The sequence below is a fragment of the Lagopus leucura genome, unplaced genomic scaffold, assembly GCF_019238085.1.
Source record: "Lagopus leucura isolate 7727_CA_CO unplaced genomic scaffold, USGS_WTPT01 Super-Scaffold_810, whole genome shotgun sequence".
NCBI lineage: Eukaryota > Metazoa > Chordata > Aves > Galliformes > Phasianidae > Lagopus > Lagopus leucura.
This window is the reverse complement of record NW_024962261.1, coordinates 4,622,764-4,766,942: the sequence shown is the minus strand read 5'-3', so window position 1 is coordinate 4,766,942 and position 144,179 is coordinate 4,622,764. Positions and strand designations below refer to the sequence as shown.

The 144,179-nt window shown below is 39.2% G+C and overlaps 1 protein-coding gene and 1 long non-coding RNA gene across 5 annotated transcripts; both read left to right on the top strand.

The window, feature by feature from the left end:
* The first annotated feature begins 49,865 nt into the window (after window positions 1-49,865).
* TMEM161B (transmembrane protein 161B) lies at window positions 49,866-92,041 on the top strand. Of its 4 annotated transcripts, XM_042866198.1 has the most exons (13): window positions 53,015-53,028; window positions 56,158-56,261; window positions 59,962-60,042; window positions 64,231-64,328; window positions 65,723-65,879; window positions 70,280-70,431; window positions 71,014-71,074; window positions 72,804-72,944; window positions 76,738-76,851; window positions 78,407-78,581; window positions 80,629-80,725; window positions 81,545-81,749; window positions 88,173-92,041. In XM_042866198.1, the coding sequence occupies exons 1-13, from the start codon at window positions 53,023-53,025 to the stop codon at window positions 88,195-88,197; spliced, it is 1,416 nt and encodes a 471-aa protein (XP_042722132.1). In that variant the 5' UTR covers window positions 53,015-53,022; the 3' UTR covers window positions 88,198-92,041. The 4 variants fall into 4 exon arrangements, with proteins under 4 accessions (XP_042722131.1, XP_042722132.1, XP_042722129.1 ...); XM_042866197.1 differs by lacking the exons at window positions 53,015-53,028; window positions 88,173-92,041 and adding an exon at window positions 49,866-49,942 and having other exon boundaries at window positions 81,545-85,773; XM_042866195.1 differs by lacking the exon at window positions 88,173-92,041 and having other exon boundaries at window positions 81,545-85,773.
* A 24,304-nt stretch (window positions 92,042-116,345) lies between these two features.
* LOC122177061 lies at window positions 116,346-118,108 on the top strand. The gene is made up of 3 exons (XR_006177923.1): window positions 116,346-116,414; window positions 117,246-117,391; window positions 117,916-118,108. It is a non-coding gene; the product is annotated as an uncharacterized LOC122177061 (long non-coding RNA).
* The last annotated feature ends 26,071 nt before the right edge of the window (window positions 118,109-144,179 follow it).

The window sequence follows — 144,179 nt, the reverse complement described above, 5'->3', positions numbered from 1 at the left end:
TTCTGTAAAATACACAGGAACTACAATTTTCTTTTCTTTTCCTTTCAAAATAACTTTTCCATTGAAATTCCTAGGAATAAGCAAATCTTAATAGTTCTCATAGTCTTATAAATTCTATAACTTTTTTTTCTGCTTGTCACATCTCACATAAATTGAAAATTATTTAGTTTTGAAGGTCTTACAAATGATCATGCATACCACAAAACAACTTATTTTGTAGGTGTTTTTTTCAGATAACATTATGAAAATAGCCAAATCAGAATGTTGTGCAAAGGTTGCTTTGTGTTCCCTGATCTCACACAGACCAGGTCCCCCCTGACTTGACTGTACTGTCAATCACTTAGTGCTATCAAAATGTCAAAAGGACTGCTATGGTGTTCCCTCCATGCACTCCCATTTTCTCTTTGTTTCCTGTGGAGTGTAGGGGCTTGTGTTAGTTGTCACCCATGGGATAACTGCACTTGCAGCAATGTTTTTGGAGGTTGTAGATAGCCATGCTGAAGAAAATAAGGAGGCCCATTAATCTTCAGATGCAGTCCATAAGTTAGGGGAAATGCACATCATCTCCATGCCCAGCACACCTGCATCTTCTATTCCACTTGAAGAAGCAGATTTTCCATTGCCATTGAACTCATATAGCAAAATGATATCATTACATAGGGGAAAAAAAGAACTCTGAGATACAAGCCAATGAAAAGAGGCATATTTTGGCCAGAGAATATGCAGAAAGGTGTGAAACAGAGATAGATTGAAATAATAATGGATTTTCTCAGAATGAAATAATTGTCTCATTTTCCCCGTAAATATATAAAATATATTTTTAAGTCTTTTGTCTGAGAACTGAGACCACCCCGAGGGAGTAACAAAATACCATTGGTCATCTGTGCTTTCCTGCAGAACCATGGTATTTCAGGGACAGGTCTTTTGTTAAGCTTATGATGACAGTCTTATTTGGCCTAGATGCACAAAGAGATGGCAGATGGCAGAATAATTTGCTGTCTTAATTTGATATCATACATATACCAGCTTTGTAAGAAAAGTTCAAAGAGAATTAAGGTGTAACAGCAGAGAAAAAAGATACTGGTATGATATGGATGCATTGTCAGGGCAGAATCAGCAAGTCTGTTTCTAGATTGCCTATAGCAGAAAGTTCCTTTTTTCTTTTTTAAATCCAGAAAGACAAAATCCAGCATGCAACTTGTGCACAAGCTGCTGCCTATAGAAATAAAGAATCACTTTTTTTTTTCCAGATAATTCCAGATAATCACAACTTCTGAATAGAAAGATTTCCACTGGGGAAAAAGAGTTCAAAAGATTATTTTAAGAAAATATATAATGCTAATATATGAAAAACTAAAATTACATGCATTTGCAACGATACTTTAAGTGCTGAAGAAGTAACATTGAAAAGAATATTCTCCCTAACTTCTCAATTTCCTTTTTTTTCCTTTTGTATGTACTTTTTTCCTTGTTTCTGCTCATTCATTACATCAGGATGGCATGTAGGAAAAAGGCTGAATGTGCTGGAAGGCTCCTCTCCATCTTCCACATGCATCCAGTGTGATTTCATGAGTTGTATGTGACAGTTCTGCACCCCTGATGGTTGAAAACTATGGACAGTGGGGCTTGCTGTGACATTTTTGCTGGGTAGGATTTTCTCCATATACCTTTCCAGCTCCTGTACTGTCCTTGCATGGTTCAGTCTTGTCTCCAGACCTGTTTTGTATGGATCCCTGCACACTTGACTAAGTTCAGCTATGTCAATTTGAGATCTGCTGTTCTCAAACTCCACCTTGTTCCTAAAATACTTAGCAGGGATTTTGACACTGTGGGCAGTGAGCTGAAATTTCTAATGCAAATTGATCAAGATAATGAAGTTTTAGATTTCTGGAATACTTCTGTAGTCATCGTATTCATTTAATTCTTCCAACTCAAATTGCTATGAAGTGTCATTTTATAGGAACTAAGAAATGTAATTAAATGTAAATAAGAAATGATTTTTTCAGTACAGAGCTTGCAACTGAATAGCGCATTCTATAATGAGAAAAGCATACTGCTGTACATGTGGGAAGAAATAAAAGTACATCAAGATAAATAGAGCAAAATTACATTATTTTCCCTTCTTTCCTTCCTTCCCCTTCCTCTACAGTAGTCTGTATCTGGAAGTTGTTTATATCAGAAAATTAAAAGAAGGTAAGATATGACCTCCACTTCATAAACATTTTAATGTCTGTAGATACTGTGTCACACTCACTGTTCACATCATACTAACCATTTTTACTACACTGTTTTACATCTTGTTACAGATAGGTTCTGCAGGTGAGCATTCAGACTTTATGCCACTAAGAGACGATGCAGACTTGTTTAGATTGAATTAGGCTAGATTTAAGTCACTCTCCTGTGTCTTTATTTGGACAACTGGGCTCTTGCAGCTTAATTCAAACTGCAGTTTGCTAAAGACTCCATGTGCAAACAATTGAGAGAGCAATATCACAAATATAGTGAAGTTAAGAAAGAGAAGAGTTGGAAAAAAAGCTCAGTTTTTTTTTTTTCCCCTCAAAAATGTTTTTATAGGTTGGCATATTGATGTCACGTTGAATCTATTTCCTATATTGAGATTGTCAGAATACTATCACAAAAGGTGTGAAGTTCTACAATAACTTTAATGGAATTCTAACTTTGTTGCTTAATTAAGGCCTTTTTCATGTTAACAGAACTAATTAATTCTGCAGATTAATTGCACATTGCAGTATCTGTCTCAGGATGAGATCTGCAGTTGGTAACATGTAATTTGGGACTCTCACCATTGTTTTTGGCTGGCGAGAATTCCTTGACAGTATGACAGTATAGATGTGTTTGCCAAGTGCTTCTCATATTATAAATAGCACGTATGTAGGCAGCTTGTGCAAAATTGTGATATATATTGAGTAAACATAAATAAAAAAGGACTTCACTGAGGAGTGATGTGGCAGATTCATCTAATGTTGTATGATGCACCTTGAATCTTTTATTTGAGGATATTCTTTAACAGTCTCGTCCTGGAGTTTGTAGTAGTAATAGCTGAGCAAAAGATAAACTTGGAAATCATAAAAGGTGAGTCCGTTTTGCATGTTGAGAAAGAAAAAAGAACCAAACTTGTGGAAACAGTTAACATCTTGTAAGAGTAACTGGTGAACCAAATTAAGTATGCTCAAAAATATGGTATTTCAAAACCAGGGGAAAAAAAAAAGAAAAAAGAAAGGATATCTTTCCATATGAATATACTATATATACATTTTTCTTATCTCCAATAATAAGGCCCTAATTATTGGTTGAAAGAAATCTATCATTATTTATAATAAGAGCAGTTCTCTAGCTGGTAGTCAGTCTCAGCCTTTCCCAAGTTATACTAACATTAATCTTGCAGTTACAATACAAATGCAAAGAGAGAATTAAGCTTATTACCTCTCCATGTCATCCTCTTCCTCCAGGACATGTCAAATTTACATGATGATTTTGTGTCCAGCCTACTTGTTTCCTCACAGGCAGTTCCGGCACTGTAGGCTGTGATAACTGCATACTAGAAGCACTTCCAGTAGAATCAAGTTTCAGAAGATGCCATTAGAGTCAAAAGCTGTGATAAAAACACAAGACGAAGTAGTGAATCTCATCATGGGCTGGGTGCTGAACTGAATTGAATTGCTGAATTGAGTTGAATTGCTGTGGTGGGCTAGATCTACTCTTCTGAGTCGGGTACCTGAGCTCTAATGAGACCTATGAATTGGAAGGTGCAACGAGGCCTGCATGCTGTGCTTATGTGGAAGCAGATTAGCACAGGAAGAACTGGGTTACTCCGTGCTCTGAGAATAGCTGAGCAAACAGTGAGCAGCATTGGTCGCCTTTTAATAACTATGGATTTAAATAAAAATAATAAAAATGAAAAGAGAAACCAGTCTATTACTGGGTTCTTTTTCTTCTAGTTTTTGAGCCCTGAGGTTTGAACTCCGTTACTGATTCTAGCTTTTGAGTAGAATCATTTTTTTTTCCCTCTGATCATGCAGAATTCCTCTCCCTGTCTCCCCATAGTGTAACAATTACAGTACAATCAGGAGTTGATGATAACAACTGATTCATATGCATTCAAACAAAGTAGTAGTAATGGGACTGTAAGAGGAACTCGTGTTGTGGGAAGAAAACAGAAGCAGAGATTCTGGGGCTGATTCTCAGAGGATTACTGAGAAAATGTTGAAGGAGATATCTGTCTCAGGTGTGAGTTTACACAAAAATGTCTGGGTTCTGTAGTCACTGAAAAGAGTTGAATGTTTATGGGATTGATTTAAAGCATCAGAATTAAGTGCGTAAAGCCAAACTGTGCGAATATCCCTGGGAAGAAATGGAGGGAAGTGATGTAGGATTGTCTATATTTTCACTAGGAGGCATCGAACTACTCATTTGAACAGTAATTTATAAATATTACATGATCAATTTTATATTTTGCTAGTGAAATAGTAACAAGGAGAGTTTAACAAAGGGAAGAGCAGTATTAAGAATCTGGTCTGATCCTTTCCTATCTAACCTTCCTGAACACATTACTTTTTTTTTTCCTTTGTAATTTGAAGGTGTGACAAAGATCTTAGCCAACAAAATTAAAGGCAAATGTAAGTAATCGAAGAGGGCTTAGCTGTCATCCAGGTGGCACCATGAGATGCAGGGCTGGGCAAGGGGCAACATGGTTCTTTCAAGGAACGTTATTCTTCCCAGGGAAATATGGAGGTTCAGTGATTTCTTATTCACTGCTTTGTTTCTTCTGTCACTAGCAGCATTTGCATTACATCTAAAGTCAGCTGAAAACTGTTTTTTCATGATTTATAAAATCTCTAAACTCATAAACATTACATATCTCTTCCTTGTCTTTTCCCTTCCGTGTTATTTTACAACTTGGAACTGTTACCATTCTGTTTACACCATGCTAGTGTCTGTTGTTTTGAAACTAACATCTTGCACCTGTATTTTTTTGAAGCACTTTGCTGCAGTCCATTAACAGTTTCTTAGTACACTTTGATCTCAACTTAATTGCTTTTGCAAGACCTTGTTTATAATGAAATCACTGCTGCTGAGCACAGAGCATTGCTACATTAGGAAAGATCAGTTTGCTTGGTTTTCATGTACATTAGCAAATTATGGAAGATTAAATACCACATGGAGCTGACATATGTGGACCTGGTCCTGAAGCAACCTTGAAGTCCCTGCTCCAAGTTCAGGACACTGTGTGAAGCCATTGCTCTCAAAAGAGTCCCAAGAGCAAACAAAGATGATACTCGAATGTTGAATGATAAACAAGATATGAGATAGCAGTTAGCTTCTGTATTTGCAAGTAAAAAGCAGGCTTGGGTGGCTGACTTATGCACTTTCAGATAAGGTGTTAATTGCATGAAGAACTTGTGAGCCTAGAATACGAAAAGCTCAGGGCTGTGGGCAGGGTGACATTGTGCAGATAATGCAAAATTGCAAGGAAATTAAAGGAAGAAAAACTGAAGTTATTAATTCCATCTTACACTATTAAATGTAGAAAAAAATGAATACAGTTTTTGCATGGTGTTATGCAATGGATATTAGAAGTTTTAACTAAAACCACATACTTCTAAAAATATGTTCTTATGTGTTCTATTTTATGTTATTTTTCTACCTACCAATTAATGCTGATTCTTGATCAGTTCCTGAAAGCCATTATCTATAACATCTCTATAAGTAGCCTTTTACTGCTAAGTATTGACTAAGCCATAGTAAAAATTTACATCAACTGTTTAGAAATTTGTATATAAATATATATACATATATAGAAAGAGAGAAAGAGAGAGAGAGAATATCGTAAAAGTGAAAAACAGAACAAAAGCAAAAACAGGCAGTAAGAAAAATGTAAGTGTATTATGACTCCTCATGGGTCGCATAATGTAGATGCATCAGCAGCAAACAGTTACGTATAAACAGTTCTGCTAAAAAATAGAGTTTATCATTCCCCGTCTTTAAAGATAAAGCATCTAATAGTAAATAACCCTACTTCATATCTTGATGTGACAGACAAAAGAAAGAATTCATCTTTGAAACTTGGTTGCCCAAAAAGTGATTTTGACTTGATTGCATTCTGTGTGAGGAAAAGGAAGAAGGTTCAAGTAGCAATATATGTCAAATTGAAAATCTTCTAGGAAGAGAAAATGAAAGGATCAGTTGAAAATAAGAACTTAGAATTAACTGTGTGAATGAAAAGTAATGGCTATATGAGATGAATTTATAAAACAACCAGAAATTATGAATACATAAAGAAGAGTAGGTAACACTGTGTTTTGACCACTAAACAGAGAAGTGAAGGCAGAGCACAGATATTAATTTAAAAGAAAAAAAGCAAGAAGTGTTACAGATGGGTAACAAAGAAAATGGATTGCAATAAATAAAAAAGAGAATTTTAGTGTGGATAACTGAAAAATCTAAGACAGTAAAAAGAGATCCCACGTGTCTTTAGAGAGATAAAGAGACAGATAAAAGGTTTTCAAATATTGGAGGAAGACCAATAGAACAACAAAAAAAAGATATTCTAGAAGGAAAAAAAAAACCAACCACATCCTGTACACATTGGGATTCTATTTGTAAATAGTTATGATAAACATATTAATAGGCAGGCAACTCAGAAAAATTCAAATTTATTTCTGCTTTCCACTTGGAAACAATATAGGCATTTTTATTATCTAAGATTTATTATCTAATAAGTCTAACTAAAGTCTAACTTTATTATCTAATATTTTATTATCTAATAACTCTAATATGTTTAGAAGAACTTTCCAGTCAGTTAATAGATGTTAAACAACATATGTCAGTAGGTTTGAATAACTTTTACTCAAGAGTTTTGGCTGGGGAAAACAATTGTTCACTGATGTTAATTTTTAATAAACCTGGAAAGAGCGAGGAAAAGTCAGAATACTGGGAGAGTGCTGCTGTGCCAATATTAAGAAATGGCAAACAGTTCTGTTCAAGTAACTTGAGCCTGTTAGGAAGAACTGCTTTGGGAATCTATTGGTCAGAAATTAAAGGACAACTCACAGGTGATTAAAGGAAAATAATTTTTCCAGGTTGACCTAGTTGATGAATAAAGCTCCTGCTATTACATCACATAAAACAAGATATATTCTCCATTCAACAAATTCCAGATGGTAAATGGTTTCTGAGCTAGAAAGCAGGTGGTTCTGAAAATAGGAATTCTATTTATAGGAATTCTGAAAATATGGATTTTCTGGAGAGAATGGGAGCACTACTTCTATTTATCAGCATTTTCACTGATGATGTGGTTGTGACTAAAATCACTGGTGGGAACAATGAAGAACAGTGTGGTCTGCTTCGCTTAATAAGTGAAGGCAGCTCTGACTTTTTATACTGCTGAATGAAAGGTGCACTTTGAAAGCAAGCAGCATCTGCAAAATAAGGGGCAGCACCCTAGTCAGCAGAGTCCTAGAAGAAGATACCAAGTGTCAGACAGAGTTTCAGATTTCTTTGGTTACAAGAGGGCTGTGCTATCCATAAGGGTATGTTATCATAGGAATTTGGTGTTCATCTTTGCATTACACAATGGTGAGGAAAGACTAAAATAAATAATTTAGGATGAGGTCCTTTAAAAAAAGATATTGGAAATCCAGAAGACTGTTCAACAGTGAGAGTCTTGAAGATCCTCAATAACAGAATTGTTTGGTTTATTAAAGGGGACATCACAAAAGGACTTGATTCAGCATAGAGGTACTTGCATGGGGAACAGAGACTGTGCTCTAAACGTCCTTCATCTACCAGAGGAAGGGAGGAAGGCAGATGAAGAGTTTGGGGTAGGCAATTGGAGCTAGGAGGATTCAAATGAGAAATTAGATATAACATTTTGCCAGTGAGGCTGTTCAATCATCACACAAATTGCAAAGGGAGACTGCAGAACATGCATCTCTGGCACATTTGGGTGAAGGCTAAGTGTCTTTCGTAAGATATGCTTTGGCTCAACACAAAGAACAGTTCAGTCAAACAGAATGCAAATGAATTGCCGCATCTTGTGATGCTCACGTGCCACACTGGTGTGGTCTGATGAGAACTCCCAGCTGAAAGCTTAAGGGAATTATCTTAGAACCATAGAATCACAGAATGGCTTGAGTTGGAAGGACCTTCAAGTCCCTCCAGTTCCAGCTGACCCGACATGGGCCTGTTGCCACTCAACAGTTCAGACTGCCCAGGGCCTCAACTAACCTGTCCTTGAACAGGGATGGGGTGCCCACAGTTTCTCTCAGCAGTTGTGCCAGGGTCTCACCCCCCCGAGGAAAGAAATGGTCAAAAATGGTCAACAAAAAAGAATGGGTCAGTAACTATAACAGCGATAGAAACAGCAGTCATACTCACAACTGCAATCACAGTTGTAATAGTAAGGAATATACTTTTGATTTTTTATGTATCTGAAATGTAAAAAAGCCAAATGCTGTTAAAGTGAGATTGCCCAAGAAAACAGATTATCCTATGGTGGAGGGAAAGTAAGGTGTGGGGCCTCTGAAATTCTATGTATTCAAGCACTATAGAAAGATGACTTCTGTTTCAGCAGGGCTTTCCTGCAGTGAGATGAGGAGACAGCTGGCTAGATACTTCTTTATCTCCTTGCCTCCCATGTCCCTCCACCTTACATTGTGGTGCTGCTGGGAAGGGGCAAGCAGCATCTGAAGACATCTCCGCCTCTCTTGTTCCCCAGATTCAGCATTTCTGCAGAGCAACAGCACCTGAGCCACTCTAGATGGAATGCTTCCTTGGATGGGAGATTGGTCAAAGAGATACAAGCCCATTACTGCCTGTCATTTGGGAAAAACATAATTGGCTATGGCATTCCATCTTAATAAAAAATGTCGTCCTTGTAGAACATCTGTGGTCAGGTTTCACAAAGATTTAAAGTATGCTAATTGTAACCTTATGTACATCTCCTTCTCCTTGACCTGCTTGCCACCTTTCATGTAATTAGCTTCCACAGGGGATTATTTTAAACTAAGAAAACTTTTGACATATCCTGAATAAAATTCTCAGGAGAGAAGCATTTTTAAATGAACATACTTAGGGACTGCAGGAGCCTGCTCCCCTGGCTTCTAGAGTGAGGCAGCACCCTCTGAGGTTTCTGCACTGTACAATGCCTGCTGCCATTTTTCTTGCTTCTCAGCAGTAAGACACAAACTCAAACCCTCTGCAGTATGCTTAGAACCAATGTGCCAGGAAGTTCTTCACTTGGTTTAGAAGAATTTGGTTGCATGTTTTCATGATCATTGTGTAATTATTCTAATTCACAGTACATTACAGCATCACAGGGTTGTAGGTTTTGGCTTTTCCAATGGAAAAGGTGTTGTATCAGATGTTTAAAAGGCTGGTTAGCTTTTCCTAAGCACATTAATTTTCCTTTGCAGGTGGTTTTTTTAAATCTCAGATGTGGAATAAATATTTTTTAAAAGAAAAAAAGTTATTTTTTCTCATGATTTACAAAAATATTGTCATACTTAGTATGAATTTCCTGGCTTTGATTTAACTTTTCTGTTCCACAGCTGAGGAAAAACTTTTGACCCTTTTGCATTCCACATAATTTTGTAAAAAAAAGCAATATTCATGTCGAACATTTTTCAAATGTTTTTTATTTTAAGGTTTGTGTGTGTGTGCATTTGTGTGTGTGCATTTTTCTTTTTATTTTTGCAGAAAAAAAAAAACAAAAAACACCCACACAAAACAACTGTAAATGTGCAAGAAACCTTCTCATATTAACTCGATAAAGTCACAGTGAAAATGACTTTCAAGCATCCTTCAAGGCATTGGGATTTTGATTCTGGATCCTATACCAGGCTAGAGACGTTGGCAAAGTCATCAGTCTCAGAACTGGTTGCTGATAGTTCCTCCCCATTGAACTACTTGTACACCTGGAGTCAGGCAGTGCAGGAGGCTTTGCAGCACAAGACTTTCAGAGGAGCAGCTCTATGCTCTATGGGTCACGAGCCGTCAGTCCTACGTGACTGCCATGTGCTCAAGCATCAGAGCTGCCTTTGGCATTTTCTCTTTGTTTTACTTTTTCCTCTTTCCCCCACATGATGGCATTTACTTTTCCCTGCAACTGCAGTTGTTTTAGATGCCTACAGAAATTCGCAAGGGAGATCATGGTTAATTTCTTTTTGTCCATTTGTTTGTCTTCCCCAGTTTGACATCCCAGTGTGCTGGCACAGTCACTTTGCAAAAGGAAACTGCAAGAAACAACTCTCCTGGGCATAATGGAGGAACACCAGCAGAACCAGCAGCATCCCAAACACGCACATCATTGGCAGTGGTACCTCCGAGAGCTGGGAGTGCATCTTGGTGCATCTCTGCATGCTGTGCAGTGAGGATGATGCTCATGGCATTACAGAATGGAAGAATGGCAGCCAGATCTTCCTTCTTCTAAAGTGAGCTTTGCAGCCCCAACTCCTGTAAAGGGCTGCACGCAGAAATGCAAGGAAAAGTCCAAGTGGAGTTGGTGTCTGTGTTGGAAAAACACGTTTGATCCTTGACTATTTTATACTGCGAGCTCTCTCTGAGCAGGAATGAATGGTAACTGTCATGTTGGTGAACACCCTGTCTTAGGTTAATAAGAAAGCTTATTTCAACCATGACAAGTGTCTGGTCATACTTATTACTGAAGATTTTATACTTACCTTTGCTTTTTATACTTGTGGAACATGGTCTGTGACAACAGTCCTACTGTACTTTAGGTACAAAACACAAATACTCATCCCTAATTTTCACTCTTGTTTTGAATAAATGTTGATCTTGGAACAGAACAAAAACATGTTGGCTCTCATTTTGCTCTGCTTCTGCTCTAGGAACCCCACAGGCACTCCCAAGCAGTGTGATGCTGGGCACACACATTGGGGCCTCTTCAGGAATACATGAGAAGAAATGTCCCATCTTCACATCTCACCCATTTCACACTGCGATAAATATAAACACTCTCAACAGGAGAGCAGTGTCTGCATCAAACTATTAAACTTTTATTGCCTGTGAAAACTGGGTAAAAAAAATTAACTTCATGCAACAATAAACCAATTAAGGAACTTAAATCGTTTGTATCACCTCTGGTGATATCTGCTAAGTATTTTCTGACCATTCATAGAAAGCAAAATAGAAGGCAAACTCACCATGAATAGAAATAATAACAGCTTGTAGCATAGGTTGTGTGTTGTTTGAATGGAAAGTAATTTATCACTTCTGAAATAAAAGCTGTTTATACTCATGTTTCACTCTCTGTAGCAATCTTTACAATTTATCTGTGAAAAAGTAAAGCACTGTACAGTCATTAGCATATGAATGCCTGACACACCAAATTGGCTGTAAAATAACAGAAGGACATTTGCTATTGGTGTATGCACACAGACAAAGCAGCCATTTTGGAAAAAAATTGGGGAAAAAAAAAAAAGAGAGAGGGATGGTGAGGTGCTTAACCCGTTTCCTGTCTCCCTGGTTTCACACTGCCACATTGATGGGGCAGACACTGGAAACACCCAAAAAGCACCAGCACTCGGGTTAAATGCCTGGACAAAGATCATTTGTGACAGATGTGTGTTGGGACAAGAAAACTGGTATGGGATGAGTGATTCTGTGTGTCCTCACCCAAGGCACGGGGGGATGCAGAGAACAGCACATCGCCCTGGCATGGTTTTATTTCACAGGCGTTGGGTCAGACGTATGAAACTATTTCTCAAAGAGGCTGCATACATAATTGAGGCCCAATAAAAGGCTCTCAGTTGAAGTTGCTAGGCTACATTCATTTCAAAAGCAGAGCCATTTGTTATCAAATTTAAATTAACTCTCTCAGCGCTGAGCTCAGGGTGTGCAGAGCAGTGTGTCAGTTACCACTGGTGCCTGGTAACCATTATCACATAACCAGAGCAACATCACAGAGAATGGGAATCTTGAGCGTAGTTAGGCCCATCAAGTGCTTAATCTTAAAAATAAAATAAAATAAAATAATTAATTTCTGAGAGGTATCTTTGCACCTTGTTGTGTATTAGGAATCACGGTTCTCTTTATTTTCTCTCTTTTATTCCTCTTCAAAAAAATCATCACGATTTCAGATTTAATTTGGAAATAGTTAACTAAGTCAATAGTTGCCACTGATTTCTTGCAAGCACACCATGTCTACCCTCAATATTTTTTTCCTATAACAATATTTCAGTAGTTGCAACACGCAGATATGGCAGCAAGGAAAATATTTGTACAGCCTACAGTGGCTGGGCCTTGTCCCACAGCCATGCCCCATCAGGCAGAGTACTACAGGTCCAAAAGCAGAAGAGTTGGTTTGGCAAATTCTGAGTCCTCCAGCCAAAGGCACTGATGGTTTGCAGTGCAGATTCTGAACATCGGCAAAGTAAATATAGAGTAGGTAGAAGAAAAAATAAACAAAACTATCTTGCCATCTGCTCACATATATGACTGTGGAAAAAAAAAAACAAACAAAACAACACACTGCGTTTATGAAGTAAATTATTCATTGTGAATTATTTGCTCTGTCTAGCCTTAAAAATGTTTTATGCAGGCTAATCAGCAAAGAAACACCAACAGTTAAGCTAGCAGAACATGCCAGCCACAGGCATGGTTTGTACACACCTGAAAACATCATCACATTGTGCAAGAAACAGAAGGTGTTGTTAGTTCTACCAGTCCTGCATAAAAGATGGTGACATTTTTTCCAGTAAATTTCGGTTTAGGGCTCTTAAAACAGTTTGTTGTTTTTTTTTTAACCGAACTCAATTTGACTGTTCTATTTTAATTTCTCTGATAAATTGGAGTTCCTGGATAAGAGTAAGACCTATTGCAGTGGAGCTTAATGCCAAATACTGCAACCTTCACTATCACATTTTTCTGTCCAGAAGCATCTGGGGAGGAATAATTGCATGCACCAGTACAGGTTGGGGGATGACCTGCTGGAGGGGAGCTCTGCGGAAAGGGACCTGGGTGTCCTGGTGGATGACAGGTTGGCCATGAGCCAGCAGTGTGCCCTTGTGGCCAAGAGGGCCAATGGCATCCTGGGGTGCATTAAAAAGAGCGTGGCCAGCAGGTCAAAGGAGGTGATCCTCCCCCTCTACTCTGCCCTGGTAAGGCCTCATCTGGAGTACTGCATCCAGTTCTGGGCTCCCCAGTACAAAAAAGACAGGGATCTCTTGGAAAGAGTCCAGCGGAGGGCCACAAAGATGGTGAAGGGCCTGGAGCATCTCTCCTATGAAGAAAGGCTGAGTGAACTGGGTCTGTTCAGCCTTGAAAAAAGGAGACTGAGAGGGGACCTGATCCAGGTCTATAAATATCTAAGGTGTGGGGGGCAGAATGGTGAGGCCGGACTCTTTTCAGTGGTGAGTGGAGACAGGACAAGGGGAAATGGCCGGAAACTGGAGCATAGGAAGTTCTGCACAAATGTGCGCAAGAACTTCTTTACAGTGAGGTGACGGAGCACTGGAACAGGCTGCCCAGGGAGGTGGTGGAGTCTCCTTCTCTGGAGATGTTCAAGACCTGCCTGGATGCCTACCTGTGCGACCTGCTGTAGGGAACCTGCTTTGGCAGGGGGGTTGGACTCGATGATCTCTGGAGGTCCCTTCCAACCCCTACAATTCTGTGATTCTGTGATTCTATCCAACTTTGTGTTCTCCAAAACTTTGGAGACAGAAAGACAGCAAGAATACCACTGAGCACTGTACTGCTACATTAAAATTACTTATTCACACACACACACACAAAAAAGGCAGTTTCTTAGTATTCATATATGTAAAAACATAAATCATTTGCTTAAGAAATTAACAGGTGGCTGCCTCATTATCTGCCACATTAAAGAATTATCTGCCATGTATTTAAGAAGGGAAAATCAGAGGCAAAGACAAACTGAATTAAATTCTACAGTCAGCACTCACCTTTCAATTTCTTTAAAGAAAAATGGATCATGCATGCATGCTCCCAGACAGCGCTGGGTATGGCTCTACAACGACGAACCATTTGCTTATTTAAAGCTCTGCTCAGCTAACAATGCTATGGGGCTAGTAAATCCCACTGAGCACTCCTTGAAATCCATGTTTATTTACTCGTGGAAGTGATGTACTGTACTTGTGTATCCATGACAACGCTGTAACATGCCAGAGCAGTATGAGATCCTTTCTTGCTACTGCAATGTGAAATTAAAAGTAAGAGGCTAAATCGTATTAAATAGCAGGAGCTTTTCAAAAGATAAAGCATCAAGTTTATGGGAGCATATGATAATTTTTCATCATAATAAATTTGTGCTATTTCAATGCTTTGGTTAGGTTTATCTGCTGATTGTAAATAGCACTGAATTCTGAGCACACCAGGAAAGCGTCAGTATTCACTTTACAAAAGTGAACAAGGATTAAAAAGATTTTGTGAAATGAAACAACAGAATTGTAGAATGAGCAAGGTTGGAAAAGACCTCTAAGACTGTCCACCTACCACCAATACTGCTCACTAATTATGTCCCCAAGTACCCCATTTACAAGTTTCTGGCATGCATTCAGGGATGCTGACACAACCACCTCCCTGGGCAGCCTGTTCCAGTGCCCAGGAGAAGTTTTTCCTAATATCCAAACTGAACCTTACTTGGCACAACTTGAGACCATTCCCTCTTGTCCTTATCACTGTTTCCTGGGAGAAAAGGCCTACCCCCACCTCATCACAACCTCCTTTCAGGCAGTTGTAGAGAGTGTTAAGATCTCCCCTGAGCCTCCTCTTCCTCATATGGACCAATCCCAACTCCCTCAGCCGCTCCCCATAAAGACTGTGCTCTAGACCCCATACCAGCTGGAAATGCAGTTCTGCTATTGTCAGGATTGACTGGAAACAAAAGTCAAGATAATACCACACACTGACTTGCCATCACTAGTGTTGTGCATTTGTTAGGCAGTCAGCAACACATAAATGGTAAGAAAGTGTAAAAATTCTATTTGATATGGATAAGCATTCAAAGATGTTGAGGTTGGGTGCTGGAATAGATTTATGCAAGGATATTAACAGTATATTGCAGCTTATGTACACAGGACAGGGTGTGGAAGCAGCAACAGATTCCAGGGCAAATAAAAACAACCAGAGACTGGTGGAAGCAGTTCTTTCAAAAGCTCTAATGTGCTTGGGCAAAGTATACTTCCATTGTAAAAGTACTGAAAAGTACTGAAAAGACTCCAGATGGGGCCTCACATAACACTTATACATGTTTACAAAAAAAGTGATGTACAAAGCAATCACTCACCAACCATCAAACAGTGCCCAGCCAGTCCCTGAGCAGTGGCTGACCCCCTGAACAGCTTCTCACAGTTTATAGTCTTCTTCTTTATAGCATCTTCTCATGATGCTGTGTGGAATGGAACACCTCTTAAGCCAGTTTAGGTCAGCTGTTCTGGTTCTGTCCCTTCCCAGCTCCTTTTGTCCCTGGCCCCATCACTAGCATTTCCACAACATTTTTATAATGTATTAATAAATTAGTATCAATGCTGTTTAATTATTGGGCTTACTTAGAATCATATAATCACAGAATAATAGAATCATTAAGATTGGAAAGGACCAGTAAAATAATCTAATCCAACCATCAACCCATTCCCACCCTATCCATTAAACCTTGTCCTTCAGTGCAACATCTACGTATTTCTTGAACACTTTCAGGGACAGAGACTCCACAGCTTCCCACAGCAGTCTATTCCAATGACTCACCACTCTTTTAGAGAATAATTTTTTTCCTAATATCCAAATTGAACCTTCCCTGGTACAACTTGATGCCACTACCTCTCATTCTATCACTGTTACCTGGAAGAAGAGGCTGATTCCACCTCACCACAACCTCCTTTCAGACAGTTGTAGACAGAGATAAGATCTCCACTGAACCTCTTCTCCAAACTAAACAGTCCCAGTTTCCTCAGCCGCTCCTCACAAGACTCGTGCTCCAGACTCCTCACAGCTTTGTTGCCCTTTTCTGGACACTCTCCAGGACTTCAATGTCTTCCTTGTAGTGAAAGTCTTAAGATTGAATGCAGATCTCGAGGTATGGCCTCACCAGTACAGAGGGGCAGAGTACAGAGGAGCAATCACCTCCCTGCTCCTGTTGGCTGCACTACTTCTGATACAAACCAGGATGCCATTGGCTTTCCCAGTCATCTTGGCACACTGGTGACTCACGTTCAACTGGCTGCCAATTAGCATCCCCAGATCCTTTTCCACAACGGTTTTCCAGCCTCTCTGTCCCAAGCTGTTAACACTGTGTGGAGTTGTTGTAACCAAACTGCTGTACTTGGTCTTGTTGAACCTCATACAGTTGCCCACAGCTCTTTGATCCAACCTGCCCTCAGGAAGATGAACACTTCCCCTCTACCTTGATGTCATCTGCAAATTTACTGAGGGTTCACTCAGTCCCCTCATCCAGGTCATCAGTGAAGATATTAAACAGGAACATGACCCAAAACTAACTCCTGGGGAACACCACTTGTGACCGATCACCAGCTGGATTTAATTCCATTCACTACCAATCTCTGGGCCTCACCATCCATCCAGTTCTGTATGAGGCACAGAGTGCCGGTCCAAGCCATGGGCTGTCTGCTTCTCAGGAGAATACTGTTGGAGACAGCATCAAAGGATTTGCTGAAGTCTGGGTAGGCTGAATTCTGGGTAGTGAACAGCCTTTCCCTCATCCACCAGGCAGGTCACCTGATACAGAAGATTAGGTTTGGTAAGCAGGATCTGCCTTTTATGAACCCATGCTGGCTGGGCCTGATCCCCAAGTTGTCCTGCATAAGAAAATATTTTGCTAACCTAGCCCTGCAATTAGACTGCATACATTCTTAATCAGTTTAATGAGTGTAGAAATTGTCACAAGTATGCAAAGTCTACAGTCATTAATTGATTTATCTGCACGTGTTCTGTTTGTATTCTGTACACTAGTTCAAATCTTATCATAGAATCATAGAATCACAAGGTTGGAAACGACCTGCAAGATCATCTAGTCCAACCGTCCTCCCATTACCATTGCCACCATAAGCACTAAACCATATCTCATAGCTCCTTGTCCAGACGCCTCTTGAACACTGCCAGGGACAGCAACTCCACCACCTCCCTGGGCAGCCATTCCAGTGCCTGACCACTTGCTAAGAGAGTTTTTCCTTATGTCTAATCTAAATCTCCTGTGGTACAACTTGCAGCCATTTCCTCAAGTCCAGTTTGTTGCCTGGGAGAAGGCAACCCTCTTCACCCCAACCTCCCTTCAGGAGGTTGTACAGTGCAATGAAGTCTCCCCTGAGCCTCCTCTTCTGCAGACTGAACAATCCCAGCTCCCTCAGCCTCTCCTCATAAGACTTGTGCTCCAGACCCCTCACCAGTTCTGTTGCACTTCTCTGGACACCTTCCAGGGTCTTAATGTCTTGTAGTGAGGGGTCCAAAACTGAACACAATACTTGAGGTGTGACCAGTGCTGAGTAGAGGGGGATGATCACCCCCCTGCTCCTGCTGGCCACACTATTTCTAATGCAGGCCAGGATGCCGTTGGCCCTCTTGGCCACCTGGGCACACTGTCAGCTCATGTTCAGCCGAGCATTAACCAACACCCCCAGGTCCCTTTCCTCTTCACACTCATCCAGCCACTCATCCCCAAGCCTGTAGCGCTGCATGGGGTTGTTGTGGCCAAAATGCAGGACCCGGCACTTGGCCTTGTCAAACCTCATCCCATTCACCTCAGCCCAGCGATCCAGCTTATCCAGATCCCTCTAAAGGGCTGCCCTACCATCAGGCGGAGAGACAATATCTCCCAGCATGGTGTCATCTGCAAACTTACTGAGGGTGCACTCAATCCCCTCATCTAGGTCATCAATAAAGATATTAAACAGGATGGGCCCCAGTACTGATCCCTGAGGGACACCACTTGAAACGGCTCACCAGCAGGACTTAACTCCATTAATCACTACCTGCTGGGCACAGCCCTCTAGCCAGTTCCTTACCCAAAGAAGGGTATACCTGCCAAGGCCCAGGCAGCCGGTTTCCCCAGGAGAATACAACCTGCCTTTCATGAACCCGAGGCTGCTCAAATATGTTGTGGAATGTCCTTCTATGCATATATTCAAGACCCACCTGGGCACCTAAATGTGTGACCTGCTGTAGGAAACCTGCTTTTGCAGGGGTGTTGAACTTGATCTCCAGAAGTACTTTCCAATCTCTACAATTCTGTGGTTCTGTAATGTCTAGGACAGCTCCTTCCAGCTGGAATAATACATCACAGCCTAGGCAGAAACATTAGTTTTGGTCCATATTGTGGCAGCAAAACCCGTGGCAGAAGATGTAGGGTGATGAAGATGCTGAAAACATGGAAAGCACATGCAAGGTTTGATGGCAGGCACCAAGCTGCAAACTATTCTTTCATCCATGCATTTTTATGCCCTTCTTATTTAATGCATTTCACATTAGTTGCCACTGAAGTAATGAAGCCAGTGCTGCTATGATATCAACAGTGTTAAGAAGATTCAACTATAATTTACTTTATCTTCAAATGGATAATAAAATTTAAAGAATTCTTTATATTGAGTTACAAAATGATGCCATAAATTTATGCAAACTTTCATTTAGATTTTCTGATGTTTAAAATCAGGTGGCAGATATCTGTGCTCACACATCTGCTGCTTGATCTTGTCATCATCATCATTACTGTAATCTCACATGAACATAATTACTCTTCATGTAAATCATAAATTTAAATGCAATCCATAATGGTATTTTAACAAGCGCTGGGAACTAAATGCTTATTTTCAATGGCTGACGTTAAATGTGAAAACATGGACAAACAAGAATAATGTGAAAGTTAACAAAAATAAGTGAAAGGTACCACACATCACAGAATATGTTCAAAGAGCTCAGAATGGGCTGCAATCTGGTGGCTGGGGAGCAGCCCTGGTGAAAGGAACCTGGAGGTCCTTTTGGACTTAGCCTGGTGGCTAGGTCTTTTCATCCTGGAGAAGGGAAACCTCAGATAAACCTTATTATAGGATTCTAGAGCTTAACTGGAGGCTACAAAGATGACAGGCTCGCTCTCTTCACAGGAAGCCATGTGAGAAGATAGGGGGCAATGGGTACAAAATGTACTAGGGTAGGTTTCATTTCAATAATAAGAAAGAAATTTTTTACAAATGAGCAAGAAATTGCTGGAATACTATCCCAGGGACATGATGGAATCCCATCACAAGAGGTTTTCAAGATGTGACTGGACGATTCCAAGATAATTCATGTAGGCTCTCTTTTCCATGTAGTTTTGGACCAGGTTACCTTCTGAGGTTCCTTTCTACCTGGAGTGTTCTGTGGGTCTGTGATTGTTTTGTCTGATGTCATCAGGATAAACTTAAAAGTTTAGGGGTCAGTTCTGCTTTCAAGTATTTTCACTGAAAATGCAAAAATTTAGAAATGATAAATGACCTGTCAGAAACTTGAAGAAATCAAGGACAGTCAGATGAGTGAGTCTTTCCAAAAATCAGTCTGCTGCAAACAGGGCAATATAGTGTAAAGAATAGAAGAAGCATTACAGATGGAGCTTCCACAGGAGTTGTTTCTAATCACAGATTAACAAAAATAACCACAAGTTTTAACATGGCTAAACGGTAGTTTTCTGTAGCATATCTCAGAATCATAAAATGGCTTGGATGGGAAGGGATCTCAAGGATCACAAACTTCCAAGCTCCCTGCCGCAGGCAAGGTTGCCAGGTGCTAGATCAGGTGCTAGATCAGATTGCCCAGGACCCCATCCGATATTCAGGTGCTTTCCTTTAAAAAAAAAAAAAAAATTTTGCAAAGTGTAAAACAATGCTGCTGCGTGAAGGTTGCAGCTCTGTTTGAAGCAGTGAAGACTTTCCATCCTCCTGTGCTAATGGGAAATATCATGACGTTCTGGCACTGCAGTGAAAGAGGCTATTGGTTCTACAAAAGTTAGTGTGTCACTTCATGGAGATGTTTCCCACTGCTTAGATATACTTGAATTAATTTTTGACTTAAAATTTAAATGGAGATGTTAATGGATAACACCAGGGTCAAACATTCTGAATTCTGTTCTTTGTGATTTGTAAAAAGTGCATATCACCATGAATGAAAATATAGTTTGGTTCCACCCTCTTTTGCGTTTTTAGGTAAACATGTACATAAACAGCTACTTATGAAAATGTTCCTGTAATTAACCACCACCAGAAAACATTTTCAACACCTTAGAAACAATTTTTATTTGATTCTTGTTTTATTTAGAGTATGAAGTAAAACTGAGAAAAAACAAATGGCTCAACTGTAGATCATTTTGTTTGGCATCTAAGGAAACAACCAATTTATTTCAGGGTATTTATCTTGCAATAAAGAGTTGTCTAGCTCTTTTTGTTTTGTTCTGTTTTGTTTTGCAGATGAAATATTTTAGCCATATTCCATAAGAGCATGTAATACGTATTTCTGAGAAATACATCCAGTCCTGAATGTTTTGGAAACAAAATATAGTAAGAAAAAAATGTCTCTATCTGCACTACAGCATATTTCAAGGGCTGTAATTTTTGAGGAATGTGAATCTCACACTGCTGTAGAGGCAGTGAAGTCTGCTGATAGTAAGCATGTAGCAAAAAAAATTGTATGAGAGGAAGCACTACTAGGGTGTAAAATAAGTTAAAATATAACTTTTCACTTATTTCTAGTGTTGTTCTACTTTTTGCTTAAGAAAGCATCGATCATCCCCAGGTTTTGAGCAGATGCAGAAGGGCACATTCAGAACATGAACTCTTCCTAGTGCATACAGAATGACAAGGGGTGTGCTTCTTCCTTCTTCCTGGGATAGAGATCCTGAGTCCTGCAGTCAGAGCCATGCAGGCAGAGGATCTGGGCAGTAGCCATAGAATAATAGAATCATAGAATCACAGAATCACTGAATGGCCTGGGTTGAAAGGGATCTCAAGGATCATCAAGCTTCAATCCCCCTGCCACATATAGGGCCACCAGCCCCAATATCTAATACCAGACCAGGCTGCCCAGGGCCCCATCCAGTCTGTCCTCGAACACCTCCAGGAACAGTGCATCCACAACCTCTCCGGGCAGTCTGTTCAAGCACTTCACCACTCTCACAGTAAAGAACTTCCCCCTGATCAGAAGACTCTAATTGTAATTCATCTTCAGTGCATTAACCATACGTTAGCCCATGTGGGTCTGAGTGCTCAGCTCAGCTTCTAACAGGACTAAATCTGCTGAGCTGATAACTAAACTGAATGGAAGATGGAAAAGCTTCATAAAAACCTTGAGTTGCATGTAATACCTCTTTATTTGCTTACTCATTTACTTTAGGGGATTTATGAGTAAATTTTACTAGGGTCATTCCATTACCTATTGCACTACCTATTGAAAATGCAGCTCTTCTATTGCATGACTTCAATTACTTGTTTGATTGCTTTTGATACTGTACACCCTAATGGGCAGATAAGTTATGTTGTTTTATTCTAAAGGTACATAAACTTTAGAAACAGGCAATTTCCATCCAGTCATAATGTCGTAATGGAAACCAGCAAGATAAAAGTATGATCAGTATTTTATAATATTTGTGAATTAAATTTTAATATTAAAATTCCATTGTATTTTATGAAATGCAGTTGTGTGTGTTTCATTCTTAGAAATTTGCCTACATTTTTTTTTGTGTGTGTGTGAAATTACTGGGTATTTTTCAAATTTCTTACTACATCTGTGTGTTTTTATATTTAAAAATAACTTTATAGATTTGTTTAAAAAGAAAATCTAAAATTCAGTCACAAATAATTTTCAACATAATTATAATTTTTATGGTCTTGTTAGATTAATTTTATAAAGGCAGTGTTTAGCTTTTTGAAAATGTGTAGCTCCTTTTCAGAGGAAATCTTTGCTGAAATTTCATGAGATAAGGATGTTTAGATGTTTAAACTGAGCTGTCCATGTTTGTGCATGATGCGATGCTCTGTTGGCTGTTCAGAACACTTCTATCTCCAACCTTGGTGATTCTATGGACTCTTTCCTATTCTAGGAATCTGCTTTAGCAGAAGGTTGGACTAAATGATCTCCTTCCAACCTTACAGTTCTGTGATTCTGAGTGTGATTCCACCTTGACTTGAGATATAATTACCCTGACCTCTAAACTTTGGTGCTGATAGAAGCAATGCGCTGAGTGAGGAAGGAAGGCTGCTGAGGCTTGCTTTCTCTTGAGAAGAGAGAAGACCAAGGACTGTGTGCTTCCAACATACACTGCTTCTTCACAGCACCTAGGGATAATTCTAGGATTAAGCAAATCTGATTCTGAGTTTGCTGTGGGCATAGAGTAATAGAAGAAGGCAAAGACTGCAAAATTTGGATCTTAAGTGTTTACATTCATTAAGAGTATTTGAGGGTAAAATTTGTCTTTTGCATTTAGCAGAAAGCCATAGGACAGGTGTGTATGGGTATACACCCACCATCATCCCAATCAGAGGGCAATATCACCTGCATCAAGGAATATGCAGTTATCCATGGCATTTATGAAACAGCCCCATGGAACTCAATTCACCAGTTCATTTTTCACTAGTTTTCATCTCTGTGACAGTGGATCAAAGAGTTAATAAAATGTCATTGTTCTGAAAGGTCATTATGCAACTAAACATGGCAGTTCAAAATGGAAAATACAACGAATGCCAAGGCAAGGTTTCATGAGCTACTAATGGTCCAAGATGTTATCCTTGGATAACATCTCTGGTATTGCCTAATTGCTTAAAATCATGCAATGGACCCATCACAGCACTGGTGTTGCCTTTCGTAGCTGAATGCTGCTCAGGCATCGTCGCTCCACTGGGAACTACGAACACATTTGATTCTGAACTGTCCAACATTATGGAAGTGTTCCTGTGTTTTTTTCATATTTAAATGCTTACAAAAGCATTATTTCATTTTGCCTAAATATGAAAAAAGTAAATCTTCTGCCTTGCAAGTCTAAATATTAAAATGTTAAGATTTTCTGATTCATATTAAACTGCAGGGCTTCACCAGTCTTAAGATTTATAACCAAGCTCTGTTCAAACTCAGGACTGCTATTTAACCACATCTCACATCAGTTAAATGTTTATATTTTTGTCTTCTGACAGCAACTATGGAACTGCATACCTGCAAGCTGTCACTATTGTGCTTACTGATTTTATTCGAAAGAGGAGTACTAGCTCTGCATTTCAACATGTGGTTTCCAATGACTACCAAAGTACAATGTTAATCTCAGCTTCTAAGTCTCAGCATGTTAAACACAGTGGATTCCATTCTTGGCCCATATTTTTGCAAGAGCAAAAAGTCACAGTTATCTAACCACAGCTGGGATTGATTATATCTCTAGGAGTATGGTTTCATGTCATTTTTTTTTTTTTTTTCTCTCAGTGGGTATCAATCAAACTAAACATCTTCAATAGCAATGGGGAAAAAAAAAAAAAGTGAACACGCTTCTTTCTTTTTATTGAATATCAACAATTAGTAAGCTGGCCAAGAGTTTGCGTCCCCTTAGTTCTCCAGGGTTATGGGTAAGTTGCTCCAACCAGCTGTTTGGTACTTCAAGGCTCACCAATTTGGCTTAAAAACAACTGAACCTAAATCCTCCCTCCCTAGCCTGCTGTTCTATGGCTCTACGGGAGCTATAATTTTACCCTTTTAACATAACAACTAGCCATTATGACTGATTTCATCCTAATACAGACTGCTGAAAAGAAACAAACAAATGGAATGTTTTTGCTTTAGAGTAGTTACCAAGTTTTTTTTTCTCCTGGGCAGTGAATCAGCCCCTTCCATTTTTTCCTACTTCACTACTGCCGCATTTACAGAAAGCATTCTAACTAGCTTTGATGCAACTTGCATTTTCTTTATGCCTTGAAAACATGAGAGCAACCTCCAGTGAGTCATATCCAAGGTCAGTCTGGCCTTTTATCTCATTTCTAGTCAAGGTCAGTAGCAGATATTTAGGAAACAATACAAGAACAGCGAAAGCGTTAATTAATTTTTATCAACTTCTTGTGGTTAAGAAAATTGTTAAACAATAGATTTCTTTTTTTATATATATTAACTTCAGCTGTTGTTTCTTTTTCCCCCAACAAATGTCCATAATTTAAGAGTTATAGCAAAAATTCACATTGTAGAATTTCACAACAAAACCTCACGAACATTAGAAATAATGTCCATCAGTCTGTGCTGAACCTAACACCTAGGAACCTACCACAGTGCAATCTTACAGGTTTTCTTGGTTTCCTCTTTCTCATTCTGGGGTTTCCTGATTTGGCAATTTTCAGTTCTGCAGGAAAAGCCAGTTCTTGTGCCTCCAGGCATCTATTTAACTGAGATAACTCAACTGAAGCTATGATTAGGATGTAAGTAATGTTGGACTTTGTGTTCCCCTTTGCAAAATGTATCGAGTTTGATGAGACAACATCCTAGAATACTTCTCCCTTTTCACCAAAAGCCCTGAAAGAAAAAGAAAATTTGGAAAAATTAACAGCAGTTTTTAAAGTTATGGTTACTTTCATGTAAGGTAGACATCAAGTGTTTCACAAACAAGATGAGAGCATTTTGCGGTCAGTTTCCACTTTGCAAATCACTTTGGAAGCTACAGGACAAGAAATCAATATCACCTAAATGAGGGTAGTGCCATTTAAAACAGGGATACCCTGACCCAGTTTAAAGTTGCCATTTCAAAGGTTGGGATCAAAGATCCCAAACAGCACAGATTAATTTATCCAACAGAAAAATAAATTAGTTGATATTTAACACCTTCATGTTGTGAAAGGACATCTATGAGCATCAATCACTGGTGTCCTACCAACTCACACAATAGAAAATGTGTGAAGGCTCATATGTACCCATATCCTTGAGCTGGGAGATTTCATACTTAACTTTTACAGATGATCATGGAAGTTCCTTAGTCTGAGGGCTTACTTAAATGCCAAGTAAGAAGAAAAAAAACATCACTGTTTTTATATGGCTGATTGTATATCCTTAGCAGAAATAAGCAGGCAAATTCTCAGCCAGTATGTCTTTTCTTCATTGATTCGAATAATGTATTCTGCACAGTTTCCTTTTCATTATTCAATCCAGCTGAATGGTTTCTTGCCTACATAAATTTCAAGTGGATAAAAGCTGCTTAGCTGCATGCAACATCCTTTGGAAGGCAAAATGGAAGGAATTTCAGAAACAGTTCACAGACTAAAGAAGAAGACCACGTAGGAGCTGTGTTTCTATGCAGTTTTGGATTGAACATGCAGATTTACTTGGGCCTGACTTTGACAGCCAGTTCGTGCCAATTCCCACTCTCTGCAATGCCAGTAAAATCCTTAAAATGTTGAGGTGATGGTCCTGAGGTGAGTATGCTGCTAGAAGTGAAAACCACAAGTTCACCTGCAAGATGTGCTCCTGTGGTTATCACTTTAGGGAGAATTGTTAACTTCTTGGTTTTGCATTTGCACCTCCAGAATTCAGAGCCCAGATTGTTGGGATTACTTATCAGGATGCTGCACACCTTGATAGATCGCATGAAGATCTATGAAGTTCCACTTTAAGATGGTTAATGTTAGAAGAAATCAATCTTATTGTTAGCTAGTTGGAAGCCATTTGGCAGTTCTGTAAGACCATACGTGTATGCAAAGAACAAATGGAAAAAAAAAAAAAAAAAGAGAGTAGGGCAATATCATTTGTATTCTGGCATGGGCATGTTAGAGAACTGAAGAACTCACCTTTCGGTTTTCAGCATCCTGCAATATGCATATGTTGCAAAGTTACACAAAATACACAACATCAAAATCTGCATGTAATACAGGTTTTCCTTTATAGGCATTGGTTACCACTCCCATACTTGGGCAAAAGCCTACCACTGCAGCTAAAGTTGCTCAGGTTAACTTTAATAAGCATCAACATAAAAACACTCATGTTCAGAATGTTAAGTGTGCATATTGCTGTCAAATGCCTTTGCGCTTCCCACTGCCAGTGCTTGTGGAAGAACAAGGAAAACTGGTAAAACGTTGAATATTTTCTTCCAGTACTTTCCTTATGAAATATTACAATATTTTCATTTTAAACAAGACATATTGCAAATACTTCTCAATATATTAAAACCACACTTTAAATTGGGAAATAATTGCATTGTGCAGCTCTACAATAAACAGACATTCCTGTTAACACTCTGTTCATTCTAGTGACATCCAAAAATATGTTCCCTTTTATCTTATCCTCTGACACTCTTTCAGATTACTGAAACAATAAAATGTCCCAAGTCTTTCTTTTCTCAAAATGGGAAATAAAATATTAAACATCTGTGAAAAACAAACAAAACAAACAAAAGAACTAGTCTAGCACATCAACATACAACCCCTTATTATATAGACTTCAATTCCAAAGCAGTTTGAAGATCTTTTCAAAGACTTGCATGGAGGTATGCCATGGGATAGAGTGTTAGAAGATAAGGATGTTGAGGTGAGATAAGAGAACATAAACATCACTTCTTCCAAGCTCAAGATCTGTGCATCCCTAAGAGTGAAAACTGGGGAAAGGTGGCAAGAGGCCTGTGTGAATCAGTAAATAACTCATGGGTAAACTAAAAGAAAAGAAGAAGGTCCATGTAATGTGGGAAAAGGGCCTGTCCATCTGGGAAGAATATAGGAATGTTGTCAGCGCATGTAAGGAAGCAATGAGGAAGGCTAAGGCCCTCTTGGAAGGAACTTTGTGAAGGAGGTAAAGGAAAAGAAGAGGTTTTTTCAAGCATGTCAACAGTAAAAAGAAAATATGATTTCCCTACAAATGAGATGAGTGCCTTAATAACAGGAGATGCTGAGAAGGTAGAGATTCTGAATGCCTTCCTAAGACCTGTAGCTACTAGTGTTCCCCAGCAGTCAGTGCTGAGTCCTGTCTTGTTCATCTTCATCAGTGACCAGGATAAAAGGATAGGGCCTACCCTCAGCAAGTTTACTGATGATACAAAGCTGGGAGGAGTAGCTTTGGGTAGACACACCAAAAGGCTCTGTTGCCATTCTGTGAGACTTTGGCTGAGAGTTGGGCAGGGAGGAACCTGGTGAAGTTCAAAAAACTGAATGTAAAGTCTGAAACCCGGGGAAGAAAAAACACATGCTCTAGTAAAGGTTATGGGATGATCTGCTGGAGAAAACTGCTTCAGAGAAGGATCTAGGTGTTCTGGTGGACAGCAGGTTAGCCATAAGCCAGCAAAATGCTGCTGTGCCCAAGGCGGCCAATGGTATCCTGTGTGCATTAAAAGAAGCACAGCCAGAAGGTCAAGGGAGGTGATGCTCCCCATATACTCTGCCCCGGTGAGGCCACATTTAGGATACTGAGTCCAGTTCTGGGCTCTCTGGTTCAAAAAAAGACAGGGATCTCATAGATGGAGTCCAGCGGAAGGATACAAAGATGGTTAAGAGCCTGGAGCATCTCCTGTATGAGGAAAGGCTGAGTAACCTAGGTTTGTTCAGCTTGTGGAAAAGAAAACTGAGAAGAGATCTGATAAATGTTTGTAAGTATCTAAGGGGAGGTGGGAGAAAAATGGATGAGGCCAAGCTCTTCCTGGTGGTGCATAGTGGTAGGACAAGGAGTATGGCCTAAAACTAGAATGTAGGAAGTTCCATACAAACATGCAGAAGAACTTCTTTCTGATAAGGGGGGTGGAACATAAGAACAAGTTGCCTGGAGTGATTGTGGAATTTCCTTCTATGAAGATATTCAAGATCCATCTGGATGCCTAGCTGTGCAACGTATTGTAGGGAACCTACTTTAGGAAGGGAGTTGGACTTGATGGTCTCTTGAGGTCCCTTCCAACCCTTGAGATTCTGTGATTCTTTGATCCAGCTCTTTTTACAAGTGCTACTCATACAACAGAAAAGAAGAATAGCTGAGCCGTTACCTCAATCATCACTGATCTTTAAAGAACAGGATTATTTAAAGTATCTCATCCATGGAAGAGCAGTCTCTTTTACAATCATTTTTCTACATAGAACTTAACAAAGAATTTATTAAGTTATTTAGACAGTACTCACCAATAAGAGATTACCTTGATGACTTCAAAAGAGGTAGCTCAAGCAGAGGTGAGGAACAAAATTCTGTCTGGTTTGTCCACAATCATTTTTAAAATGTAAGGAGTAAAACTACATGCCAATCTGATTTTCACAAAATGACAGAATTACTTCTGTGATCATTTTTGTAAATTATTGCCTGAATGATGCTACATATGTCCATACATAGAAGACCTATTCCACGTTGGGTTCCTTTGCAAATATACAGCGTGAAGGGCTTTAATGAACAAAACTGTTCATTCACAGACAGAGGCCTGTATAAAACTATCATCAGTCATTATGGGAATATTCACTGTTGTAAGGTTTATCTCTAAAATAATCATCTGAGGCTTTTTTTTATTTTTTCTCCCCCAGTGGAAGCAAACAAATGGGAAATGCTTTTGCCTCTACATGCTGCATCTCCCATTCGACTGTGGAGAATGGCTGTAGGAACCATGAACACATAAAGCAGCTGTGCCTTATTAGCAATCTGTCAGATGATAGCGAGCGATATATTACCAGTCACTGTGAACAAATGCCTACAACCTTGGCTGTTCCCATCAGAGTCTTGCATGCTCATTTTATGAGCAGATGTGTTATTGTAGTTGCACACAATGCAGTCTTTTGGGGAAAAAAATAGATCATCCTTTTACTTGGAACAGAGCAGAAATATTTGCTCCCACCATATAACGTGGTTTTATGTTGGTGTAAGAAAGCACTCAGGGAGGGAAGTCTCTCTTGGGTGGCCTGTGCACAGTGGCAGAGAGATACCTCATTTTGGAAATGGCAGTGTGCTGCCAGAGCAGAAATCTCACTTCTGGCTATAAGGAGGAGCTCAGAGAAACCAATGGCAGGTGGCATCTTAGGGGCTACAAATGTAAAAATGAAGCACTGTATCTAGCAATGTGATCAAACTTCTGTACTTCCAGGGTTGAGAGTTGCATACCAGTCATGAGGCAGGCTTTGTCCTTAGTGATTGAGCTGCACATCTAGTGGAAGTGTTGTATCATAAACACCAATCTCCTCCCCTCAAGTAATTCAGTGTTTGACTGACTTTAACTCAGCTGGAGATCATGATTCCATGGTGACATCACGGCCTGATGGTGGAGAATCTTCATTATCCATGCACACTAAAAATTATACGTGTACATGACTATTAATGTATAATACTTCGTAACAGGAGAAGAAAATATATGTAAATTACCTGTTAAATTGGACAACTATTTAATTAACAGCAAATTTCAATTCTTTGACATTTTCACACTTCAGTGTTTCTAGTACGACTTCTTCCTCAAGCCCATTTACCTTCATACAAAAGACCAATTTCTGCCTTTTCCTCCCAGCATGGGAATTACAGAATGTAAGTGAAAAAGCCATTCAATTACAGGCGTTTCAGGCTTGAAGGCAGCAGCCGCACTTTGGAGCTACACACAAACATAATTTGAAGAACAACAATGAACTGAACCATATTTATACAAGCAGTTATAATAATGGCTCGTAAGTTCCACAGAATGTTTTATTCCAATTAACGCATCAGCACTATTGGTTTGTTACATCTGACCAATCTATGCATCTTCCCACTGGGGAGGGAATTAAATCTGTTTTGTATTGCCCTTTGCATTAGGTACGCAACTCTGCTGCTGTACTGGGTGGAGGAAGGTGGATGGAAGGAGGGAGAAAAATCTAGGGATTCCTTAAAACGCTTCATTATTTTTTAATTCTACACCACAGCACATCAAAATTAAGATGAAAAGCCCTGCACCTTTTATTACTCAATAAACATTACAGAAATTGTCATAATTTTGTGGGTCTTTTTAATGACTGCTTCTTGTAAAATACCTTTGGTTGTGCAAGATCAAAGTTAAACAGAGGTGTCTGCTGCAAGATGATAATTCAGGTAAACACACTCAAATGGTGCAAATGCAAATGTGATCGACGTTTCTATTCAATGTTTATTTTCCCTGCCACAGCAGTGACAAGTTCAAACTAATTCCACACCTTCTTTAAAATAAATTGAAACTATCATACATCAACCTGTTTCTGTTGAACTTAGCCCAGATCTCAAATGATAAAACACAGCTCAAAGTTTCATCTGGTCAGCCTGAAGATCTCCAGGAGGAATGTGAGGGAGAGCTTAGAAGAAATTAGCTCAGCTATAAATATTTAAAAATAATTATGCCATTAATTAAGCCTGTATAAGAATATACCATGTGACAGCGGCTCTGATATCTGTACATACAGCGTGTCCTATAATTGCAACCCAGCCTCGGGATTAAACTTTCTAAATGAGTGTGATGTCCTGCCTGGGAATTCTAAGTGTGAGAAAATGAAAGAAGATGATGGAGAAGAGGGAGAAGAGGCAGAAGGGGAAGAGGAAGAAGAAGCAGCAGCAGGGATGCAGTCCTGCATGCAGAAAGCTCTCTCTATATGGCGTGTGGTGCTCAGAGGCTGCAGGGAGGATCAGGGCTGGCTCTTGTGGCATATGCACAAGGACGGGAATGCTCCCTGCCTCTGCGCACTTCACTGGCTAATTAAAGCAGTCAGTACCACTAGTTGAAAAGGGGCAGGAAGCAGCAAGGACAACATCCATGACACCTTGCCGCTCCATTGGCCAGTTTCACAGCTTTTCACTATACTTTTATTCCCCTCTCCACTATGCATTCAATGTTCCTGCTGAGTATCTCCTTTCTGGGAGATTATTGAGTCACCCCTGAGGCTTTATTTTATTTCTGAGGAGGGATAGGTGAATTTGGAGTTCCAGATGGATCTGCCTTAGGTCAAACACTCTAAATCTGAGTGAGCCCACTGCAGCCTGTAAGTACATCAAATGGGTGTAGTGTCTTCCATGCAGTCTCGCACAGTGACTAGGGATAAAAGCAGCAACAATGGTGCAATTAATTACCATTAATCATGATAATCCTGCTTACTCAGGCATCATGGAAATCTGTCATCACAAGATTAAAGCTTCTCCTGCAGAGAGCTGCTTGAAGTTTGCTGTATTTACCTGTCCCCAGTTCTGTGGTCCTGGTCCACAGAAATGTTATTATTCAAAATATTGATCTCTTTGAATGAGCACACAGTAGCCCAAGGAAATGCCAAACAGTCTAATTCAAGCATTTTTATTAAATAGACAAAAATGTGAGAGTGCAGGAGCATACATAGGTTGCTCCAAAAGTAATGCTTCCTATGTATGTAGATTAAACTACAACAGATACAAAGAGCACAATAACACCATTTGATCAAGAAAATTCACGGCCACAAAACTCTTTTTTTTTCCAACACAGTCACCAGCTATGTATTTTTTGCCTGTGATGAACAAGAAGCTGCATGCCACACTCATAACAATCCGCATTAGCAGAGGTAACCCACTGTCACTGCTGCCACTGCACCACCCACCACCTCACTGTGCTCACATATACTGTTTGGTCTCCACAAAAGTCCAGCAAGTGTTGATGAATGCCAGTGGGTTCCATTTTTCTCCGCAGGGAGGAATTCAATGACACACCTATGCTCCATACACACTTCAGTACCAGACACCATTTTGTCAGATTGCCCTTCTGCTGCCATCTGTCACACGGAAACGTTGTTTAATGGAATATCTATTGGTGGGAAGACTCAACACTTACTGACTTATTGCCTCTGCCAACATGGGCCAACACAGTGTGCTAGGAGGCACTGCTTTCAGAGCAGCCCTTGCAAATAGAGAGGCTAGATTACACACCATCTGTGAGAAATTGAGAGTCACAGAGATGGAGATGCAAACAGCCAGACAGACATTGCAAGCCTGTGCTGCAGCAGCCCTGCTCACAGGAAGAAGCACCTATCCACAGAGAGCATAGCAGTGGTGCCCAGGCACAGACTGGCCTCCAATACCAACGATGCTGGGCAGATGCGTTATTACAGGTTCTCCACTGAACCACCACCCTCATTGCAACTATTACAGTAATATTTTTGGAAAATGCACCATCTGTGCATTGGAAATTGCAGCTTCTCTAAATTTTCAGGAAAACTTAAAAATGAAAATCATGGAGAAGGTTCGATCTGAGTGCAAATTATTGAGCTTGAGAAGAGTTACTCTCTGAAGGAAGGATGTCTTCCACTCCTAAAACCAGAGTAAAAACATCGCCTCCTTAACATGTTTTTCAGCAGACACCAGCAAGGCTGGAAAATCACTTCGGTTTTCTATTCCTTCATAATCTATTTATCTCCATCAGGTATTTTCTGATGAGCATATTCAGTGCCTATGTGAACATGTAAATGTTCAGGCACATGTAAGAGAAGACAGAGACTTGTGTTTGTGAAAGCCAAACGCTCCAACACTGAAACACCCTGAAGTTCACTCACATCTGAGACAACTCTGTTTCTGTGTCAAACTTTATGCATTTAAAAAAAAAAATCATCCTCAAAATGTATATAGATCCTTTTTTTGCAGTTGGCTGAGACAATGGAAAAAAAAATGGATGAAATAAGATTTAAAAATTCCAAGTTGCCTAACTAATTATCAGTGAAAACACAGAAGGCTTAGAAAGAAAAAAGCCCTCGAAGAGTAGCAAAAATAACTTTTGTGGATACAAACATTTCTGGCCTGTTTTACCATGGGATATTTTTAGGGCTGGAAGTGCCTGATGAATCCCTATTGGAAATCTCTTTTGTATGCACATGAAACTCCCACATTCATTCTCCATTAAGGTAGCAGACACTGGAATGATTAGATCTTTGGAACTGTTGAAAATTTAAAAGCCAGAGGTGAAATCCCTTCTCTTTAATAAACAGAAGAGTATGTGCAGCTGGAACACTGAAGCATCAGTCACACCTGAGGGAATTCTAATGTGGGGAAGTACTGAAGGTTTTCCATCAAGTCCTGAAGGAGGTGAATCTGTGGTTAGCTGGAATGTTAGATGACCAAAGGGGCACTTTAAATTAATGCCTAAGTTGTTTTTGTCTTTGTTTTTTTAACACGTATTTTATCTGTCAGTACTTGCACTAAGCAGTGAAAGATGTCACCTTCTGTTTTAGAGTTAGTATTAATAGGCAGCTTAATCAAATACTTCTCAATGTGCTCTGACTGTTGTGACTCCTGTTCATGTCCCACTCTGTCCCCAGAACTCAGGGTGGCTGGGCCACTTTTTGAGGGGTTGGACTTGGCAAATCTTACCCCAGTGATGCTCAAGTTGTTCAGGGCTGGGACATGAGTATCTCATCCACGAGCTCCGTCTGAAGTGTCTGCCTGGTCCTGTAGGCTTAATAGCTTAAATAATGGAGTAATTCCTTATCACATATAACTGAGAAATGTTTTTTTAAATATTTTTCACAGTAAATTGCAAAATAAAAAGTGCAAAAGCACATTTAAATTATTTGTGTGTGTGTGTATGCAGAACACCCTTCTTGCTCCAATGAAAGTAAAGCACTACTATCATTTGCACACAACATTTAGGAAATTTGACAAGTGAAATAATCTCTGACAAATTGATTGTCATTGAATTTTCCCTTTTATTTTGTATATACGCATATTCAAATATTCACTATTAATTCCTGCTAATGAATGTACTTGATACATGACATTAACAAGATTTAAACACCAGGCACAAATGGGGAAATATCCCTTTGCAGAGCAGTCTGCAGACAACACACTGTGTGCAGCAGCCATTCATTAAACAGGGAATTCCTAAGTGAATCTTTAACATCCACCTAAAACAGAACAGTCCTTTGTTTCCAGGCTGTAGGATTTGCAATCACACATAGATAAAAATTCTTCAGGATTTTTTAGTAAAAATCTGTGTTTCTTTCATCATAGGGAGAAATAAAGAAGGTGACTTCAGCACATGGATTCCAAACAAAAATTAAATCCTACTTCCAAACAAGAAAATTGATAAACTTTATTATTTTCTCAACCCCTCAAAATTGGGGGTTTTATCTTAAGAAAAAGGATAGAGACAGAGAGAATGAGTTGTTTCCTGTAGGAAATCAGAACATAATGTGGAAAACAAGAAAATAAACCTAAATGGTGCTGTAATCCCCAAAGAAAAGCCTTTGGTACTACTGTGCCCTCAGCAGAGAGCTCACAAACATGTAAATCATTTTATCTATAAATAACTGAAAATTGCAAGAAACTGATATAAATTGTTTTCTTCTCACTTAAACAAACAGACCGATTGGAAAACAGAATTAGGACAGACCTGGGATTCAGAGATTTCTGGTTAAAAAAAATTAAAAACCAAAAAACAGCTAAACATCAGTGCTGATTTGAAAGGATTATTTTATGAGGCAGAATGAGGAGGGCACAAGAAGATCCTTGCTGCTGGGTAGTGAGGAGCCAAGCGGGCTCCTGGCCAGGTGAGGAGGGGAAATATTCCTTCACCTTGGGTAAGGGACATTCATTTTATTTGTGTATTTTCACACTGCTGTGTTGGTGAGCAAGCACTGGTCCTCATCAGTGGTATCACCACTCAGGTATCAGTGGATTGATATCATGCAGCTCCTTCTCCTGTAGGTGGTGTCCCTATCCACAGGGTATTGGATCTGTATGGGCTTTGAGGTCTTTCCCAGCTCAAGGCATTCCTTTGTCCACGGGTCAGGAATACTACATGTAGCCAAGTGCAGGTGTTTTTTTACACCTTTAATTTCTGGTATTTGGGCTTTTCTCATCACACGACATTGTCGAGTATAAAACCCTCACATTGGAACCTCCATGCTGCATTGCATTACAGCCATCAGTTTAGGCTCTGTCATTCCAAAGAGCAAATATGCAAACTTGGGGTGTGCTCCTAGAGTGGGTGGTATGAATAAAGGCAGAAGGACCACAGAAAGTTTGCAATCAAACATGCCTATGAGAAGCTCAATATTATCGCATCTCATTGAGATCAGAATAAAGAAAATTACATATATATGTGTGTATAGATAGATAGATAGATTAACTTCCCAGAGAGCTTCCTATTTAAAAATAAACAAAATAATAAGTAAAAGGATCACAGAGTTCAGAATAGTGGAAAATGAACCATTATTTTGATGGGCAGCAGGCACCTTGCTAGGCCCAAACAGAGTGTCAGACAGCACTGCCCGCTATGTGCCCTGCTCAGATGGTGGATGTGCAGACACAGGAACATTCCATAGATTTTCTTCTAGATTGTGCACGATGTATTTCCTAAAACTTCTTCATTGCAATAGATCATGAGGGTCTTTGTCTTCATTTTAAAAATTTTCCTAGCTGTTTTGCATCAGATGATTTTGCTGTGTTAGTGCCAAAAAGTCTCCTTGTTACACAGTGATGAGATGCACGGTAAATACACTGCCAAGTGTGCAGCAATTTATTTCCTATTGACTTCCGTTGTTTCTTCCTTTAAAAAAGAGACAGCCTAAAGTCCTGCAGGTTTTCAGGAGGAGCTGAACCCAGAACAGCACCATCTTCAATAGGGGAAAACCCAAGCAGTCTGTGCCACTAATTGCAGTGTAAACATTTAATATTCTTTCTTCTAGTCTCTTGCCCTTTTCAAAAATGAAAGGTTGTAATTTACATGTGCTATAGTTCCTAATTGTCTTTTCACAATACCTGCTTGTTTTGTTTGTTTTCTTCCTCCTCTGGGGAGGATGTGGTGGAGTTGAAAAGGCAGCAGCATTTCTCCTTTCATCTCTGCTGCAAAACAGCGCTGCTCCAAAGCAGCCCCCACTCCCGCCCAGCCCCAGCCAGCATTTCCAGAGCACCCACCAGTGACTGCAAGCGATGGTTCTACTGAGAGTTTTTAATTAAGAATTCTACAGTTTTAATTACGGAACGGTTATCTGAAACCATATGTCTGCCTGCTTACGTATGTGCTCACGCCTGCACACTTGCTGCAATAGCAGAGTTTTGTTTGCTTTTCTGCTTTGTAACTGTTCTTATATGGATATGGTTACAGAATGCATTTGGCTGACATTTGTACTTGTCTGTGTGGTTGTTTTTATTTTTTACAGCAAAGGGTGGCTGCAGGAATGGCTGTGTTTGGGCTCCATATGCAGGTTCCAATCATATATTCAAGCTGGACAATAAAGCAGGGAAAAAACAGCTGATACACAAAAGGGGCCGTCTAGACAGTGCCCCATCAGTCTGGCTAAATTTGGTGCTGGCATTCCCCATGGGACTGTAATATAATTGTCCTGGTGTCTGCGTTCACTCCCGCTGTCAAATCCCAAATATCCCAAATATACATCCTTTTTCCAATGCAGTGGGTCCAAACTCCACCATTAGATTGAAACAGCTTTGAAGAAAAAGCAAAAGCAACAACAACAACAACAAAAAACCCACAACAAACTAAAAACACCACAACCTGAGCAGATATCTCCTGAATACCTGTTGTTTAATTGTCAGACAGAAGGAAATAGATCAACTAATGTGACTTTGAGTTAAAATGTAATCATTTTGAACAAGAACCTAATAATAATCTAGACAAAACAATCTGGAAATATACTTTGGTATTCGTAAAAAGCAAGGTCTTGTTCTTTATGTTTCTTCATCTCCCAAATAAAGTTGAAGAGAAACTCAGATAAATGAAAATATGGTAATGCCTATGGATTACTGGTTACAATGAAAGAAAGGGACCAAAGGAAAAGAACTAATGAGGAAAAGGCAAGGAAAGAAAAACCTGTCATTTTACCAAATAAAATAAAGCAAAATAAAAACCAAAGTAACTTCTTGGGTGTATGTGATTTGATTGCTTTATTTATTGGGAATTTTGATTGTTCACAGGAAATTTGATAAATATGAGAAGCGCCAACATATTTACAAAGGTTTGGAATAAATCTGTGAAAAATCTGGAGTCATCTACCAAAATAAATAAATAAAAATCAGGGAAATGAATCAACAATAATAGAACTTTAAAATGATGGGGAAAAAAAAGAGTGGAGGCTGTCTCTCTGTCCTCAGCACAGCAGCCCAAACATGCAAACAAAACACAGAGAAGCCAAACCCCAAGTTTAGGAAGGCAACCTACAGAAGTGTGTTTGTAATTTGACCATATTCTCAGTTATTTGTAATCATTTCTTTGCCGCACTGCCCTTCTATTGCAAGAGTGTGCGTTATTTCACAACATCTGGGATGGTGTCATGGCTTTTAGGCATCTCTCAGAGCTCATGACCGGTATCTGTGTTATGGGGAGTGCTGCTGCAGTCTGGGGCACAATGCAAAAATAAGGATCTTACCGAGCCCTGCGGCCCCAGCATCACACAAACAAATCTGCTTCCCCGATGCCCAACTTCCTCAAAGTTCTCCTTGCAGGAACTTTGATTCCTGCAGCTCCTTCAGGGTAACGGCAAGAGGAGACCTCCTTCCCTGCCCCAAAATCAGGGCATCACAGAATATCCCGACTTGGAAGGGATCTGTAAGGATCAAGGAGTCCAATCTTGCTCTGAAGGGATGAGATAAATCTGGAGGGGGGGAGGGGGGGGGGGGGGACGGGGCGGGGCCCGGGAGGAGAACAAAACAAAAACAAACATAAAAACAAGGTGATGCTGATTGGGAAATAAAAGAGGCATGGAAATATACAAATATGATCCCTCAGAAAAAATAAAAACCCTCCCACAGTTAATGTCGGAAGGAGGGAGGGAAGAGCACAATATAGGGGGTTCAATTTAAGGTGCAGCTGCCCGCATGCAGCTGAATAAAGGAGAAATTTCCTTCGGAGAAGGGGTGTGATGTGTGAATACTTCCTCCAATAAGAGATGGGGCATACCGAAAACTATATTAAATTACCCTGATTAACAATTTAGCCACGAACAGGGGAGCTTTGGGAGATCTCTATAGGCAGGGCTGGGGGCTATTCATGCCAGCAGCTACGGGGTCGAAAGGTTTCTGAAGTTCACAGACTCAGAGCCTTTGTTATGCTAACAGATGGCCCCAAATCAGCTGCCCGCTGGAGTGTGAAATATAAATGTTTCCTTGAGAACTTCCAGTTAGCTGTCACTAGTGTTCTGCACATACCTGGACAGGCTGATAATTTCTATCGGGACTGTTTTTGGCACCGTCCTGAGGCCCAAATGAGTGCCCAGGTACTTCAAAGGAAGCTGTCCGTCAGTAATAACCCAAATACACCCTGGATTTTTGTTTGTTTTCGTTAGAGGATGAAAACGGAGATTTCTGCGGACCTGGCTTTCCCCGTGCCAATGTTGTTTGGGGTCAGTGAGAGGGCTTCTCCCTCTCTTTCGATGTTGATATCAGTTAAGGGCTATCATCAGTTTCGGGCCGGCATCACGTGGGGCCCAAACTCGCTCTCTTCGAGCAGATACCAGAGCTGAGGGTGATAGGAGAGCTACCTGCATCCCTCCTCGGCAGTTGCCTTGCCATGCTCCCGGGAGGATGGACTGCAGCCGTCCAGGTCCGAGCACAAAGGGTAATATTCATCTCCTCTTACAGGACACCGCCGCTAATGCCATTAAGAGGAGAAGAATGAGTTAATTATCTTCATACGAGAGGAAATCAGTCTGTGGGAGGATGAGGTCTGTACGGAGGGGGGAGGAGCACCCCCTCCCCTACACACACACACACAGCGGGGCTAGGTGCGCAGCTTTGCGCCTCCGCGTAACCGCGCCATTTTCAAAATGAAACAAGTTGCGGTGGGGAATCAGTTCTGTGCCCGCCCGCAGGCAGCCCGCGGCACACGATTCGGAGCCTCCGTGGGCGGATGGATGGGAGGAGAAGGGAGGGAAAGAGGGGCTGAGCCACGGCCAGGCCCGCCCCGTGGGGAGCGCCGCGCCACGTCCCGCATCGCACGAGGGAACTGCAGCACCGGGAGACGGGGAGCGACCGCTGCGCCATGCCTGAAAAGCCGTTTTTCTCCTAAAACAGGAGAAATAAAAGCTTGGCTCATCCTGTCTTCAGCAAGACGCGGGGAATGGATCTTTCGCCCCCGTTTCTATTTTGTTTTTCGGTGTTAGCTATGGCACGTACGGCTTATTACCCTGAAGCACGCGAGAAACGAGTTGTCCTCAGCGTTAGAAACAGCACTGCGAATTTCCTTCGCGCTTTGCTCTTACAGAGAGCTGAAGAAACGGGCGCTGATCAGCGTTCCCATCTTAATGCTCTTTCTCGGAATTTCTTTTCCAAGCTTAAAAAGAGTTTACTGTTTTTCTGAAAGTTTTCAAGCAAATAAAAGCCAGTGTATTAATCTCCTATTGAAAGTTTGCTAGCAAATAGCGAACTGTGCCGCAACCAGTAAGTTCTGTAGACGCCAGCCCTGACCCACGCAGCCTGCAGTGAATGACGGCGCTGCCGACGGCTCTTACTTAAGTGACAAATAACTTCACACCCCATCCTTGCGGTGTTACTGGTGGCGTTCTGCGCACTGGAATTTAAGTTTCCTCCTTTAAAAAGATATGCACTACTACAGAAATTGTGTACTGATAGATGCTGCAATTTTTAGATTACAGTAAGTAGATTTTCAGAGAAATTTTCTTTTTGAAAACGATATCTTTAAAGTATGCGATACTCAAAGCACGAAGTTAAGGATTAGTTTGCATACTTCTGATCGACATCGAGATAAAAATCAACGCAATGAGCAACCAAAGCTCTTAATTCTTGCGTAGAGACAACACGAACGATCTAGGCAGTAAATAGATATTTCAGTAAACACCAACAGGATTAGAAAGAGCGAATTTAGTGCCAAAAAGGGTCCGTCCCGGAGGTTTCCCATTTCGCCATTCCTGAATGGTGCACCTGAATTATAGTTTGCAGAAAGTTAGTCTTGTTCGCGGCAAGAATATTTTTTTTTTACTCATTTGTCCTTTGCAAATAGATTCCAGCAGAGCCATACAATAATTATTAAACAACAACAAACAACAACAACAAAACATCTTCCATTCATATGTACGGGTAAATGTGGAGATGATGCAGTTTGCTGATCACCACCTGGCAGAGAAAACCCGAATTGCCCGAGCAGAGACAACCTTCTGCAGTGTGTGTAACGATGGAAATACATTTCTACACATCGGGTGCTACTTTCGAGGGTATTTAAAGTTAAAGGCGATGAAAGAGCAAGACGAGAGCAGGTGAGCAAAGAGCTAAGGAGAAAAAGTGCAGTGTGACACTCTCAAGATGGCTGTTCACCTCCTCACTCCTTCTCTGTGATTATAGTCCAGTTTCTATAGGAAAGATATTGGAAAATGTCCTTCAGCAAATCAAACAGCAAAACTATAGTTGCGTTCTTCTAACACGTGTGCAAAGAGTAATATCTTGTATTGAAAACACTTCGATTACACAAATAGAAGAGCCTACTGAGACAATGCCCACAGCCTTCAGTCATCAGACTGCATCTACCAGGTTGTGTAGGTGGGAAGGGTGGGATGACACAGGAGCATAAGCGAGAAAAAGGAAAAATCACTTCAGTTTGAAAGGCAGAATGAGGGTAGATGTACATCTGCACAACAGTGTGCTGTTTTAGCAGATGGGAAAAATGCATCTGACTTTTTAATGTGTATTTTTAGGGAGGTTTCTCAGATTCAGGCAAAGAACCTTAGCAAGATATCTCTAAATTTCCTTCTCTTGTTCGAATTCTATGATTATTAATAATCATTCCTATAAAATAAAGGCGGTATTCAGCGTTGGATCACGGTTCAATCATAAGCAAACGATATTACAAAGCCTTCGATTCGATCCATCCAGCCCAGAAGGAAATCAGGTTCCATGTAAACTGTAACAAGTTCGGAGTTTTTGTCCGCTCAGCAGAACTGTTAGGTACGGGGTTACTGTGTGGGCTGAGGCTACACAGTAGTCAAAGCAAAGCGAAGGACAAAGCAAAGGGTTCAGTTTCAATAGGAAATATAATAGAAACCCCTTTATCTCTAAGCCATCAGGGACAAGCACTCAATACAAGCTAACAAGCGGGAACTGATAAGATAACATTTATATGAGGTCAGAAGTCAAATGCCAGTCAAAAGCATTTAACCTCTTGGGTCATAAACAGGAACAGTTAAAACACACCGAGAGTTATTTATCGGGGTTTAAAGGTAGCTCATCACCGCCGGCGAACAACGCGATGACGGAGCTAATTGGTATTTATAGGAGAGGGACTGTGCGGTCGTTAACACGAGATGCAAAGCTCCCAGCCTCGCCGTTATTTATTTGTTTACTCATGTAAACTCTCATTTCCGCCCTCCCCGAAAATCCGCAGAGCAAAGCGAACCTCCGACCGAACCGAAAAACTTGGAGCAGCGCACACGCGGCTGATGCACGGATCGACCGGAGGATTCGGCGGGTCAGTTATGTACAGTCAGCACGCACAGAACCGCAGCCAGAAGCTCCCCACTGTGCTCTACTGCCACCAGGGTTTGTTGTGTTGGTTCTCTTCGAGTTTATGAAAGGAAAAAGAACCTTTGTTCCAGGATAAAAATAATTAGGGATTTCCGTTTAAAAGGAAGGGAGGAAGGGAGGAAGGGAGGAAGCGAGGAAGCGAGGAAGCAAGGAAGCAAGGAAGCAAGGAAGCAAGGAAGCAAAACAAAAAAGCTCACAGTTTCTGACAGACACCCAATTAACGTGCATAAATATTGAAGATCTATTGAATAGATTTAGAAGAGATGTAATTACACTTTTAACCCAGACAGCAAATCGTGTTTTCTCCACCAGGTACTTTTGATTTCCTCCTGCAAATTCAGTCTCCAAATTCCTTAACAAGCAAAAGAACATTTAGGTCACATTAAAAAAAAAAAAAAAAAAAAAAAAAAAAAGTAATGTCTGTTACCTTAGAGAGAAGCAAGGGCTGAGAGAAGGCCTTTCCAGGCCCATTCTTAAACAGAGCTCACAATAAACCAGGCAAACATTGTGGATTTAAAATGCTTTTAAATATTTATCAGAAATATTTTATTGCCATATTCAAATGACACCTGGAGTGCACTCACCTTTACTGACAGTCGCTGTTCTGAATGTCCATTTGCTTCACTGGAGCCCCCCCAAGCAGAGCAACACGGGCTTACTGCTTTCATTCAGTTAATGTTTGGTAAAAAACCAAGCGACCTTAATCAGCATGCTGATTGCATCGTCAACTAACAAATAATTTACTACTCCGAGCATTGCATGCCATTAAAAGCTCATTAAATTTTCTGTTCTCCAATGGGAGCTTCAGCTTCTGAACTGCACGCTTTAGCTCCAAATTGTCACTTCTTCCATTTGTTTTCTTTCCCTTTTTCTTCTTCTTCTTATCTTTTTTTACAAAATTTGTTGTTGTTGTTTGTTTTTTGTTTTTAAAGTTTATTTTCTTTTTCAAACCTAGATGATAATTTCAATGCCTGTATCCAGGAAAGTGGTGGGAAAATAGATTTGATTAATCGCTATGAGAAACTTAGAACATTTTGGTTCCTGGGGGTAGAGGGCTAAACGACAGTCGTTTGCCACTCCCAAAGAATACTTCTCAGCATTCTTTGGGAGTGGCACAGCGCGTGGTTTTGAAGGTGCGAATGCTTTGAACAATTTCGGCATTTTTAACACTGAAGCATCTTGTCCTGTTTGCAAAGCGATCACATATCGGGAAAAAAGGGAGGAAAGAAAAAAATAAAAGGGGGGTGGCAGTGGGGAGGAAGAAAAAAAAAATAACCCAAGCCCCTTCTCTTCATCCGTGTAAACAAGGAACAAAGGGGGGAGGAGGGGGTGGAAAAAAAACAACCCTTTGGGTTATGGAACACAAATCTTGCACGTCCTAAAAATATCAGAGACTCCACGTAGGATAGTTTGGGGGGATCCTGGAGCACTGAAGAGCACATCGTCGTTACATTCAATAAGTAAAGCGCAAGGAAATGCCGGCCCCTCAATTAACAGAGTTGCTAATTCTGTCCCGTTTCACAGGAGCGGCTGTAAGGCGGGCTGGGCTGCGGCGCCGCGCGGCGGATGCCCGGCTCCACGCGCTCATACCGAGCGCAGTGATTGCGTCGGGAGCAGCGCTGAGCCCCGATCGCTAGCATGGCCTCATCAACGCAAATGAGGCGGAGGCTCCCGTGTCGTTTCCTTCCCCCCCCCCCCCCCCCCCCCGCCACCGCTACTGTAACCAGCTTTTTGCCAAGCAAAATGAACGGGCAGCAAGAAGAAGAGCAAACACGGGGACCTTGGCCGGCGGGGGCAAAGGGGTGGGGGAGCTGGACGTCTTCTGTGATGAGAGGGTAAACCCAAATATGTGCGTGTCCTCTGAACTCGGATAGAAGCCTAACAGCGATAAGTAACGTGATGCGTGAATGTTGCAAGGAAGACTTAAGAGGAAAACTCAGATATGCAGTATGAATTATATTTTGTAATTTTATATTTTGCATATTTTGTAATTAGATTTTGTAATTTTATATAGCCGTAAAATATACAAAAGTCCGTGACTGCACGTTTTTCCCTTTTCCAAACACGTTTCCCAGGAGGGGTCTGTATGTCCACCCGTCCATCCGTCCGTCCCGGCGGCGGGCAGCAGGTGGCGGTTTTGCGGCAACTTCTCTTGGAAGAATTTAGAGTTATAGAATAGAATCATAGAACCCTTACAGTCGGAAGGGACCTTTGAGAGCCATCTAGTCCAACTCCCCCGCAGTGAACCGGGACACCAGGTTGCCCAGAGCCTGATCCAGCCTGACCTTGAAAGTCTCCAGGGATGGGGCATCAACCACATCACTGGGAAACCTGTTCCAGTGTCTCAGCACCCCCACTGTAGAAGATTTTTTCCTTATATCTAATCTAAACCTACTTTCAGGGCACCTGGGGCCGGGACAGAGCTGCCAAATCCCTGGGGGATAGGAACCTCTGCCTCTTGGGCACAGCTATCCCATAGGCAGGGAATGGAGGCAATCAAATGTTCACATACAGTAATGTCTTCCCTTCCCTTCCCTTCCCTTCCCTTCCCTTCCCTTCCCTTCCCTTCTTCCACTCCCACTCTCCCTTTCCTTTTTCCTTGATTTTCTCCCCTTTTTCCATTCCCCTTCTTTTCTCCAACCACCCATTTCCCCCCTTTTTTCCTTTTACCTCAAGCAAAAAAGTTACCCAGATTAAAATGAACTCTGATCTTACATCATGATGTGAGGAAAGAAAGACGAGTCTGTAATCTTTAACTTCCGAAAACTATGCATATATTCACCAACACCGATAAAGCAGTATAGTAACCATTTCCATGGTTTTCATTCTAAACTCCACTATGCTACGCTACACCATACTATGAACTATAATATAGTACAGTAGCTATATTATAGCTTGTGCTGTAATACTACAATGCTATTAGTATACTACAGTAGTATTAATTATACAATACTACAGGTAGAGTTACTGTTGAAAACTCCTATTTCTGTAGTTTTGTGTTTCTTACTGTTCTTTACAGGTGAAGACATCAGACTTGAATAAAAAGATTTTTGATTTTTCAGTAAACTTATTTTAAATTAATCAGATTGCTCAAAATTACAGCAAAACAAACAAAAAACAAACCGACATATTAAAAGGATAATTACTCTGAGTTTTCCACCTGTCTTATTATACTTTGCTCTGTTATCATTGTTTGCTTTTCAAAGCACTTCATTTGCCTGCAACTAATAATCTGTGAAGATCTGGGAGCTGGGGAGGAATATATGTTTTCATAACAAGACAGCAATTTGGAAAACTAAATATATATATATGGTGAACTGTAAAATCTGAGTAGTTAACAGTGGGCTGCTGGAGCTGTAGCAGCCTCCTAAATCCATCTGAGCTGATACATGGCTCTTTCCTACATAACCTGAGAGCTGCTTGCCTAATGGCTAAGACTCAACAGATGGTTCAATTTGTTATATTCCTACTCTCTTTGCTCTGTTTGTATTCATTTTCTTGCAGAAAAAAATAATTTTTAAAAATTAAACTGAAATGATGACTGAATACAACAGAAGAAGTGAGAAGAGGAGAAAGCTTGAAGACCTGTCTGTCTACCAGAAATGGTATCACAACAGCTATTGGATTCTCACCGTATTTAGTTCTTATATACTTAAGTCTCCTTCCAAGACATTACAGTGACAGTTACAGGAGGGAGGTCTGAAGCTTTTTGCAATTTTTTTTAGTACAGTGCAAGCATCAGGAAAGTGCTGTTACTAAAAAAACCCCACATCATTTTTTCCTAAATGATTCACAACTAATAAGTGTAATAGCAGCTTACATAAATTACATAGATACATTCAGAAGACGGGCAGAAGTGATGTGAGGGAATGTCTCAGCTACACATTTTCAACCACACCAAAGGCAGAAAGTCCCAGTTCCTTTCTGTGTACTACTTAGCAGTTTCTAGGTATGCTATTACACACCATGAGAGCCAGTGATGTTTACATTTCTAAGCTATGCTTTGTTTCCAAAATATGAGGCCTCAGTGTGAGCATCTCTGCAACACTCATGTCCTGAGAGACGCTACCTATGGAAATCTTACATGGAAAATGGGTCTGCAGGGCTCAAAGTACTGCTCTGAGTTATTTGAGTGGAGATTAATGGGGGAAGGAAGCGCGCAGTCACTCTTCCCTCCCAGTTTAATATGGACCTAACTCTGAATGCCACTGGTGTGCTTCTGCAAGCAGCGTGCACATTCCTCACGCCTTCCGCAATATTTCAGAATGGGTAGATGCCTACATGCCTACTACCATGAATAAAATACTTTCTGTTGGTCTTTCAGCTCTGCTAGCACTTGCACGTAGCTGATGTTGCCATTTGCAAACCACTCTAAACAAATGCCCCGTGATGAAAACCCCTTGTCAAGAAGCCAGGCCAAGCTCACACATTTTTGTAGGGAACATACTTCTTGGTATGCTATTCTTGCTTTTTTACTTTTTGTATAGATAACCAACCAAAACACATTGAAATGATCATAAAACGCTTACAACGGGGGAAAAAGCTGGAAACATGCAGCAAATGAAGAAGCGTTTTGGAAGCAATGTGACAATTTAAGCGTTGTCCTTAGTTTTATGTGTTTTTTTTTTTTTTTGTCTCCTCCTACTCAGCAAAGACTTTAAAAAAAAAAAATCCTATTAGAATCCTTCATCGTTCAGATGTCACGTGCAGTTTGGTTAGTGAATTACTATTAACCTACTGTTTTTCAAGAGATTTTCACTGAGAGAATGAAGATGCATGCATATGCAGACACAGGAAGAAAACTTATTCCTGAGAGGCTTCGGCCTCCAGCAGATTTTGAAGTCTCAGTGATTCGTCTTATTTCTCATTTGATAGAAATGGTCTCAGCCTTTGGACTGTAGCTGAGAAAACACTTTCTTTTGCAAGTATTCTCATGTCAAGGCATACTGGACCTCTCTCAGCTTATGCAGACATTAATTCCTCAGTTGCTTGGAACTGAGGAAGCGGAAGTGGAGGAAAAAGAGGTACCTGCTTGACATGGGCCTTTTGTCTGAAGAGCAGTATTTGCATAAGAGCTACAACATAAACTCATTTGATAAATCCATTTTTTTTATCACCTAAGTGGTCTTATTTTTAAAGATCCAATACAACAGTGTTTGCTGCAGTCTAAGTAAAATGTTCTTAAATTTAGATGCTCAATCTCAAAATCTTAACTAAGGCAGCAATAGCATTTTGCTTAGATTTATCTAAGCACAAACAAATACAGTATTCATATATGCATATTCACACATACTACATACACATACATTTTTACATTTGCATACACACATTTTGTGTATATATACATACGTATATGTATTAGATGTTTTCCTATATCTACTCATCTAGCTATCTATCTAGCAAGCAAACTGAACATCCACAAAGACAGGTGCAGACTTGCTTTTTAACACCTGTGAAGAACAGTTAAAAGGTTATTGCATAAAAGGCTGCATAAATCCTGAAAAAATATTTTTAACTAGATAATTTTATTTTCCAGGATGTTGTTAAATGACAGACTCAGATTTACCCAATCTCAATTACCACATTAGCAACAGAGCTAATGAAGCCTGCTATCTTTTGTATTTGTGTCTTGAACTTGGATTTGTTCATGTGTGAACAAGATATGAGGGGCAGTTGACGTTTCACTTGTATTTAGCGTGCTTCTCCACATGGATTTTAGTAGGGGTGAATTCACACTGAACCACTATACTTTTTGGTGGCGGTACGAAGGGTCTCATCTTTACACCGACTTCATACTTTCTATGACACTGTAAAAACTTTATCTTTCAAACCGATTTGGTTGGAAGCTGGCCAAGAAGCTGTACAGTATGGAGGTGAAATGACAGTAAGACATTGTCATCCACTTGCTCACATGCATACAGCAATCATCAGTAGTTCAATTCCATACGATAAATACATCGAGCATTTAAGAAAGAAAAACACAGAGCTTCCAATTAGCTTCGAAAACCTGAGATTCCCTTTACTCAATAAAACTTCAGGATGTTAGAAGACTTCTTTCAGATGTGATACATGCATACCAGAAAGTATGTCATTTATTTTTGCAAATATACTCAATTTTGATCAATTTCATCATTCCCTAAACTAAACTAAAAGGGCTTGTTTGAAAACGATAATATCTGAAAAGTCAGAGTTGGTTTAATCGGAAAAAAAGAAAGGCCTGTGCATTAATGTCAAATGTCGAGCCTAAAAGGTGGATGGGAATGAAGGGGAGGGTACAGCAAATCAGGAACAGGAAAAGGAGGTAATATCTGAAACACGGGTGGGTGCTGCGGGGGCAGACAGTCCATGGTGATGTCCCCGAGCAACAGGCTGTGACATCACCGGGTGACGGATTGTGACAGCTCTGCCCTCACAGCTCACAGTGGGGTGCCGGCAGAGCCTGGCTCAGTCTGGCTCGTTCCTGGACCGTGCTGAGCAGTGCTGCGAGGCTTGCAGGTCGAGCAAGGTTTTGGCTGTGCTGTGCTGGGTCGTGCCTGGGGCTGCTCGCAGCATCTCAGTGCCTGACCCCACAGTATCGCTTCTGTTCCCCCGGCCCTGCCTAGTGCAGGCAGCCGGGACCCTTCTGAGCGCACCCGCAGCAGCAGAGGTGAGTGGTGCGGGGACACCTGGGTCCCTCAGGGCAGCCGTGGTGAGCCTGGCCCTGTGCCAGCGGGGAGCACGAGAAGGCCCAGTCATGGGCTTGGGAGGGCTTTGTGCTGAGGACTCGCACACCCTGGCACAGCGAGTGACTGTGGCCTCCCTTCTTTTGCAGGGCAGACAGCACCTCTGCGGCTGCGCTGAAGGAGAACAGCTCGTCATCCTGAGTTCTCCCAGCCCCTGCAGCGAGAAGACCATGGCTGCAGAAGAGGCATGGACGTGTCCTGTGTGCCGCGACATGCGGCAGGACACGGCCCGTGTGATTCCCTGCAATCACACCTTCTGCCTTGGCTGCATCCAGCGGTGGGCGAGGCTGAGGGACAGCTGCCCGCTGTGCAGGACGGCCATGCAGACCATCCGGGTCTCTGTGCGGGGAGACAATCAGTTCGTGGATTGCATCGTCTCCCTGCCCGCAGTGCCGGTGCCCGCCGGCTTCGGCGCCACCACTGCCCCTGACCCTGACAGCGAGGAGGACCTTCTTCCACCCCTTCCACCGCTGTCCCCTGTGCCCATGGCCGAGGAGCCGGAGCGAGTGGGCGGCCTGCTGCCGGAGCAGTGGGCGGCACTTTTCAGGGACCAACGAGACATCCTGGACCCGGTGCTGCCCTGGCTGGAGCAGGAATTGCGGCGCAACGGGGAGCTCCGCTGGTGGAAGATCAACTGGCTCAAGAGCATGATCCTGGCATTCTTGTGCCAGGTGGGGCCGGACCGGGACGTCTTGGTGGACTGCACAGAGCACGCCCTGGGACCCAGCTCCGCACCGCTCATCGACGGCCTCGTCACAACCATCGAGAGCCGGTGCGGCCCGGGGGCCCGGAGGCTGCTGGGCCTCCAAGATCCCAGCGCTGCCCAGGAGCAGCAGGACGGCCCCGCGGCCCCGTCCGGTCCCGCCGCCTCCCCGCAAGACGCCGTCGCACCCAGCGCCGTGCCCTCCGGCAGCTCCGCGGGTCCCGACGCAGAGGAGCGCCCCGGCACGTCCAGCGGGGCCCTCGGCACAGGTCCTGGCGAGGAGCCGGCTCCCGAGGCAGCCGGTCCTGCCGAGCAGCGCCGCAGCCGCGGCCCCTCCGCTCGCGGCCGGGGCAGGAAGCGCTCGGCTGGGGGGCCCCGGCGCCCCATCAAGAGGAGGGCCGGCAGCGCCCAGCGCGCTCCTCCGTCTTGCAAGAGGCGGCGCCCCCGGCGCCCCTAGCGGGGCTTACGCATTTCCAATAAAAGATTAGAACGCAGAAGCACGCCTTGTTCCCAGTGTCCGTGTTTCGTATCCGCTCGCCCTTCACACACGCGCTACACAGCGCTACTTTGACGGGGCGGAGCGTCCTCGCGCCTCACGCGCCCAATTCAGCGCCTCTTCGTGCTGCGCGCGTGCGCCGTATGGCGGCAGACGGCCCGCCTCGCGCAGAGCAGCGGTACGGCGCATGCGCGAAAGCGGCTCTCGCGCACTCCTCGGGCTGTCTTTGGCGGTGCCGGTGCCGTTGTGGCGGTGCTCGGCGCGGCGTTGGGAGTTCTAGCCGTGCCTGCCGGACCGGAAGCCGCTGGTTGGGTGGCGCTGCTACTCGTCAGGCACCTCATCTTGCCTTTTCCGTCTGTGTGTCCGTCAAGAGCCGGACGCGAAGCGCGGGGCCGTTTGTGCCGCTTCCCTCTCGTCTCGTTCGCACCTTCGCTCAGGCGTTTCTCTGGGCAGCCCGGCGGGACCTGGCGCCGGCGGGCCGTTGCGTGACCTCGGCCGTCTGCAGCCGGCGCGGGGCCTGGCGGGGCGCTGGGCCGCCGCGGCGGAGCGGAGCGGTGCTGGGCCGGGCGGAGCGGGTCCGGGAGTCGGATTTATGCGCTGCGAGAGGGTTCGGGACGGGCGGCTGGAGCGGCGGGCGGCGCCGGCTGGAGCAGCATGGTGAGCGTGGCGGTGGGTCGCGGCGCAGGGGGCAGGGCGTGACTTTGTGTGAGCTGGGAATTACCTGCAAACTTCTGCCGAACGCTTCGGTTGGTTTTAACGCTCCTTCTTTTTCGGTGTCCCGGGGTTCGACGGGGCTGTGTGTGTGTGGGGCGGCATGCTGGAATCCTAGGTTTATGGAAGAATCGGGCTGCTTTTTCTAACTGAGTGCGGGCGTTGCACGTGGGATAATACACGGAAAATTAGCTTCGATGGATAGCAGCAAGAGAGCAAAGCCTGGTTGGCGTAGTTAGTGTAGTGATACAGGCAGCATGGGTGTCTGTAGATTGAATTGTAGAGGTGTGAGTGCATCGCTGCTGTATAAAGTCGGGGTGGGCCCTCTGTTTGGCCTTAACTACAGTATGAAATACCTGCGTTATCTGAGTGGAGTGGGTCTCCTTTCAAGATACCTATTCCACATATGGTTGGGCACCACAGTGATGTATGATTCTTGGTATAAATATATATTCTGTATGTTCCATTAGTACTTATGGCTATAAAAGTCAGTACATCAATTTAGCTATGGACAGCATTTGTCCAAGTGCCACAGAACTTGCTTGGCATCTTATCTCCACTTTGAAGTTGTGCTTTGGGTGAAATCAGATACTTAAGTCTTGTAACACTGGAATACTTAATAAGCTGATTCTAATTATCTGTTCTTTTATTATGTACATCTTCGAACGTGAAAGGAACTGTGCTGTTTTCTTCCCCACTGTGCCTCTTCTTCCTTCTCTTTTTCTTTTTTTTTCCCCCCTACTTTTCCTTTAAGGATAGAATATTGACTCTAAAATTCCTGTAATATTCCTCCTATTTGTAGGATACCGTTGTCCCACTACTCCACTTCGAGCTATTTTGGGAAGTTGTAAACAATTACTTGGTTTTCTTTTCAATGTGACCCTTAATTGAATACCATTAGAATCATAGAATTGCTCAGGTTGGAAAAGACCTCAAAGATCATCATGTCCAACCACAACCAAAACAAACTACTGTAACTCTAACAACACTAAATCATGTCCCTGAGCACCACATCCAGATGGTTTTTAAGCACATCCAAGGATGGTGACTTTCCCTAGAGAGCCTATTCCAGTGCTTACCAAACCTTTCTGTAAAAAGGGTTCTCTTGATATCCAACTTAGACCTTCCCTGGCACAACTTGATGCCATTTCCCCTCATCCTGTCACCAGTGAGAAGAGACCAACCCCACTTTGGCTGCACTCACCTTTCAGGTATTTGAAGAGAGCAGTAAGATTTTCCCTCAGCCTCCTCTTCCCCAGACAAAACAGCCCAGTTTCTTTGGTCTCTCCTTGCAAGGCATGTTCTTCAAGCCCTTTTTCCCCTTCTTTGGGCCTCCTCCAGCACCTCAGTGACCTTTACTGGGGTGCCCAAAACTGAACACAGTACTCGGCCTCACCAGTGCTGAGTACAGGGGCAGGATGACTTCCTTAGTCCTGCTCACCCCATCATTCCTGACACAAGCCAGGATGCCATTGGTGTTTTGGCCTCCTGGTCACACTGCTGACTCATACTTAGCCAACTGCCCATCAGTCCACCAAGGTCCCTTTCCATCAGGCAGCTTTCCAGCTACAAGCTGGATTTAACTCTACTGACCACAACTCTTTGGGCCTGCCATCCAGGCGGTGTTTCACCCAGCAGAGCGTATGCCCATCCAAACCGTGGGCAGCCAGCTTCTCCACAAGAATGTTGTGGGGGGCAGTGTCAAAGGCTTTACTGAAGTCCAGGTAGTCCACATTGACAGCCTTACCTTCATGAACTAAGCAGGTCACCTTGTCATAGAATGAAATCTGGTTTGTCAGACAGGATCTGCCATTCGTAAACCCATGTTGACTTGGCCTGATCCCCTGGTTGACCTTTAGTAGATCCGTGATGGCTCTTTAAATTATCTACTTCATAATCTTCCCTGGCAATGATGTGAGACTGATAGGTTTGTAGCTACCAGGATCATCTTTCTGGCCCTTTTTGAAGTTGGGCGTCATTTGCCAGTCTCCAGTTTGCTGGGAAATTCCAGTTAGCCAGGACTGTCAGGGATCATGGAGAGTGGCTTGGCAGCGACATCCACCAGCTCCCTCAGCACTCTACGCTGCAATCCATTAAATGCTTCCTATAAGCTTGAGAAATCATTTCCACTTGAGCAAGTAATAGTTGCTGGCTATATCGACAGATGTTATGGAATCACAAGAAAGATGCAAGTCACTTGAAAATATAGTCCTTGGTAGTCTATCTGTAGGCTGTGTGAAAGCTGCATTCTCCAGTTCTGACTCAGTGGCAGAATGAAATGTACAGCGGTTTCATTTTTATCAGTAGGCTCACAAACAGTTGTCGCAACAACTGACTGGCTGTACAACTCTTAGCTGTGGCTATCAGGGCTGATCTTTCTACCTGTAATGCTCATTATGTTCACAATTCTGTGCAAGCATTTTAATTCTGCCATAGCGTTTAGGCTGTACTGCAGAGACATTAGATGTTTTCCACTTGTTCTTGGAATGATTCTTGCAATGGCAAAGCCTTCTATAAAATTAGTTAATGGTTGTGAGGGTGAGAGCTTCCACAGTTTATGTGTCAATTAGGTGAATATAGTTATGGTAGATTTTAAAAGTCTTTTAACATAATCTTCTACCTTCTTTTCCTCCGCTGTAGATCAATTCTCCGAACTGGTTTTGCCTGTAATTTAATACTGCATTGAATATGTACTGATTTTCTGCCCAAGGCACGTTCTCTATTGATTACTTCAGTAGTAATGATAATTCTGCGACTTCAAAAGTGGTTTGGTTCCAGTCATGAGACTTCTACAACAGTAGTTTGATTTTCCTAATGATCCTTAATTCTGTAATTGTGGTGTTTAGGGAGCACTCTTGTTTCTTGTTTCATGGAGGATAAAATGATGTTGGCTGACAAGACTGTAGTTTGATTTTTAAACAATGCTCCTTGATTCAGAGGGAGTCATACAGCTTCTGACTCCTACCCACCAGTTTACGACCCTCCTTTGAACATGAGGAAAGCACTGGCCGAGGCAGAAGTGGCACATGGAGGTGAGCAGTTGCTGGTTCTGAATTCCTTCTGTATTCTCTGTGCCACCTGATGCATCATTTGTTCTGTAAAACAAACATGTTTTTACAAGAATTGTTGCTTCAGAAATGAGTAGCTGGCATTGTAGTTCTGAACATGAAGCTGTGTTCTCCTATCTGTTCTCTCAAGCATGTCGTTGTTTGGCTGGTGTACTATGCCAAGTAATCCCAGTGTATGCAACTGCTGGCTTCAAATCGTGGCCTTCATCCTGCAACTGGGGGGAGAAAGGGGTGAGAGTATGGGGGTAGTGGTGGCTGTTATAAATATTGTTACAGACAGTAGTTTTGAAACCCTGACTAAACCTAGGTTTTGAATATTAGTAGTGCATATCTGTGTGATATGGCAAGGGAAAAAACTTAATGTGGTACAGTCAGAGCGGGAGAATAACCTTGGGCAAGGTCAAAATGTGGGGTCTGAAGAGTTATCTTTGATAAAACAATTAACCTTGATTATTCTTGCTTTGCATGTTCTGTAAATATAAAAATATACTCTAGGAAGAAGTACTTTTAACAGTGTTCATATTTTCTGTTAATATTATGAGGTAGCTATGTTTGTGTTGTAAGTGCACATTTATTTGTAGATAAGAGTATGGAAGCTTTATCATACTTATTCTTACTTTTTGTTCTCTTGTTTATCAGTAGCACTGTCTCTAACTACGTAGTGCTAGAGGTATAGACTGTGAAGGCCGAAATCTAGGTTGCGCTTTGTTCAAACTTACCGTACTGCCTTTTGGGCCTGTCGTTTTTCTAGATTTTAAGAGCGTGTCTGTCTTATTCTTTAATGTAACTGCAAACACTTCCGTTGTAGACTGCTTAGGAATTCTTTATTATGTTTTATTCAAAGCTTTCTTATAAAATATGTTCTCTATAGCACAAACAGAAATAATGATGCCATAAGTACTTCAAGGTCCTGGAATTGAGCAATCAAGATATTGAAAGACCTCTGACCAAAGATCTTCCTCTGAAATGAAAACACAAGTCTGCAACTTATTAGGCATTATAGTCACTGTCTGGTTGTTCTGTCTTGCTTGAGGCATTGACCATGGGGTTATTAACCAGCCCCTGTTTTGAAGAGAAAGTGATTTATAGTCTTCTTACCTTGAGGCTGAGGGATTTTCAGCTGTATATAGGTTGAAAGAAGTGTCTGATCTGTAAGGTACTGACTTCTGTCTCTAGTGTTTGTTTAGTCTGTCGCTTGCCCAGCACAGAAGAAGCTTCCCCGTCTTCAGACAGAACATCCTGCGTTCCAGTTTGTGCTCATTGTTTCTTGCAAAAGATTGTGTCTTGTAAAAGAGCTTCGTCCTTTAATGTCTTCTCCTTTAAACAAGCTATATTCTATTAAGTAGGGATAGATTTTTAAATTCTGAACCATGTCTGCTAATTAAGAGTATGTCAAGTAAAGCAGACGATATTGGTTGGAACTAATCTGCCTTTGTATTCATTCTTGAAATGAGTATCAAAACTAATACTAGTGGTAATGGGAGGACTTAAAAGTGTGTGGGAGCTTTGATTTAGGTAGAACCTGAATTGGAACAATCCCTCAGTTTTGTGGTTTTCTGTGGGGAAAAGCAATTCTGTGATTAAAGATAGCTTGCGATGATATATATTTTTTCCAGAGTGTATTAATATACATGTAAATAAGTTGTGCGTAAGTATATACAGGTAAGTGATAGCAAAATGTGTTTTCCACATAGTATGTTATTAGAGGAAATATCACAATCTGTGCTATTACTGGCTCCTTGCAAAAATTTATTGCAGTAATCCCTGGTCTTGCTGAAGGGAAGCTTCAGAAATCAGTTCTTTTAAGGTGTATCAAAGAATTGATGGTGGCTATTTAAGGAAGCAGTTGAAATTTCAAGAAGGGAAAAGTGTGTAAGACCACTGGAGAGACTTTGATCACAGAATGGTTTTGGTTGGAAGGGACCTTAAAGTCCACCCAGTTCCAATCCCCTGCTGTGGGCAAGGCTGCTCTCTCCCAGCTCAGGCTGCCTAGGGCCCCGTCCAACCTGAGCACATCCAGGGGTGGGTTACCCACAGCTTCTCTAGGCAGCTGTGCCAGGTCCTCACTGCCCTTTGAAGAAAAAAAAAAATTCCCTTAATATTGAGTGTAAATCTCTCCTTTTTTAGTTTAAAATCAACCCCCCTTATCCTTGTGCTATCAGATAGAGTAAAAATTTGTTCTTCCTTCTATTAGTAAGCTCTAGGCCTGAACAGCTGAAGAAAACGCAAACACGTTATTTCATGTAAAAATGTAACAAAATGTAACAAGTACTTAATTGATAATTGATAAATGTAACAAGTGTCGGAATTGATAATTGAAACCTCATTATGAGAAGTCTGGTAACATTCGTTTCCAGTGATTACAAATGGAAGGTAGTTTATGCTATCTTGATATTTTTAAATTGTGTTTCATTAAGGATGGTATTGGGCATCAGCCATTGTGTTTGATTGGACTGTAATTTTTTGTGAAAGCAGAATTGACGGCACAATTTCTGATATATTTGAACAACAGAAAAAAAGTTGTTGAAAGAGAGAAAAGATAATACAATACATAAGTTACACTGATTATTGTGCACCTTCCCTTCACCATCTATGCCATTCATGCAGTAAGGAGCAAATGCTCTGTATTAACTGGAGGCTTAAATTTCAAGAGATGGATGTTGTCAATGGTGAACTCTGGTGGATTTGGAGGGTGTCAGGTGTTAAATCATGTAGAAGAGAAAGAGACCACAAGCAGCACGACTGTGATGAGTGATTTAATTGTACAGAGGAGTATCTTGTGGAGTGCCATATCAACATGTGGCATCCCAACTTATTGAGCTAAGGCACTCTGTTGGAAGCTGGCAGGGTGCTGATGCTGCTGGCCTTGTGATGCCTTTTTCTTTTGGTAAAGGATGTGGTGGGTTATTGCAGGTCCAGGGGATTTCCTGAACACTGATATTGCATGAGTTTTTTACCTTCTAGATTAAAAAATAAAAAAATATATTATCCCTGTTACGTGAAGGTGTTTTTAAAATACAGGAACAAAAACCAAAAAGTTACTTCAGCAGATTTTAAAAGCACGTACTGACTTGTTAACTTATTCCTCTGCAGGGTGTGATAGGTGTGCAGTTGGTGGTTACCATGGTAATGGCTAGTGTCATACAGAAGATCATACCTCACTATTCTCTTGCTCGTTGGCTTCTCTGTAGCGGCAGGTAAGATACGAAACTGTTGATACGTGGGGTGTGAATGTGGTAAAGCAACTATGCATTGCAGTAGAAACATTACTAGTTTGGTTTGTCTTGAAAAGTAATTGATCTACTTGCTGTTCTTGAACTTTACTCAGCATAGTGACACCTGACTTGCAGGTTCAAAGTATTTAGGTGTAAAAGAATAGACTTGTTGCTGTTAATTGTGTTAATGCTAGCTGTTTTCCAGCTCTTACCTTACCAAAGGTACAAGCTGTGTAATTTAATATTGAAAAGCTAAAGTAAATTCTGTTGAGAATCAAAGGACTTCTTTCTCAGTATTTGTTACAATTGTACTTATTAGCCTTGCATAAACAGAGTGCTTAGGTATTTATTAAAAATTGTGTTTTTGAGAACTTCATAGGACAGGATTACTATAAATTTCAATATAGACTTCATAATGATAGCTTAAACAGGTATAAAATGTTGCAAGAGAAGCATTCCCTGTGTGACAGTATCCATTATAAATAAAAATGGCAGGTTTTGAATATGATTAAGTATCTTAAATATTAAAAGAAACAGATGCTTCGTTTTTTCTACTGGGAAGAAAAACACTTTGAATGATTAGGAGATGATTAGGAGATATTATGATGTCTTTTGGAATTGTTAAACTTTGGAGAACACTACAGCTCTGCTCCTTGATTTCTAAAGGAGTTTCCTTAAATTATAGTGTATTCCAAAATTGTCTTACCTAATCTTATATAGTTTTCCACTGCTTTTTTTCTCCTCAATATCTTGGCATGCCTTTTTTTTTTTTTTTTTTTTTTTTTCCCCATCGTTTTTCCCTTTTCAGTTTCCAAATGATTGCCAACAAAAAATGTCACTAATGTGACACTTAAAACACAAATGTGTGTTAAGTATCACAATAACAGTGGTGAGGTGGAATGGAAAACAGTAATCAGTGTGCAGATGATGCAAATGGGAATCATACTCTTAGCTGTTTTGAGAAGTTTCATTGTTGACCACACTTGCAGGGTATTGACAACCTCTTTTTTTTTCTCCAAAAAGAATATTATACTGTAAGTGAGCTCTAGAAAATTTTCAATGAGTGTGAAACTTTGTATCTTCCATGTTTATAGTGTTCCTCTCAGAGTGTTGTATCAGTTATATTTCAAATGATATAGTCTACTTTCTATATTGCATTTAAAACATTTGTCTCAATGACCATTTCAGAACTTTTTTTTTTTTTTTTTAAGGATTGCTCAATATTATGCCTGTGTCCTTCATTCTAATGCCATTTTCAGTCTCTGTATTCACATTCTAAGGCAAATGTTGTGCCAGTGAAAGATTTGCTGTTCAAATATGTTTTTGGCCACCCTTTCTTGTTTTTAATCTTTGTACGCATACAGATAAGTACGTAAAGCAGAATTTCTGCGCTAGTGCTTTGGAATTATGCTCCCACTGAGGTCAGTGGGTGTCTCATTGCCTTTCATGTTAGTAACCTTGAAAATCTCATTGTTGCTTTTCAGCATACTATTCATAAGGTAACTATTCTAGTGTGTTGTAATTTCAGTCATTATGAATAATGTTCTGAATGCTATAGTTTTGTAAAGAGCTGTGAATACTTCTGTGTTTCAGAAATAAAATCGTCAGGAGCTTTACTGAAACAAGAATCTGAATTTTAATGTCAGAAAGAAAACTTTTTTTTTGTAGTTTATCTGATGAGCATATATAAACCTATTTTCTTAAGCATCGTCCATTTGCAAAGTGTTTTCTTAGATGGACTTCCATAAGCAGGGTGGTGGAGTGTGAAGTTCACACAGTGAAGTCCAGCTTTCCAAAGAAAAGTTACTAGATCTCTGTCCTTTCCTGTCAATATATTATTTTCAACTAGATTGTAATCACCAAAGCCAATTTAAGTTATTTGGCCTGAATGTTTTTCTTTGGAAGAGTTGGGAGACTTTTCTAAAGAAGTAATCTGAAATATCTTCAGGAGGTAGTCCTTGCTAAAGAGGAGAGAAGGTAAACATTTTATGAGGAAAATGCAGAACCTTCAAGTGGCCAGCTGGTTTCAAGATGTCGATATGTGTCCATTAAAATGGAATATAAACAGCTCAGAATTTAAAATAGTTGTTAGAATAGACAGACAGAAATTGTTTTTTCATTTGTAGGGTGGATGGTTATCTTTAACTGCTGAAACACAATTTACTTACATTTGAAAGGGAATACAAACCTTTTCAGGACTTGATCAGAATATGAACATTCGTTATTTTTTGAAGACAGTGAATTGGCAGCTGAAGTATCTACCCAGGCCTTTGCGTTTTTTGTTAGTAAGTCTGCTCTACCAAAATGTTGCTTTTCTCAGCCTCTTTTGTCCTATTTCCAAGCCACTTCAGGAGAAAAGTGATGCTCTGTTCTACAGTCATTAAAGGCAATCATTCAAATTAACTGGGGCATGTTTGTACAGGTCTTCAGAGTAAACTCTATCAAAGCTACAGAGTAATCAGTTGTCTCAGTTTTAAACTCACTAAAGGAAATGCAAACTTCTTTTTCCCCAACCTCTAACTTAATGAAAATGTGTTCACTTTTTTTTGTTTTTGAGATTTTTAAATTGAAGACCCGTAAGCTTTATTAAATTAAAAACAACAACTACAACACCCTTTTGTATACTATTACTTCTGTTACTTGTAATTTTGAATTACTTGCAATGCTTTTTGTAGTGTAATGAAGGCCAAGTTGTGGTTTAAGTATTCTTGTTTTGTGTTAGCATACTAAATTTTCTAACTTGAGTAATAATAATAGTTATGGATACCATTGCCCTCTCTTCATTATTACGTTGTATTAAACTGTATCATAAATTAGCGCCCTTCTCAAGAAAGAAGTATTTTCTCAAGAAAAATACTCGTACATTAAGACTGATAAATTTTCCAAGTATGTTTCTGTGCATAGTTGGACTTCTTTGCCTTAACATTTTAGCAGAAGAATCAGAGTGACAGCCATCCAAAATCTGAAGGACACCTCACCTTTGCTGTACGCAAGATTGTGCTTGAGCTACTAAGGTTGTTGCTTAGAAGTTTGAATAAAGTTACTGAGACTGAGCCATCTTTTTTTTTCCCACTTAAGAATTTCCTTGCCACCACTTGCCTTTTAAATAAATGAATAAATAGATGGTGCATTTATGGGTGAAAGTGGAAAATTGTACAGTTTATATGCAAATTAGTGAATTTTGTTTTTTTGAATAACTCTTGTGTGAAATCCATAACAGAGATAGTAGAATATGCAAATATTTTTGTAGACAGCAGGTACGTATTTTAACGTTTACCTATCTGTGCTTTTGTAAGCTGCTGTCCTTTTCCTAATAAGTGTTGAAGGTATCACAAGGGTGATGTTGCTTAGGGCGGAAATACAGATATTACAATTTTGACTGTAAGAAAAAAGTTGGGTAATAGTTGTCTGCTTTGAGAAGTGAAGGATTTGTTGTGAAGGGGTAGCATGTGTTTCTAATGGTATCTGGTAAGTAACTTGTGCTGAAGAGAAGTGAAGGTCAGTTGTTGTTTTTCAGTCCAAGCAGGGTATTTTTTTAGATGTTGGAAATGACTGCTATTTTAGTGTATATATAGATCTGTGTTTATATATAGTTATGTTTTGTTTGTTGTTGTTGTTGTTTTAAATCATTCTACATTGCTAGTGCTGATGAGGCTTTATTTGCGATTTTCTTTTCCTTTAGTTTACGATGGTATCAACATCCTACTGAAGAAGAACTACGGATTCTTGCGGGGAAACAAAGAGGGAAAAGCAAGAAAGATAGGTAAGTATTTGTTTTAAGCTTCTTTCTCCTACACTTTTTTTTTTTGGTATGATTTGTATGACAGCTTTGGACAGTTTCTGTCTTCTGTGATTATAAAACTGCTTGTTGCATAGGACTGCAATACATGTATCGTCACAGCTCTGTACTGAACTGTGTTCTTTTGTTTTACTAGAGAATTTCCAAATTGTGCAGCAGTGAATGATTCCCAGTTCTTAAATGTTGTTTGTGAAATTGCTAATTAGGTTACAGAGGTTTTTTTAATCAATATACCCGTGTTATGGAGTCTGAGGAAAGCAAATCTTCTGTAGGGTTGAAGGTCCTTATGTTTAGGCAAGATTTGAATGTACTTGATATAGGATTGTTGTTCTGGATCATTACGCATTTACACAGCTGTGATAAAAGTAAATGTGCTCCTAGAATTTATTGAGTTACTTCCAGTGGAAGTATTAGTCCCCTTGCACGAAGCACTGGTGTAGAATTTTGTTGTGATTATTGTGAAAAGTTCTGGTCATTCATGTTCAAGAAGAATAAATTCAGACTTGAATAGGTGAACAGAAGGGCTACTAGCATCAGGCAGGAAACAGCATGTCTTACAAGAGCCATCTGGAACAGCTTGACTTGTTTAACCTAGCAGAAAGAAAATGGGGAATGATGAGATAGATGTTCATCAGCTTCAGCTGGAAACAAGATTCTCACATACAATCATGAAGGTCTCCAACAGACTTTCCAGAAGTAGAACTTCCCAAGAGCCAAGAGTGATGATGAGGTGGTAGAGCTTGTTGTGGTAATTGAAAGATAAATAAATTTAAAAAATCAGAATTGGCTGGGCTTAAAATAAACAGCAAAATGCACTCTTTCTTGTTGATTTCCTTTAGTCCTTTTCCTTTAACTCTGATATGAAATACTGATATACAATTCCTAACACCAGTTTTAATCCATGTATAGTCTATTCTGTATGCTTTTTTTTTTTTTCCTGGAGTTTTTAAGTTACTCAGGAAACTTATTTGTTGTGTTTTGGATAAAGACTTAAGTTGTTCCCGTAATGTAAGTATCTTTCATTTTCTTTCATATGTCACATTCTTTCATATTGTGACGTATTTGTCACGATACTCTTAAATTCAGGCATTAATTATCTAACAACGTTCTTGTTTTCCTTCAACTTGTTAAAAGATCTGTGAATAGCATTACATTTTATGTGTTCATCTAATCAGTAATATATGTAAAATAATTGGTATGACAGAACTAAATGCTTAAGTCCATAAATAGGAGCCTTATACAAAATAATTTTACTTTGCTAATGTCTTTTCTTAGTGTTGCCAATCTTCTGCTTTCCAAAGCACCTTCACTTTCACTTTCACATATGATCAATTGCATACTCACTACTGAGTAGCAACATGGCATGTTAATTTGTACTGATATCTAAGCTTTAACTTTTCAAACTTTGGAAAACGTGCTGTGAAAAGTAGCAGGAAACTGTATCTGAAGGCACATAAATACAAATCACTTTTCAACTATTAAAATGCTACATTTAATGCTTCAAATGTGATGCAGTGTTTTGTGTCTGTGCAGATTTTGTTGGTGTCACTCAATTATCAGATTGATATAATACATTAATTCGTAACCAAGAAAATAGTTATAAAAGGCAGTTATTTGTAGTAAGGTGTTATTGGCAAGTCCTCATTTAGATGTAGACACATTTTTGAGAGTTGCTTTAGATTTTTGTCCTTATTTTTCAATTTGTCCATTAAAATTCTTGTGCTTTGAGTGATAGTAAGAACTACTATCACATGAAAAAATAATGCTTACTGACTCTTTCTGGTTGTATTCTCAGCTTACATGTGAATTAAGAGGACTTTACTCTTTAAAAACATATTCATAGTTGAATAAACTTCTTTTTAATGCTCATGTACCAGTAACTCTTCTTTCTTTGGAAAATCCACCTTTCCTTCACTGATTTCAGAGGTGCTGTTTTGAAATCTGGCAAAGTACACTGTTCTATTGTAGTCCTCTAGGGGGTTATGAGCTTGTATGGCTTATTTTCACAGAATCACAGAATTGTAGGGGTTGGAAGGGACCTCCGCATATCGAGTCCAACCCCCCTTCAAAGCAGACACCCTACAGGACGCTGCACAGGTTGGCACCAACGTGGGCTTAAATGTCTTCCGAGAAGGAGAGTCCACAACCTCTGTGGGCAGCCTGTTGCAGTGTTCTGTCACTCTCACTGTGAAGGTCCTTCGCATATTGGTGCAGAACTTTCTGTGCTCCAGTTTACGGTCATTTCCTTTTGTCCCCACAGACCTCTGAAAAGAGGTTGGCCGTATCTCTTTGACTCCCATGCTTATGATATTTATGAACATTAATCAGATCCCCTCTGAGTCTTCTTTTCTCAAGGCTGAACAGACCAAGTTCACTCAGCCTTTCCTCAAAGGGGAGATGCTCCAGGACCTTTATCATCTTTATGGCCCTCCGCTGCACTCTCTGTAGGAAATCCTTGTCATTTTTCTACAGGGGAGCCCAGAACTACATACAGTACTCCAGGTGAGGCTGACCAGAGCAGAGTACAGGGGGGAGGATCACCTCCCCTGACCTGGTGGCCATACTCCTTTTAATGCACCCCAGGAAATATAGTTTCCAAGCTCCAGGAGAAAAAAAAAAAAAGTGCTCTTGTTGCTCTAAGTAGCCCTTCTGGTCTTTATCTCTTTGGAAACATGCAACACATTGTTCAAAACTGTTATTTGAACCAGAAATTTGAGAAGCATAAAAAAGCTTCAAATTATATATTACATTTTTGTTTATACTGTATTTGGAAGATAACTCAGTGGAACTAGAAAGGGGGAATGATGATAGCTAAAAGTAAGGCTTCCATGCAAAGACACAGGTATGTATGGAGTGGGCACAGTGTGTGGGTATAAAGTAGTAAAGTATGTTGTACAAGAAGATGCTGAATGAAGTTAAGTAGGGTAGTTATCAGGTTTTTTTTTTAATGTGGGACGAACATTGTGAAATTAGCTGCGCGGGTCAACAAATTTCAGTGTTTCAGAAAGGGATTGAATAAATTAATGTTGAAAAGAAAACAAGATATTTCAGAAGATGTAATACCTGGCTTAGATTATCCCCAGATTGCTTAATGCTAGAAGCCAAGAAGGATTTAGCAATGTGACAATCAGCCTTTGTCTTAGTCTTTCCCTTCATATAAAAAACTTTCCACCTGTGCACACATGATAGGAGCAAGTTAATCTCTCTGCAGCTCTTCTTAAAGCCTCTGTGTATCTGTTGTGCTCTGCAGGAATGGCTAAAATCAGGAACCTGCCCTGTCTCAACATCAGAGTATGGATAGTTTTGTCTATTTCCTCCCAAAGAGCATGATGTACTTATTTCTTTTCAAGGCCTACTATATCTCTAGGGTTGCTATTAATACAGCGATAATTGTTTTTACTTTTTAAAATTTTTTTTTTTTAACTTTTTTATTTTTTTTTAATTTTTATTTTTATTTTTTTACTTTTTACTATGCAAGCAGGATATGAATTGAAATAGGTCAAAGCCATTTTTGCAGCCATCCTTTTAAATTAGAAAACTGCCTTACAGTTCTTTTATTGATGGCTGATAGGATACATCTCTCAAGGATCTAGGTTAATCTAGCTTAGGCAAGAAACTTAAAAGCCTAATGCTATTTTGGGAAATCTGTTTTTTTTGGGGAGGAATGGGTTTGGAACCTTGCCTAGACTTCATTTGGAAAGCATCACTTCAGCTTCAATTTTCTTCAGGGTAGTTGTTTGGCAGGACAGATGTATTCTTCTCTATAGTGGTACTCATACCTGTTGATGCTGGGGTTACTTATTATATCATTACAGATTCCTGTCTGTCTAACAGTGGGATGGTGCAAACAGTACCCACCAGCTCCTGTCTTAATGCATGACTTTGATACAGCATGGAAGCTACTTAGACCAATGTGCCTAACCACCACAGTGTATTAGAACGTTACAAGATAAACCCAGTAGTTATTGGCGTGCCTTGTTGTTTAACTCTTTATGAATTATTGCTTTTAGCAAACTAGAGAGAAGTGTTTGCAGTTAAGGGAATAGCAGTCTGAATTCTTAAATTTGAAATGGTGCTATACATACAAAGGAAAAGTTGATTTTTGTGGAGTCTGTTTATTTTATTAATCTACATATGTATTTTCTGTTACAGAAAATATAATGGTCACATTGAAAACAAGCCTTTAACCATTCCAAAAGATATTGATCTTCATCTGGAAACGAAGTCTGTGACTGAAAGGGACACTATTGGTAAGAATAAGGATGCTGACAATGATGTAGTATATCAAATACATTGTGGTATTTTCTATCAAGTATTTATTTGCAGTAAATGCTGGAACATATTTTTGGATTACAACCGATACAAAGAGTGTTAAATGAGATTGCAAAAATTGTTGCATTCAGGCATCCAAAGCAGTATCAGACAACAGAAAGGATCCCATCACGGTCTATTTGAAACAGTCTTTGTATGAGAAAATGGTAACTGACTGATCTTGAAATACATGCTTTCTGCTGGCCTAAAATATGAAATGTACTATTGCACTGAAACCTAGACCTACACAAACAAAACTGACTTAAAATGCTTAGGTGCCAAAAATGGCAGTGCAGAAACAAGCAATGTTAAATGTTTTGAAAGTTGCTTATTTTTTAAAATAATTTTTGATTCCTTAATGATAACCAACTTTCTTTACATATGTAACCTTAAGACTTTCCTATGCACGTAAGCTATATATTTTTCCTTATTTACATTCTCATATGCAGGTGCTGTATACAGCACCTAAGTGTCTTCCTGAGTGTTTATAGATATGAATGCAGTTGAACACTTAACTAGTTTTAAAGAACTAAGCATACAAGCATGTTAAATCTAATAAAAGTAATTATTTCAGAATAAGTATAGGACTTGGAAATACCTGAATTTAACCAATATGTTGTGTTTGTCATCAGCTATCTCTTAGTCAGCAGACAAACACTGCGTAGTGTTTGTGTTTTTTTCTTTTTAACTCTCATGATCTAGGTAATGTGTTTGGGAGGGACAGGCTGGGCTTTATTATCATGAATTGTTCTTCACATTTCTCAGGAGCTCCTTCTTTGTAAATAACCCAGCCTGCCAGTATGGTCCCCAGAATTTTTAGGTGGAATCAGTGGTTTATTACCATGCAGAAGACATTAGTGATGTTGAGCAAACTCTGAATGGCTTGGATTTTTTTTTTTTTTTTAGGAGAATATATAAATATATATTATTTATATAAAGTGATAGCCAGTAACCTTTTAATCTTGAACCCTTAGAACTGTAACTAAAGGAAAGAGCCATTTTCTATCATGATATTGATATCTAAACTGGTTATAATCTTTGAGTTAATTAGATCAACGTGTAAAAGCTGAGATGCTAAATAAAATCTTGTAACCTTATCAAATTGCTTAGTACCAACCCAGAATATTCACTGAGTTGAAGAGAGAAATACAAATTAAAAGGAGAGGCTATCAAATAGAAAAAAAGCGTGCCTTTTTTGTTGTCGATGATCTTAACTTCCATGATCTTGTTACGTCTAGATCAGTTACTTGAAAACAATTTTTGATTGTTATTGTGTTCTGCATATGATATGTATATATCATAGCTGTAATGTTTGCAAACTTGTATTTTTCAGCATTACATTACTTTCCTGAATATCAGTGGTTGGTGGATTTCACTGTTGCAGCTACAGTTGTGTATGTGGTGACTGAAGTGTATTACAGCATTGTGAAGCCCTCACAAGAAATGAATATCAGTGTAGTGTGGTGTCTACTTGTCTTGGCTTTTGCAGTGTATCCTTTTCTGTTTTCTTATATCATTCTACCAATTCCATCATGCTGCAGTTCGTAGAAAGCTCTCTATTGTTGTTTTAGAGAATACATAAAATTTACCATTTGGAAAAAGAATTGTAGCTAGCATCATTTTCAGGTAATGTATATGCTGTAGCATGCTTCTTTATGCTGATATAAATAGCATATAAACATTTATACCAAACCATTTATAGAAAAAATACAGCTCTGTGAATATAGAATTAATGTAATGTGTAGCTGTTCTGAGCTAATGTTTGACTGTCAGGGTGGGCAAATGTTGCTGTCCATGCAGATTGTAATTTTTGAAGAAGCACGCAGTTTACTGCCTGGCTTTTCTGTTATGTTTAACCTCATACTTTCTGAACTAAGTAATACAATAATGTAAATCATCATTTGTTGCAAAGTTGCATGCATGAATTCATAACTTCAGAATTCAAAAGATTATTATTTCTCTTAAATTCAGTGCAAAATAAAATGTATAGACAGTTATAGGAGCTAAAATGGTACTGTGTTTTCAGCGGTCTGTGAAAAGCAACATTTTCTTCTGGAAATAAAAGAAACAGTATTTTAGGAAACAAGCAATACTGAACCATAAGAAGAAGTAGCTGTCCTGTTTGCATTTGGTAGAAAAGACAGTGCATGGTTTTGCTATAATTAATAATTAATTTCCACATACCAGTGATAGAATTTGGAGAGGAAAGTTGGGTTTTAAAGATAGGAGAGGTAATGAAGCAAAATAATCAGATAAGGTTCTCAAGGAGCATAGGTTATGGAGAGATGAGCTGGAAAATAAAGCTGTGCAACTCCTTTGGTACCGCACAACTGACAAACAGATCAAATGCTTAGTTAGATATAACACACACATATTCAAAATTTGTTCCTCTGTGCCTTTACAGTAAGGATGAATTCCTTTTCTGACTAGCCTGAAGTGCAAGTGAAATGCATAATTTTCCTGGTCATGAGTACTAACTTAAGTGACAGAGTTGATGAAGTTAAGGAAAGAAATAGCTGGCAGAAAATCAGCTCTTGTGCACCTTTTAGTGATGTTATAGCTATATAACTAGGCACCCTTTTTTGTATATTATTATTTGGTTAGGCAAAGTCAGGAATCTTGGCAGAGAGAATAAGACATTATTAAGAAATAATTGATGAAAACAAACTCTTTTGACTCCCATAATGAGAAGGAGAATGAGATTAATGAATGAATTTATGGGGAAAAAAGCTTCATACATTGTTCAGCTTATTGGTGATAGTGCCCTTTTTGCTTCCTTTTTTAGACCTCGGGCATAACCAGCTTAAATAATTTTACTGTGGTTGTGAATTATACATTGGCATAGATTTCATAGGAAAGACAACTGCAGTGTTCCATTCTTAGAGTGGTGTTTTAAGGCAGTCCTAATTACTACTTTCATTTAGTCAATTCAGAGCAAAACCAATTGTAGAAATTTAAAAATATTAAGTTACATGGCAGCTCAAGTTTTCTGTTTTAGTAGTATGAACATACAAGTAATTATCAAGGTCTTCTTCTGATTGCTTCTTTCTCACCACCTGTTTTTATATAAATTGAGCCTAAACCACCATTTTTCACTTTGTCTTATTCAGTTCAAGCATTTGAGGTTTCACTGCATATTGGGAGCTGAAGGAGGTTGTAACAGAGTGAATGTTCCTTGCATGTCAGAAGTACATCAGTTGTATTTTCTTACCAACCTTTCGACATGGCAGAAAGAGAAGAATGATAGAGGGGAAACTTGTGTATGTTAGAATTGATAAGAGAAAGAGCAGTTAATTTGTGGTTTCTCAAAACACTGGCATGAAGCACATTTCACACCCTAAACATCTTGAAATATGTTATTAAATCCCATAATTATATGTCAGATTTCAAGTATAAGTTCTGCTATGGAGATGGACAGTTGATTCTTATCCATTGTTGGAAGCTATATAATCAGTGAATATTAAGATGTTATAATTACAAAAAACAAGAGAGTTAGGCAAAGCAGATCATGATAACAAAAAGAGGATAGAAAGCTTACCCCTATCCTGGGCTCACTTAGAAAACTCCAGAAGAGATCCTTCCCTCCTGGTAGCCAGCTCTTAAATAGGTCTTGGAGAGGTGCAGCCAGGCTCCACCCCTTCCAGCAGCATAGGAGAATTGCCTGCACCTGTGCTCCTCTGGCTGACTTATTGCTCACCTCAGGTGATCAATCAGAGTTCAGGCCGTGACTTAGCAGTTCCCATACAGAAGCAAATAATTTTTCTGTGTGAAAGAACCTTTTGTACTAGATGACAATTAAGTTTGGTGCACATATTGATATGATGTGTAAAAATACTTTGACTTTTTAAATTGTAAGATCAGATAGGATATTATTAAAAGCAAGCAATCATCAACCAGAATCTAAATCTTATTTAGTAACTTACTAGTTAACTTCATGTTTTAATATTTTTGCATTTGCGTGAGTATGTATTAGCTAAAGAACCAATATTCTTCTGAGTTGTTTGTAATAATATACTTTGGAGATAATTGTTAAGGATTTCTAATAGTTTGTAGGAGTTAGAAAAAGTGAAAGAGAAGTTAAAATTTAAGACAATTTAAGAAGTTAAAATTTAAGACAAACTTAAAACAAGCAAATCTGGAAAAGCCAGGGGAAGAATGGCACCGTATGTAGGACCAAACCTTCAGAAACAAATCCCAGGAAACAAGAAACTTGTATGCAAGAGTGTCCTTTTGTTTTGAATGTGTTGTCAAACAGCGAGGCCTAAATTCTAAGGGTTTTAATTTGTTCAGAAAAAAAATTCTATCTTTTGGATAGTTTTAGAGGTAGGGAATCCTCCGCAAAGGAATGTGTAATTTGTAACCTGGTAATAGGTCATTCATTAGTTGTATGTTCTAGTTAGGACTATTTGTGTGCCACTTCGTACAACTTGTATTGCTGGAGTTTTGGTTTTTTGTTTGCTTGTTATTTTTCACATAATAGTAAACAGACTTTACTTTTAAGGGAGGCTTCTCTGCAGAGCAGATGATTTTGTAGAAATCCTGGTGAAATCACTGCTCTCTAATATTGAACAGAGCTTGACTTTATTTGACTGTATGGTTCCTGCACTGATGGAATGGAGCGTTGTGACCATTGCCCAGTCTGAGAGCTTAGGTGGTGATACAGAAGTCTGCAGTACTGAGCAGCACATTCTAGACTTATATTAGAGCTGACACTTACATAAACATATTAATGTGACTTACTCCTAGCTTTACAGCTGGGTTGAAGGGCTTTTATGTAATGAGTGATAATACTGTGATATTGGTGAAGCAATCTTTGTGATTTCAGGAGAAAACTCCTGTGTTCTTGTGTTATGATATCAGGCCTCAGTGCTGCTGAAACTCTTCTAAAATCTACCAAACTGTTTAGTCATTCAGTATGTCAGGGCCAGAAATTATTCATCGTGACTTAAGTATTGGAAAAATGTGGTTGACTGATTTCAACTGAGAACATGGGTGCAAAAGGATGTCAGTAATTATGTGGGCTGCTTCTGTTATGTTGGTCCACAGTGTCAAAGGCAGATGTTGGTGGTATGACGGTTGAGGTTGAACATTGGTACCAGCATCCCTTCACATGTTACCGTGTGACAAAGGACAGCAGAGGGGCAGTCTGACAAATGATGTGTGACGTGAAATTGCCTATGAAGCAATGGTGTGTCAGTGAATTACTTCCTGTGGAACAAATGGCGACCACTGACATTAACTGATGTCTGTTTATGGAGACCAAAAAGTGGATGTGGGGGGTGAATGGTATGTTTTAGCAGTGGTGACAGCCACAGTCATCACTTTCACTGGTGCAGATTGTTCTGAGCTTAGCATGCAGGGTGTTTCATTGCGGGTGATGATACATAACTAATGGTAGTGACTTTGTTGATAAATAGTGTTTCGTAGTTGAGAATATGCTCTATCAAATACTGCAGTTGTGCTCTAATCATTAGAATTGGAAGAGACTTTTAAAGGTCATCTAGTCCAACTCCCTTGCAATTAATGGGGACATCTATGACTAGAACAAGTTGCTCAGATCGCAGACCTTAAATTTCTTCAGGGATAGGGCATCCACCACCTCTCTGGTAATTCCAGCCAGATATTCTTATATATTATTATTAAAATAAGATAACCCATGGTAGGGAGTATTGCTACAATTGACAGTAAGTTAGCCTAAATTAAAACGATATTGCAGAGGAGTGTGTTCCTAGCTACATAATTTTTTTTAATCACTGCTTTACACTGTCCTTTAACCTGGAATTGGCTCAGCGTAGAACATCCTTAGTGAAGATGATCAAAATACAGCTTTCTAATTTTTAAATATTGTTATTTTTCCAATTTAATTTTCCTTGACCTTTTTCTTGTGTAGTAAGGTACTATTTTCATTGACCACTCATTACTTCAAAGTAGAGGAAGGAGGTGAAAGATCAGTCTGTGTCACATTTGGCTTTTTCTTCTTTGTGAAAGCAATGGCAATTTTGATTGTGACAGAAAACTATCTAGAGTTTGGGCTGGAATCAGGTAACTCCCTTCTTTAGTATTTGTAACAGTCTTACTTATTGCATGACCAGAAAGATTTATTTCAGGTCTTTTAGAAATTTTTGAGAATATATCTGTTAATTTTAACTCTGTTATGTGATACACTGTTTCTGGAGGATATTCTGTCTATTTTTCCTGCTTTGTTTTAAGATGTGTAAAATGGCTTGGTTTTTTTTTTTTTTTTTTGTTCACTTTTGCCTTCCAGTTTTATTTTTAATCTGTTTTGCCTTGCATTGCACAGTGAGCTGCCTTCACTGGAAAAAAAAAAAAAAAAAAAAAGAAAAAAAAAGAAAAAAGAATAGGTACTTGGTCTGTAAGCATCAGTGTTAATTCCATTAATGTTCATGAAATGCTGAAGTATCAAATACAAAGACACATATCAAAGATACATATCAAAGACAGTTAATATCCGAGTTTTATTGTACTGTGGCGTAATCAGCGCATGAAAGAATTATCCTAACATGAACACTTTTCAAAAGATGTATTATTATGTGGGGGGGAAGAAGGGGTGGGAAGTATTGTTTTTACTGTGATAAAATACATATAATCTATGTGTCTCCGCAGGATTCTCAAATTTCTCAGAAAGTGCTATGCAGTTCCTTGAAAAGCAGGGTTTGGAATCCCAGTAAGTCCTGGAAATACAGTGTTTTACATTGTGTTTGCATTTATAACTGAACCACTTGGATTTTCTTAGCAAGCATTTGTCTAGCATATTGTGCTGTTGTACGTGCTTATAATTGCTAAAAAAAATGTGAAGAGGTGTATTAGTGAGAATAATCCATCAATATTTCAAAGTATCTTTGTTTTCTCTTTAATTTAGAGATAGATTCCAACCTGGTAGTTTGGCTGTAGCATTTAAAAAAATAAATTCAGAAGTACAATTTTCATGACAGTTCTTAAGCAATCTTTGCAGTGCTGAAGGAGCTATTTAACACAAAAAAAAATCTTTTTGCTGTTTCTATGGTATGTAAGCAGATGAACTTGCAAAAAAGCTTCAGACACTTCAGATGGAGCTTGCGATGAAGTTGGCTTTAGGAGGAAATTTTGACTTTTATTCACATCTTCAAGTTCTGTAGTATTTTCCTCCTTCACAAATACATCTGCTTGCTACAGGATATCTCAAGTTTTGTATGGGCTATGAAAGGATTGTGCCATTTTTGTTATTTTATTTGTGTACACAACCACTGTCATGGATAGGCTTTGTGTATTGTAAAATGGACTTTCAGTGCAACTCTGTCCTTACACATTTGCTGACACGTGTTGTGGGGTATATCCTTACTATGAGGGATAAACTTTCAATTTCTAAGTTGGGAGTTCTCAAGTATTGTGCCAGAACTATGGAATTTCTTTATTTCTGTGGAACAGATCTTTCTAATATGCCTACGTAGAAAATATATCATTTTTAGGTAGGAATACCAGAGAAACATTTAACTGAATACCATGTATTTCTTAACCTTTCTTTACTCCGTTTTACCTAAGCTATTATGACTTTACTAACTTCTTTGTTAATTTTTCTGTTAACATTCCTTTATTTTTAAACTTTTGCAGTGCTTTGGCTGTTCATAGGAATGACTGAGTTGACAGTGGTGTCTTTTGGTAGTTTGAGGTTGTGGACTAACAAGTCTGAAGCTTATGTGGATAACTAGAATTGTTTTTGTTTTTCTTTAATCTGTTACGTCCTTTGATTTTTTTGTATGTATGTATGTTTGTAATTCAGTTTATTAATTCCATAATTCATTTAATCCTTAGTACTTTTTTCAGTAATTGTGATGTAATGCATAGTTAATTAAAAAAAAAAAAACAATACTGGCTACTTGGAAGAGACATAAGTAATTGGGTACATGTATGTGTTTGATAAATCTGTGGGGAAAAAAGTAATAAGTTTGACAAAGCTCCTTAATGGGTAAAAGGAGAATGCAGCTAACATATAATTTAAAAAACATTGATTTTGACTATGAAAATTTAAAATTGTGATATATCTGTTCTCTTAAAAAAATAACCACTGACTTCATTCTGGTAGCTTTTTTATTTTACAATTAGTTGTTAATTTTAATATAAAGTTACTCTTTTTTTGTTTTATTGTACTAACAAATTTAACATCTTTTACGAGGTTTTTTTGCACTAGGAAGTATTTTTAATAGGAGGGTTTTCTGTTCATTTTATTAAATAAACAGGTGACTTATTTTTTGTTTTGGTGCCTGCTTGAGTTATAATGATGCTGGTATTCCCGAGTAAAACTGTACAATACTTTTTGCTTTTTGATTAAATATTAGATACTGTTGAACGTAATCACTGATACCCTGCCCATTCACTTCCTCCTCAAGAAAATGCTTATTTCCTCTCTTTTCTTTTAGGGGTCCTGTGTCTAAACTAACCTTCAAATTGTTCCTGGCTGTTTTGTGTTCACTTATTGGTGCTTTTTTGACATTCCCTGGCTTGCGACTGGCTCAAATGCATCTGGATGCTCTGAATTTAGCAACAGAAAAAATAACACAGTAAGAAAAAATATACGCACATAGGTATATGCTACTCAATCTTAAGTCTTTGATGTCTGGAAATAAAATGAACTATTCCAACACGAAGGTAGTGACTAAGACTTCTGCTGCTGCCTGCATTTTGTATCTCAAGCCGACTTGCCACCTGCCTCTTTTCTGGTCAACCTGTGCTCTGATGGTCTTTCATTCTTTGCCTTGTGTTTAGAGTCCCAGTTACAGGAATATTTCTTTCCTTTCCTCCTGTTAGAGCACCACAAGGAATGTTTCTACATAATGCTTTCTTTCCTCAGTCATGTTTCTTGGGAAGTTAAGTTAAGTGGAAGAAGACATACAGCCACAGACTTTTTATTTTCCTCAGTAGCCCAATAGATGAGCATCATGCTGTTGTTGATAAACATAGGGGAAGATCCAGAGGCAAACACAGACAACAACAGCAACAACAACAAAAACCCACAAAAAATACAAATAGACAAAAAAAAAAAAAGGAAGAAATAGCCTTAGAAGGGCAGCTAACTGGAAAAATGTTTAAAGTGAATCTAAAACTCAATGAAAACTTCTGTTAATAGATATAGAAATTAGCATATAATACTTCATTTTACAATATTTTGTGCTTCTTACATTATGACTCAGAATATTTTAAAAAGTCAGATGCTAATATGACTTTAAAGGAACATTTTATTTTGCAGCTGCTCTTGAGCAGTAAATGTTTTCTTAGATTTAACTTTTTTTTTCAGCTTTCTCTTGTTGACTGAGGAGCACCAGATGCCTTTTGTAGGTCTTGACCATTGATATTAAATACACAGATGTTACAGCATAGGCCATTGTGATGATTTAGTCTGTCCACTTCGCTGAGAGAAACATTATGTCACCAGCAAGTCGAGGGAGGCGTCCCTCTAATCTGCTCTTGTGAGACCCCGCCTAGAGTACTTTGTCCAGTTCTGGGGCCCCCAGTACAAGGAGGACACGGAGCTGTTGGAGTGGGTCCAGAGGAGGACCATGAAGATGATCAGAGGGCTGGAGTATCTCCTCTCCACAAGGACAGGCTGAGGGACTTGGGGCTCTTCAGCCTGAAGAGGAGAAGGCTCCAAGGAGACCTTATAGTGGCCTTCCAGTACCTGAAGGGGGTTTATAAGAAAGCTGGGGAGGGACTTTTTATTAGGACATGTACTGACTGGAAGAGGGGAAATGGTTTTAAACTGGAAGAGGCTAGATTTAGACTAGATATCAGGAAGGAATTCTTTACTGTGAGGATCATGAGACACTAGAACAGATTGTCTAGCAGGGATGTGGATGTCCTTCCCTAGAAGCATGCAAGGCCAGGCTGGAAGGGGCTGTGAGCAACCTGATCTAGAGGGAGATGTCTCTGCCTGTAGCAAGGGCGTTGGAACTACACATGATCTTCAAGGTCTCTTCCAACTCAAACCATTCTATGATTATGTTTTTGGATATAATAAATATTTCGGCATAAACTGAAATCTGTTTAAGTGCTCAACTTAAAAAATTAGCTGTGTTTAAATTGAGTCCTTCACTCTTCGTAAATATTTAACTAAGTACTTTGCATTAGATTTGAGCTCTTTGTAGATGAATGCATGCAGTTAAGAGCTGCAGGGTCTTGGCTCCTGCTTTATCTGCTGTTAAATTTCTGTCTGTATGTAGGCTGTGACCAACTCTCAGTCTGTTCCTATCAGGCAAATAAAGTGCTCATTTTTTCATTTTTATGTACTTAAATATTTTAAAATTTCTTGTGCCTTTTCTACTACTACGTTGTAATTTTCCAGCATATTCCCTGATCTGTGAATGTGAGATTGTCTGCAGGAATATAAAATCTCTGAAACAGAACTTGATTGATAAGATCTAAAAGGTTGATTGATGATTACTGGTATGAGGTTTTGGAAAATAAATCTTGTCTGTCTTGATGTTTACAGAATATTAAATCTGATTGTTGAAGGTAACGTTATGTAGCACCAACCAATTTTTTAATGTCTACTAATATTTTGCCTATTCAAGCCAAAAAAATGTAAAACAAAGAAAAATCTTATACTGTTGATCATTCAGCACTGTAAATAGGTAATGGAGTTAAAAATGAGGAGTTACCATTGGAAGCTTCCAGTGGGCCCTAAAGAGATCAATGTTTGCTCTTTGTGATGTGTTTTAGTCAATGAGCAGATCATTGCTTAGTGTTTGTAGTTGTTTGGCAGTGACTAAAGGGAATAGGAAATGAGTATGAGTGTAACTGCTGTAATGCTCTTTAAATTGGAAGTGGGAAAACAATGCCTTTCTTTGCAGTCAAATGTGGGATTATACTTGGTAGAAGAAACCAGAGAGGAGAAGCCATATTTATAAAATGGGAGACGTATAGAAAACATTGACATCCCACATAAGTAGCTACCACTTGAGTAGTGTGGTTGAAATAATTAACATTATTCTTCCACAGATGTATATACAGGGAATAAATTTTAGAGAAAAGTAGGAGAAAAATAATGTCACTTTTAATTTTGCTAGTTTGATTTTTGTGAGCAGTATCATTCTTTGTGTGTTTTTTAGAGTTGTCTTAATTTGTACTATTTTCATACAGTCATTTTCCAGAACCTGTTACAAGAATCCATCAACCTGTTTCCTTCTACTCAAATAAGCAGAAAGGGAGACTTGCCACCATTAGGTACATTGCAGTCCATTGACTTAGTAGGATGTCTTTAGCTAGAAGCTCAAGTAAAATGTTCTCACAAGTTACTAAGATAATCTGGACTGCTCTTTGGTGTTGTTGTGCTCCCTAGTAGTACTTGAAAACTTACGCTGCTTATTTCTTCATATGAAACCAATGGTTTAAGTGATGCTGTAACTGCTTCTGAAACACTCCAACTTTTTAGTGAGTATAGAATGAGTTTAGCAAGCTTGATTGCTTGAAATCAGTACAGTATTTCAGAATAACTTTTGGTTATCTCATTTTTTTTTTTTTAATAGTTTAGAGGAAACGTCTTTGGAGATGGCCATATAAATGAGCCAATTCTGTTAGAGAAGAAACATTGCACTAGTAAAAAATACCAGATCACAGGATGAAGTTTCAACTGTTCTTATTTTATTTGAGAATTGTAAATCTGGGGTATGAACTTCAGATTGGTCCAAAGGAGGAATAAAAGAACTATGTTAATTTCAGAGAAAACTCCAGAATAATATTTTCTTTTTTTAAAATCTACTGTTTTGTATGTTGAGTTCCTTTTAAATTAACAATGTAGACAGTGTAGTTTTGTACTTTAAACAAGTACTTTAAACTTTGCTTTTTAAACATTGTATTTTTTTTGTTAGTATCTTTAATTGAATGCAAATTTCCCCTGGTTTGTATAGATAATGGAAATTAATCTAAGTACCTTTTTCATAAAACAAAAAATCTTAAATTAATGACACGTTATCCATCTAAGATGCTAACTGCCTAGATTAAAACTGTAAAAGCTACTGCACTTTGGTGTTATGCTATAGTATGAAATTTTTAAACAACTGTCTTTTCTATAGTGTGATATGGTGCATGTAGTTAGTTGCTTTGATGAGATTGTGAAATAATTCTTTTTCTAAACACTTTAAAAGAGCGCTTTTAAAACCACAGTTTCACAGTGTACAATATTTTGTTAAAATGTATGTCATTATCTTAAAAATAGAGAAGTAATCTCATTATTTACCTTTGTCTCAACTATATTAAAACTTGGACTTATCTTTTTGAGTTTGTTGCCAATTTCAACAGTACGGTAATTGTTTGCATTTAACAACTTCCTTCCCCCTCCCTTTTTTTTTTTTTTTTCAGAACACTGCTACATATAAACTTCTTGGCACCTTTATTTATGGTTCTTCTCTGGGTAAAACCAATCACTAAGGACTACATTATGAACCCACCTTTGGGCAAAGAGAGCATACCTTTGTAAGATTGCCTTTAAAACCTTTCTGGGGTTATTCAGTGTAAAGCTATCAGTCTAAGCAGTGCCTTCTGAAAGTTTAGTGGTGTGGAAGACTAGAAATTGTGTATCGAGAGTCATCGAAAGTATGCCCTTTAGAGCTCATCTGTCTCAGAGGGAGAATGAATCGCAGTGTTGAGTTGATGGTTCTAGAAAAGCCACTATGTGCTGGCATCTCTTTGGCAGACTAATGAGTTGTTTTTCCTAGGTCTGGAGTACCACCTCACTACCATCTGTTGAAAACCTTACAGCTTACATATTGGTTTAAGAAATGAGTGGTTGTCTTGAAGACAAAAGAGATGCATAGATATGAGGACTGGTCGAAGGCTCTTAGTATGATGAGAACTGTTTCAAAATCATAGGTGTAGTGCCTAGCTTCGCTATTAATTTTGCTTCATTAATAGATAAAATACTTAAAAGCATAAAAATGGAAGATTTTCATTGAGTGATGCTATATTATAAAATACTGTTTTCTACTGAATAGATGGTTGTTACTATTGCTTTTAGTCTAGGAAAATCAGAATAATAGTAATTGGGTAGGCTTATAACTGATATGTTTGGCTGTCAGTTTTATTGCTTAATACGTAGGTCACTCTGAAAGTAATGCCTCCTATTTATTTCCATGGGAACTACAACAAATAGAAAGATCACAGTAACACTGTTTAATAGGGCAAATACTCAGCTACAAAACAGTGTTTTTCAGCATAGTTACCAGTTACACATTTTCATCAGTTATACATTTTCACCACTGATGAACAAGGGCTGGAATGCTGTGCTCAGTAAAAATCTGCATGACTGTCTGGAACATGGCTAGTCTTTCACACCTTTGTCACCACTGCTGGGGCATTCTGCTATTTCACTGTGCTACCTCCACTGTTTTGTCTCCATAAACGTGCAGCAAGTGTCAATTAATGTCAGTGGGTCAGTTTTACTCTGCATGGAGAAATTTAGTGACACACCTTTGCTTCATATGCATTTCTGTATCAGATGCTTTTTTTTGTCAGACTGCCTTCTGCGGCTGTCTCATGGCAACAAAATATAGTGGTGTATTGGTGGGAAGGTTCAACCTCTACTTCCATGACACCAACATCTGCCTCTGACATTGTGCACCAACATAGTAAAATAGGAGGCAGTAATTTCAGAGCAGGCCTTGTAGATGCTTGAAAGACAAATTTGTAACCATCAGTCTATTACATAAAATTTGGAAATACAGATTTTTTTGCTTCCATTTTACTTCTTACTTCTTAGTTTATCTTAAAATCATCATGCTGTAGTTTGTAATGTTCTGTGTACATTACTCAAATTTAGTCATTCAAGAGCTGTTATTGTTTGCATAAGTAAGTGAAATTTAATGCTGTATTGGGGCTGCTGAGAGGTAATAGTACAAAGAGAAATGGATGGAAACAAATACTTATTTGCACATTAACTTTGTAACTGTGAATTGTTCATTAAGTATTTCTGACCACACGCCTGAAGATTTCTTTACAGGAGGTGCATTGCTTTTTATTTTTTAATCTACAGAATGTCAGAAGACACATTTGACACCATGAGATTGTGGATTATAATCCTGCTGTGTGCTTTACGATTGGCTATGATGCGCAGTCATTTGCAGGCCTATCTGAATTTAGCTCAGAAAAGTGTGGATCAAATGAAAAAGGAAGCTGGCAGAATAAGCACAGTGGATTTACAAAAAATGGTAAGTACAGTGGGACTAAGGTTGCATTTGGAATGCTTGCTCTTTTTAATGTGCTTTTTTTCCAGTTTTTGTGTCTCCTGGGGCACCAGGACTGAAATCTGGGTGAAGCTTTCTTCTACAAAAATAGCGCTAAGTTCTCTAAACCAAAATATGCAGAGATGTCAACCATATTATGCAAATACCTTATCTTAAACTGTTCATGTGTTATTGGAAGACATCCCACTGTGAAGTGTTTTTTAAAAATACCATGGCAGACAGTATGCTTCTCTTGTTTCTGTTGCATGGATATAAGCTATGGAGTGCATAGGCTCTGTGGCAATTAACTGTTGTAGTGTGGGAGAAATAGGAAGAATTTGAGTTTAGAAAGAATTGTTATTTCTCAATTGAGACAAAAATTTAAGATAGATTAGTTATATTTTGGGATAAGATGTATTTAGTTCTGTAAGACCACTCTTGTGATGCACCAGCCTCACAACAAAACTAACCTATCTTGTTACTGTCAAAAATGTTAGGAAAGACTGGATTATTTCTTTTTAATGAATAAGAACAGACTGACAAGGTAGAAGTTTGTAAGCTTGCTGTAGAACAGTGTTGCATGTTACCTGCAAATTAAACTTAGATTTCTAGTGTTGCGTGATAGTGCTGTCTGATGATGTTGCTGATCTGGGGTGTATTCCACGAGGAATATTGAAATATGCCATGGGATGAGGACTCCTCTCTTAGAATTGTCACTGTCACTAATAATTCTGTCTTTGTTGCCGCCGGATATCTTACTGTTAGTAGAGGACTGTGTTGTAGTTATTTCACATGTTTAATGAATAGTGTTTGGCTTTGTAGTAAATGTTATGAAATGCAGGTAGTGACGACTGGTTATGATGGATCTGTATGACAGAAGATGGTTGTGAATGCATCTTAGTTTTGTAGGCTTTCATCTTACCTGTGAAACAAAAATGTCTTCTATAAGTCTGTTTATCCACTACATACATATCTTCTCTTTAAGAAACCCATGGCCACTAAATACAGTTTTGTTTTATTACCATATTAGCCTTTTCTTCTGAAGTCTTGCCCGTAAAATCTTTCCTGTCTGCCTTGAAGGTGACCATTACTTTCTTACTTGTTCTTTTTATCGTATTTCATCATTTATCTTACAGTATTTTCGATATTTCCTTTCTGAGTGTCTTACTGCATTTTTTTCTCATGCTAGGTTTTGATGCTTGCTCATCTCAAAGCCCTTTGGCATGTTTTAGGGGTACTTCCAAAAATGTCATGTCTGTCTTCATCTTTTTTGCCACCCTGTATTATGTATTTTCTAAAATCTGATTAGCTTTAATTCATGGCTTGCTTTCTATTGATTTTTATGACTTTTTCTCCTCTTTATCAGATATATTCTTTTAGGTCAAAAGCTTATATGAAATATGTAATGCAAAAATATTGAGAAATATGGAACAAATTACAGGGAGGAAAGAGTGATAAATCTGAGTAGGTTTCAAGAAGTAATAATGTATATAAGAAATAAAAACCTTTTAAATAGTTTGTTATTGATTATCTGCTAATGAAAAATCCTCTTGTCATTGTTTTTAAAGCTGGTATTTTACATTGGGAAAGACATGTCTTCCTTTTTAACCAAATTTTTGTTTACTTTAGGTGAAACTTGGGATTTCAACTATCTTGTTTGTGTAGTGGAATTTATTTTGTAAATAACAAAAGTTTTGATTTACAGTCAAAACTAATTTTTTGTTAGTGTAGTGAAATAGGAATCTTTGAACAATGATATGCAATGTTCATAAGCAGAATTTTTTCAAATTTTGTAACTGAACAGATATTTTTATTTACTTTCTTTCACGGCTTCCGCTCAGAATTTTAAGTGCCTTGATGAGCTTATCAGCTAGGGGTTTTTTTTTTCATTAGTTATTTTGAAGACGGTGGGTCATAACACTGAAACATGGTAGAAAACTTAAAATCGCATTTGTGCGTGTGCGTTGTTCTTAATGAATTGCATGTTCAGAGGTTTGCTCTGAACTCAAATGATTTTATTCTGTCTTCCCAGGTGGCTCGAGTATTCTATTACCTTTGTGTAATTGCACTGCAGTATGTTGCACCACTGGTAATGCTTCTTCACACGACTCTGCTTTTGAAAACACTAGGTAGGCAAAATTTGATGGGCAAATCTGTTCTGTACAGGACTCTTATATTTTCAAGTTGCTGTAAAGAATTAGGATTTATGAGTAATGCAATACAGAAAAATGTTGTTTTCTGTCATTTAAAACATACTGATCTATAGTTAGTAAGTTATCATCTTCTCTTGCTGCTTTTGACGTCTATCAGTGATATGCTAATTTGATTGCTTTATTTCTGAGAAATTGTGCAGTACAACAAATGAAGCTTTTTATTTCTATTTAAATATTCATATTTTTCAAGTATTTTAAGTGAGCTGTATAAGGCATTGTTGATACAATCTTTTATCTATTATTTGATTTTTTTTTTTCCCCCAAGTCTTCAATTTTCAGTGAGTTATTGAAAAGAAATTGAAGATTCATTTCACTTATAGGAGACTTGATATCACTGTTTTTTTTACTTCCTTATGAGGGATGTCTTTCACAGCCTGCCATGCAATCATGGCATTCTTTTTGCGAAATGTTAGCTGAGAGAGAGAGGCTTCATTAGGCTGTGATTCATCTCATCCTGAAGCAGACATCTGTATCTAGTGAGATTAATCATACCAGGTACTGACAAGTCCCATGGCAACCGTTTCACATGTAGATGTTAGTATGTCAAAAAGTAGGATGAATCCTATCCTGATGGGTTACTAGAGTGATCAGGGAGCCATGGGGAGCAAAACAGGTAGTTCTTACTAAGTTAGAAATATTTGTATATGTGTGTTTAAAAAATACATAAAACAATACAGTGTATAGAATGAAGAAAATTTAATTTAATAAAAATTTGTTAATTCTTTATTTCAACAGGTAATTATTCTTGGGGCATCTACCCAGAACTGAGTTCTAACACTCCAGTAGAAAACAGTTTGCTTCATAATTCAGCTTATTCTGAATCTGTACCTGCTGATGGAAAGATGAAAGTAACCGTAGTACAAATAACAATGGCTTTGGGAAGCCTAAAGAATATTTTCACTCCTCTCCTGTTTCGGGGACTCCTGTCGTTCCTTACCTGGTGGGTTGCTGCTTGCCTCTTTTCTACAAGCCTTTTTGGGCTTTTCTATCACCAGTACCTGACTGTAGCATGAACAGATCAACTGATAAGTATGAAGTCAAATTCCAGATACAAACCCAGGTACCCAGGAGGAGGTGAAGAAAAAAAGAAGAAAGATATTTATGAAGAGAAAACATATCATATTTTTTAAAATCTTCCTCTGTGTTCTCAGGGTGAATATTCTTCAAATGCTTAAAATCACAACTGGGTTTGTTAGTTTTGTTACCCAAATGGTAGGTAACTTATTCAATTCTAGTGGTAAGACTGATATTATTATGTGGCAGGCATTGGTGTGCATGTTTAAATGTTACAACTTCAGAGTATCTTGGTTTCCATAAAGAGGAAGTCGCCTTTAACACTTAAAGAATCAGCAGTCAGTAACTGAACTGTGTGAGTAGGTTCTGGTCATGCTGATGGTGGCTACTTGTTGAGTATAATATTGAAACTGAGCCATACAATGGACAGAAAAAGGGGATTTTAAAAAGTTCTGTTGGATATTTTTTGATCACTTTTCAGCATGAAAAATGAAATAATCCAACAGGACAAAAGCAATGCTGTATATTACAGTAAGGAAAGTTGTATAAAATTTCAATTTAACATAAGAAAAAATGTATGGACCTGGCAGGTATTGCTGCCTAAATATTATGCAGGAATGCTTGCACAGTGAAAGGAGAGTTATAGAAAAATAAATAAATAAATAACTTCAGTCCCTAAGTCATTTTGAAGTAATGGCCATTTGTATTGGTGCTAATTTTGATCCACAGATTCCATTCGGATCTTTTAAAATTTTTCTTTTTAGATAATAGATAAAATTCCATTGAATTCACAAAATAGTATAATTAGACTAGTGATTCCAATTAAACATTTCAAAACAATACAGTTTAATCCTGCTGACTGAGAGTGTATGTATCTGTGATGTACATATATATATATATATATATATATTATATATAAAATATATAATATATATGGAGTTATAAAGTATGGAATCTTTATTTTAAATTACTGAATGTATATTACAGGGCCATGGGAGAGGGATATATATGTATCTAGTAATTTCAAGAACCCATTTGAAATGAAAATTAAATTTTTTTGAAAGTTCAGTTGAAAGGGCTATTTGTTTTTGGTGCCTCTACAAAGGTACTTAGCTCTACTAAAGAACTTATGCTGTTCTGAAAGAAGAGATCTGCTTCATCTCTTAGTCTTGAAACTTCTGCTCTGTCAGATCATTTCCTTTAATCAGTCTAATTTGTGTTAACTTAGCCATGCAGTAACAACTGGTATCTCTTGGCTTCAGAAATAAATTTTCTGTGTAGTAAAACAGTTGTTGTAAGGAGGAACAAGCTTTAACTTCACAACTTTTGCTTAACTGGAGGGATAGAGCCTACATATCAAGCCATTGTGAAACAATGGTTGATGAAGTTTTGGATATTTTGTGTGATGGGATAACAGGACGGTTCATATGCAGTAGCTTTTTTTTAAAAAAAAAAAAAAGTAAATATTTCACTGTGCAGAGTTCAGTGCTTCTTTGACTAATATTGGCTATTTTTATGTTACTGTTCTATTTTTTTCTCTTTGTGTACCACTTTAGCATACAATCAGCATTTCTAAATGAAAGAGTTTAACAAATATTAAATATGTTGCAAAATTACCATGTGGGAAAGCAAACTGCCAGTGAATGCAGAAAAATCAGAGTTTACACTGGTGATAAACTGTCTTGCTATGTCAAATACCTTTTAAGTATTTACTAACACTAGGAAAAGATCTGCGTACACCAGCTAATACCTACTGAATGTGTTTGGGATATCTTGAGAACACCTTGCATGACTTGACTGGTTTCATTGCAGTGTAATATTTCAGTGCTACTGGTGCTGCAAGCTTTGTTTTTTTACACCAGCTTTCCATGACTAACAAGGACAAAGATTCATCTGTGTAGATTGGACTACAGTATTTTACTTCATAGATTCAGGTCTTGAAATATTCCTAGGATTTGTATTTCAGATGAATAGAATGAGAAATCACAGGTGCAGTAATACTGGATCCAGTTTCTGTTAATTCAGGATATTTCGTTAACATAAGAATAATGCAAGCATCTAAGTCATAGGTGGGTATCCACCTTTAATGTTTCAGTCATTAAACTAGTAAAACAATGAAGTACAAATTGATACTGATTGTAAACTTGACCCAAAAAGCTCACTGCATGAGATTGTTGCAGTTGAAGGATAGGAAAAAGATGACTTCAAAATAATGCTGTTTCCTTTAGCATAGTGTGTATTCTTGGAAGCTCATAGATAGAAGTGACTATGGTTACATAATACTGACTTCGGCAGAGGACTGTGTGTAGCTCAGCTTTGCAGAGCTTTTGTTGAGGAATCACACTGTTTTATGTTTCAGATATCATACAGTTCACAGTGAAATATGCGCTGGTTGATGCTACCATTAAGATCAGTGCTTCTGGTTGTTATTGTTCTGTTGTTCCATGGAATGGGAAGGATGACCCTCTGATCAGCAGTTTGATCTGAGTAGGAGGCAGTTTTCTTTGGTTTTATTTAATCCGCACATGAGGCTTACCGAAAACTGTAATATAGCAATAAACGTCTTTGAACTTTAAGATGATAGTGAAATGGGATGAAGTATATTGCTATAGTTGTGAGCAATGCATTTTGTAACTACCTTATATGACATGCTCAGAAGTGACTTTTAAAATAAAATAGCAGCCTTGATAGTTCTGACCTCCATGTATATTATGTAAACTAAGTAGTATCTGCTCACTTGTTGAGGAAGTTCCTCTAAAACAGCAGCTGGCAAATGTGTCCCCCCTACACCACCATCCCCAGAGAGATTTATTGGCACTTTGTAGGGAAAAAGCAGCTTGCGAAAATGGAAAAGCAGGTAGAATAAGTCTGAATTGCTAGTAATTTTTATTCAGGATTCTTGCTTTTTCTTCACTGCCTACTTCATTTTTGAGAGAGTTCAGAAGGGAAGATGCCTTTGATGAAGTTCAGATCTCGTTTATCACTCTGGTAATGTGACTTACTGGCCTGATGCTTTTATTCTTTTTTCTGTTCACAACTTTTTCCTTGCATTAGTTATGAAGAACTGACCTAGCTAGATTAGTTAACATTTGTATTTTGATTATTGTTTTGTGGGCTTGAATTTATTGGTCACTGCAGGACCAGTTCTTTAAATAATTTAAATAATTCCAAAGTCCAGCTGGAATTTGAACAGAATTACTAGTAGGTTAAAAACTCTTTTTCTATTGCAGTTGTCCCTTCAGACAGAAAGTTAAGATGGTATTAAATCCATGTCTTCCAACAAGATTCAGGATAGTCCAAGTGTAGCATTTGGGCTAGAGAAGTTAAATGGGAAAAGGAAGTGGGACTTGAACAAACCTGCTTTTCCACTTTGCAAGCAGTGTTCTCAGGCAGCACTTGACCTTTGTTGATCATTTGAGGCTCTAGGATTTTCCAGGTGTTGAAGGAACTGTGGCAGTTTTTTTCTCTTCTTGTTTTCTCTTGCATGAGAAGCAAACATGAGAAAAAGTATTAAATCAGTACAAGAGAAGATCCTTTACAGGGGGATGTGCTTTAGAAAACTCATTTCTATGGCAGTTGTTCTTCAACTTCTACCCACAAATACTGGAAGATAAGCAAATAGAAATGCGTACTTACCTGAATTGTAAAGTCATACTCACTACAAAAGATGCCGTCAAGATACATCATCTATGCAAGTAGGTAGCATAACTTTAATGTGTAGATAGGTAGTTAGTGCAGAGTTTTCAACTAACGTCAAAGAAGCAATTAAAATTATTTTTATTATGCTGTACTGAAGTACAGCTGAATTCTAATAGAGGTCATGGATTGAACAGAAAATGTAAAAGTATCTTATATGAAAATGTGTAAGGCTTTTTGAAGGCTCTACAAGGTAAAATGCCACGTGTGTTTTTATTCTCAAAGGATTGTTTTAGACATTGTCTTTTTTTTTTTTTTTTTTTTGTTGGTTTATTGTTGTTTTTTCCAAAGAGATTTTGACTAGTTTTGAAATGTTACAGATTGTTTTGGTATATGACAATCTGTGCCACAAAAATTCACCCTACGGTTAATTTTGTCCCTAACAAGAATTAAGTTCATAGTGCAAATGGGCAATCTTGAATGAAAACAAGGCCACACAAAATAGACTGTTCTCTTGGAGAAGTCTTTGCACTGTGGCCAAGTTCTAACAGAGGAAGTCAGTAGCAGGTCCCTTGGATCGTAAATCGTATACTGGAGCTAAATGCTTACCATAATGAGTAAGTAAGACTGTTATTTTCAGCATCTGAATTCCAAGTCCAAAATTCCAGATGGTAAGTTAAGAGCAGTCTGGTAGTTGTTCTAAAGAGCATCTAGGCAACACATACCAAATGCCTGATCTAGTTAAGAACACTGATGCAGGGAAGGCAGTCTACTGCAGAGTGATTTCTGTGCAACTTTTTCTTCAGAAAGAGCTGCCATGCTTTATGGTGCGGGTAGTGCAAGTCCTGAATTGATGGTATATCTAACCTTCGTTCTCAGTACTAGTCTGAAAAGTTTTCTGCTCTGTGGGAGAGAGATTGTGAGGCCAAGATGTTATTCTGAGGCTGCTTTTACTGAAATCTGTATATGCTGCACTTAACTTTTTCAAGTGTCTCACTGTGGATTGCCAGGAGAGTAATGCTACGCTGGACACTTCATGCCAGTGTACATGTATTTTTATAACTTTGATTTTAGTGGCATTTTTAATGGAAATTATTTTTAATCCTGTTACCATCAATCATATTTTAATTTTTTAATTAATATCAGTGCCTGCAACTAGAAGTCAAATACTTCTACACTCAACATTTTTTAAAACTTGATTTCCAGACTGGAGTGCTAGCAAGTATGCAGTTTTATATTGATCTGTGTAATCCACCTGTAAATATCAAACTTTTTTCACTTGCTGTCAAAACATCAAGCAAGACTGAAGGAGAAGGTTCGGATTTGCAGTATTCAGCAGCATTGTACCCTTATGACTCTGCTATTAAAACAAGCAGACACAAAAGCACAGGAAAACAAAAAAGTAGATTTTAGAACTAGCTTTTTATAAACTCTGTAATAGTTTTTATTTTAGTGATGTGCTAAGTATTTTTTTAAAGCTTGGCTTAAGATATCGTAAAGTTAACTTTTTCTCTCTTTTCCTCTTTTCACTGTATCTCTTCACAAAGGGAACTTTGCTTCCCTTATAGCCCTAATTTTCATGAATGAATATTTGTCTTACTTTAGATTAAAAACCAGAAAAAAATAAATACACACAAAAAAGATTATTTTGTAATTGCAGTTCATACCTATGTCAGGATGTGCCAACAAACAGTTTTTTGTTGTTTTCAGTCATTCTCCTGTCCCACTGTTATCTTTCCTATGTGTTGTTAGTACATACGGTTTCCTAGGAAAAAGTCTGTATAAGCAATGCTAGGGCACTTTGTGTAATGTTACAACTGTTCCATGTATGTGACTAAATGCTAATGTAAACATGCTACTAAATGATTTAAGCCTAAAAATTCCTACAAGATGGACTTGTTACAAATCACGCAGGAAACACCCTCCAAGTTGTAAATACTTGACTTCAATGTCTCTGTTGCTGGGTTCGCGCATAAATTGTGTTGCTGTTCTGTCTTAAATATTTTGCTGTCTTTTTAAGAGAAAAGCACATAGTACTGTATGTTACTGAACAAATCAGAGAATAGAGGGACTCCCCATCCGCCATTTCAGTATTTGCCAAATGGAAATGACTCTTATATTTTTAATGTAAATTTTAGTTTCCTATTACTGCTAAATTACTTCTGAACTATGATTTTATAGTTAAAGTTTTGCAAAACAGTTCGATTAGCATGCTTCGTAGCGAAGGTGTTATCAAACGGATGTTGCATTATATAGACCTCTCCTGACCAGTGTTGCACATCGCCTGCTGTTTTAAAAACAAATTCTCATTTACTGTGTGCTTTTGGAGTTCGTCAGAATTAGAACAGGAGAGTGTAACGCAAGTTGAAAGAGCTGAGGACATGTTGTGTTTGGGGGATTGCTGGCACTTTAATTCTTTTTTTTTTTTTTTAAAGTCAGTGGGGATAATACTTAGGTGCAATTACTACAAATAATAAACAATCTAAAGAAATGTTGTATTCTTTTTGTGCACCGTAGACTGAAGTGCCTAACATGGGTGGTCTGTAGAAGACATGCATTAAACTTCTTGCATGTATCTTTGTGGTCATTTTGCTAAATAACAGGTCAGTATTTGGAAAGAAAATGCACAGACTGCTAGTCCTAAAAATGGGGATATGATAAAAACATTCTTTCCATACAGCTTTTGGCATTTGGAATGTCTGTATATTTACAGGTCATTATACACTGGAGGCAAGTAAGATTTTGGAGAAATCTTTTCCATTTTTATTACCTTAGTGATATAATGTGACACCCCACTGCCGTATGTACCTTCAGTTTTCATCCTTTTTTGTGATTCAAGGAAAGAACGGTACAACTTGGAAACAGTTGACTTTAGCAAAGTTTTCTAGTGACACCCTTGATTCTGCTCATGCCCTGCTTCTGCAGCTAGCTTTGACCTGGATAAGTAGCTCTGCTTGAGATCAGAAAGACCACACTGAAATTCATCACACCTGTATGGATTTGGACTACAACAGAGGTGGAATGTAGTATGACTGTTTGGGACTGAGCGAAGAAGAGGCTCCAGTTATATTAGCCATCTTGTAGAATGCTTTTAGAGTAACTGAATAGTAAACTCATCTGTAGCTGTCTGCTACTTCCTTGCCTCTGAAAATGGTGAGCAGTGTTAATCACCTGGTCTGATGGGGGAGCTGAGAAGCTTGCCTTTGAGTAAATTATCTCCAAATGTGAACTGCTTGTAAGCTGAAATGTTGTAATAGGTTTAAATCTACCAAAGGAAGCCTTCCTCCAAAGGAAGCCTTATAAAACCATCTTGAGCTTTTAGCTCTGAGAAGTGGCTTTAGTAACCTACGCTGTTTGTAGTACACTGTTGGGGAACACTTGCTCCAGTAAGTGCGCTAAGCATTTCCTTACACTGTGTGTAAGAGATGGTTGCTTGTTATTTTACTGCAGAGCACTAAGAAGCTGGTTTTGTCTTGTTTGTGAGTGTTAGCGTATACCAGGCAGCATTTTTTTAATGTAAGAATAGTAAAAATTGGTTTGTCATCTAAAAACCTAAAACCTTTAACATCAATAAATGCTGTGAGTTGAAGCAAGATTATGCTTTATTATTCCTCTAGTAATTCTGGTGAAATGCTATAATTTATATTTGTTTTTATAATGCACATGTTACTGAAGTTAAATTTGTGTTTGTTAGGTACTAGTGGTAACACCACAGCAAATAAGAAAAACTGTGATATCTGCTGTGTATTGAGTGCCCCATCAACATGCCTTTGTAAAGCATTGATCCGTGTGAGACATTTAATGTCTACTGCAGTTATGCTAATAGAGTATTTAGTATCCCTACATGTACTCTGCATGTCTTTGCATTTGTGCACTGTAGAAGGATAAACTGTTTTTCAGTACTTACTCTAGGTTTAAAAAAGCTTACATTATTTTATATAGTATTTCCCATATCCAAAATAGGGCAATTTCTGAAGCCAAAGATCAATAAATGTTTATTGTCTATCAGTGTGGGCTTTTTTCCTATTTTGTACATCCCACTTGTTTAAATGTATATCTCTAGACTTGCCAAGTGTAACCAAACTTACTGTTTCTGTACTAGCCTAAATTATCTTCTTTAGAAATATTTTCATATATTGTTTCCCTCCTCATTGCTTGGGGTGCAGCAGAATAATTTTCCCCCATTCTTCCCCCACCAGCATAAATGCAGACTGTCTTAATCATTTGAGTAGCTATTTACCCATGAAGAATCACTTTTCAGATTTGCTTAAAACCACCATGGTCTCTTCTAATTGTGTCATCATGATAGCACCAAGAAGCAGTAGGTCTGATGTGGTGTTTTGTAACCCTTGTGGGTTTTTGAAAATATTTTTGGAATATTGAACTTGATTACACATGAATTTTTGTTCCATTCATGCACACATTGCTACACACTAAATGAATGATTCCAAGCTGCTTAGGTAGTTCTTCAGCAGCAAAACATCCTTGACAAAACAGTCTCCTTTGATCTACTAGCAAAGTTGTACAAAAAAGAAAAGAAAACACGTACACACACACACAAAACACAAAAAACAAAGCAAAAAAAAAGCTTCAATTATGATAGGAAGTGTTGCTACAGAGAAACACAAAACACAAGAAGGACAGTTTTTCAGAAAGAACATTTTTCTGCAAACATCAAAATGCATTGTGCAGACTGGTCATGAAAACTTCTGAAAGCCATATTAACTGGAACTTTGAAAAGAGTAATTGGAAAAAAATTGAATTGGGTTGGATGCATTTGAAAATACACAAGTTGTCTGGGCTATGAGATCACCTCCGGAGAAGATCAACACACTGCAAGATGAGTTAAAATCAAGGTTAGGAGAAACATAATGAGTTGTGTGGTATTTTTGTGTACGTTTGGTTTGCTTTATTTATACCAACTAAGAACAGCATTCTTAGCAATTGGGTTCCTCCATACAGCCTGAAGCATCAGTTTAGGTCCCTGAAGCTGCAGCAGAATAGATACCTGGTGTATATACACTCTTAATCATTTTCATCATCTGTAATTCCAGTTCACATAATGCATTGGTTCTCATGTGCTGCTTGAAGTTATCAGTGAGCACCAATGCAGTGCAGATGATCCCCAAGGTTTACTCTAGGCTAGGTGTTTATGCCTTATGAAGTTCGTTGTGTTTAACCTTCAAAATGCCTTTGGCTGGAGCCCAAATGGGTAATTTAGGCTGCTAACTCCACAGCATCTTACCTGTGTGCACCACACAGGTGAGATAAATGCTGTAGTATTGCGGGGCATAGGCAGCCAAGCAGCTGCCTGGAAGATTTATCCTTCCATAAATCCTGTCCATTTATCCTTCAAGAGGACAAAACCTGTGTGTGCTCCGCTCTTCCAGCTCTTTGCCTGCAATGCAGCAGAAGGCTGCTGTAGGACTCTCTGCAGCAGATGTGAACCCGTGCTTTTGTGAGTATAATGAAGCCCTGCTTCTGAACCCAAAAAGGTCACATTGCCCTAAGCACAACTGATCCAAAAGGACTTCAGTGAGGAAGGCAAGCAGAGCTGTCCTCTGCTGTAAAATGCAAACAACGCATTGTCTGCTGCTCACTGTAACAGCTGAAGAACCACCCAGCTCCTTAAAACTTTTAGCAGTATTCTGTGGAAAAATACTCCAAACAGGAGTACAAGCATCTAGTTCCTGTCTGGTGCTACCTGCTTTGGGCAAGACTAGGGAAGCAGTGAGGATGCTTCTGCTCTGAATCAGATTATGAAGAATTTGCAAAGAAGTTAAATTACTGTCAGACTGTTGTCTGACCAACAGCAACTGGAACTCAGCAGAGGTAGGGAGATGGCTTTTGTGGAGGAATGTTCTGTGCAAGCAAAGGACGATGTTTGAAGACAAAATGGTATTTGTGTGGTGTTACCACCCTTCCTAGGGGATGAAAAAGGACCTTTCCTCTCCCAAATCTCATATATGGGCTATTTTATGTTAGTAGGAAGTAATTCATCATCCCAGCTCTGGAAATGGGTGAGCTCTGCAATATTTCATGCTGCTTGTAAGATCTGAGTGCTCGAAGACATCTGTGGAACGCTTTGCTGAGGATCAGCATTTTGCTTTCCCCATGGTGTGGCTTTAATGGGTCTGGGGGCAAGGCTGCTTTGTTCATGGCATATGGTGCCACAGGTCAATTTTGTTGCTCTTGAAAGCTGACAGGAAAACAAAACATCCTTCTTTCTGAAATATGAATCTCATAGGCTTCTTTCTGTGACCTGGACACATAAGTAACTCATGCCTAGCGTTTCTTTCCACCTGTCAGACTTGAGCACGCTTCTTTATTGAGTGCAGAACTAGTGTGATTTATGTTTTGGTGGATGTATAACACAATAGTCTTCAATTTATCATAAATTAAAAGCAAACAGGCTGTTGTTTGGAGACAGATGTAGCTGCTCTTTAGTGAGCACAGCTGCCCTGTTGCTTCCCATTCATTTGGGTTATGTTGGTAGAAGGAGTTAACTGCAAGTTTTGGTCCTGAAATCCATTTCTTCCCCATCTAAGCCCATACCGTTGTACCCTCACCATCTTCCTGCAATCAACTCAGTCAGAAGGATGCAACAAAAAATGAGCGTTTTGATCTGCTTGTAAAAATGCTGCTGAGGACTTCAGGGCAAGAAAAATCTTCAGTGGGAAAGGTGAGAATTCTGCAGCGTCAGGTGAAGTCAGAGGCTAAAATACTTGAAGGCAAAATAAAAGCTGGATGGGGAGGGCTCTTTCATCTTAGGGCAAGACAGGACACGATCCAGAAATTGGAACCTGATGTTAAGTAAATTAGAGCAGTGAAAAATGTAGTTCTAATTACATCACAACCTGAAAGGGTCAGTTCACTGGGTTTTCTTCAGACATTCTCTCTATAAGCTGCTTGAGGTAAGCAAGTAATTGCTCTTCATGCAAGGAATATCAGTGGAAGGTAACAGAGCTAGAGGACAAATGACTTAGTTTTCTGCTAAAACTGGGATTTGGGGATTTCTGCATTGGCACTGCTATAGCTGGATGCCACGTGGCTGAGATGGGGGTATGCATTTCTTTACCGCAACTGAAATCTGGTATACATGTTGCTATGTACATATTACATGCTGTCTTTCTAGTAGGATAATGAATGTCTTTGAATAGAAAACTTTCTTGGGGATTCTTTTTTTAAAAGGTGCTGAATCTTCCTGGATGCCAAGAGCAGAGCAGAACATTGCTCTTACAGCACTGGAAGCTTTCACTTGAACTTTTTGTTTCTAGATTCCACATTTATTGTACAAGCTTTTCAGCAGAAGAATACTTCTCAATATCAGATGTCATTTGGTATAGGATAGTTCTGAGATGCTTTTCTCCTGAGCTGTTGCAAGACAAATATTTCCTGGTTTTGTATTTATGTATTTCTCTTCTGCCCATGAGTGTACTTGGCATTTTGTCTCATTTATTTAGTGGTTACTACTTCTTTGCTCAGACCCTTTCTTCAAATCTGTTACCTTAAATTCAGAGTAACAGTAACTTGGGACCATTAGATATCGCTTGTGTTTTCTGTTCAAATATACTAACAGTAATGAGAATGCTGAAGCATTTTGTCCTTATAGGAACACGCAGGCACATACGTATATATATGACTAGTACATATGTATTTGTATACAGGTATATGTTTTTACATGTAGACACCATCCTGCTCCGTACTCCTGCCTTAACATCAAAATGCTCATCATAGCTCTTCCGCATCATGCTCTGACTGGTGTGTACCTGCTTTGTGCTCTTAATCCATACATTGTGGTTTGCTTAAAAAACTTTATGCCACATTTCCTCACAGGCCTTAGTAAACAGAAGGGTTAAAGCACAGCCTGCAGCTTGCTTAATTTTCCATTGAAGCAGCAGACAGCTTTTCATTTCTCCATTTGACTTCCCTCATCCCTTGGATATCCTTCACTCTGCTTTCATCCCAAGGTGCCCCTGGACAAAACACATGAAGTCATGCTGCTGTCTTCTGTAAATCCCTGCAGTCTGTGGCCCCCTGCACTCCTGATTTTATCTGCACGAAAAAAAGCTATTCTGAAAAAAAGTGATCACATTGCAGGACCAATTTGCCTTTAGTGTGATACTCTTTTTTTAACAATGTTTTGATTAATATTTCAATCTGTGTGCTCTGAACTTGTTGATGACAGAAAGAGCTGTAGGTATTTTTCTCTCCATTTGCAGACCTGTACCAGAGAAGGAAAGCAGCCTTTTGTGGAAGGCTGAGCAGGAACAAATGTACCCAAAGTTTCCTATATTTTCCTGACAGCGCAGGTCAGAACAGCTGTGCTGAAAGCTGCATATTTGCTTAACTGACTTAGTAGTGCTTCTGCTTTTTAAAACATCAGGTAATGTTAAGATCCCTCAAAAAAAAAAAAAAAAAAAAAGGAGGAAAAAAAAAATTTGAACTGACCAGGCATGTACTGCTTATATAGAATGATCTTTCTTCAAATTTTATACTTTCTAATTCTGCTTTTACTTCTGCTTTCTTTTGATTTAATGGCACAAAAATGTATTTTTTTTTTTTTTTTGCAAGCTCTTTGCTGTGAGAGGAGTATTATGTCTGAGAAAATGACTGCAGTAAGCCTTTCACATAAAAACATTTTGTATACTTAATAAAAAATAAAATTGTAAAAACATTAAAAGAAATTTTGTCTGGCAGTGCTTGTGTGTTTCAATGCATGTTCTGCTGTAGGAAACAGTGCAACAAGTAGAGACCAAACATATTTATTTACTGATGGTTTTGCTATTCTGTATCCAAATAAAAAGGCCATGTGACAGCACCACATGATAAGAAAGTGTGGTCTCTGAGAAAAACAATGAGAAATTGGAAGTATTGATACTCCAGTTTAACTCTGTGTCTGTAGGTGGCCTCTTGCCTCAGAGGCTGAGTGCGGAGTCTTAACCCTGGGGAGGAGCAACCCAGGGCAGCAGGGCTGCTGGAGGCACCCACCTGGAAGTAGCTCTGCATGGAAGGCCTTGGGATGCTGATGGATGCAGTAAGTTGAACATGAGTCAGCATTTGCCCTTGCTGCTAAGAATGTTGACAGCATCTGGTCTGCCACTACAGAATGTCCATTATGATTGGACTTGATGATCTTGTAGTTCTTTTCCAGCCTTGTGATTCTATGATTCTATGGTTCTGTGATCAAGTACTGCCTGCAGGATGAGACTGGTGGTCCTTGCTTTCTGCTCAGCACTGGTGAGGCCACACCTGGAGTCTGTTCTGTTCTTGGCTTCCCAGTACAAGGGAAACTGATACTGGAGAGAGTCCAACACTGGATAACCAGGAAGCTGTGGGGCCTGGAGCAGCTTCTCTTGAGGAGAGGCTGAGAGCAGGGCTGAGGCTTGGGAACTCACTGGTGTCCATAAATCCCTGAAGGAAAGTTGCACGGAGAATGGATCCAGGGTTTTTTCAGTGGTGCCCAGTGCCAGGACCAGAGGCACTGGAAACAACCTGGAAAACAGGAGGTTCCATCTGACCATGGGACAGCAGTCAGTGCTGTGTGGGTGATGGGGGTCTGGCACAGGGACCCAGAAGCTGTTGGGTCTCCTCCTAGAGATCTCCAGAAGCCACCTGGATGTGGGCCTGGGCACCCTGCTTGGGGTGTCTCTGCTGGAGCAGGGGATGAACTGTGTGTATCAGGAGTCCCTGCCAACCTGAGCTATTCTGTGGTTCTGTGAAATGAGGTTTTATAACAATGCTACAACACAGGCAACTACTGAGAGATTTAGCCCCGGCAATCTGGCTACCCGGATACTGGCAGAATGTAAGTTATTTTTACCAAAAAACTGCTGGGAACACCAGCAAGCCTTGCTCAGTCACTTGACTTAGGGCAGCATGCTTCCTTTCCCCAGCCATGCAGGACTTACCATCCTGTCCTCCATGAGGCTGTTCATAGATTTTCTCCCCCCAAAATCCTCCCCACGGTTCCATGGCAAGCCTATTTTGGGGAAGTTCCCTGATGTCATGTGAGAGCAAGTGCAAATAAAACAAGGCAACAGAATACTTCAACACAAATGTTCCAACTCTCCTTTACACCCTATGCTAAAGTTACTTGAGATCACACATCATCTTTAAGTCTGTGTCCTTCCAGTGGAAAATCAGATGCAAGGGAAAGGTGACAGATACTGACAGATGCCTGCTGGGACATGGACTGCTAAAGCTGAAAGGGGACACCTGACAAATACGTGTCAGTTGTGCCTGTGTTTTTCTCTTAGGCAAGCCCCTTCAGGACTCCTGTTCTGGTCCTGCTCCTTCCCATGGCTTTTCTTGCCTGTTGAGTGAGTCAGTACTGATGGCTTGCCCTGGCACCATCCTCTTTTTACATGTATTTCAGTGATAAATACCAGTATTCTACATTCTATGCGCATGGGAAGTTTGTGAGCATCAATGCTTTTTTAGTCCTTCCTGAATCAAGATGAATGGATTTTGGTTAATTTTAAAAAGCAAAGAAACTTTAATTGAAGTATCTTTGATTAAGTGACATATGTATTGTGTCATTTGATACAAAATACAGTCCCAAAATGAGTGAAATAATGGCTTTAAGATCATGTTGCAAGACTCAAGTGAGCACATCCCTCACTGATCAGCACAGCACTGCTCCAGTCCTGTTTAGAACTAGGTTCTTGTCCTTGCAGACATATCTGTTCTTTTTGTCTTTGTACTGTAAGGGTGCTTATATCCCATACCATGCTGCTATGCTATAACAAGCTTCAACAGGCCTTCTCTCTGCAGGCCTGTTCATATGGACAAGGGCAAAAGGATTTTTTTTTTGCAATAAAAGCAGAAGAATAAAAAACTGACATCAGAAAAAAGGCTTGCTATTGGAAAAGCAAGCACATACTTGCTAGCTGCAGCGATGAGCAACATGAGAGGAAATGTGTTCTGATCCAAGGAAAAGCCAAAAGAGCACGCTGTTCAGGGAACTAAAATATTTGTTAGTTACACTAGTAGTTGACTCACAATGAAACTTCCCCCCATGCACTGATATCCCTTTGGTTTAATAGCTAAATTGTGACACCGTTACTCACACAGCTGATGGTTATAAACATCTGACCTAGACAATTCAATACTGCTCTCTGCTGTGTGGTAAGAGCTATTGGAAAAATACTACATTTAACACACTTTCTCTGTTTCTTTCATTACCCACACAGCATGCTTCAACGCGTGCATCTTCTCCCTCTTCTGACCAGCAAACATGTTCACGGTTATGGGAGAGATCTCCAGAGACTGTGGAGCCCTTCTGGGATTTATTTGTGTTCAGGGAGTGGGGAGTTAAATATAATAGCTCAGTCAGCCTTGCAAAAGAAAACTGAAATTATTTTAATCCAAGCAGTTTTTTGAATTTTGATTGCAAAGAAATGCAGAATAATTTTATTTACCCTTGAGTCCTTGTGACCTTCTTTTCATTATTTTTATTTATTTATTTATTTATTTTTGCACTCAGTGAATAACACAATGGACAAGAGAAAAATACAGGACGATCTCCTGAGCTCAAAGAAGTTGATTGCTGTCATTTTGATGATGCTCCTTTTATTCATCTGCAGTAGTTAAGAAAGACTTGATCGCTTGGAGCATTTCATAGCACTTCAAAATTATTGCAGAACTACAAATTTTGTACAGTGCCTCAATTTGTTAGTGACTTGAGCATCACTGCCATGAGTTCTGTGGGGCTTTCAGCTGCACTGTTTGCACAGCTCATAAAAGTCCCTATGATCTGTCCTGGTAAGTTCCCACCTGTCCATGTGTCTCACCACCTGTGAGATGCCATGCTTGTGCCAACATTTCTGCTTATCAGGAGATGCTTGCCTAGCCCTGAGTGTTCAAGGAGGGATCCTTGCAGCACTGTCACAGGGCAGGTATGGAATTCAGGGAGCCACTTTGCTGTGCAAAGAGGTTGTACTGCATCATAACATGCTCATAGACTGTACAGTTTGCAAAACTGACATCAGAAAAAAGGCTTGCTATTGGAAAAAAAAGCATCCTAGCATATTTAGAAAAGAGAAAATTGTCACTTTCTTACTAATGCTTATGGACATAAAATTAGTTTGTTATTCAAAGTGATTCTAGGTATTCTAAACTGTCTCCTTACATGATGGCATGATTTGGTTATTTTGAACATAAATCACAGCTTTCTCTCATTATTTTCTTCCTTCTTATTTTGCAGAGCAGCATGAAGATAGTTCAGTTTGCTTAGCAATTGCAATTACTCATCCCAGTCAGGCAGGAGTGCAAGAAAGCGGTCATTTTACAATACAGAGGTTCTGTCTTAAAATAATGACAAACATTCACACATTCCATCAATATTACATTTCACTTCAGCACAAATTTACACTATTTTTTTTTTTTTGAATGCTTGATCTTTTTTTGGTACTATATACTTGGAATGACCTGTGAAGTCCTTCTCACACACTGCTTTTGACTTCTGAAATCCATTGTGTGCTTGGGTATGATTGGGAATAAATTGCATTTCATCTTCTGAATGAGGATAGCTGGTCTGAATCCCAATGCAAATGAGTTTCCTGTTTATCTCTTTGGGGATGTGTATTCTTTTTCACCTTTTTCTTCCTGCACCCTCAACACTTGGCGTTTACATGACCCCCTGGTGGATGTGCAGGACCTGCAGAGAAGAGGAGAGAAAAAGTGACTGGAAATTAATGAGATCTTCTTGTTGAGGATAAATGGTGAAGGCTCCTGCTCTGGCTGTTCCAAACTGACTCAACAGTCTGCCTTGCAACAAGCCAGAGCCACCCCTCTTCTTCTGGGCTGCTCTAATGAACACAGGCTTATGGGCTTTATGTGTTGCAGTCTCCTGTGTAATTTTTCTGTCATTTCTCATAGCACAATATAATCTAAGGAGCAAACTCCCTTGCAATGAACAGGGACACCTAGCGCTAGAGCAGGTTGCTCACAGCCCCCTCCAGCCTGACCTTGAGTGTCTCCAGGGATGGGGCATCCATCACCTCTGGGAAAACTGTTCCAGTGCCTCAACTCCCTCACTGTAAAAACTTCTTCCTTAAATCCAATCTAAATGTCCCCTCTTTTAGTTTGAAACCATTTTGGTTTCAACCAAATGGCCTCTACCCAGCCTGGTTTTAAAACTGCACACTGGTGCATGAGCTAATAAATTAACTAACTAGCTAACTAATTAATTAACTATCCAACTAAGTAGCTAGCTGAGGTGTGGCGGTGCTACCTTTATGCCAATAAGCTCCTGCAGCCTACGCACTGGTGGAGGTGATGGTATTTCTCACGTGCTTTACGTTAAGCATAATTAACTATGCTTAATTGAAATATCATTAATTAAACATAATTAAGTGTTCTCAATTACTAAACTGAAGATGCTTTCCATCATACTAAAGTGTTGTTCAAGAAGGAAATAATTAGTATCCTTATATTTCTGTGCCAATAGTCAGACTTTTAGCCAAGTCATTTCACGCAAGGTCTGACTTACTACAGTAGAAATTCTGGAGGATGTTCTAAATAGTATTATTTCAGCCTGTTGCACCCTTTTTGAGAAATTAGATCCCTAAGCTCAATGTGAGCTCTAAACAAAGCAACTACATCAGAAATAAAATAAAAGCCAGCTTATAGTGGTTTACCATTAGTTAACAGTGTTGCATAAAAGCAAAGAGCCTTTGAGAACAAAGAAAAAGAAAAAGATAGTAATTCAGTAATTACGTAAGAGCATCCTACAAAGTTTTTTGTTTTTTTTGTCCCTCTCCTGAATGGCCTGTGGGAGGGCTGAACTTGGCTTTTTAGGAAAGTGTGGATTTGGGAAAAACAGAATTTTGTTTATATATAGATGTAAATGGTAATAACTCAAGTTCTGTAAGTGTTCATATAATCATTTTATGGAGATGTTCCCAGTTTCCAGGGTTCCGTATGGCACAACTAAGGATGGCAAAGCATTTGCAAATGAAATAGAAAGGATCTGGCCCTTAACAATTGTACGAACATTTTGTTTTAATAAAATCAGTTTCCTAGCAAAATACTTTGTAGTGCAAGCAATGAGAGAAGCAGCATTGCCACGCACCTTGGGCTGCTGGGGACAGCGAGCAACATGGGCTGTGGGCCAGAAGAACCCATTCTTATTGTTGGAATTTTCCTGAAATCATCCCAAATTGCCATAGGACTTCCAGCAATCATCTTGATGTTTTACTTGACGTGTGGCAGGAGATATCCTCTCTGTCCACATCATTTTGGTTGAACGGTATCCTACAGAGCTGCAGCAGAGGTTTGGAACATCACTACCAGAGAAGCCTTCCTTTGTGGCAATATTCTCGGTCTGATTTCTCTATGTGAATGTATATTTCCAAATTGTACGTGCGATTTGTGCAGAACTGAAAAATGGTAGACATTTTATCAGGCTTTCTCTGAATTTTTTTGAGGTTGTAATGGCAAAAATAACTGATATATCAATACTTTTCTAAGTTTCATTCAAAGGCACAACTGATTAAATAATAGAAGAAAACAAGTTTAATATAAGCAAAAAGTAACAAAAAAGAGAATTAAAAAATTACTACGGTTTTGTTGCCTTCTGTTGTCTTTTTCTTTACAGAGTGACTTTAAAAGATTTTCATCCATATGGTTGTTCAGATCAAAAATGTTAATAAATACTAACAATATTTAACATGAACTATAGCAAAGAAAATGAAACCTGGTGGAAAAGAATGAAAGAGCTTACAACTGAAGCATCACCTTTCACCTGCTCTATGGAACCTGTGGACTCTGCTCCACACACCATAGGTGAGTTGCCTCCCTGCTTGACTTCCCCACTGCTGTACTCCAGTGCACTAAAGTGTATGTGGACAGTGTATGATGTCAAAAGGGAACAATTAAAAGGGGCTTTTCATCAAGATTCAGCCCAAATCCCTGAAATGCTTAAAAAAATGTTTCAGGGAGGTAATAGGGCATGCCCAAACAGATTCTGCTTACTCACTCTGCAGCCAGATGAGGATTTTCTTTGGAAGAAATCAGCACATTTTTTTCTGCATGAGGCAGAGAGCAGCGACCAGGTTCTTCTACCTTGGTTTCACCAATCTTGCCCAGCTTTTGTCTTCATGAAGATGATTTTACAGATTAGAAATATTGTTTTTACTTTAGAGCAGTGAAATATGCCTGTTTGATTTGGAACTCCACTTTCAGTGGCTACATGAACACAGAGGTGACCATGTCTTAAAGGATTTTTTTTTTTTTTTTTTTTTTTGAGCATTGCATAAAAATCAGTCTTGAGCTCAAAGGAAGAATGAGAGTTGAGCTATCTTTCGTCTCTTTTGGGAAGTGTGATTATTCTGACATTTTTCCAGCAACTTCTTCAGACAGACATAAATTTTATGCAAAATTTAAGACCATGCTTTGAAAAAATTAATGGAAAAAAGATTTTGAATGAGAAACTATCTGAATGTAGAAAATATCTTCAATTTCTAAGTGAGCTATTGTTTTTAAAAGGTCATATCTTGGGTTGAGGGAGATAACAGGTCATTTTAACAATCATGTAATCTTCCAATAATGTGCAGTTATTGTTGGAATTGTGGAGATGCAGTCACTGGCTTTTTAAAAAAGTTATCAACACCTGTCAGAAAAAGTTCAGTGCTAGGAAAAGTTGTTGAATTGTGTTAGATATCTCAAAATATCACATATCAATGCATTTTTTATAGATTTGGGTTAGGGATACACTGCCTTTTTCTCAAACAGAAATGAAATTATTTTCTTGGACCGATAGGAATGTTTTTGGTATATGACTATTACTACAATTCTATTGAGTCTGGATTTTTTCTTTTTGTCAGAATTTTGGCAATACTTAGTACTGGACATTATATTTTCAAGTCTGCAGTGCACAGTTATCTTCAGGGAAACACAGGGTGGGAATGGAGAATACCAACTGAATTGCTAAGGTTGGTGCCCTGAAATTGAGCCACATGTAAGGTGATGAAGGTGATGTAATTCCTTGAATACATCAAGCCACGGGTCAGCTTTTCTTCACAACTCTCACAGAACAGCCCTTTGAGAAGACAACATCTGCAATTAGTTTCAAATTTTTCTTCTAAATTTTTTCATGCTTGGTTTGTATTCATTATCTCCTATGTGCCAAATATTTCCTTTCACTTGCACAGTTTTCTTCACTTATTTTTCCCAACCTTGCCCACATATTCCCACAAGGCAACAATATTCTCCCATGGTAATGCTTTTGGAAGGCCACAAGGTCCATTTGGAGACCTTCCTTCTGGACTCTACATACCTATCACTTCTGTGAGGAGCATGAGACAACTGACAGCAATGGTAGAACATTTCTGTATAATATGTGCACAGCAGACCTTTCACACTTTTAAAAATCCATGTAAGCCTTTGTAAGGCAAACTTGACAGCTCTGCAGAACAGAAAATAAATAGATTTCAAAGTTTAATGAAAATCACTGTCCTTGAATTCTCAAGTAACAGTGAGAGTATCTGAGTGAGGGATAAATAATACCACACCATGAAAGGGTGAACTGGAATTTCAAGTTTGGGTTTAAAGAAAGTAAAAAGGGTGCCAAGGATTTTTAAGCATTTACTTACAAGCTGCAGCTTTTTTTTTTTTTTTTTTTTTTTCCCTGAAATGCCACAGCAGCAAAATAATGACGTCTCCAGGCTTATGTGGGGTATAAACAGACAAAGAAAGTCCCAGAAGTAGGTTGACTCAGCAGTACCTGACCAGACTGCTGGCTGAACTGTGGAAATATCACTGCTATTAGGAACTAAGTGCTGAGGCTCTGTCAGCTTTTGTAAAGTTCTCTGTGCCATTTGAAAAGGGAACTTGGAAAAGAAAACTGGCTTTTAATTTTAATGTTTCACTAATTTATTTAAATAGAACTCTGGGTTGCATTGTTGAATGTGAATGGGCATCCCAGTGGAATTAAAAAAAATTAAATTCTTCTCTTTAATATCAGTTCACGTATGTGGACATCAGTGTCTGCATGTTAATCTTTTCAGTATTAAAACAATTTCAGCAGTCATTAAAAATATGCCCCTTTGTGTTATCTTCTGAATGAACAAACTCCAGTTGCAATGCAAGATGGATATTTTATCTTTTCAGATCCGTCTTCTCCCTGACCAGACCCTCCTATTTCTCCTCTTATTTGCTAGGAGATTTTCAGTCAAGAAGATTAAATCCTCTAATATTTCTGATTTTTTGCATGAAATCACAGAATTACACAGTCATAGAGATTGGAAGGGACATCTGGAGATGAAGTCTAAACTCTTGCTAAAGCATGTTCCCTGCAACGGGTTACATGGAATAAACTGAGAGGAAAAGAACGATGAATGTTTATCAACTCTCTCTCACTTCTCTTTCATTGTCATTACCTTTGTTTTCTTTCCAGGGTCACTGATACAGTTGCTCAGCTTTAATCCCATCTTCTTCCTTCCTGATCACTCCTCTAATTCCTTTAGGCTGGAATTTTAAGTATATCCTTTCTACAAAAAATGTCCATGTAGGTCACCGTCACTTAGCATACTTCAGAGCTGTCTTCCTCCTGCTTTCTCCTGCGGTCTGACAGCAGAGATCATTTCTGTAATTTTCTTGTTAGTTTTCTTGACTTTCAAGCAGACAAACAGAAAAATGTGGCCTTTTGTTCTCTTCTTCATTGTCTTACTTTGTAATCTTTCATCCCTCTTTCTGTTTACTGTTATCTTGTCCATACCAGGATCTATTTTTTAAAAATAGATAATAGATTTTATTTCATTTTACAAGTTAGATGCAAAATGCATATTGTTGGAATGTGACTCTGACATTGCCACTATACGTAGAATTGATGATCATTAAGCCTCTTCTTTTTTTTAGCGTAACTTTTCAAGTTTCAACCATTGTAAATTTTAGTGCTTTGTCACCATCTTGGCAAACTTGACCATTGAAAAAATTCAACAGAAAATATGTCCTTTTTTATTGTATCAGAGCCCAGAATATTCCTTTTTTCTTCATGGACACATAATAGATTTTACCTTTAACTACAAACCTTGTTTTTCCCTATGTTAAAGGATGCCTTATTGGTGTCATATAATGACCTTCTAATTGTGCTCAGCTGGGCACAAAGTTGTAACAGTAAGTTGAGGGTTTCAACACAGCTGTTGATATATGTTTTCTGCTGTTTGAATAAAATTTGCCCAAATTACTTTTGAGAAGTTGTATCTCAGAGTGCTCATACTTTTGCTCAGCTGTGGGACAAGGTGAGTTCAAAAATCAACTGTTAATGCTGGTTTATAGGTTTGTTAGCCACTCTTATTCTCCAAGTAGGTTGTTAGCTCAAAAAAGTGCTTCATAAAGTTTGAAGCCTGAACAAAAGCCAGGCTGTAGCAATAACTAGGCCTGGGGAACTTCCCCTGTAAGTCCTCAGGCAGAGGAGAGATTTCCCTATCAGCAAGAAACCATTGCTACTTCTCCTTTTTGATGTAGTACGCTTTCCTTTCCCACTTTTCTTAAATGCACTGTTCACCATTAAATCACATTCCTGGTAACTACAGCACCTAGACAAACAGAGAATGCTTAAGGATAAGAAGACTTGATTTCTACCAGCTGCTATGAGTGCATGAAATCAATGAAGTGAATCAGGTTCTCTGTCTTGCTGCAGGATGTCCTGAAGTGTTTTCCTCCACTTACAGGCAAAGAAGTGGTCCATAAACAAGATTTGCAAATAACAAAGCTGGAGAGGGCAACAGAACAATCTCTTTCCTATTGTTTTATTTCATATTGTGATACTGTTTATTTTTTTCATGTTTCTGTTTTCCTGGGGGATAAAATGGGGAAACATAACCAAGTGTAATTCAAGTGGGGAACTAATCCTTGGATTTGAGCCATACGGCTGAATTCATCCTTAACTCTGGAGCTGCATTTTCATTGTCAATGACATGAACACAACCCTTCTCATCAATTACTGCCTTTTAGTGACTGTTGGGCCACCTATTACTCTGTATGTTCTATTGCTTTTGAAAAAAAATAAAAAACTCACCGCAGGAGATCTGCACTGTGTATCTTAATGCATATTTTTTTCCCTACATTTGCGGAGTTTCCATTTTTAAACCTATTTCACAGGATCTCGTATTACTGCAATTCTGGCACAGTTGTGATGCTAACATATGCCTCTTAAATGGAGGAACAATGAGTGCAATCCAAAAAGCAAAGGGAATGGAAATCTTCAGGAGTAGATGAATAGCATTATGAAACACTCTTTCAGAAATGAAAGAGCAAATTCTTTATGGGCACCTTGTGCAGCCAGATGGATGCAGGCAAGTATTTAGGCTCTCATCTGTAGGGCACTCAAGCTGAGTATGTGTGACACATTCTAATAGTTGAAATGCTGTAATTGTTTACCTCAGAAATACTGAATTTGGTTGCTTTATGAGCATTCACAGCATGTTGTTGTTGCTAGGTAAGCTTGTAGATGTTTTGGCAAGGAGAATGTAGGGAGTTAAGTATCATAAGGCAAAAACAGAATCATAGAATATCCTGAGCTGGAAGGGACCCATAAGGATCATTTGAATCAAACTTCTGGCTCCACACAGCACCACCCAAAATCCAAACTCTATGTCTGAGAGCAGTGTCCAAGCACTCATTAACTCAAGCACTGGGGCCGTGCTCACCGCCCTGTGGTGCAGACCCTTTCGCTGACCCCCAGCTGCCCTCCCCTGATGCAGCTCCATGCCGTTCCCTCGGGCCTGTCGCTGTCACACACAGCAGAGCTCAGCGCTGCCCTCCACTCCCCTCATGAGAAGGCCCATATGTGCCTCCATATGTTTGCTGCTTGTGAGTCTGCAGCCAAAGGTTGAAGATGAAACATCTTCTTGTTCATGCTGTTTTGGCACTTGCTGTGGATTTCCATGTGTGAAAACCCAGACTGGCCACTGCTGTCCCAGACAGAGATAGGGTCTGGCAGTAGAATGAGCACAGCACCATGTTACTTAATGCTGCAGCTGGCTGATGGGCAGTGGGTGCCTGGGCCTAGCAGGAGAGGAAGGTAGAGCTTTTCCCAACACACACATCCAGGTGTCCCCCCAGGCTCTGCTTTCCTACTTTGCTCAGAGCAAATAAAAGATAGAAGAGTGAGTAGTAAACATACTGTGAGAGATTTTGCTTTTATTTCAGCTGTCTTGAACAATGCCTTTCTTGCAAAGGACAAGTGAAGCGCTTTGCAGGCAAGGACCATAACTTATGTATAGCGTATAGCAGGAATTATAAAGAAATCTCTGCTTGTGAAGTTATTTGGATTTGGAAATCACTGAGAGTTAAAAAGCATGCACTGCATGGTAACTCTTCACAAGTACTCTTCTCAGAGTAGAAAGGAACTTTTAAAGTATTCAATAATAAAAAAAGGATATCAAGCATTACAAATCCCATTTTCTGTTAAAAATTGAAGTTTTTTTCTACAATCTTACTGAAAATTGAATTTTGCATGATAATTCGGTATTTTAGTTAAAATTATTATAAAATTAAAAATCTATATAGAACTCCAGTCTATAATTTCAATATGTTGGTGTTCAATATGCTGGAAAATATTTTCAAGTTACCTTTTATCTGATAAATAGAAAGATTAAAACAGTACTGGAGAAGGAAATTGTGTCAAGGGATTGAAAAATTATTGTTTGTCTCTTTTGGGTTAGTGTCCCAGAATTATGTGATATAAATTGACTTGACTGTCAGTATTTCTATAAAGTAGGAGGTATTTATAACAATATTTCTGTTACAGGGGGAAGATACACTACAGTAATGCAATGCTAACTTGTCTTACTATGCATTGGCGTGACCCCATGACTACCCTCATCTTTGTCACAGGGAAGTCCTCCTGCTGTGCCCTGGTGAGGGCCACAAAGATGGTCAGGGGACTGGAGCACCTCCCCTTTGAAGACAGGCTGAGGGAGCTGGGCTTGTTCAGCCTGGAGAAAAGAGGGCTGCGGGGTGACCTCATTGCAGCCTTTCAGTACCTAAAGGGAGCCTACAAACAGGAGGGGAATCAACTCTTTGAAAGGGTCGATAACAGCAGGACAAGGGGAAATGGTTTGAAGTTGAGGGAGGGAAGATTTAGGTTGGATGTCAGGGGGAAGTTCTTTACTAGGAGAGTGGTGAGGTGCTGGAACAGGCTGCTCAGAGAGGCTGTGGATGCCCCATTCCTGGAGATGATCAAGATCAGATTAGATGGGGCCCTAGGCAACCTGATCTAATATTAGATGGGGAGGTTGGTGGCCCTGCCTGTGGCAGGGTGTTTGGAGATTTATGGTCCTTGAGATCCCTTCCAACCCAGGCTATTCTGTGGTTCTGTGATTCTGCGGTGAGCACACAGTGGTTTATAAAACAAGACATAATGTGCAGCTTTTCACATGCACTCTGCATCAGCATCATTTTTTGCCCTCAGTGCTAGTGCTGATGGGAATCTGACATACTCAAGAGAAAAGGTGCGTAAAGTATTGTCTAATATGAATGCATGGCCAATTCTACAAAACACAGCTTCAAGTGAGCTGAGAAATAAAGTGCAAAGGAAACATAATCCAAATGAAGGCCAAGGACAAAGTCATACTCATGCTTGTTTTTTTTTCCAAATGATTTTAGTGATGATTTTGCTTCATTATTATAGAAATGGAGAATAATGAGTGATAATTAGCAACAGCAGAAGAAGAGTAGAAAGTTTTGTTTTTTTGTAGTGTTTTCTTACCCATGCATTTCAAGCACTTGTCAAGCATATACATAACCACTTTAATGATAATAACTGTTGGCTTAGGTCATCTGGATTTCATCTGTGTAGCAAGTGGATGTTCTGTTGGTATTTACAGGCTGGCTGGAAACAGTAAGTTGCAAAGATTCACAAGAGAAAGAGAAGATGGGAGGGGTGTAAATGCATTTTGGGAGGGTAGTAGTGAGCCTCGAAGAGCTCTAGGAAACAGGTGGTAAGAGAAATAAAAGGATATGAGAATTCACTGAGTTTAATGAAGAGATGACTAAGGTGAATCTTCTTTACATATACCAAAAAGTAGTTGAAGAAAGGGAAGAATAAACATGTCTTTCTATCTGCTGTAAATTAGATAGGAATTATAAGTTCATACCAATTTCTGAAGAGTACAATGGAATTCAAACATGAGGAAAATCTAATGGGTTTAAGGATTGAGAGGCATTAGAATATGTGTTTTGTTTTGGGAAGTGCTGAAATACCAATCAATACTATGAGCGTCTGTGCCTTTAGGTATGGATCACAGGATATCCTTACAACCCTGTTTAAAAAACTTGAATGTATGAAGGATCACTTCTGTACGTAAGGTCAGTTCTGTTCTGGTAATACGAGATCGGACAATTCATGTAGATAGAATACTTGCAGTTTTACAGAAACTGAAGTTTTATAGATATAGATAAATGAAGCCAAAGTCCTGGTCACTTCAAAATTATTCCTTTACTAATTATAAAAAAAAAAATTGACCTATGCATAGCGTCAGGATTTTACAAACCTTTCAGGTGTTGCACTTGCAATTTACTGTGTCATCAAAATCCATTCACAGTAATGTAACCTTTACTCACATTCATTTTCGCAGAACACAAAATCTGCTAGCAATTTGAAAATACAAATGTGAAAAGCATCAACAGTAAAGTAAACCTTTCCAAGTTTACCTCAGCGTGGCCTGAGCTGCACTGCTACACTGACAGTGAGATGCTGGGGCTATGGTTAACTGCAGCATAGTGTAGCTATGAGAGGATGGCTTTTTTCCACCACCCTTGCCCAGCACAGAAGTCCTAGTGGGGGTGCTGAAGTACGTATGTGCATGCCACTTTGGACTGAAAGATGAAAGGAATATATAGTCTCTTCATTCTGTGAGACACTTCAGTTGGCTCCTAGCATGTTTCTATTTTAGGGGAGCAGGAACACCATGCATGTTTTGAGGAAAATCTGATCATCCTGAGCAGAATACACGAGGAAAGATGGCCTTTCTGAACAACTTCCTCCATACCTCCCACTTGCCAGTACTATTTCTTTTTATCCTATATGTAGGGTTAATCATGCCCAACTCAGCATGCACAGTGTTATTATCTATGAACAGAGAGTGGCAATGATAACAACCTTGCTTACACTCATGGCACAACACCAGTAGGCTAAAAGCCTCCTCTAGAGGCTCAGATTTGTTTCCAGCATGAAAAGGTTTCTCCATTCCCTGTCTATCTGAGGCCCATAAATCACAGTGTTATGTAGGACCAGCCACTGTTTGAAAGAAGCAACTGTCTGATGGCTTTGGGCTTTGAGTTGCTAGGCTGCAGGAACATTCTCCTCCTGCTGCTTTCTGTGAGCCACAACCAGAAGTGAAATGCTGTCACTGAGATGAAGGGCTGCCTTCATCTGATCTCTATGCTACCAAATTACTCCAGTGCCACACTGTATTTTATGTCAGTACCTATTTTATTTTTCAAAATTGAAAAAAATGTAAGTACTTTTTTTCCCTGAATTCTTGATGCCCAGGGTAACCTAGCAACTCCTAATCTTATGTCATACTACAGCCTGCAACTCTGTTGCACATTCAAGCTAACAAGCAAGCAGGGTAGCATTTCACTTGCATATGATCCATCTAGACTCAAGGATTTCCTTTAATTTCAGAAATGACAAAGATTCCTCCCTCCTCACACCTCAGCCTTATTACCTCTTCCATATCCTCAACATATTAATGGGAAAAAAAAAAAAAAAAAAAAATACATGGTCAGTAATGGTTTTATTCTCTTTCTTTTGGGCAACTCTAATTGTCCAAAGGCTCTCGGTGTTCACTGGAGCTGAATAGCTGAAGTTGTTTGCATGGGATTCGTAGCCTGCAGCACCTTGCAAGCTGATAATCACTGGAAACATGAGAATATATCCATAAGCACATCATGCAAAATAAGGAAGCTCAAAATGTACCTGTGGAAAAAGCCTTCTGGAAAAAAAAAAAACCCTTTTAATACATGGAGAGCTCAAAAGGGTGGAACAAGAGCACTGCACACCTTCTCCCTGATGGCAAGGTGTGTGGGTGAACTCCTCCCAAAGTACAGGAAGGAAGACCTCTGCCTTGGTCTGAGGGCCCTTCTCCAGCTATGTGAGATGTTCTCAAGGCTGGTGAAAGGGAGAGGGGTGCCCATATTGCTGCATACCTTGTGGGTGTCTTGGTGGGATTTTGGGTGCTGGGAGGTTGGTGTTTGTGTCTGCAGCAAGGGTGATGAGAGGACTGAATTAGCATGGTCTCTCAAAGTTTATATATCACTTGGAAGTAGAAAACTTCTACTGGGCTTGGACAGCATTCATCTCTGAAGTAGCTGCTGGAGAGTATGAGTAAGAGCATAACTAGTTCAGAAGGGGGATAAGAGCATTTTACAGGCAGATGTTCAAATGATCTTCCAGTGACATAAGGAACCGTGATGTTTCTTTAAATCTACAGGTAGTAATTTCAACTGAGGGTATGGATTAAATATTTTATTGTTTTGTACTTAACAAATCATCTATGTTTTCTTCTATATTTTGAATTTTTAATTCAATAGCTTTTTGTTACTGTTGTTGCTGTTGTTCATTTTTTCTTTTACTGCAGGTCTCATTTCATTAATTGTTCAGTATAAATACAAGACAACCAGCACAACTTCACCAAGGGCAAGTCATTCCTGAACAACCTGGTGGCCTTCTATGATGGTGTACCTGCATCAACATACAAGGGAAGAACCACTGATATCCTCTACCTGGACTTCTGTAAGACCTTTGATGTGGTTCCTCATAACATTGTTCTTTCCAAATTGGAAAGGTATAGATTTGAGATGAGGAACTTGTTGAAAGATCATACACAGAGAGTGGTGGTCAATGACTCAATGTCCAGATGGAGATCAGTAACAAATGGTGTCCCTCGGGGGTCAGTACTGGGACCAATGCTCTTTAATAACTTCATCAATGACATTGACGGTGGATTGAGTGCACCCTCAGCAAGTCTGAGGATGACTCCAAGCTATGTGTTGCAGTTGACGTACCTGAGGAACAATATGTCATAAAGAGAAATCTAGGCAGGCTTGAGCAGTGTGCCCAACAGAAGTTCATGAAGTTCAACAAACCTAAGTGCAATCTCTTGCACCTGGGTTGAGGCAATGCCCACTATCAATACAACCTGGTTCTGTGCTTCTGTTTTTTTGTAACATAAATGTAAGGATGAAGCACAGCCCTGATGAAAAGGACTTGGGGATACTGGTGGATGGCAACATGGACATGAGCCAGCCGTGTGCCCTCACAGCCCAGAAAGCCAAACATATCCTGGGCTGACTCAAAAGAAGTATGGCCAGCAGGGCGAGGGAGGTGATTCTGTCCCTCTATTCTGTGCTAGTGAGACCTCACCTGGAGTACTGCATCCAGATGTGGAGTCCTCAGTACAGGAGAGACGTGGACCTATTGGAGCACATCCAGATGAGGGCCACAAAAGATTATGCAGAGGATGGAACATCCCTCCTATGAGGACAGGCTGAGAGAGCTGGTGCTGTTCAGCCTTGAGAAGAGAAGACTCTGGGTAGACCTGGTAGTGTCCTTCAGTACCTAAGGGGGGGGTCTATAAGAAGGAAGGTGACAGACTCTTCAACAGGGTCTCTTGTGACAGGACAAAAGGAAACGATTTCAAACTAAAAGAGGGGAGTTTTAGATTGGACATGAGGAAGAGCTTTTTTACAGTCAGGGTGATGAGGCACTGGCACAAGTTGCCCAGAGATGACGTGGAAGCCCTCTCCTTGAAGGCATTGAAGGTGAGGCTGTACAGGGCTCTGAGCATCCTGTTGAGCTGTAGGTGTCTCTGTTGATTGCTGGAGGGTTGGACTACATGATCTTTAAAGGTCCCTTCCAACTCAAAGAATTCAATTCCCCCCCCCCCCCCACCACCAGAATTGTTTTCTTGTTTGGTGAAACATAAGTTTCAGTGAATATCTCTGGCACTGCTGAATTCTACTGAATACCTATGCTGTATTTATTTGATTTTAAAAGTTGTGGCGGGAAAAGAGATTATTTTACTGATTACATGTCTTCTAGATATTAATATTCTACAAGATGAAGGAACATTTTCCTCTTATGGCATTTGGTGCCAATGCCATTCCCACACATCTCTTCATTGATTCAAAACAGTTGTGTGATACTATATTCCCAGTCTTAGCCATACAATCTGAGTTTAGAAACATGGAGCTAAAAGAAGGTTGGCCTCATTTTCATTGTTCCAACAGCATGAAAAGGACTGTAAATTGTGAATGAGAAAATTTCACTTTCATCTCTTTGACACAGACAAAATTCGTTAGGAAACTTAATTTATAAAGAAGTAGTATAAGTAGCTTATATCCGCTGTTCCATTTGCTGCTGACTGTTCAAAGTCACAAGTTCCACCAGTGCTTTACTGAAAGACTGTGCATACTTGGATAAAGCCTATTCAGTAAGTGAACATCTCCCAGCATGGTTTCTCAATGACCATGATTTGTGCTGAACAACAAATGAGCTATTTCATTAAGCTCGTTGTCAGTGATCTTCTGATGAAATGGTAATGGTAATTACTGCTAATGCAGCATATCACGTTGATACTTGGTAGGGCCACAGTCTGTTAAGTGGCCGAAGGATTATCTTAGTCTTCAGCTGTATTTGGGAAAAAAAAAAAAAAAAAAAAAAGGAAAATCTAAAAGAATTCTTTTTGGCTTCTGAAAGATCTTGAATATTTGAGAATGTTGAGGATGCAGAGATTTCTGCACTGATACTTTCAGGAAAGAATGAACTCTTGTATAACCAATGAATGTACAGATGTTATAGTTATGATATATACTGGAGAGTTTGGCTATACAGTTATTATACCAAAACAGAGTAGATAGAACACTTACCCATATCCTGGGCTCTCTATGAAACTCCAGAAGAGGGGATCTCCAGAAGAGATCCTTCCCTGCTGATAGCCAGCTCTTAAATGCATCCAGAGTGGTGCAGCCAGGCTCCACCCCTTCCGGCAGCACAGGAGAATTGCCTTCACCTGTGCTCCCGTGGTTGACTCAGTGCTCGCCTCAGGTGATCAATCAGAGGTTCAGGCTGTGACTCAGCAGTTCCCATACAACTCTAAAGTAGCACATGCTGAAAAAGCATTTGTGTATGCATCAAAGTTCCATGAAGGTACAAACAGAGCGCAGCCAAGACTGTGCAGAGAGGGGTCTCTTGAGGTGGAACTCACTGATTGTACCACTGGGGCTGCTGCTGCTACCAAGGGGAGAGTACGTGTACAGCAATGTGTGCTTGGGCAACTGCAGTCCTCCTGATCAGAAAATCCATAGGACACTTGGCCAGAAAACATATATCACCTGCCCACCTTTCTTCTCTTTCTCCCTCTCTTTCCCTTTCAAAGCCTATCTTTCTTTCATTTCTTTTTCTTTCCTCCCTCCCTCTCTCTCTCCGTCCTTCTCTCCCTTCTTGGGGCCAACTTTGTGATGCTGGGTTGCATAAATCCCATGGGGAGATGTGCTGTGGGCTCACTCAAGGATGTGGATGTGCCTGGCATTCACCTGCTTGAAATAAAAAATAAACATAGGAAAAGAAAATAAAGAAAAAAATACATTGAGTTGAACAAAATCAAAACGTTTTTTGCCCAACTGGGTACTTTTGTTTGAAGAATAACTACAGATGAGTAAGGTAAGCCTGTAGAGATAGTCTTCGGGACAGCTTTACGTTCCTTGGAAACAAAGATTTTCAGGCATGTTTGTAAAGCTTTTGGAGTCAGCCTTCACTCTGCAAGTCCATCCAGAGACACCTAGGAGGGGATGACTCACAAGAAGAATCACTGACACTTACTTCACTGGCAGCTCTAAGGATAGGAGAGAACAGCACAATTCAACTGTGTTGGATGAAACAGAATATTTTTATATCCTATTATAGGTGAGAAAGTATGACAAGCTTGTAGAAAGCTGCCCAGAGAATCTCTGCAGGCTGTATTTTGCCATGCAGCTCCACTGAAGTAAATAGTGAGTTTGAAGACAGGAGAGATCTGACATGTGAGAGTGTCTGAGCATCACTGACTGATGTTCCAAAGCACAGGGCAACCTCTGGTCTCCAGAGGGAATGAGGAAGCAGTTCCTCTGCCCCATGGATGCATTTTTCTCTTTACCACTGAATGTTGATTTCTCTGTGATCTGTAAGAGGCTTAATAACTAACTCTTAATAATTTTATTTTTCATCAAGCCTTACATTCATAAGAGAGGAAGCCATTCCTTGGAAAGGAAAAGCTCAAATGCTGCTCACACTGCTTCACCCACCTGTACTCTCCAGTCTCCTTCACCACACTGCAGGGAGAGTTTCTAGCATTAAATGGTTCATTAAGTGGGAGATATGGGCTCCCTTCCAGTGAAAAGAGAGGACATACAGTACCAAGCAAATCCAGTATTTTTTGTGTAGACAAGGTCTAGGTGACATGTTACAGGGGAAATAAAATACAGTGCAACTCATTTAAGACATTCTGCTCACCAGAAATTGAGGTTTTGAAAAACTCTCAAGCAACTTAGTACACCTGCAAAATAATATGAATCTTTTCTCTGTGTTCGAAACTAGGGCGAATTATACCCACGTGTATACTGAAAAGTCTTTGCAGGTGGGTGTGCTAGTTCAGCTTTTGACTGCTGAATCTTGGATACTGAATTAATGGTTTTGAGATTTAGTAACTCACAGCTGTAGTTTTCTTATCTTTCACACCGTTTTACCTTGTGAAGCAGAAGCAACCAGGCAGCAGAATTTAAAACAAGCTCACGCAGGATGTTACTGTTTGTTGTACCTCATTTTGCCAGAAAGGCAACTAAAATGAAAATCACTAATTTCCTAAAGAATAAAACATGCACTAGTAAAATAATAAAAATAACAAAAATACCAATAAATTGTTAATCAATTTCTGTCAATCTCAAATCAAGTAATGCTGTTACTCCTAAAATATATGACCTTCTCATATTTTTTGTGTGTGTTTCACAGTATTTACCAGAAAATTCTTGTGCAAAAACTTGGTTGAGCAGTAGGGAATTATACGATGACTGCTGCAAGATAGCTTTTGTTAGTTATATTAATTGCTGTTTAACATTTATGAAATGTGGGATGCATAGCTTTTCTGTCCATGTTTCCCAGTGTAATTTTTTTTTTCCTTTTTTGATTAATCCGTGTATATTCCCTGAACAATGTCCACATACTAGGTAGCAACAAGTATAAAACCCATCTTGAGGTACTGGATTATTTCCTACCATTTAAAATTCACTCCTTTCATGTTTTCTTGTCGCTTTAGATCTCCTACTGTTCAGCTGCAGTGCCTGCTAACAGTGAAACCATCTGTTTCCTGACTTGAAGTACAGTCGCAAGTAAAGGAAGCTTTTGCACATTGCCAATGCCATCATGGCATACACGCTCCTGCCCTGGTGCAGGCTCTGGAAGACATCTGTTTCACATGCAGTTTGCCTCTGTGCCATCCATTTGGTTATATTTGAGATTTGTATGCATTACCAGTATAGCTCACATGCTGGAAACAACACTCATGTCAGATTTCATAAAAGAATTGAATCTGAAATGCTGAGATGTGGCAGCTTCACTTCAAAAGTATGTATATATATCTGTATGCCTTTTATATGAAGTTTTTGCTCCCAGTTTTCTAGGAAGTAATACCTTTCACTTTTACTTCATTAAATTTCCTTCCTACTTATCTGTCTATACACACTTCTTGAATTCCTAAAAACATGTGCCATTGTAATAATTCAGTCTGATTCATGGCTTCATGGTTTCTTTCCTTTCAAACTTTTCTGTTTATTTGGTTTAGTGAGAAGTACTGGTGGTAGGAGGACAGCTGGACTAGATAATCCGAGAGGTCTTTTCCAAACTTAATATTCTATGATTGCATGATTCTATGTGTGACTGGCATATATGTATTTCATTTGATTTTTATTATTCAGGGTTAATACAGTCCTGAAGCCTTTTGCTGATCTGATCAGAATATGCTGAGTTTCTCCCTTTTTACCTGCATTTGTATGTAGTTTTGTACAATACAGTGCTGAATGAAAGTCTATGATGTCCCCATTTGGCCACTGCTCTCTTTTGAGTATCTTTATTATGCATTTCCCAGGGAAACTTCACTAACTTGCATCTCCGCATGAGAATCAAATGACTGAATGCTCTTCACTGGTGAGTAAATGAACTGATATAAGTAAAGAAAAGGAAAGATAAAGAATCATAAAATGCACTTCATCTAACTGAGTTTTGCATCTGTATTCTTCCAGCGTATGGTAGGATGGGACATGGATTTCAGAAAATGCAATAGAAATAACAGTTGTAGTAGTACACTGTGGCTTCCACTGTTCAGTCTTTCCTAAGAGCTGGAGAGAGATGACCATATCGCCTGTGGAGCGTAAGATGTATCTGAGCAAACCTGGGCTACTGGTAAGATTCAGCTGTGCAGAAACCTGACTCAAGGATCACTTGAAAAGGGAAAGAAATGTATCTGATTCTTTTTCTTTTTAAAAAATAATATATAAAGGAGGTCTAATGGAAACTTTTAAAAGAAAATGTTTCTTTTTGGACTTTATTTAGGCTGTAAATTCAAAATTCAGGCCTATCTTAACTCAGATAACTCCTTTTTAGCTGGAAAATTCATAGCACTGTCATATAAGAAGTACCAGTGGTGCCTGATTATTTGACAGAAAGAGTTATCTGTACTACACTGTTAAACATTTTTTCTTTGCTTGGCTTTTTTGCTAACAGTTACTGAAGGTGAGTGCATTAGAAACACCTGGGTGTAGCAATGATCTTTGTTAAGATTCACCACTTTCTGCCCTTTTAAGTTTTGTGTCCTGCTAACAAACTGAAACCTCTTTCCAGGAGAGCCAGAGAGGCTGAAGCTTCTTGCTTCTCTGTGTGGGTTGAGGATGAAAGAGACGAATGAGAAGTAAGGTAAAAGGCAGCTTTTTTTCCACACATTGTGTTTTAGAAAAGTCATTTCTGATGCAGAGTAGCTTGAAAAGAACAAGGTGTTAGTATTGATTCAAATGTAAAACAGTGTATTTTTAATTTCCTGTGAATATTTCTCCAAAGAAAATTGAGAATAAGATGGAGAATACAGTAAAACTGTGTTTGTTGCAGTTCTGATATTCAGATAGTGAGACAGACTTAACTCAGGGAACTGTTCTATGTGTTTTCAGTAGTGGCTTTTTCCAGTAAAAATGTCAGTTTTATAACACAGTCATGATTTCAAAACACAGCAATGCAATATTCTGGCTGAAATGAAAGACAGACTACGCATTTTATGTCTGTATGTTTTCAAGCCTTAACAGTAAAGCTGCTTGTTAGTCTTTTTTTAGAACTTTGGAAATGAAACCATGCTAATGATGTCAGAAAGAAAAAAGAGTGATGCCTCAGGAAAAGACAGATTCTTTAGTTTCTTTCTAAAGAAAAATGGAGTTCTTTCCAATAGCCAGTTTTTAGTTCCACTGCAGATTTCTGGTGTGGATGCAGGATGATCCTAGCAGCTAAGATGGATCAGTGCAGGAGTATGCCTGGCACTTAAACAACAATATTTTTATTTTTATTATTAGAGTTCTCCCACTAATAGACAAATCAATTATTGTTTATATAAAGTCACTATGTCTAATCACTCACAGTAGTCTAACATGATGATTATCTAAGATCCCTGAAGCAATCATTCTACCTTCATTCTCAGATTGGAATGACTAATGTGCGTTTGTAAGTATGGGGTAAATTAATAATTTTTTTTTTTTTTCCTAGTAAAAGACCTTGATGTATTGCTTTTCTTTTGGGCTGTGATTTATTCAAAAGGAAGCTTCATCCTACAAAGAGCAAACAGCTGTTTGGGTGATGAAACTGCTATATGTATACAGAGTGTTTTGATAGCCAGTCTCTTGATTCTAGAGGTGAGATATGTACTTTCCAGAGGCAGTGAGTATCAGATTTCTGATTCATTCTCCAAGCAACCATTTTTAGATAATGCAATGACCTAAATAAAAGATTCAGCCTTTGGGGCATGAGTGGCAATGAGGCCAGTTTCACACGGCATTTAAGTATTAATCTAGTATATTAGCAGTCATTTTCCTGGTCAAATGAGAAGATTGCACAACGACAGTTTGAGGCCTAAACCAGGGAGACTGATACTATTTTTAAATTCTCTGGGAGGACACTGCAGTTGCGAACGTGCCACCTGAGTCTTTTGAAACTTGTGTACATACATTAGCTTAAGTCTGTAAGTTCATTTCTGGCCCTAACAAGGGAGGACGTTTCAAGTCTCTACACAACACTGAGCTGCGGGAGGCCACAAAGGACATATCTGTGTCCGCTGGGTGAGAGACTGAGTGTGGTGCTGATGAACAGAACTGTATGTTAAAATATCAGGCAGTCCTTGTGCCTGCTGCTTAATGACTGATATTTTTCTCCTGTGTAGCACTTTCCAAATGAAGAGTGGGAGTGGGCCACTGCCCTAATTGTGGCACGTGTGAGCAGGCTGTGAGATTGCCCTCCCCAGACACTGCTTCCAAAGGCTTGGAAATGAGCAGCACTTGCAGTCACAGTGATGTGGATCTTGGTATCAGACTGAGGATTATTCTCATGTATTTTTCAAACCTCAAACATGCTCTTCCCTGTCAGAGATGTTTGCTTTTTCATTAGCTTATGCAAAATACCTTGTGACAGTTAAAACAAACATCCATTTAAAGCTTTTAAACAGTACTTTTTCTATCCTACTAAATCATTCAGAAATTTAATTACATTTCATCACTGGCTCAAATATGCAATACTTCTTATCTAGCTGCTATAACCCAACAAGAGAGAGCTGAGATTTTGAAAAGAAGCAGTGAAAAGAAGTCACATGCAGCTAAAGTAGATATGTGTTCTTGGATGGAAACAGTGTAATATTTTTCATCCTGGTCTTAAGAAGCGATGGTTTGGGTTTATTCAGAATGGAAGATTCCCTTCTCCAAGCTGCGCAGACAAGAAGACCTTTAGTGTGTGGAGAGAGACTGTGACATTAACCTGCAAGTGTGCCTAACTTGTGTCTAGGACTAAGAAGGGAGCTTACACAGGGACTTTCTCACTGAAGGTACAGTCACTTTCTGAACAGAAATTTAAGTGGAAGTATTATAAACTCCAGCTGCTTGCAGATATCACAGAAAGCTACAGCAAAGTTTAAAGATCTATTCAAAGAGATCCTTGCTGCTCCACCAGAGGAAGATAAAAAGAAAGAAAAGCACAATTCAGCTTGAGACAAAAATTCTTGAAGATTGTTATACATTGAATTCGATGGCATTTACGTATACTTTCTTGGCTAGAAGAAGTCAGATGGAAAGGAATGTTTTTAACATTTTCAGTATAGAAAGATTCTGAAGAGCAGCCACAAAGACAGAAGCAGAACGGCATTTAAGTGACATGCACTGAGAAGAGAAAAAAGAGCTTCTGCTTAGGTGTGTGTGTGTGCAAAGCCGAAGTTACATGCCTCCACAGTTCATGTATGAAGTTAATAAGGGGTTACTGAAGAACACACTTAAGATGCTAAAGAGCATGGGACACCTGTTATCTAGGAGATGCGTGTGCCTTCACAAGAGATAAATGTAAATCCTCAAAAACTCTGTAGCTGAAGCAAAGCAATTGCATTTATATGTTATTTACCCTGAAAAAATATCACAAATGCTGATTGTTATTTGACCTTCATTGGTCTGTTTGACTAATCAGTGGGGAAGCAACTGATTGAAAAGATAATGTCACATGTTGTGGGAATGGCAAATCTTTTGTTTCTTCATTTGTTTACAACAGGGTATTCCTTTATGGATGAGCTTCAGTAAGTTGCAATTCCATGTTCATCTGTGTCTGAGAAGTGTCAGAAGATTGTCTCTGACTTTTTGAGAGAATGTGTTGCTTTTTAAGAGACTAGAAAAATGCAAACATTCTTCACTGTGGAATAGTGCGTGTGGATCAGAATGGAAATAAAATCTGTTGTTCAGAAGAAGCCTATGGCTATCTCAGCACTAAATTTGAACAGTGTTGAAGGATTTCTGTGAATGATGGTCAATCCACAGTTCTGCTATGGATTTGGTATGTTTCTTTTACTGAGCTACAACTGTAGATTACTGATGACATTGCAACTGTAATGAAATAATTGCTTATTATAGCAGACTGAAAAAAATTATGGAAGAGTTGATATATCTGAAATAAATAGCACTGATGAAGCTTTTGCTTCTGTAAAAACAAAGAAGCTCCAAGTCTGTGGCAAGTATATGCCTTACATTTAATACATTGAACACAGACAATTGATGCTTTCCAAATACAGACTGCCAAGTACACAAAGAGCAAAGTTTAGTCAAAGTTCATCCTCAGGTCATGCACTTAGAGCAGCAATCAATCTGGAAAACCTCTCAATAACCTCCACATACTTCCAGACAAGATCTGGGGTCCTTTGTGTCCTGATTAGAGCATGCAACAGTTAATTTGTTTTAAATAGAAAATTAAACAGTTGTGTAAAGTGTTATATGAGGGTCATAAAATGGTTCTTGAGGTGTATTGGTGAGCTCTGCTTGGGATTCTGACTCTGCATCTTATTGCAACAAAGAGGAGCAGGATAATTGAAGAAAATAATTGCAATCTCTTCTTAATGAAAAAATAACAAGAGAAGTTGTCTTGAGAAAGTGCTAAATTGACTAAAAGATCCTTAATTGGTTTAATTCTTGGAGGCACTGTCCCTCTGTGACAAGGCCATGAAGAACTTGTGTGCCTCTGGCAGTGCAAAAAACATTGCTGGGTCAGGGTGCTAACAGGAGACAGTGAAAGAGCTCCTCAATTAAAACATTAAAAAACATAACTTGTTAGAAGGTGGTGGAAGGTGTCCTCTCCACTACACTGAGTAGCATGGTGATAACAGATGTGAGGCAAGTGAGAGGACTGTCATAGTAAAATAAAGACAAGGACTGATAGTGTTTTAATGTAGGTTAACCTAGGGAAGAAGCAATAAGCTAAAAGCAGATGTTAAGATGAAACAAAAATAAGTCTAATGCTGGTAATAAGTGACAAACAAGCCTCTGGAAATGTGGTGATTTGATTCACTCAAAACTTTTCACAATTCCTCAAATCTCTTACCTACAACATGGCTTCCTTTTTCTCATGATAGTAAAAAGATTCCTCTGAAAAAAAGGTCTTCCTTTTTCAGTGCTCTCCATCTCATAAGTGATGGAAACATCAAGCAGAGCAGCTTAAATGGAGTTTACATAAACATAGTTTATCTTTTTATGGAGGGAGATTACCTTTCTATCTTTAAAAAATATTGCATTCAAGTCAACAGTTGCGGCTCTGTGATAGTAAGACAAGGTTTTTTACTACTATTCAGTATGTTATTTTCCTGTTTTCTGAGCAGTCACTTCTAACAATTATTGAGTAAAATGCAGCAACTTCTGAAGAACACCAAGTATGTCAGATGTTTCCAGGGGTGAACTGTGCAGTGTGGCCTGATGGGACATCACTGTAAGAATAAATGGCAGGTCTGCGTAATTCAAAGAGGTTACTGTAGACATGATGCTATGTAGGATGTGATAGAAGTTCTGGTCTGATTTCAATTAGTTAAGAAAAATTTCAGCAGAATTCTGCATGTTTAATAAGCCACTGTGCAGGAACTCTCTCTGCTGCAATGGAAGGGATCTCATGTATCCCACATTCATCCCACTTCCCTGCAGTTTTCAGTGTGACAGATACTGATGCAGTAGGTGGGAAGTTCATAATCATGAACTTACCATGAAAGAAAAAGAGTACAAAAACATTGAAGTTTTACTTGAACATGAGGCTGTAGCAAATATGTACTCTTTTCTTCTCTTTCATTCCTTAATGGCACTTGGTTTCCTGGGCAAAACAGGAGCACGGTTGGCTGGGAGGGAGGGTTGAACCAGTCCTCTGGCAGTCTCACTGCTGTCCCTGACGTCCCCATTTGCCAGTGACTCTCCATGGTATCTGTTATAGTTGCTTGAGCAACACTGTGTCTTCCAGATGTTTGGCACAGCTCATGGTCCAACACAGAGCTTCTGGAACATACGTTGTGTTCCTTTGCCTCAGAGATCCATTTAGATGTGTTCGGAAGGACCTGTGGAGCTATGGCTGTTCACAGTCTTACTAGCTGAATATAGGAGGTGGATGCCCCATCCCTGGAGGCATTCAAGGCCAGGCTGGATGTGGCTCTGGGCAGCCTGGTCTGGTGGCTGGGCAGCCTGGGTCTTGGCGACCCTGCACATAGCAGGGAGGTTGAAATTAGATGATCATTGTGGTCCTTTTTCAACCCAGGCCATTCTGTGATTCTGTGAAGGCTTCACGCTCTGCTTATCAGTGGTGCATCTTATCAGTGGAGAATTGTAAGGAAATTTCAACAATGTATGGAAGAGTTATGCCTACTTATTGCAAATAATGCATGCACACATGTACAATGATTCACAGTTTGTTACAGCTGTGCACTACCACACACAGTGTCACACATACAAGAATCTTGGGGAATTTTGTTAGTTATGCACAACATTATCCAGAAGGTACATTGCAGAGGATTATGTTCTGCAAGTTTGTTAGCTACCGATAGCAACTATTTTTCTGCTTTAAAGATGCTTGTCATCTGAGGTGTATTAGCTGCCACATATGGCCAAAGAGACTTGTCATATCATCAGCTAAATAAATGTCAAGTAGTCAAAAAAATCAGTTCCAAAATCACCCACACACTTTCTGAAAAAATATCCTTCTTCAGAACAATTTAATGAGTGCTCATTAAAAAAATCCCTATTTAATGAAAATCAGGATAAGTATCAGGTTTACCGAAGTCTAGATTTATTCCTAGATAATTCAAAGACCCCAAAGAGGACTGTTTATTCTATAGAGAAAAATTTGCCTCTTGTTCTATGCTGTTTCTTCAGATGCTGTCTGAGTTCGGGGCATGGTCTGGTGGTGGAAAAAGAGGATACAGGATTTGGGGTAGGTGATGAATAGAACCTCCGCTCTGCCCTTTCAAGCCATGAGCCAGCGTGAAGAAGGACAGGTCTGTGTCATGCAGTGTGTGAGCAGAAGTGGGAGGTGTGAAGAAGATTATGACAGGGCTAGGAATTAAACAGGCCCGGGAGCTGGACACAGCTACCCAGCTAAAAGTGACTTTCACAAGTGGTGAATTTTGGTGAAGTTGACGTTCTTCTTAAAATCTTCACCATGAATGGCAAGAGCATGGGGCGGTAGAGAAGGGGTGTGTTGGTAAAGGCCCTACCAAAAATACTCCATAAAATGTAAAGTTTGCCTTTGTCAAGCGAGAAGCACAAATGATGTTGAGGAGGATCTACCTAAGTGCGGTGTACTCTATAACCATTAGTAACCCTGGGATAACAGAAATTTACGGAGGGATTGTCTCGTTGCTCAGGAAGACCAAACCAGTGTGCCCATTCACTGAGAACACTGGATGAATACTGTGCTATTGCTCAGCTGGCTGGAAGAAAGCACGGAAGGTAACACTCTATTCTTTTAAACTATGGATGCTGATCTGAGTTATTTAACCTAAAGAAACAGGTTAAACAAATGTTATGAGTTTTATTTTTTAACATTAATTTGCAGTGATATACAAGCAATTTGAGTCTCTAAGTAGAAATAAAAGTGCATGGTATTCCCAAGGTTGTAACTTCAGTGAGGATTTCTCTGACATTATAAACTAAAAGAGCTAGGCTATTTAGTCATAGGAATCTCAAGATGAAAATTTTAGCCCTTGTAATGCACAGAAGGAGAGGGTTTATACATTAAGAGCCTCAAGTGGGCCATTTGTGATGATTACACCTTCCCCGAAGACGTAGGATTCCAGAAAAGATAGTTTCCATACCTACAAAAAGCATTTTTTTCTTCCATCTAGTTTTGCCATTTTCACACTAAAGAAGATGTCACTTTGTGCTCAACCAGCAAAAAGTGAGAAAGATTATTAAATTTAAACTCTGTCACAAAAGAATAATAAGACATTTGGAATACTGTATCTTTTAATCTGGCTTGGATAAAATTTCAGCATCTTGTCACACCAGTCCCATTATCCTCTGGCATCAGTGTTGTATGACATATCAGAAACTAATCATATAATCCTGGCTAAGACAAGACAGTGCAGAGATTACACTGGATATATAGAAAGGTTGTCAAGCAATCACGGAGTATCATATTTTTCACCAAATATTGTATTTATCTGTTGGATCTTTAACCCAGAATGCCAAATGCAGGCTACTGTAAATCTAACAGTTGGAAAAAAACAAAACCCAACAAAGCGAAACAGAACATAACAACTAGAATCTTTGCAAAATCTTACTATGAGAGCAAGAGTGGCCTCCTGCCTGAATCAAATCTTGCTTTTCTGTTAATTTTAACAAAGTTGATTTCAACAAAGTTGATTGAACATATGCTATTCCGAAGACTGATTGAATAATTTGAGAAAAAGCAAAATGATATGTAGTTCTAGAAAATATAGTCTTTGTCTTTGTGCTCTCTTTCCTTGACAGAAAGATAAATTTCTGTGTGTATGTATACTTATCTGTTTAACAGAAAGCTAAAGTAAAACAAAATCAGAGCTATCTAATGAGCAAGCATCAGCTGATGTTACTCAAACGCTACACACAAGCAATTTTGAGAGACCTATTGGGGGCACATTGGTGTGCACTGCATTTGTACAGAAATTTGATATTTAAATTAATAAAGTGTCTGCTGAATATTCAACACATTACATCTGTGGGAGACGTAATGCTCTATGCCTTTGTATTTTTGTGTCTACAAGAGTTAGAAATTGCCTGATATGCAGCAGCACAATGTGTTAGCATCATACACCCACACCACCTGACATGTTCTGCTCTTGAAGAGGAGGATTAACGGTAACCAGTGACATTCTCAATACACCATTTCATAACAGAACATGTAACTTCCCGTTCTGATGAAGGGTGGAACGTATTCATATCTGTAATTCCTTGCTTATATATATACAAATAAATTTAAACTCAATATATTTTATATTGTAATCTATTAAAAAGGTCCACTTTACATCATGGGTATTAAGCATACTCAAGTATCCAAGTCCTTGAATTCAATTCTGGATTGACTTTATTAACAATAGATTACCTGAAGTTCTCTTTGTTGGTTCCTCTCTCTTTTTCAGTAACTTGTTGCTTAACAGGTCTCCAAGAAGAGGTTATTAAATAGGGGACAACACGGGGAAAAACATTTTTTAAGAAGTTTAGATAAACAAATCTCTTAAAAGAAGCTCTGTCACAGATTGTTCACTGTTTTTTCCTAACAGGGCAGCTATTTCCAATTGAAATCTAGTTTTATTTTTCCACAGTGGAAATGGGAGTTTATTTTTGAACTTTCCTAGTTAGAATCGTGTAAAAGGTTCAGGAGAATGCATTCATTTATAGAAATTTATAGCCAAGAAGGCCAAGGTCAATTCCATCCACAGAATGCTGGCTCAGTTGCCAATCATTTCAAACAATGAATGGTTTCCATCAGGGCTTACACTGTGTAATTTACTGAATATTTCAGACTATCCTTTGGCATCTTAATTTCTCCAGTAATTCTTCCATATCAGAGGCAGAAGACTAGTGGTTCAGTTATTTATATTTCCAGAGTGAATTAACAAAAGCAGCTTTCATGGTTTTCTTTGGTGTTTCATAACATAGATATGCCTGATTGGAAAAGAAGGTTTATGTTGGATTGCCATTGAAAATAACATTAGGATAATTTATGGAAAAGGAATTCACATAATGACTGCATTTGGTAAAGCTGCAGATTGCTTCACTGGTTTTGTAAGTTTGATATTCCCAAGGCCTTGAGATGAACTCGGTGCTCTTCTGATGACATTCAATCCCTTACATAAAAAATGTCCTACAACATATTTCCAGCGTTGTTCCTGTTTTCCCCTAAGGAATAGCATGTTACAGAAAACAAACAAGTTTGAAGTTTGGAACAGTGAGTTACTATGTGTAATCTGTTATTTTTATGTGAAAGATGCTTTTCCTTGTTTTAAGCCTCCAGTAAAGTCCGAAGCGGGATGGCATGAAGTGCTGGGCACCTGGCAAGGCTGCTAACCGTACACACATCTGTTATCCACAGTGAGCACTTGGAAATTTCGAAGTATACAGCACTTGTCAGAATCTGTCCCTATGCAATTGTGCTCTTAGATGTAAATATTTTATGGAAATGAAGGCAAGGCAACACAAAGCAATCAAGTGCATATCTCATAGGTCTCCTGGAAGGATCTCAAGGATTGTTATCAGCCCAGACACATCCACAAATCATGGCTTTATTCTGAAGCAAGAAATGCTTCAACAAGTGGAAAAAAACAGCAAAGCACTGCATCAATTAATGTATTTCATTACTGGCTGTGAAAGGACAACCTAAGATTGTTTGACAAGACAAATTTTGGAGATTATATGGAGGAACTAATACCCTACAAATTATCAGAGCAAGGCAAGAGTGACCTGCTCTGTCTTTCTCTGAGCATTCTCTTGTATTAGCTCAGAATAGAGCAGAAAAGCTTGTTTCACTGAGTTACCTGGCACCTGGACTCACAGCCTGCCACTTTCAACTGTTTAATGCACACAATCATTTCCTACACAGTCAAGGGAAGGCATGATGAAGTGCTCGTATAAAAGTAGCTTGACATCTCCTTTGGAATCTGTAGGAAATGAAAACAGCTCACTGTTGTTGAGAATGAAAGACTATTGTTCTGTAAGAGCAAGAACCATTAAGCTAATTACACATTTGCATTGATCTGGTGAAAACTGACTGAAGTTATATTAATACAAGCCTGATATAACCAATTTAGATGTATTTACTGGAGTTTTTACCAGTTTAATTGATTTAAAACCAATTTCATGCACAAACAAAGCCATTTTTCCTTTTTCTTCTTTACAGACTGAAAATTAAGTAATCATTTCAACTTGAGTTATGAGAGAGAGCTGTACATTAAAAACGTATATGTATTGCTGTGCAATACATGACTCTCATAACTACTACAATGTGTAAAATTCTAGAAAGAGATCTCAAATTCAGACTTCTCAGGCAGGATTGGAATAAGGCATTACTCTGATATGAGGGTCAAATTATAATTTACTGCCAAGCTTGTTTTATGTTGCTCATAGGGGAAAGAAAAAAAAAAGGTATGTTAAATTTTAAGTTCCATATTAGTATAATGGCATAAGAGAAAAGTGATGTCATATTTATTTCTGATTAAAATTCTACAAGGACATTTGCCTAGAATGTGTTTCACTGTCATACTTGGGCCTAGTTATCTACTAGAATGCAGGGGCACTCCTAATAGAAATTGCAAGGGGAGAGGGGAACACACCAAGCTCCTAAAACACATGCCAAAAGTTGCATGTCAAAATATGAGGAGTAGAGATGTCAGTGTCAAAGAGACAGGATGGCAGGGACCCTAGTTCTGCAGCATAGCAGAGAAATTAAGGGCCATTTTTGAGATATAAATAGTGTGTCCATGTATACATAGGCAAGTTCTTGAGCATGCACAGATGAAATAGAAGTACTAGGAGCACGTGTTAAAAAAGTGAAATAATGCTGCAGACTTAGAATTGTAGAAATGCTCTTGCAGAAAAGATAGAGTCTGCAAAAACCAATACTTATCTTCTGGAGAAAAATAATTGATTCATATTACATCAGGTTAGACAAGCCAGGTTTCTTCTATCTAAGTGTGATTCGTTGCTTCTCTTTAGAGCAAAGTTGCCTCCATAATAAAAATAAATAGAAATTCGTATTTTTCTTCAGTTTTCTTAAACAATTTTTATTTTTCATAATAAAATATATATAATTTACACTATTTAGTTTTTTGATTTAGTTGCCTTAAGTTGTATTTTATTTAGCTCTTAACATTAAAAGTTACTTTGCATGGCATAATTCAAAATAGTGATGTAGGCAATTAAATAATTAAGCACTTGTTCAGAGATAGACATAGGAATTGGTTTTTGATTACAAAGTTATCAAACATGATTTGATGAGTAATTTTCTGCCCCACTGCAAATGATTTCTTGATGAAATGTACTGCAGCTAGTAAGAAAAAATCCACTATTTTCACCTGACCAGAACTGTGCGCAGGCTGAAATCATCATCATATCATACTTCAGGGGTGACATGATTGCTCTTCACAACTCTTTGAAAGGAAGTTACGGTGAACTGAGAGTTGGCCTCTTCTCCTTTACTATTTACAATAAAATGAGAGAGAATAGCCTCAGGCTGTGCCAGGGAAGGTTCAGGTTGGATATTAAGAAAATTTTCTTCTCCAGAAGAGTGATCAGGCACTGTAATGAGCTGCCCAGGGAAATGCCCAGTTGGGTCGCTGTCCCTGGAGTTGTTCAAGAAATGTGGAGATGTTGTACTAAGGGAAATGGTGAGCTATTGTGAGGCCCCATCTGGAGTACTGTGAACAGGCTAGAAAGCATAAGAAAGACACTGAGCTCTTGGAATGGACCCAGAGGAGGGCCACTAAGATGATAAGAGGGCTGGAGCACCTCTCCTATGAAGAAAGGTTGAGGGAACTGGGCTTGTTTAACTTACAGAAGAGAAGGGTCTGGGGAGAACTCATTGTGACCTTCCGGTGGAGTGCATAAACAGGTGGGGTGCAACTGTTTATATGGATTGGTAGTGATAGGACAAAAGGGAATGGTTTTAAACTAAGATGGGGGGGCTTAGATTAGATATTAGGAGGATGGCTCTGGGCAGCCTGGTCTAGTGGTTGGCAACCCTGCCTGCAGCTGGAGGGTTGAAACTAGACAATCATTACTGTCCTTTTCAACCCAGGCCATTCTGTGATTCTATGGCTTAGTGAGGAAATATTGGTGATAGGTGGACGGTTGGACTGGTTGGTATTGGAAGACTTCTAACCTTGGTTATCTGTGATTCTACATATCCTCTACAGTAATTCAGCCTATAAACTTAAAACCATCTGTTTCTACAGTTCTATTTTATTGGTTCTTTTTCTTTGTAAGTATCTGCACAAGCTCTTCACTTGAGAAAGGTGAATTCTTGTCAATGAACTAAGTGCTCTTATTTTGTTTCAGGGCTTTCTTGGAGCCTCAGGGATATATGCCCTCAGGCATCCTGACCTCTGCATTGGAGTAATGTGGGCTGCTGAAACTGTGGCACAGGCTGCTCTCTTCCAGGTATGCAGTCACAAAAATTAAATTAAAATACAAAACAAAAACAGAAACTTCTCAGTGCTAGAGTTTTTCTTATTCTATGGTCAACAGAGATGCTTCCTGGCTGGAAAATTCTTGACTGTAGGTGTTAATCAAAAGGTGGTCAACCTCCTGTAACTTGGAAACTTTCTTCTTATAGCACAAGAAGCAAAGACAATGCCTGCAGATACTGGGAATTATTTTTATTCAGCTTCAGAGAATTTTTGCTCTGCTTTTCAGTTGCTGAAATCTCAGTGTTGAAAACATGCTGCTTCACTTTTCTTATAGAATACAGTAAAATGAAGCCAGGAAGTTAGTCTTTAGGAATAAAATCAACCTTTAATGTAAATTATGTAGTGGATTATCAAACCCTTGTACCTTGTCTAAGAAAAATGTGGCACTCCTATCATACTCCAGATGGGAAGGATTTAGAAGCTGTTTACACAAATTTTTACCCTTAAATTTGTCTATTACACTGAAAACTCATGGAGTCAGAGACTGCCTGCAGCTATGTGTTTGTACAGCATATTAAATGATAGGGTCTGAAATCTCATCTGTTGCAAGGATATAGACATAATAAACATCGTTGGTAATGGAAATTTTGAGCTGTAACAAAAATAATCTGTAACAATTCCTCTACCTAAAAAATTATACTGTAAGCAAGTAGAAAAACACATTCCTCAAAATTTATGATTGATTTAATGAAACTGTACTTAGTCATTTTAAAATAGTGTCTGTGCTTGTGTTTGGCTGGAAGTGTCAGAGAAAAATTCCCCGAAATCCTTTCTTTGCAGTGTATCTGTTTATGCACATCTGTTCTCTTCCTGCTGTCATTATCTCATGGTGCTTTGGGCACTGTCTCAGACAATTCACACACAGAAAGATAAATAACACCAAGTGGGAGAGAAAAAGATGCAGTCAAAATATGGTCAAAATTTCAATGTAAGATCTCTCCTTTGGGGCATGTGAAAAATCAAATTCACTTTCAGAAGGGTAAAAAACTCCAAGATGTGTTCTATATCTGTACTGTTACTCCACCTGCAAACACAGAAATGAAATTGTGCTTCAAACTTCATTCCAACTATAAAGGATCTTTATCAATGATGGCAAGTAATTCTGCTTTATTTCCTCTTCCTGGACTACTTTTATATAATCCTGCAAGATGTGATGCTGGAGGTTCACAGCCAAAGTTATCATAATTCGGCACTGACCATGCACCTATTTTGCCATACCTGAACAAGAAAACAAATATGTTTTAACCCACTTTTATTCCACAACACCAGATCATAATTCAGAATCAATTTTATATGCCTCTCATTGTCTGTTTCTCTGATGTGACAACTAGACTACTAGCAACGACAATTATGCTATTCAAAGTATGTGCTGGGATTCAGAGGGAGCTAGGTTCAAAACAAAGTCCCAAGAATGAACACAGAGATAATGCATCATTCCATCACAATGTTCTACCAGCATTCCCAGAGCTGTAACACCACACAAGCCCAGAACATTTTTCACCAGGAAATTAGGTTGTTAAACCAAGCGTATGACAATGTGCTTAAGTTAAAAACAAACAAACAAAAAACCCTAACAAACCACAATCATGACAAAATAATCAAAAACCTCTGCCCCACCTGCCAAACTGTGCACGTGACATTATCAGATATTCTGCACTTGTTTGCTGCCATTCAGACCAACCTGTCCTACAGCCTGAGCTTTGTGCTCCATCTCCCCTTACAGGGTCAGTGAGCTGGAAAATTACCACGTGTTGCCACAGTTAGCTCAGCCAGGTCTTGTTATCATCGTTTCCAAGGAATTCATTCTTTCCATTATTCTACATGTCGGGCAGACATCCTTCCATGGAGGATTCGGCTGCACTAGCTGGAAGGGCCAAATGTTAATGGGTTGGTATTGTCAGCAGAATAGCAGCACAATACATGGGAAAATATACCCAGGCAGCTCACTGACACTAGTTTAAAACCTCTAGACGTAAGGGTTAACATGTGAGGAGTATGTAAACAAGACTCCAATAAACAAGAAGTATCATCTGTGTCCATATTCATAACCCATAACTTTTTCTTCTCTTCCCTCCTCCCAGATCAACATAACTCTTCAAATACAAAGAGGCAAGAAAGTGGCATGGATGGCCAGTGACTTTCACAGTACAGATCTGTAGGATGTGTGCAAGAAAATGTACAAACAACCCTGATTTATAAGGGTTTATTGAGCCCCTGGGTGAAACAAAGCAGTTTTATTTCAAGCCTGCTTTACTATTAGTGTGACTGATAATGAAGTATGTGATTGGGGAAATTTAAAGTTTATGATTTGTGTATGTCATATCTGATGTGTAAAAATGAAGGCAGAGCATGCCTTTCTTTGCTGGGCATGGAATTTCAAGTAAATGGATTGCACTAATGACACATTTTATTTTCCTCCTAGGAAAATGAAAGTCCCAGCAATGTTCAGAAAATATGTAGTAAATTTTGAATATTCAGGAAAAATAAAATCAGGATAAAGAATAATATGTTTGAGTTGTGTTGTTGCTCCTTAATGTTGATGGTGGGTTTTGCTGTTTCTTTCTTTTTCAGTTCAAACTCTTTTCTCAGTGTTTTCCCATGCACCCTCTTGATGTCAGCAAATTTACAGAGTTTGGATTCAAGGAGGAGCTCCAGCATGTGGCAGCTCTGCCAATCTCATATGTGTTCACCTATGTCCAGCCCAGTGCCAATGGAAGGAGGACCAGGTTTGTAGGAATGGAGATTGGTAGGTGGTCTCCAGGCAGTACGTGCCCCTGCTGTCAGCAATGATAATGTTTCACATATAGAGTTCACATCTCTATAAAATATATCCTAATTTCAACTAAGACTATTTCTTTGTCTGGCAGCTAATTTTTAAATAGTTGATGACATTAAGAGCCAATTGAGATGAATTTATTTTTGCATTTAAAAGTAATCTATGTCAAGGCTAGAGTTCCTATCCAAGCCCTCCAAGCATCATCATAATCAATCTGTAAACCATAAAAAATGTCATCTTGGGATAAAAAGATTTTTTCAGTGTGTGAAATATTACATTAAGATAAGCATTATAATTTAGTATTGCTAGCTTGAATATAATCTTTTTAAAAATCTTTCAAAAGTTGTAGAAGAAGTGTAAAAAAGAGAGGAAAAGAAAAAAGGAAGAGAGAGACAGAGAGAGCAGAAGAATACAATAAATGATAACACTGTTTAAAAATCAGTTATTTCAGGCATTCTGAAATGTGATGTTTCGTCTCTAATTTTTACAGCTTTTGTATTTGTGCATATGCATGTTATATCCAATATATTTAGGGAAGATGGGATCTGGAAGTGAAACAAGAATAAAGCAATAGAAATGGGCCCTTTGTGTGGTCTTTTAAAAGTACAATACCAAATATACAGATTGCATTATTCAATGCAGCAGATTTTCCCTATCTTCACATGGCAGTAAAAGCACTTTGAGTGGGGAAAATAGTGCAAGAAGAAATACATTTTAAAGTACGGTGGCATATAAATAACCACGTCCTACTAACATTAATGGAATTAGGGCATTTGATTTATTTATTTACTTTTCCATTCTGAGTATTATTCCAAGCATTATCATCTTTGAAGTTATGTAATCCTTAGCACAAAATGACATCAAAGTAATTGCTAGAACTGTAGCCTGTCTGCTGTTCTGGCAAAGCAGAAGGAGCACCTTTATGTAATAAAGCCGGTATGCAAGTTTCAGCCTCCTACAGCATTAAGGCACAGAGATCCCTGCTTACTGGAGACCACTTATCTTTATGAATAGCATGGTATGCAGCAAGAGAGACTGTTTTGCCAGCAGCATTTTCTTCTCAGATGATCTGCTTTACTTCCAGCATGTTTCAGAAGTTTCCTGTAAACTCTCTGACCTCAAGCAAACATCTAGGTACTGCTAATGACATCCAGTAAGGAGGAAATCTTTCCATTTCTGCTGCTTACATGTAGCTCGGACACACTGTGGGTGGCTAAGAACCTTGTAGATCCTAACACTGTTCAGATGAGCAGGAGCAATTGGAAACAGAAGATCTCCAGATCACTCTCAGAAGAGGGTCAGAAATAGTGACAGTCAGGTTATGGGATGTACAAGAAGTGCAGGGGATATCTAGCAGTTCAGGGTGCTGTAAAATGCATTTGTCCGTATATCTAAATAAAGAAGGAGAAAATAATATTTTTAGACTGGCCAAAGAGATGACAAGACAGACTAGAAGAACACAATTGTTACTGAGATTGTAATGAGATCCACTAAGATTTCCCTTGTCCACCAGTGCTGTCACTGCATCATAGAAGGCCACCAGATTGGTCAGGCATGACCTTCCCCTGCTGAAGCCGTGCTGGCTGTCTCTGATCACACGCCCATTCCTCATGTGATCAAGCATGTCGTCCAGGAGCATCTGTTCCATGATCTTCCCAGGCACAGAGGTGAGACTCATCGGCCTGTAGTTCCCTGGTCCTCCTTGCTGCCTTTCTTGTGAACGGGACAGACGTGGCCCTTCCTCCAGTCGTACAGGACTTCACCTCACAGCCACTCCATTAAATGAGGCTCCATTAAATGAATTTTCATAGGCTAGTTTTGCCATTTTTAATTGACAATTATGAACTCTAATATTTACTTAGAATATAGAATATTTAACTTAATTGGACATTTTGAATTCTTTAATATTTTGGTGGTTTTGCTTAAAGTAGTGGAATTTGTGTGCTTATGCACACTGCTTATTGCTCATCAGCAGTTTCTTCTAATCCTAGCATCTCACGGAGTTTATGTAAGCATAATTCCATTATAACAGTTTGAGGCCAGAGCAGGGCTCCTTCTGTTTTAGCTAAGCAAGTTCTTTGAGAAAGAATTTGTTTAAGCTTGTCAGACAGAGCTCTAGAAACAAGAAAATTCTGAACCCACAGTCTGCCTGCAGTTGCCCTGAATACTGTTATGCAGGAGCAAATGTAGCTTTCATATATCTTTATGCTAATACACTAATTAGAGATGTTTTCAGTCCAGGGTGCTTTGGCTCAAGCCTCAGAAGCAAAGATGACTTCAGTAGAGAAAGTGGAGATAATGGCCTTCTGTTGCAAGGTGGATTACTTCTGTCACATCAGCAGTTTTAATTCTTCTTGATCCTTGTTGCATCTTTTTGATGCTACGGAGCATGATGCTCTTTTGAAGCACTTGGAGTGTGTTGAGTGCTTGCTGTGGACATGGCTTTCACTGCTATTTGCCTCTGCGATGTCATTCTTTCCCAGTTAAACACAACAACAACAACAACAAAAAAGAATGTTTTCTGAATGAATTGAAGAGGTTTCTGCCTTTGTGCAGAATTATGCCCATACACATTTGTCTTTCTGTTTCAGATATTTAAATACTCTTGTTCCGCCCCTGAGTTACATAGTCTATAGAGTCTTTTGTATGTTTATGTCCTTGTAGACTAAATCCAACATGAAGGGCCTGGGTGCAGCACAGAGAAGGGAGAGTTCTGTGATCCAGCATTTGCTGATGGCTTCATGTTGAGTGTGGAGTCCCTCATTTATGGGCAACAAAACCTGAAGCTTATGATGCCCTGAGGCACCATGAATGAACTGCAAGGATAAATGTATTCCATGTTGTCATTTTCCATATTAGTATGTAATCTTTCTGCCAGACATCATTAGCAGTACTAGCTCACTGCTGTCTAGAGAACTCCCTTAAAATATAATAATTACGCTGAGCCCCCAACTAATGTCACATCCACCCCTAGGTTTAAGGAACTTAACCTAGTTTTACAGGTGGTCTTCCCTAACTGCAGGTGCTGAAGTGTCATTAGAAACAGGAAAGAAAAACATCATTTTGGGGTAACAAGTGTCATTAATTTGCATGACCAAACAAAAGTGACTAGGTAAACTCACTGTGCAAACCAAGAACATATCTCAGTATCAGTCATGTATTGCTCTGTCAGCCTCCATAGCACCTGCAACCTGTGATGCAGTAATGACAAAAATGCTGAATAGCTCTGGGAGAAAAACTAGTTCATGGGGTGTCCATTAGAAAGGCTCCTCTTTGGTTTCTCTCTACTGACTAACCTTGAAATATGGAATCTGAGTCAGATTCAAATCTAAATTGGCAGATTCTTTTGTTTCAGTTAATACCTGTTTTTTTATTTATTAAATTAAATTAAAAAATATATAACAGCTTGCAATACAAAACCTTAGATGAATTCACACATTGTATGGAATATGCTATAATAAAACTATTTTCAAACAGTTATAGAACATATAAAAAGAAATCAAACAACATCATAAAAACATTATTATTGCCATGAATTTATTTAAAATCAATTTACTTAAATTATGTATTGCCTCCAGTTTTAGGCTTAATTCTCTAATTGCTTCCCAGATCAGCTGCTTTCTTCAGTGCAACTTCTTTGCTGTCTTTATAAAATCACTCTAATCTTTAATTTTCTACTACACTCTCAGCCAAGCATTGTACCTCATTTTGTACACCTTCTTCAGAGATTCCCTCTGAATTTACTATCATTTATTAAAAATTCCAACTTGCACTTCATAGAAATCCTTGCATTGTTCAGCTAGGAGTCTAGGATTTTAGTTATCCAGACATGTCTATTGGAAAAATCCTGTGTTTCTGGCTCCCCTCCCCTCCCCTTCCCTCCCCTTCCCTTGTCCTTCATTTATAGTTATTCTAAATTCTGAGTTCAACACAGTAGCAAAACACTGAACACAGCATCACCAGGCAGAAATATTCTTATTGTAAGTAAATACTGCTAAAGCTGTCAGAGCAGGTTTATACATTTTTTTACCTCTTTATCCTCTGACTGTACTGTTGAGTAAGTGCATTTTCAAAAAACGTAGGAGGAAAAAGGATACAGTTTAAATGCTTGTATTTTACCTAACCTCACTTGCTAATGTTAAGATGAATTAAGACATGGAATGGACATCCTGTTTGGAGATCCTGATCTACTGCTTTGAAATCATCAGAGCAGGTTCACACCATGGAATGATATGGGAAGAATACATTTATGCTGCAAAAAACAGTTTCTTAATTGTCGGATGCTCAAAAATGTAAAACATAAACAAGGACTCAGATTCTGGTTTGAGAGGGTACATAATCACACATAAGAGCAGATATAAATCCAAACAATTGAAATTGAACTAGAGAAAAGCTCTAGCTCTCTTCTTTGTTGAACGGGTCTTTCAGGATTAATGGGATTAAGTAAAGTAAAATGCTTTAGTCATTAAGGTCAGCAGACAGGAGTGAGCTGAGTACAGCAGTAGTATTTTTGCAATATTTTTTGAATTTAAATGTATTCATTAAGGGAGATCACGTTGTCAGAATAATCATGTAAATACATTCTGCAAGAACTGGAAAGAATATCTTTCATTCCACAATTACTAGAAAGGTATTATGCTGTTCTGTATATTTACCATTTCTCTATGAGGAATTTTCAGATCTTTAGTCACTGGTTTAGATGACTTATAAAACAGACACAAGCTTTTAATTTCACTCATGTTTTTAACAGCAGGTGGTTGCATGATTGACATTTTAATTATTTTTATTAGCCTATTTATATAATAATGGATATTTTTAATAGGTTATTATCGTTCTGAATTCTGCATGAGCTATACCTTACGTACATAGTGCATAGTTGTGCACAGTAGTTATAGTAGATAGGCATAAGCAGTAGGAATGATGTGTCTGACCTTGAGTTGATAACACTCCGAGAAGTCTCAGTGAGGAAAATGTCAAAAAGTCAGCAGGTAATACTCTAGCCCCTTTTTTTTTTTTTTCCTCTGATGATTTGTTCAAGATTTAAAACTGGTGTTTTGTTTTGTTTTTTGTTCGTTTGTTTGTTCTAAATTCCTACCGACAACCATCTCTTAGTCAAATGCCTCCTTTCAGCACACTGCCAGTGGTGTATTTCCAAGAGACTCTACAAAGACAGACACATACATTGTTTTAAAACCGAGATTTTAAGCAGAAAAAAAAAAAAAAAGATTGCAATAAAATACTTCTACATAAAGTTTCCAGGGGGGAAAAAAAGAACATTTTGATAGGCTTTAAGCATTACTTCACTTGGTCCCTCTGCATGGCTTTCTGATAGCACTACACAGTTGGCAGAAAGGTCACTGGATAAAGACAGTTGATCTGTCTTCTTTCTTTTTTTCTTTAATGATTCATAGTTTCAGAAGGCATCTGTCTCCTGATAACTGCTTCATCCATTCAAACAATAACAAAAAAGGAAAACGGTAACAGTATAAAAACTCCAACAGAAATTGCAACCTGCTTCCATTCCCAGTGAAGTTAAAAATCTTTTTAATTGGAGCTGGACAAGCTGCAGTGCAAACAGAATCCTGTCATCATGTTTCAAATCAATTAATGTTTTCAGAAAAGAGCTAGTAAACTGATTATGGGCATATTCTCTCCTACAGATAGAAAAGTTTAAACTTGCATCATATAAAAGGAAGCAGAGTGCTGAATACATAAAATATGTTGTGCTGTGGTTATGTACTGCAATTCAACAGTGTAGACAGGGGTAAATACTACAGGGGAAAACACTACTACTGTTAAATGACTTCTCTTTTTTTTAATTAAGGGTTGGGCAAAGGCATGTACAAAATCTGTGAACATTTTCTCCCAGATGAGGAGTTCTGTGGTGCCTACTATCCAGAAAGACTCCCACAAGCAGCTGTGGAGGTTTCTCTTGTGATTTTAACCTATTTATATGAAAACAGAAAAGGAAAAATAGAAGGCACATTTTCTTCTTTCTGCTATGTTACTTCTATCATGCCAAAGGAATTCAGATGTAGAAGAGTTACCGATCTCCATCTTTTTGGAGTTCTTTAAATAGTCTTCTCATGTTTTGATAGTGAAAGATAGTTTGGTAAAGGAAAATAAAGGATCATCTGGGCAGCGAAGACAACTTCAGATTATAGTTGAAAGGTTTTAACATCCCCTCTCCACCATCAGTACATTTACTGATTAACTACAGTGAGCTTCAGGCCTCTTTGGACTTCATCTGTCTTTCCTCCACGTGTTGCAAAGTAGTGGTGATTTTGGAGCACACCATGGGTAGCACTGAAGGACTGTCAGCATGACTTGGGGACATAAGCAGCATCAATGGCTTTGGTACCACAGCATCAGATGGATCTTCCTGAGAAATGGGAATTTGCCATCCACTACATGTGGATTGGTTTGGCCAATACTGCACAAAATGGAAGAGGCTGTGAGGAAACCAAGTTACCTGGAGAATCTAAATGTTGAAAAAACACATCTATGCTAACAAGTTTTTCTAAGTTAGGCACAATTTAAAAAATATACTCCTTTTAGTCTTTGATGTATCCTGTTTATTACACGAGTCAATGCGTAAATTCTCTATTTTAAAAATCTTTTCACCTTTTTTACTGGTAGAATGTGGTTTAGGACCTTTCTTTAACATAAATTTACATGCGAAAGTTGAAAAAGATAAGTAAAAACACGTCACTTTTTCTTTATATAGCAACCTAACTCTTGTTACATAGGTACATACATTGTTCTAAGTTACATATAAGATATACCATAGGAAATTGTGCTTTGGAAGGTAGTGATTTAACGATGTTTTGATGAGATAGGCAATATTGGTACAGAGATAATTATAATCATTCTTCCTTTTGATTTGTTTAGAAAATGCCATATTTTTGTTAGCCTTCATTTTGTTTTCTCACATGATAGGAAATAAAAATATTTTTATTCAGCTGTGTCAGACCTGCTGAAAATTTCTAATTTTCTTATTGTTAGGACAGAAAAATATGTTTTCAGTTAATTCTGGAGAAACCCAGTGATAGCGACGGGGATGCCTTAGCAAGGTGTGAGGCACCTGTGAAAATTTCAGGACAGTGCTCTTGAAGACATGATATCCAGCATCCCTGCGATCTCTGGGCATCTTTTCCTCAGTGCACAGCCCCACTCTGATCTTTGCTTTGCTTTGGTGGAATGCTCCCCCCCCCCTCCCCCCCATTCACCCCACAGCTCACACTGCGTCAGAGTCCACTGATGTTTCCACTGACATGGCAAAAAGGCTGGAAGCTGATTGTATAAGGAGAACTTATTCCTTGGAAAACAAAAGTGATAAACTAAGAGGCTGAAATGGTATTAATTGGTAGGGTGTGATTAGGTCACCTGCCTCTCTAATGCAACTGTGCAGCTTCAGCAACACCTACAGTTTTCCAGTGGGAATGGCAAGTATCAGTTCTTTGCAAACCTGATCACAGTCAAGTGGCAAATCTCATCACAAGTGATTCTGCAGTTAATTTTTGCAGAAAAAATTAGAACAACAACAAAAATGTAAAAGCTTTCCAGATGTTCAATAATGTTCATCTACTACCTTAAAAAGAAGTAGCCAACTGACTATGAAGTTTACTTTCTGTCAGGAGAAAGATCAGTTTTGGCAGCAATGTCTGTAGCATGACTTTGTTTTTCCTCGTCTTTCTCTTTTTTTTCCCCTCAGAACATATCCAGCTGGCAAGTTTCTTTTCTGGGTCCTGTCATTTGAAATCACAGCACTTTGCTAAAACATTTCTTAAAAAGGATTAAATGTAACATTTTGCCTTCCCAGTTTTTCAAAGATCTGTGTTCTGTATATTAGACATTCGGAGTTCTGTATGTGTGAATATCTGGTATAACAGAATCTAATCCTAGGCATAACTGAGATCCACAGGATTATTTTCCTTTGGCCTCTCTGGACATATCCCTGCTGTTTCACACGTCACATGAAAGTGAAATAGTATTTGTCACTTGTTGCCAACTGTTGCTGAGGTTCCAAGTTTCTAACTGAAATAAGTGCTGTCTGCAGATGTATTTTGTGGTAGCAGTGGTAGTCTGAATGGAGAAACAGAAACTAATGCATCATAGCTCTATTTATTTCCCTTTCTTAATTTTACATACTGAACTAAAAAGTTCAGTCTTAACTAAAATGTTAATGTTCATTATAGGGAAACAGTCTACTAGTGATTTAACATTGTTTTGTGGTAATTGATTCAATTGAATTAAGAATATTTATTCCAGAATATAATTATTTTATTGAGTAATATTTTCAAAGGTGTTTATTCCCAACTACTAGAAATATTCTTCATTAGATGTACCAAACAGTTTTACTGTTTGGGGGCTTACTCAGAGTCACACGAAGTCTTTACTAAAGCAAAGAATTTATTTATTTTAAAGAATTATTTATCTCTATTTAAAGATAAGATTAGCCAGTGAGAATTACTAAAATTATGTTTGTAAGAGTTGATAAGCTAGTTGTATTTTATGGCTTAGGTTTTGAATTTGTGTTTCATATTGTTCTACAAATTCTTTACCCATTTAGAAAAGGAATTGCATAGAATTGATTAGCAACTGTGTGCAGTTAATTGATCCCCATATGAAGTTTTCTGCCACAGATAAGCATTTGGATGTTACTTATATTAACATATCATCTTTTTAAAATCTTCCTGCTCTTCTGCACATCTCATGAACATCACTGAGTTGCTCCCTCAACATGCACGTTGTTTGGAGAACGAGTGATAAAGCTAACACACCTGGCCTCTGTTAGTTTTGTCCAGTAGTGATCATCACTGTATCAACTCTACAATTCATGTAACCTGCTGACTTGCAGGTAAAAAATTAAGAGCAAGAAAAACACATGTGTATATTCTTCAACATGCACTGAAATTGCCAAGAATTTTTCTGCTGACTTAATCTGAAAATAGTTCTCTCGTCACTTGTGGAGGTTGTGAGATTGTGCATAGTTTAGAGTAACTTCATTAAAATCAATAGCACCCTACTGAGTGTACTGTTTTTAAAATTTCACTCCCGTTTTTAGCTGTAATTTGTCCACACACGTTCATAGAATCATAGCATAGTTTGGGTTGGAAGGGACCTTTTTCCCACCTCCTGAAGAAATGCTCTTAAGAAATAAAGAGGGAGCCTCCTCTCCACTCAAGAACACATCAGAAATTAAATGCTAACAGTATATATATTAGAGTTCATGATGAAATAATGAACAATTTCACTCCTTCAAGAAGAACAAAATTCAGTCCTTGTCCCAGACAGCTTGTTCTTTAAGCGTAAAACTGGACCCATGATCTAGATTAGGCTTTTCAGGATGGGCCGACGGCACCAACGATGCAAGCGGCTCTGCCCCTGGCCAACCCACCACTTGGGCAGACTCCACCCCGACTGCCCAACCCTCTAGTCCTGCCAGCACCGCCTCTCAAATTTCAAACCCGCTCATCGTGGGATTGACACTGGATTGTCAAGACCGCCCTCTCATTAGGGCTTTTCTCTCCTACGCTGGAAACCTTGCACCCGATTTCGCAGGCCCACAGTCTATTCAAATTACAGCCCTAGTTGATTCAGGAGCTGATATTACTGTAATATCAAATAAAGATTGGCCCATTAGTTGGCCGTTAGGATCGACCCAAGTGATAAAAGGAGTAGGGGGAGCCATACCAACAGGAAAGTCAGGAGGAGAAATAGAGGTCATAGCAGCCAACAGGGATAGTTCAATAGAATCACAGAATCACAGAATTGTAGGGGTTGGAAGGGACCTCCAGAGATCATCGAGTCCAACCCCCCTGCCAAAGCAGGTTCCCTACACCAGGTAGCACAGGTAGGCATCCAGGCAGGTCTTGAACATCTCCAGAGAAGGAGACTCCACCACCTCCCTGGGCAGCCTGTTCCAGTGCTCCGTCACCCTCACTGTAAAGAAGTTCTTGCACATGTTTGTGCGGAACTTCCTATGCTGCAGTTTCCGGCCATTTCCCCTTGTTCCTGTCTCCACTCACCACTGAAAAGAGTCCGGCCTCGCCATTCTGCCCCCACACCTTAGATATTTATAGGCCTGGATCAGGTCCCCTCTCAGTCTTCTTTTCTCAAGGCTGACCAGACCCAGTTCATTCAGCCTTTCTTCATAGGAGAGATGCTCCAGGCCCTTCACCATCTTTGTGGAAAGATTTTTTTTTTTTAAGAAAAACCTGTCTTGCTCATCCCGCTTATAGCTGATGTTCCAGGAACACTCTTGGGCAGAGATTTCTTGACAAAACTGGGAGTATGTATTACAAATTTATGGTAAGGGCCACTGTCTACCAGTTATCTGTTGCTTATGCTATTCCCTTGAGCTGGAAATGGGATGCTCATCCCGTTTGGGTGGATCAGTGGCCCCTTTTGGATAAGAAGCTTACAGTGCTTAGACAACTAGTTACTAGAGAACTCCGGTTAGGACACATTGAACCCTCACTTAGCCAGTGGAATACTCCGATTTTTGTCATTAAGAAACGTTCAGGTGCCTTTCGCCTGCTGCATGACCTGCGTGCCGTTAATGCTCAGCTTGTCCCTTTTGGCTCAGTTCAACAAGGAGGTCCTATCTTGTCGGCTATCCCATGAGGGTGGCCAATGGTAGTTATTGACTTAAAATAGTTTCTTCTCTATTCCTCTAGCAGAACAAGATAGAGAGGCATTTGCTTTTACAATCCCAATGATTAACAGTGAGGGGCCAGCAGAGAGGTTTCAATGGCGTGTCCTCCCCCAGGGAATGATGTGTTCCCCCACAATTTGCCAATTGGTGGTGGGAAGGATCCTGGAGGCAGTTAGAAGGGATTTCCCTCAGTACACAATTGCACATTATATGGATGATCTATTGCTTGCAGCCCCTTGTTATTTAGGCTTGTATATGTTAGAAGATCAAGTGACGTAAGCTTTGACTACGGCCGGTTTTGTTATCTCTGAGCAAAAGACTCAGAGAGGACCAGGAGTTGAATATCTCGGGTATAAGTTTGGCCCGGAGATGGTATGACTGGTAGGCCTTGATATTCGGCCCCATATTACCACACTGTGAGATGTGCAAAAGTTAGTAGAGGCAATCCAGTGGATTCGAGGGGCTTTGGTAATCCCACCTCGGCTTATGAAACCCTTTTATAATCAGCTGAGGGGATCAGATCTGAGGGAGCCTGGGAAGCTTACTCCGGAGATGACCACCGCATGGCATGAGATCCTACAGAATTGTATGGAAGCATTTTTAATGAGATGGGACCCTGATCGGGCCCTCGAGTTAGCAGTAACTAGATGTGAGGCGGGTGCGGCTGCTGTGATAGGTCATACCCTTGATGCTAAGCCCCGACCTCTATGGTGGTTGTTTTCTGTACAGCCTACACGAGCCTATACCTCCTGGCTTGAGATTCTAGCAATGCTGCTTAAGAAATCTCGATTGCTATCACTGCGAGCCTTTGCAAGAAAACCTGATGTAATATATCTACAGAGCTCATTTCGTGATATGCAACCACTCCCAGATATCCTTCTTACAGCTCTACAGGGATATGGAGGTGCGATTGAATATTCTGACTCACTGCCTATCTTTGAACTAGCAAAACCCCTCAGTGTTTCCCTCTGATGCCGCGTTCAAACCTCCCCACTCGAAGGACCTACCTTGTTCACAGATGCCTCCTCATCTACCAGACAAGGGGCTGTAGTATGGCAAAACTCAGACAATAAATGGAGAACAGCTATTTTCTGTGACCGGACAGTTAGCGTGCAAATATTGGAAGTTATGGCTGTAGCAACAGCACTTCATCTATGGCAAGAAATCCCATGTAATATAGTTACTGACTCTGCTTTTGCAGCTAAGCTGCTTGCACGCATGGCTCAAGAAGGACATCTGAGTACTACAGCCGCTGGTCTGTTGGAAGAAGCATTGGTCTCTCGCTCGGCACAGTGGCTATACTACATGTCCGTAGCCATTCGGAGGTTCCAGGGTTTTTTACAATGGGCAATGCAGTCACTGGCAAGATCGCAGGCACAGCATGCTTCACTGTCAGAACTGTGCATGATCGTCATGCATTTCTTCATATAGGTGCCAAGGCTTTGGCACGGGCCTGTTCTATTCCCTTGCTGACAGCTTGTAATGTAGTTCAGGCATGTCCATATTGCAATTCTGCCCCAACTATTGGTGCAGGCATTAACCCCTGTGGCTTAGAGCCATTACAAATCTGGCAGACGGATTTTACATGGGAACCCCGTATGACCCCTCGTCCATGGCTTGCTGTTACTGTAGACACAGCTTCTTCTATGATATCAGTCACTCAACATGCAAAGTGCAATTTGACTGCAGCACAGAGTCATTGGGCCACTGCAATAGCTGCTATGGCATAGAACAAAATATACAGAGTAGCCACAGAAATGGTATAAATGCTGGCTCCTTATATTACGCATTTATAAAGTGCTGTTTTCCTTGAATGAAGTGCAATTTTTTTAGTTATACAGATTTTGAATTAGATCAGAGCACAGTAAATTGTCAGCCTCTAGTTAGGCTTCTGGGAGAAAAAAGAATTAAAACAAAAGCAGACGCTATTAATTTAGAAGGGCCAATATCCTCAGCTGATGTTACTTTCTACCTCTTCTCCACCAAAAGAAAAGAGAGAACCTTATGTGTTTTGAGATTATATTTGTTTTCACATTAGCTCACTGCAGCTGCCTA

Excerpts from the sequence above, each read along its gene's own strand:
- TMEM161B (XM_042866195.1), top strand. Across the intron at positions 72,945-76,737 it reads GCAACAGAAAAAATAACACA|AACACTGCTACATATAAACT; the intron begins GTAAGAAAAAAT and ends TTTTTTTTTCAG. Across the intron at positions 80,726-81,544 it reads TCTGCTTTTGAAAACACTAG|GTAATTATTCTTGGGGCATC; the intron begins GTAGGCAAAATT and ends TTATTTCAACAG.